At 42.3% G+C, this 111,652-nt stretch overlaps 1 protein-coding gene across 4 annotated transcripts; it reads left to right on the plus strand.

The window, feature by feature from the left end:
- The first annotated feature begins 1,903 nt into the window (after positions 1 to 1,903).
- On the plus strand, positions 1,904 to 107,564 carry LOC114548302 (zinc finger MIZ domain-containing protein 1). 4 transcript variants are annotated; one of them, XM_028568160.1, is made up of 24 exons: positions 1,904 to 2,180; positions 32,229 to 32,328; positions 35,518 to 35,556; positions 70,696 to 70,815; positions 77,550 to 77,663; positions 81,332 to 81,437; positions 100,010 to 100,145; positions 100,543 to 100,660; positions 100,833 to 101,050; positions 101,173 to 101,374; positions 101,659 to 101,934; positions 102,025 to 102,207; positions 102,370 to 102,447; positions 102,540 to 102,708; positions 102,809 to 102,950; positions 104,083 to 104,293; positions 104,531 to 104,636; positions 104,736 to 104,896; positions 105,015 to 105,082; positions 105,197 to 105,265; positions 105,356 to 105,600; positions 105,755 to 105,918; positions 106,239 to 106,493; positions 106,584 to 107,564. In XM_028568160.1, exons 4-24 carry the CDS (start codon positions 70,747 to 70,749, stop codon positions 106,689 to 106,691), a joined length of 3,198 nt encoding a protein of 1,065 aa, XP_028423961.1. In that variant the 5' UTR covers positions 1,904 to 2,180; positions 32,229 to 32,328; positions 35,518 to 35,556; positions 70,696 to 70,746; the 3' UTR covers positions 106,692 to 107,564. The 4 variants fall into 4 exon arrangements, with proteins under 4 accessions (XP_028423961.1, XP_028423960.1, XP_028423963.1 ...); XM_028568159.1 differs by lacking the exon at positions 35,518 to 35,556; XM_028568162.1 differs by lacking the exon at positions 35,518 to 35,556 and having other exon boundaries at positions 100,546 to 100,660.
- Positions 107,565 to 111,652: the final 4,088 nt, after the last annotated feature.

Raw genomic sequence — 111,652 nt, forward strand, 5'->3', positions numbered from 1 at the left:
AAAAGTTGCGGGGTTTTTTTGTATAGATGTAAGCTGTTTATGCCCTTTGCAACAATTACCTATTGAACATGAAATGCTTGATTTAATGAACAGCTCAATACATGTATGGGGCTTTGGTATCCTGAAATTAAAAGTTTGCTCCTGCATCCTGGTGCAACTGCTGTGAATCACAATTACCCAAAGTTTTCCAATCTCCGTTAGAGGGAAATGTTCACATTAGCCAATTCAGGGATGGCTTACGAGCCTGGAACAGGCTGAAATCAATGCTTCCTGTCACCTTTTAGCAGGACAAATGGCGCCTATTGTTCCAGCCTATCCCTCCCCCCTAACTTATAGACAGCTGGGGTGGGTGCACAGGCCAGAAAGCAGGGGCTCGGAGGACTCACCAGCAGAGGGGATCACTTTTATGGTGACTTCTGCTATAAGAGTAAAAAAAATAAAAGCTTCTGTGAGAGAAAACTTCACTCTGACCCTAATTATAACTGATTCAACACCACTAACTAGATCAGAATTTGCACTAACTGTTCTTGTTTTGTTTTGCTTGGCTCTACACTACATCTCAGCAGTGTTATAGACTGTCTATTCATGTATACTGTGTTATTACCATATCCCTTCCTTCGTCTTACTTACACCTCACTTTGCAGCAGCTTTGTAATGCCTACTTAATCTGCACTTTATGTAGCCTTTTGTATTCTGTATTGTACTGAATGTGAAACTGTATGTTGTCCTGCACGTTTATGCTTTTCTTGGCCAGGTCATCGTTGCAAATGAGAACCTGTTCTCAACGGCCTACCTGGTTAAATAAAATAAAAAAAATAATAATAATCACTTCCCAACTTTGAAGAGTCAGAACACGCAGGGTGGTGTGTTTCTAACTTCTGTCATGGGGTGCTTCCAAACAGGCCACAGTGGCACCCGCAGGTCAGTGTGTGTGTGCGTGTGTGTGTGTGTGTGTGTGTGTGTGTGTGTGGACTGGAGTCTGGATGCTGCTTGGCACAGTCATGGCTCCTTGACGTCAGCGCTCAGCCCAGACTGCTGCTGCTGCTGCTGCTGATGCCGCTGCTGCTCTCAAACATGTCTTTGTTATTCAGAGCTTTCCATCAGAGACCGGCGACCTGCAAAACACGGAGGGTGGCATCAGCTCCGAGGAGGATCATGGGATGGCAACGGGCGCGTGTGCATGCGTCAATGCGCTGGTGTGAGGGCGTGCGCGTGTTAGTTGTTGTTTAATACGCTATTATATGTATTATAGTGGATGTTTATTTTTATATTGATATATTCAGATAATAAATTGACTAAGGATTCATGATGATACTATTGTCAATACCATACACCCAATATCAGTATCCTACAATATTGTTATATTTCTATATTTTGGTTATTTTTAATTTCACATTTATTATAATAATAATTGTTGTTGTTATCATTATTTGTTATTATTTAACTTTCGCCTATATTCTATTTTTTTACATTTTTGTGGGTTTTTTTTTTAAATGATTTTTTTATCCATTAATAGTAGCCCTGTACTTAATTTAGCCTACTTAAATATACTTAATTTAGCCTACTTAAATATAACTATAGTAAAATGCCGTGTTTTCTTATAATATTACTTTGTTAGATGCCATTATGATAAATAATTCATTTTTAATCGCAATAAATAGGCCTAACCATTAGCCTATATGTCGTTAAGTTAATTGAATCACTAAAGATACAAAATAAAACACCCAGCATGCCCAATTTCCATTTTAATGTGTCGGACCACTTGTCAGCAAAGTGTAGCCTACTCGCTTTTTTTTGAAAAAAAAGCCCCTCGAATCAAAATAATGAGCACACAATGCGATAGAGAGCCGCTTGGTACGAGCGGCTCGCTCCAGCACATCCAGTGTAGGCACATGGCTGCTGGCTGAGCGACGCTCCGGCTCCACTCCCGGCTCTGTCTCTGCTGATGGCTTCTCCGCGTCAAAATCCGCGACACATTTTGTCAGCAGCCACCGAGCATGGGTCCCTTTGGTAATAGAATAGCCAATGTAATTTGACACTTCAACTTACTGCGCTCTCTCCGAGTCTATTCAGTTACTCACCCACTGACGTTGAGCCCGTTCTCAGTGGCCGTGAGGGGGGGAAGATATTTAAAAACAAGAGCCGAAAATTACCTTGGACTTTCTTCGCTTAATAACCCGGTGAGTAACTGCAAACTTAACGTTGCTTGTTCCCGGTGTCGCGCTGCGAGGCTCTTGTCTCGGGGAGGTTTTGTTTCCACTTTGGCTCAGATTGTTTCTCAACAATAGAGTGACCACTTGAACTGGCACCGAGGAGCACGTCGGAGCCTGTAATAATAAACCGCATCTTTTGATTTACTATCAGCGCTGCTCTGTGCCGTCGGGATGGAACCGGACTGTTAAGCAGGTTGTGCATTTCGTTTGTAACAGATGCCGCGTTGATCTCCAAAGCGTTGGGGCTTGGAGGCTACATTGTAGCAGCCTGTATGCATTTTGCTTGCAGAATGAATCATGCCGCGGTGAGTGTGTCTGTGTGCGTGCGTGCGTGTGTGTGTGTGTGTGTGTGTGTGTGTGTGTGTGTGTGTGTGGTAGAGGTAGCCCTTTCTTTTTACCTTTTTGGCTTCTGATGTGCACAAAGCACATGGTTTGTCTACTGTGGGTTTATCGGTGCTATACGTGCAGGCTGCAGAATGACTGTGGACATGGCAAGACAGCGGTCACTACACCACTGTTGCGGTGTTCCTATTCATTAAATGTCATGTCAAATGTTTATTTCTGAAGTTTCTTAACATCAGCACACGTGTGTAGGCTACTATTAAATATCAGTGTATTTATGTCACAGCCTGGAGTTATCTAGCTGCTGTAGCTTCATAAGGGTTTAACAAGTTGACTCCCCCAAATTCCTGCTGTCTGGACATGGAACCAGTTGAGATGGAGGGGGCCTCTCATATAGACCTGGGCTCATTTTCACTTGCTGTACATCTGTCCAGAAAGCAAAAAAGCATGGCCAAGTGGAAAAAGTAAGCTAGACCCTGCTCCCTGATCTGCCTCCTAGCCACTGTCAATGAAAGAGAGGGAGAGGGGTTTCTCTCATTTATACACACGCACTGTATTTCTGCTTCTGGAAATCCCAATGTGGGAGCATCAGGCGAGCAAGCAAACGCACACATGCAGATGTTTCTCGTCATTTTCTGGTGAGATGTCCAGGAGAGCCCTTCCTGTTTTTGTTATGTTGCTGAAAAGTTCATTCTCCTCGTGTCTGCTTTTAGCTGCTGCAGCATCCAAATTTGTCCCGGCGCAGCAGACAGTTTGGACCCAGCTGCTGAGGGTTGTGTAAAACTTGTGTGGTGACACCAGTTATTTCGCAGCCTCAGTTGCTTGTTTATATTTCATGTCATGTAATCTGAGGGTCTTGCTGGGTTTAATAGCTGCTGCCAGGCAGCCCTTCAACCTGACAGGCTTTTACACTTAGCTGGTTTGAAAACTCTCAGATACAGTGTCAAGATGATGATGATGATGATGATGTAAGACTTGGACTTGCACCTGGTCCTTTGATTGCTCTTTACTCAAACCCCTGCATGGGCCACCTTTCAGCTCATTTACAAGCACTCGATGGCACGTGTGATTAAGCACTGACTGAGCTCTGCTTATGCGGGGAAACTTCAAACTTTCCGTGGCTTCCTTCATAGATTATGGTGGTGTGTCAGACAGAGGAGGAGGTTTTCTGTCCTCTCTCCTCCCTCGCAGTCACCCCACCTCTGTGGGGCCCCCAGGTTGGGCTCCTGAATAACCATGGGGCAGACCCCACCAGGCTGACCTTCTTCTATTCAAGTTGAGGATGTTGAAACACCAGCCGTCAAACAAAAGCCACATTGAAACAGAGAACTGCAACTGAGCACGTGTGTCTGGGCGCTGAAGTAGACTATTTATTAACTCAGAGTTTCCTCCTGACCAGTGAGAGGCGTCAGCACACAGAGAGGCAGAATAAAACTGTAAAAGGACGTTGAGCTGCTTCGGACACAGATTAGGGAACCTAAAAACAGATTAAAAAAAACAAAGCTTCACTTTTTATTTTGAAATCAAATTGCATATATCTCTTAAAACGCTGGAGCAAATCTCTTTCTGTCTGGACCGCAGCCAGCCTGAGGTCTGTGTGTGGCACTGTGGATTGACAATGGCAACATGTTCTCGGTGCAGGGTTGGAGGTTTTGCTCTCGCCTTTCCACCCACCTGACAAGGTGAGAGTAGAAGTGGAAGTGGAGTAAAGGCGGAAGCTGGAAATGGCTGTGCCACATGGGAAATTATTCAACTCTCAGATCAGAGAGGACACACAAGAGGCCTCATTACCTCCAGCAGTATGCCGGCCAGCCTGTGAGGAGAGCGGTGTGTCTCAACTAGCCACACTCCCCTTCTGACATATTATCTGTACACCGCATCCAATGCTCCTTTTGTCTTGAAACACAAGGCAGTGTGCCGTGTCATTTGACACCCAAACAGTAATGAGATAAATTCTGCTTTGTCAAACATTTTATTCCAGTTTCTGCATCAAACCCTCTCCGAATGGTTAGCAGCCTTTTAACTAACAAAGTGTGCTTAAGTAGCTGGTAAACAGGGCTGTTGGATGTGTATAATGTCATAATGTTATTGATTCTTCTTGGGAATTCCTCTTGCGGCGAGCATCTCCTGCGTACGGACAGCCCTCTAAAGCTATAACAGGAAAAAGGCGAGCGAGTAAGCGGCCGACTGCTCTTCCTCTGCGTCAGAGCCTGTGGGAGGTTTGTGTTGGTTTTGCTCAAGGTCCTTTTTGTGTTGTCTTTGCTCAAGAGAATAAACTCCTGGGATGAATCACTGTGCTGGTATGGCTATTTTCAATGAGTGAGGAGAGTACAGGGCGAGCGTGGCGCTGGCTGTACAGAAAGTGTGTCAGTGGGCGGTTGTAGTAGCTTAATCATGAGGTTTAGTTTGGTGTCAAAAACAGCACTATAAATATGTTACCTGAGAGCGATCACAACACTGTAAAGGGTTATTATGACTATCTGGCAGTGAGATTGTTTTTTTGATAATCTATAGTTACTAGTTACTTTGTGGATAAAGACTTAACATGCAAAACTGGTGATCATTTGAAATATGTTGCATTTTTATAAATGAAAGCTGGTGTTTCAAAAATGTCAAAAATGTATCACTTGTGAAGATACTATGTTACGAAAACATTGTTAATAAAGCGGATACGAGTGATCGACAGTGTGCAGGATTTTGGGGGGATTTGGGTATTTTCACAGTCAGTCCAAAAGACGTTCATGGAGTGCAAGAACGCTGTTTTGAGTGTCTCTGGCTTGTGAATCCTTTCAAATGATGCAACATGTATTTGCAACCCATTGTCACAAGTTGCAGGAGTTTCAATCCAAGAGTGGCTTCCCCCTCTAACTTCAGACTGTTCTCATATGAGCATGTCACAAAACACAAGTTTTAATTTCTCTCCTTATTCATGTTGAGACCCCTCAGATTTACACCCCTTGGAGGGTTCCTGACCCCCACGTTTCGAACCACGGTTAAACTTCCCATCAGTAAACAATATAAAGTAGTTTAAATTATCTTCACTTTGAGCAATTAGAGCATTCAAATAGTGCGTACACGAGTAAGTACCTAAGTAGGATTTGCTGTTAACACGTCTGCAATTTTACCTGTAATGTAGTATTTGTACACTGTGGTATTGCCAGTTTTATTCCAGTAAGATATCTATTCCAGATATCTGAATACTTAGTCCACCACTCAGAATAACAAAATAAGCATTCCGTTCACATCATAACACCGTATTCTCCCCACAAGTGGTATTCTGCATTCCTCATGTGTGTGTTTGTGATGATTTGTGACGCTCCACCTCGGTGACACAGAGCTGCAGTAACGTGTACTGTGTAAGCTATCCACTGAGGGGTTTTATGATAGAGAGAATGGCCAGACTGTACCTGTCAGCTTGACTGTTGACTGTTAATATGAAGCTTCTATTTTCAAAACACAGCTCAGGGAAAGGGAATCTGTGTGTGTGTGTGTGTGTGTGTGTGTGTGTGTGTGTGTGTGTGTGTGTGTGTGTGTGTGTGTGTGTGTGTGTGTGTGTGTGTGTGTGTGTGTGTGTGTGTGTGTGTGTGTGTGTGTGTGTGTGTGTGTGCGTGTGTGCGTGTGCAGGAGGGAGACACAGAGCGAGGGGAGGGATGGGAGAGGTGCTGGGAGTGACGCCAGACCACACATCATTTAATCATGTTAGAGTGTGCAACCACTTTGTGCATATTTTCGGTTGCATTGGTGATATGAGTTGTTATTGTACAAACTGTACGCACAGAGAGCGGGGCTTGACAGAAGGGATGACAGTTTGATGGAGAGAAGAAATATAACCCTTATTTTAGGTTTTGAGATTTGTCAAATTGTAGATTAATTTCAGCTTTATGACCAAAATATGGTAATAAAAGTCAGATTTCTGCCGCTGCTGCAGCTTGTGAAACGTGTTAAGAAATTTGAAGCAACAACATTTGAGACCACTTAAAAGTTGAGCCTGTGGAAGGATGACCATTGTGCATATTAGCATTGGATTTGAACGTGTCCTTCTGGCTTAATCCCACTGTTGACTCGTCTGCTAAGTACCGAGTGTGTTATTTTTGCTCTTTTTAGGGAGCCCCTCTCTGCATAATCTCACTTAATCTAATCTATCCCCCTTTATAATAGACTGGGAACGATGTGACTTCATAGAAAAAGCTTATGTGTAGATCCATACCAAACAGACTTGTGTGTCGGCTACTTCCTCAACCCCTCTAGCAAAGCTCTTGTGAAAATGCAAGTGACCTCTGCGCCCCTTGTTAGTCTGAACAATAGGCCTGCCTCCTCTTACAGCTGCAGCCATGCTGGAGGGGAAATTAGCCAGAACAGAAAACTCACATCTCGTGATTAATAGGTCTAAATACTGTATTTTTGGCTTGATCCCACGCCTGCTTGGTACACCAGGAAAATCCCCTCTTTATTTGAAATATCAATTATGTGCAGGATTTAGGGCTGTAGCTAACGAACAAACGTTTTGTCTATAAAATGTCAAAAAATGCCCGTTATAATTTCCCACGTTCCAAAGTGTGACGTCTTGAAATGTCTTGTTTTGTCTCACCAACAGTACAAAACCCAAATATATTCAGCTTACTATCATGCATGACAAAGAAAAGCTTTAAATATTCACATTGCAGACGCTTGAACCAGCAAATGTTGACAATTTTTGCCTAAAAAAAGGCTTAAACAATTTCTCAATTATCACATGCCGATTCACTTTCTGTCAATCGGCTGATGAACTAATTGACCATTAGGTTGCAGCTCTAGCAGGATTTGTTGTTTATGCTCAAAGTGACTGACAGAGTTCTGGAAGATGTGGATGGATGAATGTGGATGAATTGTTCAATTAACAGTCTCTGGTTCCAGCTTCTAAAATATGAGGATTTGCAGCTTTTCTTTGTTATTTCACTGTGAATTGAATGTCATTGGCTTTTAGACTCTTGATAAATGTTGACAAAACAAGTAAATTGAAGACATTACTGTGTGCTCTGAGACATTGTGAATCTTTTAAAGATAATTTAATTTGGGCATTCTTAGGCCTTTATTGAGGAGTCGAACCCTGGCCCACTGCGTCAAGGAGTAAACCTCTATATATGGGCGCCCGCTCTACCAACTGTGCTATCCTGGTGCCCAACACTTTGAATGTTTTAGACTTAACAATTAATTGAGCAAAGTAACTGATAATGAAAATAAACAGTTTAAGTTTAAGCCCTAGTCTCAACTATATGCAGAATTCTTGTGGATTGAAGTTATTTGTGCTCACATTAGCTGTCAGGTTTCCTGAAAATCTGGATGGGATGGCATTTAAATAAGAAATTAAAATGCAATTCAAATACACAAATACTTTTTTCACGTCTGTTGCCGTGAGCAGGGTTTGGGAGTTAAACAGGCGAGTTAGACAGCGACATGATAGTTGTGAAGAAAAAACAACCTAGATTGAGTCTGGGAGTCTTAACCCGCGATGGATATAATTGGAGCTTTTGAGGCCCCCAGCAGGCGCAGACTCATGCATGTTGAATGTGACATGCTGTGAAAAACATAAGCAGATGATGTCACAGCACATCACAGCAGTGTTAAGTGTAAATGAAAGGCTCTGAATCATGAAAAACATCCGGCTTCTCCAAAGTCTCAGCTTCTATAAATTAAACAAGGTCCAACCCAGGGACCTTGAAGGATTGTCAAGTCTTGCAGCATGGGATAGTGTTGCATGGCAGACATGTTTACCCTCTTCAAATTTCAGCGTATAGACAGAGAAACTAGCAGCTGCTCTGGAAAATGTGAAAATGTCTCAAGAGGTGTAATCTCACTATAAAAAAATCGTCATCACAACGTCTAGTATGTGCTCCAGAGGTTATATATTTTTTTTAGGAGAGAGATCCACACCTCTGATGAGTAATGAAGGTGATTCTGAGCAAGTGTTGGAATTACATTCAACAGAGCCCGCGGGGTTCCATATCTCATTGTTCTCTGACAGGGAAAATTAACTAGGATTTACTAATACACAGGGAACGTCCCCCCCTCCCCTTTTCTCTCGCTCTCAAAGAAAAGGTCTTTGGATAATCTCTTTCCCCAGCAACATACCTCCCCTACCCCCTCCACTCCACCCCCAAACACAAATGTCAAATGCTTTCAAGTTTGTTATCAAGATGTAAAACACAAGTAGATAAAATCCCCAACATGTTGCACATGTTTCTCGTTTGTCTGTTGCCTTATGTCGACACACACAAGAGGATTCTGTTTAAATATTGTTTTTCATTTCACCTGTTTTTTTTTTTGCATAGTCACTGTGACTAAACCCTGAGATGACCCATAGCTTCAGAGCTTTTTATCTCACAGGCTTTGATTGTTAATGATTTTAACATGGTTTTGAAATTGATTTTGTTCACTAAGTTCTTTTTACAGCACTTCAAAACTTGGTATGTGTTATCACTAGTTATGATTTAACACTTGGACACCCAAAAAGTCATAAATTTGCTGCTTTTCTCTGTTTTATATCGCTGAACATTGAGTATCTTTTAGCTGAGTTAAAAAAATTGTTTTTGAAGACGTCATCTTGGGCTCTGGGATTCGCTGACGGGCATTTTATCACTATATTCTGCCTTGCATCAATTAATAGACTTCAATAGAAGAAGCTGCTATATTGTTAAATTCTCATTGGTCGTGGAAATACTTCAAATAACCAGTAACTTTTGTGTTGCTAGGAGAAAAAAACTGATTTATAAAATTGTGTGTACAACTGTGGCTAAGTAAACTACAACAGAGAAAAGTGTGACCTCATAACTCAACGTCAGGTTTGGTCCCCTCTCTGATAAATACAAACATAAGTGTGTGAAACAACAAACTCTCTTTCTAACAGCAGAAATTGTTCATTAGAAAAAGCTACGGGATCCTTTCATTTGTACAGTAGCTGTGTGAGAATTACAGCAAATAATGATTGTCATAATCTATCAACAATCTTTGGATTATTTGTTTAGTATTTTGCCCATAAAATATTGGAAAAATCGTCTTCACAAGTTCCCGGAGCCCAATGTGACAGCATCTGTTTACTGAAGTTCAGATTCATGACTTTTCTCTCCTGCTCAAACAAAACAGTCTAACTGATGATGAAGCGCAGACAGCAGTAACACCACACCCACAGCCTGTGTGTCAGCTTACACTGCACCTTCAATCTAACACAGTGTCTGTGTGCGGTCGGTTACCCAGGTGCAAGCCATGCATCACAGACCGGAGCTGATACACTAACGTGACAGCTGTGGGCAGTGAAAGAAGACCACGACAGGAGTCTCAGCACTGGATGGGATGGCATACATTAACCCTTTAGCATCCGATTGATGCATTGTGGGTCAAAACTCGCCCCCCTATCTGTTCTGCGTCTTACTCTTTCCAGTGACACCAGTATTTCTGTTCAACCCGTTCTCACTACCAACTCGTAAAATACCGACGCTTGGCATAGCAGCAGCTTGACCGCGGCGCTGTAAGATGATGTAGTATTAGAGCTGGGCGATAAATCGATTTTATCGGTTAACTCGAATGTGTAGTTAACGTCGATCTGTTTAAATGAAAATCGGTTTTCTCCTTAACACTCGCCGACGCTCCCCTCTGGGCTCCCGTAGTTCCGAACGGTCTCAGCCCTCCCCCCGCGAGTTTGCCATAGAGATACACAAACAACATGGCAGCGACAGGGACTAACATTGGTTCTTTTCTTACTAGTCGTTTCATTACTTACTTAACCGTAATCTCCGCCGAAATGACCGGTAGCTCGTGGTGCTCTGTACCCGGCTGACAGTCACCTATTCTTGGATAACTGAACCACCAACTAAAGCTGACCCGACGGAGCACCAGAGGCGTTGTTGACTACGAAGGAGCTTGCTGCAGGTATGCTACATTCATGAGACCATGGGATGTTAATGTACGTTACTCAGCAACAGGTGAAATAGGGGCATGGTTACGCGACTAAAGTCAAAATGATTTGAACGTTTAGGCGAGGAACGAGAAGTGAATTACCTGTATGTGTGAAAACAGCTTTATCTCACGCATCCGTTTTGTTGTTGTTGAATATATAGCTTAAATATATAACGTTGTCATTCCCCCCCAAAACAATGGTAGGGAAAACACTCAAAGCAATTTATTAGTGCTGTCAAACGATATATATATATATATATATATATATATATATATATATATATATATATATATATATATATATATATATATATTTTGCGCATAGTAAGCTCGCAATTGATCGCAATTAGGGTTAGGGTGACACTTTTTGTGTCAATACCAAACGCCAAAGGCACCTGACCATGAGTCGCTTTTCAACGCGATGGGAGTGAGAATGTGTTGTTCTGTTGTCTATCCTGGATAAATGTCCATAGATCTGCATTGAATTTCTTTTTTTTTTTTTTTTTTTTTTTTTACCTTTTGTTATGTTTTGTAATCAGCATTGGTTAATTGAGTTTGGAGCACTTTAGCCTCTATGTTTTTATGGATGAATAAATTGAACCTTGCACCTTGATCCTTAAATTTAGGCACCTTCAGTGTCAGAGTAACACATGTGAATGTTGTCTGTAGTGTGAACAGGAACTGCTAGTAGCCATGGACTGTATATAAAGTTGGACAACATGACAGATTTGCCACAATGTAAACAAACCGACATAAAAAACAGGGCTTAGTTGTATCCTCCAGTTTTTATTTAGCCATTTACACTATTAATGCTTTCAACAGCACTAAGGCAGAGCACATCTCATCAACCTAGTTCTTATATTCCAGGACACTCTCCTCTACCTTTCCTGTACAGACATGTGCTGTGTGTTAAATACTTGTGGGCATACAGGCAAAAAGAATTATTTCCTTCTCCATAAACAACGTGAAATCAAGGAGAGGGTGAACTTTTCCTGCTACAGATTTCCCACCTTGGTCAGAAAGCACAGGGGAGACACTTTGTTTCTCTCACTATGCCTCTAGAGTTGGTACTGAAGCTAATCGCCGTCACTCTCTCACTTCTCCCTCGCACGATCACCCACTGCCCACACACACACACGCCGTATCGACGCACACACCAGCGCACAAGTATAAACATCAGGCCACTTACGTAGGCTACAGCGAAAGCTCTGCGTGGAGCCTGTGCGGAACCATAAAACGGCCTTTAGTGATTGTGAGTGTTTTCAGGATATAAAACATGCATTTGTGTATCGGCACCGTGTGTAAAATGATGGCTAGTGGCCACGTGCGATGCCGTCCCAGTGGTGATTTTAAATAACTCCTCTGTAAACACGTCCTGTCTGTTTCAATATGTTCCCTCGTCCGGTGGCTGGCGGGCCGTCCCGTCTTTAGCGGTGGCGTCGGGGAAATGAACAGAGGCGAGACAATGTTTCACACACAAATAGTAATCACACATATCATAACGACTACTAGTGCTGCTGATTAATTCAAATTAATTGGGAAGTGTTGTCCGAATGTAAACACACAGCGAGACACACATGCAGACACACTTCACACTCCTATTTATACATGCAGATTGCATAAGCTCTTTTCTAACAACAGGGCATTCTCACTTTGTCAGTATCAAACAGAGAGAAGCTGCAACTGACCAGATTATTTTTACACACACATATATTGCACCCCTACTTCTTCTTGGCAAACGATGTGTGGTCCAACGGCTTACAAAAATGTTGACGGCGGACGCTATTTTTTACCATCTGCTCTAAAAGGAGGGCATGTTTGAGTCACACACGCTGTGGTGTGAGGCTGCGCCTGTGATGTGCCTGGCATGGGGAGAGACGGAGAGAGACTGCTCACACGAGGGCCCAGCATCCTTCGTGTCACCATGGACGAACACAGTGCGTGGCTGGTTTCACTAATGTGTGTTACATTAGCGTGATGGAGGTGAAGGGTGTGTGTGTGTGAGGGAAGGGAGGGGTTAATCCTCCTCATCTTGGACAAAGAACAAGAGAAGATATCCTTGTGCTTGACTTATGGTGTAAACATCGTCAGTGAGATGAAATAGTCCGAGGTCAGAAATGTCTCAACAAAAGTGTGTGTGTGTGTGTGTGTGTGTGTGTGTGTGTGTGTGTGTGTGTGAGAGAGAGAGAGAGAGAGAGAGAAAGGTAGGAATGTGAAACCTAATCTGGACTGGCCGGAGGAGGGGTTGAGCCCACTGGGTTTCTTTGGAGAATGTGTTACCGCTTCTCACAGAGTACGATTATTGTATTTCTTTTTTTGGGCAAAAAAATCTGCCTGCTTGGCGACTTTGTAAACTACTTTCATAGTGACACTTTCCTTTGCATAATTTTGACTTATGCTTCTTCAACTGCAGATAATCTTCTTATCAAGTCACTTTTGTCTGCCTTTAAAGTCCTTTGTGCAAAGATCTGCCAGTGCTGTAATATGATTTCAAATACACTTATAATAGTATTTTCATTCAAAATTCTAAAAGTTAGATTTTACTACATTCAAGTGCAGCAACCCGTTTTATTCGTTCTTTTGTCAAGATACAAACACTCACAATGATGTTTTGAAGAGAAAAAAGGTAGACAAAGACCTCACTGGCAGATTTGTTTTAAGTGTCATTCAGTTGCAGGACTGATGTTTTTGATCTAGGTTTTCTTGTTTTATAATATTCTAAAGTGAGGCCGCAACTAATAATTTTTTCTTTATTGATTAATCTAATAATATAATTATTATCTTGACTTGTCATGTCAGAAAATAGTGAAAAATATCCATCTCACAGTCGAAGGTGACATCTTTAAATGTCTTGTTCTGTCTGTCCATAATGACATTTAATTTGCTGTCATAGAGAACCAAAAAAACTAGCAAATGTTCACATTTGAGAAGCTGGAGCCAGTTCATTTTTGGAACTTTAGCACAGAAGAAATGTTAAATATAACAGTAGTCGATTTTTCTTTTTTGTGATGATAATTGTTTCAGCCCTATTTTAAAACATCCATCCTTAAAATGGACTCTCCAATAAGATGCAGATGTTTCTTTAAGAAACACCACATTGCTGACCTGCGATGTTCAAACTCGAATCGACACATCTTTGGTTTGGTGCCACAGTTATCCACCTTTATGCAGAAAACATACTTCACTTCAATTTTATTTAAAGTATCAAATCATAACAGGAGTTATCTCGAGACACTTTACAGATAGAGTAGGTCTAGACCATACTCTATAATTTACAAAGACCCAACAATTCCAGTAATTCCCTTGCTTACTTGATACTTGCTATCACTTGCTACTGATACATCCATGATACTTGACTGTGGCTTTGTTGTTGTTATTTTTATGGCATCAGCTAGTTTTCGGGAGCAAATTGAAAAAGCAAATCACTTGAGGCTGCGTATACTGCATCCTCTTTGTGTGGCGTCGGCAGACTCTTCCTTTGGAGGACGGAGTTGGAGAAGATCATGTGAGCTGTAATTATATTTATGCTGGGTCCCATTCTATCTGTCACAGTAAATGTTGCCTGACTTCCCATATTGTAAATCATTACAGCGGATTAAATGCTGGTTATAAACTCAAAAGGTTGGAGAAGGGCTCCTTCTTTGTCCCTGTGATCGCTGTATTTGTTTGTTTTTGACAAGCTAGTTGAGATATTAGCCTTACAGTGTTTCCTGGATGTTTTCAATACATTTTAATTGGGAGGAGACTGGGTAATGTCACCGGCGATTGCTTTGAAGAAGAAAAAAAAACCTTTCAAAAGAGCAGGCAGCCTTCCAAGAGTGGAAGAATGCCTCTGAAAAGCCTCAGTGTTTCACAAGCCATCCTCCAGTTTTTGTTTTCGTATTTGTCTGGGATCAAAGACAACGATGAGCAGCGACGGAAAGTTTGACTCAGTTTCTGGCAAGTGGCGTCTTTCAAACTGGTGCAGTAGAAAGAAAAATGGATTCATCTCCATCAGCTGCTCAATGCTGAAACAGGAGAGACGTTCTGGTGACTGATGAAAGAGTGATCGCTTCTGCATGCTTCTCATACACAGATAAGGACTGACTGTACACTTGCCTTTGGCAGCTGATATTATTCACATACATCCAAATGATTAGATCAGTCCCTCATTCATTAGTGAGTGGCACGAATCGTTACTCACAAATCACGAAAAAGATTAGTTAAGAATGAATGAACTTGACATGCCGCTCGCACTTCCACTGCTCTCACCCAACAACACTATTGTAAGGCTTAATTTTACTCTCTCCCTTGTGACTTTTTTCGGCAGTTAAATCAACTTACGGCGCATACATGTGTTCTGCCACCTTTGGCACAAAGACTCATGTCTCAGCAGTTGCTTCATTTGTCTATAAAATCGCTTGTTTGGAGAAGCCCTGAATGTTGCATCCCTCGATTTGTATGCGGATCACATCAACGCAAATAAAGCCTCAAACTATTTCCCTAATGTTCACTGCAGGAAAATCACATTTCAGCCTTATTTATGCTACTGTCTATACCTGAAGATATAATTTCATCCTTAATCTTTTATAGACGCTCTCCCTTGCTATATATTATGGATTTTAGCGTGCCAGGAGTTCTAAGAGGGAAAGTATGAATTATTTGTGTCATTACTTTTGCTGCTGATAGGAAATGTTTTGCATAATAAACAGCCAAGACAACAAGTGAAAAATTAATGAGCAATATATAGTTTATGATGCATGTTTGCTGATGACTAAAAGAGACCACATAATTCTCTTTGAGATGATTGTCAACCATCAATTTTCATCGTGTCATTGTTCAGCTACTATTTGTTTTCATTAATTTTCAATAAATTTGTATTGTCATGTTAATTCACTCCACAAGAGTTCCACAAGACCAATGGGTGCCCGGATAGCTCAGTTGGTAGAACGGGCGCCCATATATAGAGGTTTACTCCTCAACGCAGCGGGCCCGGGGATCGACTCCGACCTGCGGCCCTTTGCTGCGTGTCATTCCCCTCCTCTCTCTCCCCTTTCATGTCTTCAGCTGTCCTGTCAAAAATAAAGGCCGAAAATGCCCTAAAAAATAATCTTTAAAAAAATATAATTGAAGAACAATAAGGATGAAAGGCAAGAAGGCGAGGTTCATATCAACGGAGTAGGATATTGGAGAGGAGTAGTCTACACTTTGCTGAACTCCCAAAGCTTCTTTTTTTTATATTTAGCTCCTGTCAGTTAAAATCAAAAAAAGTTTCTCACTTTCTCTAAAGCTCAGAGAGAGGGGTGGGGGTTGGGGTGGGAACTGCTTCACGGGTGAAAGCCCTCGCACATGAATATTTAATGGTTGCATTTTAACCAGAGTCATAAAATCCAAGAGGATGTGGCTGAAAAGAAAAGAGCAGTGAGGAGTGTGCAAAGTAGGCTACATTGTTTCTTTATAGTCTGAGCTGAATGCCTGAAAGTCATGTAGCTCCTTTCTGGCTGCACAGTGAATCAAATATGTGCATTGTGTCAGGCTAATTTAAAGCCCGGGCCACGTTTAGCGATGTGTTGCAGCCTGTTTTTGCAGGGTAAGCAGCTTGTTCTACAGCAGGATGAGGAAATCTTGGACCTTAAGGGGCTACATTGAAAATGTTTCATTTTGACACTTACTCAATGCACTCAGGAAAATGGATTTGATACACTTAATCCATTTGGCCAGTTGACCAGATTCAGAGGCAACATCTATTCAATCCACATCAATTTTAGCTTAATGGAGCTTGAGCCAAAAGAAAGGAGGATATGTGTGGATATTTAATATGCAACCTCTCCTCCTTCTTCTTCTAGTCTTGTCATGCATTTTTTAAATTCTGTTCAGCCCTCAGCTCAGCCAGACTCGCAGCTGACAGACACTGAGCCGATTGTTAAGTTTGATAAAGCTCTCTATTTTTGCGTGGCGGGGTTATTTTTGTGTGTGTAAGCTTTACTTCACCGAGGTAATCATTTGTCATCCAATATTGAATGTAGTTAAATGGACTCATAAATTGCAATCACTTAACTCAGCCCTACTATTACGTTTAATATTGTTTTGCGCAAAAGGTCAGCTGGCAGTGGATCAGGTTCCAGCAACCCAGATAATTCCGCTGCCTTTTTATGAGTTTTTTTAAGCTCCGGAAAAATCAGCTGCCAGGCAAACTGACTGTACAGTACTTAACAGCAGTAGCACCGGATATGCAGCGGCTAATGTTTATGCTTTCTATCCTTAGATATCCTTAATGCAGTGTTTAAAGTGTGTGTGGTCGGCAGCTTGCAGATAAACCACAGTGGGTGCCCTTAAGGGAAACAAAATAGAAGGCTTTCCCCACTGAAAGGTCCAAAGTGCAGTTGTCCCCTCTGCACAGCAACAATGGAGCGGTTGTGCAAACGGAGTCATCAGCGGCGCTGGCAAGCTTGGCAAACCAGCTTATCAGGAGGCAGGGTGCACTGAGCGGGTGTGGGTGGGGGTGGTGGTAAGTGGAGGTTAGCGTGTGTGTGTGTGTGTGTGTGTGTGTGTGTGTGTGTGTGTGTGTAAGACTTTGTATGGTGTTGAGTGCTACACAACCTCTCAGTTCATTTGGAAGCTGTGTCCCTGCTAAGGCTGCGGAAAGAAACACAGCTGGGTAGTGCTCCGAGCATGACCCATTTGTGTTCACATTTTATTGACAGCTCATATTGTTTATATAAGAGTTTGCATATATGAGTTTGCATGTGTGTGTTTGGGTATGGGATCATGTATGTGCTGCTAACCAACCCCATTAAAGGAAGACTCCACCAAAAGCTTTTCTTTTGTGAGAATCAAATCAGGCTGAAATCAATATCACAATAATAAAAAAGCATATTGTTTGTAATTCAATTTGTGAGGATTTGCTGCTTTTCTTTTCTTTTTTATCTTTTACGTGATATGTATCTTAGAAGGCATCACCTTGGGCTAATGGAATTGTGATGGGTATGTTCATTCTTTTTCAGATCTTCTGTAGACCAAATTATTAATTAATTAATCAAGAAAATAATCGTCAGATAAAATGATAATGAAAATAATTGTTGCAGAACTAGTGAGAAGTTTTGAGTTATATTGTCAATTGGCATGTATGATGCACAACTTCAGCGCTCTACCTGAACTAACAGTATACTCTATATTAATATTGAATTATCATCCAATCTTTTAGCTTAAAAAGTGGCTCAGAAAGGCTTGTATAGCTTGCTCCTTTTCTAACGTCCCTTGAAGCAAGAAAGTACAGAATTTACAGAGCCATCTTTCTGTGAGTATGTGACACTTAAAAGATAGATTTTCAGCGGAGTTTACCTTTAACCCTTCCACCTGTTATAATAACTGAGCAGATGTTAAATGGCTCTACCTGGACAGGTCCAGTGGATAAGCCTAGGCGATAAATATCAAAGTGCCAATATTTGCATTACTTTTCTTGTCAGGTTAATACATTTACTACTGTCTGCCTTTTAGGTAAAAAAAAAAAAAAACAGCATAAGGAAAACCAAATGAATCCTCGCTCGTCTCTCAGACTCTGATTTTTAGCAGTGCTGTTTGTTGGTGGCAGATATATTTTCCTTCTCAGAGCTGTTTGAGGTGTTGGAGGAATGCGTTGTGTGCTCAGAGAGTTTACTCACTTGCAAGATAGTCTGTAGTGCTTTCACTGCATTTCCTTTGGGACACAACACTTGGAGAAAAAAAAAGGAAGTCTCAAGGTGCCTGTGTTAGGCTTTAGATGTGACTCTGGGTTGGTAAATATTTAGAGAGCAAGCATTTTGATACCAGCAGGGATTATCGTTGAGGGAAACATGTTTTTCTAAGAATGTAAATGTCAGCATATTGAAAGGCATGATGCCACATATTTTTATTTTAATGCCATTCTCCAAAAAACAGCAGTTTAGCAACTCAAATCCCATAGAGGAAATCTGATTGTTTTCCCGCGTCCGGCTTATTTTGATGTAGCTCGCCCACTGACTGAAGCTCATTTTCTTTGTTCAAAAACCATCCAATTCATTAGCGGGGATTGTTGCCGCCCACAAACAACCTACATATTTGTTCCCTTGCTTCACCTTGTTGGCTTTTTAGAGGGAAGGTGCTAAATGTCTATGTTAAACATGTCATGTGCTATCTGCCTTATTTACTTGGTCACTGAATATTCATGAGCCTTGATACTGGTGTCAGCCTTCAGCCAGCCGTGCACAGAGCGCACAGCAACCTCCACAGTCATCAAACAGGCTTGATCTGTCGACATGCAACTCCATCCATCCTTCCCAGAGATCCTCTTTCACGTCACATTTACCTTTTGTTTTCTAATGAGGTGGCGATTTCGCCTGAAGCTGACAATCATTTCCTGTTCCAATTTGCGTGGCATGCATGGGAAGCCGTGCTGATTCTTGCTCGGAAGCGCTTGGGGACAAGTCAGTGAAGGCACCCCTGCGAAGAAGAAAAGGCGGGGGGAGAAGAGTGGGTATAACCCCGTGTTCTGCAGTCATGCCCATTTACTCCCCCTGACACCTCCGCGGACACGCTCTGACCTCTGCAGGGATCTTGCTCCCTCTTCACTCTCACTCATGCGTTTCCTCTCTGCTACGAGGAAACCACACCAAATTCCTTGTACATTACATTACAAGAGCTTTCGGGAGGCCCTCGTCGCCGCTTGGCCTCGTCTAGACTGCCGTGACTGTTGTTTGGCAGCACGGCCGAGCTGCGGTGTGGGTTCAGACTCCCTTAGCATGGCTGCAGAGATTGCAGTGGTTGTCTCATTAAATATAGCCTATGTTTCCTGTGTTAACATGAAAAGCTCATGCTCTTTGTTGTTCCTTGACTCAGATGAAAGACAGCCTGTACAGCCGGTACTCTTTCAGATCATGACAATGTCAGCATGGTTAATACTGTGAATTAATAATTTGCAGGGTGTTGCAGTGAGATTTGGGCAGTGGTGGAAGAAGAGTTAAGGTCTTTTAATTAACTAAAAGATGCAATACCACTGTTTTAAAGGCCTTTAAGTCATGCATTCAAAACTGTCTAGTGGCTTATATTTTCATTGCCTGATCTGGTCACCCTAATACCCTATAGCTACTGATTACAAATTTATATTTTACAAAACATATCAAGAGCTTGTAAAATATGATGCTTTGTTATACGCTACATTGAACCATCCAACATTATATACTGTACAAGCAGTTAAGTCATTTTTCATGCAAAGATGCCAAACCTTTCATGATTCTAGCTTGTCAAATGTGATCTGTTGACATTTCCGAATGCCTTCCTACAGTTGCTTAATAAAAGCGGGCTTTCTACACAAACAAATGTACATGTGTCATTACTATGAGAAAAAAAAGAGACTTTAACTGTGTCGGGCTCGGGCTCATATCTTAATGCATGTCGGACGCGAGCCGGGCTCGGACAGAAAAACGCGGCCCGATCCGCACTCTAATTGAATCCACTTTATCGGTGATTATTTATCAAAACTGTCAAAACTATAAAAATTTTGTGGAAGCACCAATAGTCAACCATACAATATCGCCGCAATATCAACAATGATGTATTTGGTCAAAAACAACGTGATATTTGCTTTTTGTCCATATCGCCCAGCTCTACTGGAAAGTTAAAATTTCCCTCTGAAATGAAGGGGGTTAAAAGGATTAGTGTGGCTACAAGCAACTTTCAGTTTGTGTTGATTCTAGCAGCCCCTTTGGACAAATGTGGTCGTGTTTTTACCATACCTGCTATCAAAAAGATGTTTTAGAGTTAGCAATTCCGGAAGGTCATATAGTTGTGATGAATGTTTTGCTCAGACAGAAAACCATTAATTTACAATAATACGTTACAGATGCATCGTTGCATTTCAAGTGTTTCAAACAGTAACTTAGCCTACTTTGGATGTATCATGAGCTAAACCAGGTGTCACTGTGTCACGACCACAACCATTAGCAGAGTTTGTTGTAGCAACTAACGTAATAATAACTTAGATTTCTATAGCACCTTTCATGAAACCCAAGGACCCACAGGGGGACAAAAAGAAAATAGTAGGCAACCACAAAGATGGATTGAAAATAAATAAAAACAGGATGCTAAATGGAAGGGGGACGTCAGTTCACGCACCACCTACTGATGTACAACCACGTCTCGCATTGTAAAGTTATTTAGTTAATGAAATATACATATTACATACCTGTCTATGAGGAAGAGGGCCAATTCATGGTCGATTTTGAATCATTTACAATCCCGTTAACTGTTAGGGATTTCTAAAGACATCTCCTGCTACCGTTTACCTGGCTGGATACTCGAACACAGGCTTTTTGGCTGTTACATGGAATTCTGTGACCCATCAGAATGCGTTTACTGCCGTAAATCATGTTGTGCCTTTGCGGGAAAAATCGGACTGGGGCAAAGGCAATAATAAAAACTAGATTAAAATAGCGTTCTTTTCACTGTTAGTCTCGTTTGCTGTTCCAGGTCATATTTATGATCACAGATGGAAAACGAAACAGTTTCAGAAACATTTAAAAGTTCCTCGTAGCTATGTTAAGTAGTATATCTTGGAAATACTCAAGTAAAGTACCTTTAAAATTGTACTTTAGTACAGTACTTGACTAGGCTAAATGTACTTAGTTACTTTCCAGCACTGGATGTGTGAGAGGAGGCGCAGAGACAGCCTGGGTGCAGGCTCTAAGTCCTGATACATGAGTGTTTGGCCGCAGCAGAGGGAATTTCTTCTCCTGTCATCTCCCAGTTGATTAGTATTGATTGGTTGGGCTGAATTGGCCTCTTAAATGGAAGTTGGATCAAATAATCCCTCATTCTTGTTTCCCAAATCCACTGTGAGGGCTTGAGAACGATTGCATCAGTGGCTTTCCGAGCGTGCGGCAGCAAACTGAAACATTTCCTGCGGGGGTCCAAAAAAGACGGTTTTTCTAGCCTCAGTGTTTTACCTCTTAATGAGACTGGGAGAAAGTTGACCTACCGAGTAATTGTGACAAACATAGCCGAGGGGGAGCTGAGTGTTGCCCTGCCCCCTTTTCACTGTGGTGATTTAAAAAAAAAAACACTGCACCTGCAGTTTGTATAGACATGAATCTTTTCCCAGACAAAACGAGGAATTCACTGCAGCTTGCAAGGATCCCCCTGCGGTGCACGGATGACACGGTCTGCTGTGTTGCTGCCGCCGCTACTGGTTGGCTTTGGATGGGGGCAGCTTGAGTGTAATGATGAAATGGAAAAGTTCCAGGGCAGTGAACACCTGCACGCATAAGGTAATTGGAGATTGCCACCAAAGAACTGCTTTCAATTCTGCTCCACAGATAGACAGACCACAAAGTTTGATTATGTTTGCTGTTAACCAAACGCCTGCTGTAGTCGAGCGAAATGGGATCCTGTTCTGTTCAGACAGGGTGCAAGATGGGAAGGTGAGAAGGCAGCGACTTGGGCTGTTTTCATTATAAAAGTAGTATCAACAATATTATTTCAGTTTGATTCAATCTCAAGTTTTCATTGTTGAGGTGTTTTCAGAACACAAAGACATGCACAGGAGCCCGTACAAATGGGTTCTGACATCCTATTCTTCATTTATGAGACCTGAGTGTTTTTTTATAAATGATTGACAGGTTACGGAATGCAGGGGATCCCCGTGTTAGTGTAGCATTGTTGATCGCTTTGAGAGCAGGTGTTTGAGGCTCATGTTAGACTCGTTTAATTAAAGAAAGAAATTGGTGGTTCTTTAGCCACTTCAAGCCTGATTTGACACTGGAGGATCGTAGTGTGTTCAATGGAAAGCAGATGAATGATTGATAAGAGAAGCAAAGCTGCTTCAAGTCCTGCTCCGAGGACATTAATAATGAAGGACACTTTGAGCGCCTCAGATTTCATCACCTCCTGGATTTAGCACTACCATTTTTTTTGTATTTTATTTTTTTTCCAGTATTATTTTTATTATATATTTCTTTCGTTAATTTTTTATTTTAAGATTTAAATTCTGTTAAAAAATCTTTTTTTATAATTTCTATTTTTTATAAATAAATCCACTGAATGGTATTCAGCAAGCAATGACATTATTTACACAATATTGTACACAGTCTGCACCAGGGGTCTCACACTACTTGCTCTTTGGCCAGATATGTCCTGTGAGGCATGTCCCCCACAAGTTTGCAATTTTTTGTTAAATCTGGCCCTGCAAATTACGTTACGCAAATTTTTCCTATTTGGATTTTCTCCCCTATATGATAATTTTAGTTAGTTGTTCAAATGTATTGTTAAAATAACACTGGCTCCCAGGTAATTTGAGTTTGAGACCCATACACTACATCACTCCATCATTAAGTTTCATCCACCTGTTTTTATTTACTTCAATTTGTGCAGGTTTATCTCGATGCGCCCAACTATGCACCTTTATTCACCTTTTCTTTTGCCAATTTTCTGGAAAGTCAGTTATATTTTGCACTAGATTTGGATGGAAACTATTCATACCTTCCGGTTAAGATTTATTTAGCTCATGCACAATTGTTCAGCAGAGACTGGCTCATTTCGCTCCACTAGCTTGTGCCCATGGTGGTGCTCAAAGTTTGACTGTTCACTTTTGAGTTATGAGTGCCAGAGGTGCCAAAACACATAAAAGTTGTTGGAAGAGGAAAAAGGAAGATGAGGATATGTTTTTGGCAGTGTTGTTGCTCTGTGAAGCTGCCTCTCCTGTCTGCGGTGTAGATCCTGCTGCTCTGTGTGTGTCTGTCAGGCTCCGTGTCATCCTGCCATTGTTCAGGCCAGAAATCAGCACAGAGTCCCATTGTTCTACACACAAATCTGCAGCTACAGGCTGTTCTGCCCAGTATCTCTGCACTCTGTCATGTTTGTAAAATAGAGTGTCATTTCAGCTATGATAAGAGGTTGCCACGGGTTTTGCTACCTCTACTGTCTCGGTGGTTTGGAAGTTACGACAACATCCTTTAAACTTGCCATAATTAGTTAACACTTAATCTTATTTGGACTTCAAGTGCCGACGATTTGCCTGAGCATTGCAGAGGGAATGCACAAGCGTCTCCTCTCCCTTCATAAATCCTAACTGGCTTTTGACAGCAAAGGAAGACATGCCTCAAAGTGGATCAAAGTAGTTTCTCCCTCCCCCTGTCTAAACGCCGCAATATGTTGACATGGCCCCAGTCACAAGCTTGGTCGTTTGTGGAGGAGGAGAGTGACTGAAGATTGCTCCGGCTCGTGGGAAAGCATTCTGGCTGAAAAGACGTCCTGACATTTGTTTTCCAAACAGCGTTTGTGTGGCTTCATGTTACGGGGCAGTGAGGATCTTAAGAGTGTTCAGTGGGTTTTCTGTTGTACAATGGTGTTGATGCAGGCTGACTTCTCTTATGTGAGCTGATTGTATGTGCTTCTTTCATGTGGTTTTACTTTGTGAGGTACCTAACTTAGCACTTTAGCTTTGCCGCCCTGTCTCTTCAGCCTGGCTGTGTGTCGCATTCAATGGCAACGCAGCACGGCTCCTCCACCGGCTACAGCAAGAAACCTTTAGTTCAGAGGGAAAAATCGTTTTTCTCAGTAAGATATTCACTCTTATGCCACACGCACTTCTTGGCCCTGGCAATATTCGCTCTTACAGTCATGAAGCGCTCTCGCATTGAAGCAAAATAAATGATTGTGTTTGCATTAAATCCTGCAGAGCTGTTCTTGACTCTACTAACTCCACAAGAAGAAAAGTGCAATGTAATACATACTGTATCTGTTGGGTGCCCTCTTGACTCCCAGTAGTTAAAAAAGGAGGAGTTATTTTTCTCTTTGCTTTGGGAACTTGTTGGGCAGTAGTTTTTATGGCTAACGTGTTAGCAGACTTATTTACACAGTCAGCAGATATGTTACTGTGCTGTATATGGTATATTGGTAAGTATGGAATTTGGCTTATGTGTTTATTTTAGGTCTTTACATCCTCATAATTCAAGATAACTGCTATGAGCGGCTTTAACGTGATCACCGTTTGATTGAATTCTTAATTTGTTCTTGATTGATGCCGAGTTTGTAAGAACATATGGCTCTGGTGTCTGTAATGGCCTGCCGGGTTCTGATATTTTGCTCCAATAAGCCACCAGACATTTTTCAGCCAGCTTTGGTCTCGCTATATGACACACGAAGAGACCGCAGATGAGAATCACCTGTCTGCGGTGAGCCCTGGGAAGCAGAGCCCATCTCCTCTCAAGGCGGGTTGTCACCACGGCTATTAAGACTAATAGCGGCAGCCTGTGATAAGCACAGTTAGCTGAATTCATGACCCGAGCGGCTGCAGCAGCGAGATCATTTCCACTTGTGTGTTTTTCTGCTGATGCGTTTAATTTTTATCCTGTCCGGTGCTGTGACACAAGAGGGAAACCAGAGAGTGCCAGAAATTGAGAGAAAAATAGAAAGGGAGTGATGGAGCCTTGGGTGAAATATTGATTCGTACAATCCAGGGTGAAAGCACTGCAACAACAGAGGTACATTATATTATCTCATATGACACAGATAAAGTCCTCTCTGTGGTGTTGATTGCATGAGACCCAAAGCCATTTCTTTTTTGTCACTGATAGTTTCTTGTTGTAGGCCGATTATCTTGTTCAAGAGAAATTGAATGAACAATGTCCTGGTTACTTCTGATAATTCACACACCTTGCTCTGAACACTTTTCACCGGAACTACTTTCTACTGAAGAAATAGTTCCTAGTGGTCCTTTTTAACCAACTAGTTCAGGGAGCTGAAGAGCTGCAGGAACCTTCCTGTTATTATCTCAATAACCATAAAGATTATTTTTTTTAAATGGTCCACATTTCAAAATGATGACAGCATGTTTGCACATGACAACATACCATTATGCACAACTGTGATGTTTGATTTGATGTTGTGAAAGAGACCTGCAGAGGTGGAGGGACACTGAAAAAGCCAGACTGCCTGTCTCCAAATAGCAATGATATGCAGAGCGTATGGCTCTTTATTTCTGAAATATTTAGCTAATGAAGCTGTTTTGTGTTGTGCACTCATCTGCCCAAAATGCTTCCTGCAATAGAAAAAAGCAATCAGTTTTTTTGGGGGGGTAATTTGTGTGAACTGGCCCTTTAAGGCAACATGATTAGATAAGGTGTTTATAACACAAGGCACTTCTTAACCTTTCCTTCTCCTCCCACGTTTTCTACAACCCTACCTCCCAGTTAAAAACAGCCAGATATGCATCGAGCATCAGATGCTTGCTCTCCTTTGAACCCCCCTCTTTGCTACCACATGGCCGGTATTAGCCGATTTCCAAGAGATCACTGGAGGATGCCGTGCTCCTCTTTCTCTTTCTCGTTCGCTCGGCGTAGAGTGGCCCGCTTAATGCATTGTAATGGTTGACCATTATTTACGCAGGGGATAAACAAAGAGAAGCGAGGAATTGATGGAATAATCCACTCTCGTAGTCATTAGGCATTGAGATGGAGGAGCTGGTGGGAGCAGCCTCCTCCTTATGCCTCTCGAGTCGAGCAGCTAATGGAAATGGGACTCATTAAGACACCTTATACTCCGACGCACCCAAGATCATGAGCAATTGCTAATTGATTGTCGTTAGTGCTCTCGCAATGAGACGCTCTGCCTGTTTTCTCATTTGTTATGAACGGCTTTGTTTTCTTCCCCCGTCTCCTTCACTTCATTATTGATGTTGCTGTTTTTCTTTCTCTTTCTCTTCTCTTTTCTTCCTCGAGAGTCCTCTGCAACGGAGTTATCTTAGCACTGTTATACCTGGTTAGCTGCAACAATCACAATCATGAGGATTGCCACATGGGCAATTCTGTGTAAAATCTGAAGTATTTCCTATAATTAGATGCTAGCAATGTTTTAAAAATCAATGCACTAGACCTGCTAATGACACATGCCATAGGCTAGTGTAAAAGGGCGGATGTAGAAAATGTGGCGTCATGGTTGAATAGCTGGGAGAGGCAGGTCTCTTTGTGATGCTTTGCTTATTGGCTCTGGAAATTCCTTCCTCTTTCCTCTGGAACCAGCAGATTGTGTTCATCTCAGCCTTTAATCATTTTTTCCCTCCCAATAGTAACGTGATCTCTTTCCCCTCCCTGGATTCCTCTGTGTATATGTCCGCTCCCCACCTTTCTTCCCTCTCATTGCTTTTTCTTTTTCCTTATTACGAGAAGGAGAAGGAAAAGATAAGGAAGGGAGATGAAGAAAGGGGCTGAAAATGCAAATACAGGACCGTTGTTCGGATCAGGCCTCATTACACCCACCTTTTCTTTGCAATTGGCTCATTTCTCTCTCTCTCTCTCTCTCTCTCTCTCTCTCTCTCTCTCTCGCGCTTTTCTCCATTACATTATGAAGTCTTTTACCTCTCGTAAACCCTCCTCTGCTCCAGGGCCGGTGAAACGGTGAGAGCAGCCTAGGTGAGCAAAGAGGAATCTCTGGCTGCAGGGCACAGGATTTGCTTTGCAGATGAAGCAGGACAGTGTAGGGGAGGTATGGGGCATCATTTCTGTGTCTGGTCAGACGATGCCGCATTTCTTTGCTTTATCGCTCTGCCAGCAGCCTACACCTCTATCTCTATCTCCCTCGTGGGAGTTGCTACCACCTTCTCGCTCTGATAGGGAAAGACTGGAAACAAAGGAATAAAAACACAGGCGCCCTCTTGGGCTGCTCTCTCCTTTGAAACCAGATACACTGAAAAGAGAGGAGGAGGAGGAGAAATAATATTGAAGCCATCAATTCATGTACGACTCTCATAAGCATCAACTCACTCCTTTTGAAATAGAAAAAAACGCAGGTATTTTCACTTGGGTCTTATTCTCCCCACCCCCCACACACACACACACACACTATACTTACAGTAGCTGTGCACTCACTGGCTGTCCTGTGTAATGAATGCGCTCACTTTCAGTTTTAGGGGTTTAGATATTCTGCTTAAACTGTTAGCTCGTCTGATCGTCTGACTGCTCATTTCTTGTCCTGTTGGACTTTGTTGTAGAAATGTCGCTACATTCCAAGATCATAGCAATCATTTTGTGTTATCAAAACTTCAGGAAACTACGAAATGGAAACCCAAGCGGTAACAAACCTTTAAATTAAAAACAATTGGGATCATTTCATTTTCACTTGATTAGGCGATCCACAATACAAACAACTGAAGCTAGAGGGCACACACATTGGGAAGTTGTGCACAGCAGGAAGCAAATTACCTGCATTTGCATGAATAAGACACATAATTGGTAGTTGCTGTGATGCTGATCAGGTGGCACAAAACATGTATACGACCACAACTGTTTTGCACTGGAGTGTGTTTGCCTGTGTGTGCTGTATAGGTTATGCGTATGTGTGTGTGTGTGTGTGAGGCTCGGCATAATTACAGCGGCAGTGGTTAACAAGGCGCCAGCATTTGTGTTAATCAGTAGAGAGTGAAGACCGGGGAGCTAACTGAGCTGGTGTCTCATGCGCTCTAAATGTATCACGCTAAAAACCATTATCTCTAAACCTGTAATCATCACTACAGCACTTACAGTATTCACTGCAGAGTATACACTTGGTGTTCATGGCTTTGTCCCATAACTACATGTGACTTTGTCTAATGTAATCATTCCATGTGTCCTCAGAGACCAGCAGCATGTGTATTGGGAAATGTTCAATCCCTCTTCTGCTAACCTGGATTTGGGTGTCAGTACAGTATGGTACATACATTATATGCAGGCATTATAACCTTGCAGCTGTAAATTAGGATTAGGATAATGCTCGATAGAGGGCTTTATGTTGGTTTGCAATAACCCGACTTCCCCAGTAACCAAAGTTGACATGATTTATTTAAAAACGGGTTACTCATGGGACATGTTAGTATTAGTAGTGCCACAAAACAGAATGATTTATTTTGCTAATTTGTTTAATTATTAGTCAAATGAGAGTATTCTTTACCCCCAAAAATGCATGTTCTTCCTCCTCTGCTGGCAATGCTACTAATTCCCAGCACACATTTTGATGTCCAGGTAAAATTTTATTGAATAGTTTTTGAGTTTTTAGGTTATATATAACTGCTATTTCGAAAGTATTACAATTGCAATATTGTGTAGTTCCGACCTGCTTTACATTGAAATGTACAGTCAAATCGATTTATAGATTAACAGTAATCAAAACGTTCATATATAGTCAAATTGTTTCAAGTCAAGTTTCAGCCCGTCTATACAAAACATGGAATTTGCTCTATGAGTTATTAACCTTTAGCCTTAATTCCAGTAAAATAACCCAATTTAATTGTTGCATGACAGCTGCAGTAGTCACATTATTAGTTTATATGTACTGTAAACACACTGGCTGTGAGGGGAGACGATTGCCATTGTGTTTCTACACACTCCTGTTTTTATCTTCTTAAAATGAAAACCTGCTTCTCTGCAGAAAATAATTACAGACGTCACTCCTACATTTGGTGTTCCAGCGTTTCTCCTGTGACTTCAAGTGTCTTTGCCGGGTGTCTTTTTGAAAAGCAGAGATGCATATCTTGGTTGATCTTGCATGTCTTGAGCACATCAACAACCGGAAGGCAGCCGAAAGGAGGCGTTGTGATGTCTGTGCCAATGTAACGCCAAGTGGAAGTAGATCACTGTTGAGGGAGGTGAATGGGAGGTCAAATGTTTCAGAGATGGGGTTTACTGGGAACATAATGGTGTGATTAAAATTGTTCCTTTTCACACATTTCTTCACTGCTTTTTTTAAAACTGCTGATGATTGCTAATTAATATATTAATAATGTAATACAATAAAAGGTAATTTGATGTTTTTGAGGAAGTATCATCCTACTATTAATAATGTCAATCAGCAAACAGCATATTCAACACTACTAATGGAAAGTAGCTCTGCATGTTTATGTTTTTTAACTATTTCATCACTCTAGCTCATTGTTTCCCTTTTTTCATTGAGGCCGAAAAAAACCCCTCTTTAATTCTTTTCTAATCCTGTTCCATTTGTTCAGATGCTTGATGTCCATGTGCATTCAAAACCTACTGTATTTACCAGTTAAAATGCAAATGTGGCCCACTGGGAATAATAGCTCCAAAGAGCTGGCTGGGTGAACAGCAGCCTGTGGCTCTTAAGAGCCTTTCCCACAGCGTTGCGAGCAGAGCCAGGTGAGAGTTTCTCCCCAGGTGTCCCTCTCCTGCCATTGTCCAGTCTTAGCGGGTGGCGTCCAGCTCCCACCACCCGTCTGTCTCGCCATCAGGTTTCACCGCCACTTTATACAGAATGACTGTTCTTCATGCAGCCAGTAAAACCCGGTGATCACTGGGGAGGAATGAGTCTGTCCAGCTCCTCTGGCTGCAGCGACAGTGGGGATTTTGACAAAATTGCCCACCTTCTTCAATGTAAACATTTGCTGCTTCTTTTAAAATATATCCTTTTGTAAATTAAATATCTAAACAGTTTAAGGTGACCAAATTACTGATTTTGAGGATGTTAATTTGAGCTCTGGGAACTTGTGAGGGGAATTTCTTTCTAAACTGTTTTGACATTTCAATCCAAAAAAGTTTTAATGCAATTAATGAACATGTTGTACATACAAGTATTTATCAGATTATCTTATGATAGAGACATTTTTTTATTGAAAAATATATCCTTTCTCTCAGAGGATATGCATGTCACTGTAGTGAATTTCTCACTGTCAGGTGGTAATTCAGAGGAAAAACTCCTTTAATTAGATAACAAGCGTCTGTATTTCAGATTTGCACTTTGCCAGCAGTTTGTCAATTACTGCTTGTGGTTCCATACTGCCAGTCAGTCTTTGTCTGGGCGCTCGAGTCTCCTCCTCACCGCGCTGCAGAGCCGTGTTATTGTACTTAAACAAATCAATTCTGTTGCAGTTGAGCTTTTTTTCCTCCATCCCCCGTCATTATGAACTGTTTGCAGTGCAGAGCACATTGATTTTTCACAGCCCTGGAAAAGCTGTTGATGAATAGCACAGAGGTATCTGGGGAGAATCTGGCTTTAAAAAGGAGGCACCCAGAGTCAACCCCTCCTCCTCCTCTCTCTCTCGACCCATTGAGCCCCCAGCGCTTCTCCACTTTCTCCTTTCAGAGAGCTGCACTTCCAGGAGAGAAATGCTGCCTGAAAAATCTTCCAACGATTAAAAAAAGGAGTATAAATAAAAGAAAAGTGCAAGGCACAAGGGACCGCCTTCTCCTGCTGAATGTGAAAATACACCTTGTGGGTAGACGGTTTTTATATTTGGAGCATTAGCCTTGTCCTGTCAACCAAAGCATGAGCTCAGGAGAAGCTCTGGTTGGGGATAGAAATGGCTAGCATGCTGTGTGTCATTAAGCAGACACTTTGTGAAAATGATACACTAACAGGATACAGCTATAGACGCTAAGGTAACAGGGGTTAAAGGAGGGGAGCGGTGGGGAAAAAAATGGCATTTTCAATTCAATTCAATTTTATTTATAGTATCAAATCCTAACAAAAGTTATCTCGAGACACTTTACAGATAGAGTAGGTCTAGACCACACTCTATAAATTCCAAAACCCCAACATTTGTCCCATACAGTACTTGCACACTCCACACATATTCACAAAGCTAAAGCAAAAACACTTTTTTATTCTTTCTTTCCTTCCACCATCCTAATCAGCTCCTTGAAATGTCGTAGTTCAACATTTGAGGAGTGAACTTTTTCTTTGCCTCCATGAAAATGAGGGTTATGCTCTTCATACAAAAATGGATTGCAGGAAACGAACAAAGAAAAAGGCCAATGGTTTGTTTATACTTTCACCTGCTGGGAGCATGCTCTGTCATCTTAAAGATGACTCTACTTATCTACTACCTCAACATAGACCCTTCATTCAATGAGGGGTCGAGGACTTTAATTTAGCTGATATTGTACTGTTCTCTCTCATGAAGACCTGAATAATTTCTTTCAGCATCCATACTCCTTTTTTTACATTTAAGGTCTTGTGAAACTTCAGAATAAAGTTATGTTAACAGTCAGATGGTCTGAGGTAAGCCACAAATTCAAGTATTGGACTTATAGCAAATAAATATATTTAAATATTCCAAGTGTTCTTTGTTTGCTTACTCTCTGTCAGATGCCAGTAGTGGCACTTAAGATTTATGAAAAGTTAACATGCTAGAATCTAGCCTATGCTTATTATGCTCGTAAGTACAACTACTCACAACTGTTAATTCACTAAAGAAAATTAAGTTTTGGTAGATAGATAAGACATATGTTCTCTTTTTTTTTTCTTGGTTATTGTATTAAGACGTTAACTGGCTTAAATGTAATAGTCTCTCTCACACATTGGTTATCACCTTTTAAACTTCACCAATAACTAATGTGGTCATTTTCAAGGGTCTGAATGTCACTGGGCATATGCGTGAGCCCCGCCAGCCCAAGCTAAGTGCATAGCTATAGTGAAGGCCTCTCTTAATAGGCTTATCTGTCAATCGGGAGTGAATTGTAAATGTGCCATGGCAGTGAACTTCCTCTGTGTTGGATGTTTATGTGATACCATACTGATCATCGGTTGCTCTTTTGATTCGTCCTTCATGGGCACGAGAGCGTGAAGGAGCTTATCTGTGCAGGGAAGAAATGTATTGCGTTAAGCAAGGTGCAGATGGTAGCCACTCAGAGCCCAAAGGAATCTGTGAGAAGTGAAATCATCGAGTGGGCAAAAAAAATGCAAATGTTATAATTCAGTGTTTGGAGATTGGTGGATAATGCAGCGGTGATTTATGTATGTTCTTTTTTCTCTTCTGATTTCTCTCAGGGGCAGACGACGTGAGGCGTGGAAGTGTTTCTCCTCCTGGTGTGTGAATGGGTGGGGGGGGTCCTTCGTGGTGAAGAATCAAGGATTGAAATCAACGCAGGTGAGTCTTTTTTTTTTTTTTTTTTTTTTTTTTTTTGGGACATACAGAGCCCAGCAGGTGTCAGGGGTAAATTTAGTTTTAAGTCATGTATTTGAATTAAAAATGTATGCTCTCCAATTAGTGTTTCTGTAGCAGTAGAAACTGAAGGTGCAGGTTGGTGTGGCAACCAGAATGTTAGCGGCAGGCTAGCAGCTGTTTTTTGGTGTTGAGGTGCCTACAGTGAATTCATACCCTTTGTTTTAATATTATTAGGTTGTCACTTTTTTTATTTGTCCTCTACACTCTTTGTTTTATTACAGTTGTGCTGCTACATGTTGCTGCTAACAGTTACATGTAAATATGGCTTACCACTGTGTATCCTAGGCATGTTACATTAGCATTTCACACTTGAATTTGCGTCGTTGACCAGTAGCAAGCTTTGACAGTGTTGGGAAACACCTTAATTTTTACATTAGCGACCAAGCTAACAAGCTTGCTTACTGATTGTTAGCAAGCACCAGCGAGCCCTGCGAGTCATCACCTCTAGCACAGCCTGTTTCATGATAAATCTTTATGTTCTTTGAATTCAAATAAGGTTGTGTAATAAAATAAATGAATTTGAGAGCACAAATTAATTCTTTTTCAATCCTTGATACTCACCAGGCTCGTTTTAATTACGTGAGATGACGCTTTGCCGGGAATTAAACAAAGCTTGTCACTGGAAACAGATATGTGCCTCCCCTGTCACTACAGTTGATTTAAAGACTACAACTTTGTTTGCTCGGACATGCTCTGTCCTCCGCTGTGCTCAAGTGTCTTTGGTAAACATTTGATGGCAGCAGTTTGTGTGTGGCCAGTGTTGGCTCACCTTGCGAAGCATGTTGATTTCATTAAAAGCTCCTGGGGGGCTCTGAGTAACAAAGTGCTGCGATGTTGCGTGTGTTTATGTTTTTTTCCTACATCCGATTCCAAATGCAGTCTGAAGAATGTGTACACACACACACACACACACACACACACACACACACACACACACACACACAGAAGGTCATGGCAATCATCTTCACCAGCAAGCCACTAGTTCATCCTTATGCAATATGTGGCACAGTGTACGTTCCACTAAAAGGGAGAATTATGTGGTGGAAGGGGAATGTAATTGGTTCGTCCACTGTATTATACAATACAGCTATGGCTTTATGGATTAGGAATTGGGACATCCAGCACACACACGCACACACACACACACACACACACACACACTGAATAGATAAGAGTGGTTAATCTTGATTAGAGCAGTGTGAATGCTGAGAAATATGGTGCCCTGACAAACATCTGGCTGCCACACAGCTGAGTGGGATAAACCAAAGTGATTATTGTGGAAATGTCAGGCGAGGTAGACAGTGAGAGCAAGTGCCACGAGGGGGGATACGACACGAACAGGGACATGACATGTGTGTCTCACAGTCAGCTCTCACTCTCAATGACAGATTTTCCCCTCTCACTGTCGATGTAAGGTTGCCTTTGCGGGGGGAAAATCTAGCTGGGTTTGATAGAGTGGCTGCAGTGAAAAGAAATAGCAACAGTCTCAACTAGAGATGTATGATTTCTGGGGTTGATAGCCAAATACAATCTCCAGAAATGAGATGATGTGTAAGGCTGTAATGATTATCCTTCTTTATTGATTACTTTCTCTACTATTTGTCTATAAAATGCCAGAAAAACAAGGCGACATCTTCAAATTGCTTGTTGTTGTCCGACCGACCAAAAGATATTCAGTTTATGATGGCATTAAGAGGAAAGAAACGGCAAATGTTCACATTCGAGAAGCTAAAAACAGTCAAAACCTGGTCATATGTGCTAGATAAATAACTTAAACAATTATTAAAATTGTTGCAGATGATCAACTAATCAGTGAATAGACTAGTTCTTTCAGCACTAGGCAGTTATGGCACCCAGGTTCATTTTAGTTGGTTGATGTCTGAAGGTTGCCAGGTTGGTCTTTGTGTCTGTTGTGTCAGTGTAAGGTCTAATGAATAATTGCTTTCCTCTGTAAAATGTGAGGGGTGCAGACATTCTGTTAACCTCGCTAAAGGAAAAAAAAAAAAAAAAAAGGGAATCCCTTCCTGTCAGTGGTCTCTCTTTCTCTCTGTTCTTGTGAGATCTGGAACTGATAAGTGTGAGGCCTCTACTAACTGAACAGGAAGGATAGAGGGTCTGGCCTCGGAGCCCCTGCCTCTGCACACATGTCTGTCCGCCTCCCCTGCACGGGCAAACAGAGAGCAGAGCCTGCCACTTAACTTTAAGTTTCAAAACATCCAAGCCTATTAGAAGGATTATTATCACTTGTTAGAGTGAACTCTTGTTCTGAAGAGGTTTCTGTTGAATATAATAACAGAGAGGCATTTTGATGAAATATATCTTGCCTTAATGAATGTTTTGCAGCAGCTTCACACCCAGGCACAATCATAACTCCCTTGTTCCACTGACCAGTGTTAAGTCAAGTGGAAGTACTTTATTAAACAAGCACATGGCAGAGCAGTGAGAGTTTAACATTCAACCCGAACACCCAGAGGTCTGAATGACAAGCTGTTAAACTGATAACCGTGATGGAGCCGTTGTAGTGTCTATACATAGATGTTTCCTGAAGCAGGTGCCTCAGGGCAAAGAAACCACAAACAAAATGTTATATAGAGAGAAGTTTCACACTCCAAATGTGAGGTTTGGAGATTGGAGGTTGAACGATCAGTTTTGTTAACTCCAATGTATGTGATGAGTTAACTTAAAAAGTTGTAAGGAACTACTTTGAGCTTGTCGTGCAAACCGAACAGACAGGACAACATGTGTTAAGTATTTACAGCTTTAAAAAACAAATGACAGACACGCTATCTTTAACTTCAGGGTGATAAACAACAGATTCCTTTAAGTTAGTGGAAGATCAAAGTGTCTGGAAAGAAAAAAAAAGAAGATCTGTAATCTTTGGAATGATAATCTTCCGGACTACCATGATTTTTGCACATGTATAAATGTTATACTAGTTTAAAAAAATAGATTCACCAAAGTACAATTTAAATCATCCATCTATGTTTATTTTGCTATTAAAATCACATAAGCCAGAGGTTCTAAGTAAACTAGGTGCCTTCTTCTAGGAATGTTTAACAATAATTTGTGTAATTTATGCTTCATTCCTGCCATGTGCTGTTGTTTTGGCAGATGAATGGAAAGTGGATGGATTTTCCTGTACACTTCTTGGTGAGTAACCATGACAAGATAGCACTTGAGCCAGGTGGCCTTCTCGCAACCCCTTTGAGATCCATCTACTATCTTATCTGTGTGGGTTTTCCTCAGTACTTAACGCACATGTGGAATTTCCCTCTGATCCCACCTCTTCACAATACCTTAGTTGTAAAGCAACTTTGGGAATCTAAGGCTTATCTTTTTCAGAGCTCAGACTGTGGCAGAGATGTTCCGGGGTGGTATCCTTCCCATGAGAGAATGCGAGATAACGTGCCAGGGTGACAGCTGAATTATTAGCCCATTAGTCACCGGTGAGAGAAAGAGGCAGATGAACATGGCATCCTTCAAGAAAGTGCCTCTTTTTTGGAGATAGCCTTTCCTAACTGCTGCCCAGGAATCTTGTAAGTCCCTCCCACTGATGTAGGAGCTGGAGGGCCGGGGTCAGGGAGCAGAGCTGGAGCTATCCTGGTGCTCTGCTGCTTCTGCTGATGACCCGACTGCCTGTCCTAGGAACAGAGCAGCATAACACAGAGGCATAACTCTGTGTGCTGGACTAAAAATAGACGTGGCGTCAACCCCTCTTTCCCATACTCGCACACAACCATAGATGCACACACTCATGCTTGTACGCATGGCCAAAAGCAGCTTGGACGCACATCTTCAGAGAGGATCGCAACTGCTGGTGATAGTCTGTGACATGCCAGAACATGTTTGATTGACAGGGTGACTGCGGCGGTACAAAGTGTCTGTGTACTCGGGACAGATGTTCTCCGCAGCTGGCTCTGATGGTCTGAGTTGAGGAGTAGCAGGAGGAAGCCATTAAGCAACACTTGGCTCCGAGATGAACTTCCCCACTCTTTTGTGACCCTGTTGAATTTCCGAGCCTCCTTTACGACCCACGCGTCTCTGTATCAGCTATCTGCCTGGCTTTACTCAAATGAAGACACTGCAAAGAAAATGAAGGGAACCGAACAAATGGAGTAGCGCTTGCTTCTTTGATGCAAAATTAAAGCTGATATCCCTTTGACATGCCTTCCACGGATAACTTGTCAATTTCCTGCTCATGATGAATAGCCTGAATGTGCTACGCTTCATAAGCCAACATATTAATTAATGGCACGGTGTAAATTGTTTTAAGAACACTTGGCATTGAGATGCTTTTGGCTTGTGAATGGTCTACCTCGATGCTGCTTCTTGACATACGACCACATTAACAAGCTTTTATCCTGCCATATAATTGCATTTCTCTGTGTCAGTGGGTCTAGTACATTCTTGTTGTAGAATATGACCAAGACCCAACGAGCTTGCCTTGACCCCCACACAGCTTCTGCTAAATGTTCTATTTGTAATAAGTCTGCGTAAAGCTAATGAAAGGATGATAGTGGCAGCGCTGCTGGGCCCTAAATTAGCCCAACAGCTGATCTGACTGACATTCAAGTGGCCCAGTTTGAACATTTATTTACAGTAGGAGGACAAATATGAGCCCAGGTCCTAGTTGCTGTAGTTGGAAGTTCATCAAGTTTTTGTACTACCACTTTATGTTACTTTATGATTCCTCTCTAATACATTTCAGAGGTTTCTCCGCTATATTCATTTGAAAATTATAGTTACAGCATGTCTAGAGACCTATTGAACACTATTGAATTACAATTAATTAAAGCAGCTATAATCAATATTGTTTATAATAACAATGTATCAAATGACTGTGAAAACAATGTGATCATGTTAGAGTGGTATTGATCTTCTCATCTAACTTGGGGAAAAAAAGCAAATAAGTGCATTTCCCAAAATGTCAGACTATTCCTTTAAAGGGACAGTTCAAAAATGAGTTCTTGAAAATGAGATGATACATCTCAAGGGGTTTATCCTAATAAACAAATTTGAACAAAACACCCCAAAATACTCAAAAATACATACATTTCCCTTTTACCTGTATTGCTATTTATCAATCTAGATTGTTTTGGTGCAAGTTGCCTAGTGTTGGAGATATTAGCCAAAGAGATGTCTGCCTTCTCTCAAATATAAATGAACTAGATGGCACTCGGCTTGTGGGGCTTAAAGGGCCAAAAAATACATTTGAAAACCTCAACAGCAATGTGTATATATATATATATATATATATATATATATATATATATATATATATATATATATATATATATATATATATATATATGAGATGCTAATCCCACTGAAGGGGATGATTGAGTCATCATGGCGAAACAGCTGTCTTATGTGCAGCGTCCCCCCCACTAATGGCTGATGATGACGGTAGCAGAGTGTAAGTGAGTGCAATTGACAGAGGAGTTCAAGCTTCCTCTGGGAGGAGGGAGACAGGCTGAATCTGAGCGGAGAGAAGCAGGCAGCAGGGTGGCCATGAAACATTCATGCACCTGGGGACTCTTTGCGTAAGGAGAGCACGCTGAGCCAGTAATGAAGTAAAGAGCAGAGGACTTTTAATGGCTCTGTTTGTCCTTTTTATGAGATTAGCTTTGGTCTGGCTTTTTATATAAATTGCATTAAAAGACTAATTGCATACAATGATTTAGTGATTGCAAAAAAAGGTACTGCCTACTGCAGTGCCTTGTAGAAAATATTACTTACATTTGGAATAATCTAATTGTGGTTAGCAATAAGATAATTGGTTGCACGGGTGTGCGGCTGGTTATAGCTCAGAGCTAGACAGCAGAAAGTGAGTTATTCGCGGCTCTCTGCCTCTCTGCCCTGACTGTTGACTTGACAACGAAGCACCAAATGTGGACTTTCCCAGTTGTGTCGGTGGAACAGTTGTCCCTCCGAAACTCATCCCGCTCGGCGGCTGCGAGCTCGCGTCAGAACAGACAAGGCGAGAGAGGAGCAAAGGAATGGCACGATGAAGAGCAGAAGAAGGGAGAAGCAATATTTAGACAGCTGCACGTGTATCGCTGTCAGAGGAAAAGGGGGGTTAGAAGTGGAGGGATAGTTTGGTGTCCTCAGCGAGGCCTCAGACAAACTCCCGCTGCAGTATTGATGTCACTGCACCCTCCTGACAGCAGCCTGTAAATCACGAGTCGTCGTCATCTATAGATTTACAAACACCTGCTACTTCTTTTCCTATATTATGGCAGTATGTGTATCTGTCTAAACTGAGTCAAATGAGAAAACCTGTTCACACTTGTTTTAAAGTTAATCCATTAGAGAAACCTATCTTGAGAGCTCACTGTCATCGTCTCGGTTCTCAGCTCTGACTGGAGAGACGTAGTACAGTAACGGTGGTTGTGCGATGCCGCTGGTCACATGTCTGCGGCCCTTGTGCTCGACTGGCCCTGTGCCTTGAGGTGGTGGATGGCAGCTGACTGCTCTGATTCACTGGGAACTCGACTCGTGCGTTGTGTGCCTCACAATGGACTGACTCATGGAGAGTCGATGCCGAGCTTGTTCAGTGTCCATCTCTCAGACATTTTACTGGAACTTTCTGTTTGACTCCTTTGTTGCCTCTGGGTCTTGATGGAGACAGTGGTCTTTTCTTATGTGTATTTTTCTGCATTGTTCCCTTTTTTTTCATACCAATGGGAACGGTCAGTGAATTGCTTGTTGTTTCTGCGAACTCTCACACATGTTGTCCTGGCGAGAATGTGGACTGCTAATCGGTTGCTAGGCTTTGGTTTGAAACTTCAATATTTGTCAGAAATAAGGATAATGATAGAACTCTATGCTCCTTTCAGTGGTTTATCCTCTTTTGTGCTTCCTTTTGAAACTGTTTTCTGTTGAGCTGTCTTTTTCAATGAACCATTTTTGCTCGGCGACAGCACTCACTAACACCACATTAAATCTCGACCTGCCTTCACTCTCGTCCCCCTATCATGTAATAACATGTGCAACATTCGCACAGCGACCACTAATTGCTGCTGGATATTAGAGTGAGGTCTCCTAAGGTACTGACCTTGCTTTAGCCAGTCATAACAGAGCGTGTTACCGGGTTGAGCTGTGATCAGAAGAGTCCACACAGCACGAACAGGAGGAATTAATTATTCAGACCGACTGCTCGCACGTTTTGCTGGACACCATGTTTAATGACATCTATAATGGCATCTTTGTGAGAGATTAATGGTGATGTGAGACTATCAAAGCAGAAAATGCACAAAAGAAGAGCCAGACAGCTCTCTGCGTGCCAGGTACAAACACAAAGGGAACGATGGGTGCGAGCATTTTATGGCAGCATCCCGATTTCTTTTTTGTTCTCAAATTCATCACCATTCATCTTACACATCTTACCTTGCCTCTCATTCTGTGCAATCTGGAACATTTTGTCTCGAACTGACATGCATGAACCTGTTGTAATTAGATTTGCCTAAATATTTATTATACAAGGAAATGAAGAGGTAAAAGATTAGAGCCTTTCCTCACAATATTTACATCTCTGCCACCACTGTTTGGCTTTTACAGCTCGAGGGAAAGGCTGAGTTTTATAATGATCAGAAGTCCCATTCCCACTGACCTTTTACAAGACAAGTGTCAGCTATGCAAAAGGGAAAACCTTTTTTCGACTTTGTGTCCTCTTGATCCTGGAGGACAACTTCAACATGATAGCTGACAAAACATTTTTGTTGTATCCCTTAAATTAGCTATTTGTCCAATGATCAACTACAGCAAAGAAACTCTTATTAAAGTTCAGGCACACTACTTTTTTTTTTTATCTGTGAAGAAAATGTGTTGAAATGTGTTGAAGTACAAGGCCAAAGAGTTGATAGTATTACTGAATTTATGACTTCAAGATAAGAAAAAGCTGGTTTCAAATATGCAGATACAATTTCAGTTCAACGTCTATAAATCTTGCAAAGTCAAACTCAAGTTTCACTTGCATTTGTGTTACACTAAATCTTAAGTTCTTTAAGGGTAAATATTTTGCCCTTATACTTTGTTGAATAATAATACAAACACAGCCAGTATAAAAATAGATACATTGATGTATAGATATTTATCTAAGGTATGTAGCAAGAAAGTAGGTTAGTAAAGAAAAAACTGTCAAGCACTGCAGCTCTCACAGCTTCCGTGTGTATTTGCTGTAAATAGTGCTTAGCAACAGCAAGGTTACTGACTCTGGTAGCATCTGCATTATGCTAATGTAATGAGAGCAGGAAGCCAATGGAGGCTAGTTGCACTACGGGGACACAAACACAAGAGTCATCATGCAAATTAGCAGGATGGCTGATCGCTCAAAAAGTTTAATGAGAGCATAAGCAGCCGAACCGGACCACACCTCCAGTGGCAGGTCAGATTCAGATGTTCTGCTTTGATATTTCTCTTTAACCAAATCCTCTTATCGGACCCGGAGCCAACAGGCAAACAATCTGGCCTGTGTGTTTCCAATCACATGGGGCTGAAGTGCGGGAGACTCAGCATGTCTGTCTTGGCATTTCCTGAGGCTTTGTAAACACAGATACACACACTCTCGCTTTCCTCACACACACACACACACACACACACACACACACACACACACACACACACACACACACACAGGAGGTTGCATTTGAAAATACAGTCCTTCCACAGTCCATTATGATAATCTAATGGTCAGCAGAAGCAAAGTAAAACCTGCTTCTATGAAAACATACAACAATATGAAAAATGAAGGCATAATATTACAGCTTGTGTTAGTCTGTGACTCTTTGTTATTGTTGCATGCATGTCTTGACCAAAGAATCTTGAAAAAGAGATCTTAAATCTCATGTAGGCTTTCCTGATTAAGTAAAAAAAAACACTTTGTAAAATGTCGGAAGTAATACATTTAAGTTTTAAGTTTATAAGGTCAAACTTGCAATGATCCTTGTCATAAACAAACATTCATGCACCATTAGTTACATTTTTGAGCTTGCCTTTTTTGTTTTCAAAATAAGGCTCATTCAGTTATTTATTAAACATGTCGCTGTTATAAGTAGAATACATGTGTGAATCTGCCTCCAACATGTGGTTACTCTTGACTTTGTATAGAAAAGAAAAACAGAAGGAAGTGTGACTTTTTTTTGGCACTTCTCCTTTTTTTTTTCTCATACTCATCCAAAACATATTTACCAAATTGCACATCCAATAGAGAAAGCTTCAACTACAACCATATAATCCACTTCTAATGAATTTAGCTCTCTAAAAAGCTTCTTTTTTTTAGCAATTACACCACCGTCAATAAAGCCATTAATGCATGTTGTTGATGTGCGAGTATGATTATTGTGCTGGACTTTGCCAGAAGATGGCCATCCATTAAATCATTATTCAATTGAACCAGTTAATGTTGATGGTGGTCTGTGTGTGTGTGTGTGTGTCTGTGTGTGTGTGTGTGTACAATGAACACTCTAATTAAAACCTTTGAAGCTGCTGCTAAATGGTAAAGAATGATTTAATGTGTCTCAGGCTTTTTTTAAACTCACAGGTTTAAGTGGATTCTTCGGCGGGTTTTACCTTTGTGCTGTAGTCTACAGAGAAAGTTAATATACAAACTGTAAACCCAAATGTTCGGATCTAAAGTTGGAATACAATTAAATAAACTAAAATCATAAGCCGTAAAACCCACATTTCAACATCCAGATGCATTAAGAGCTGTCAGTATCTCTTGCCAGTAATCTACTTTTTTACCCATTTAGTTGCCATCCAACACAATTTCATGGTGCCGATACTGAATCTAAAAATTCAATAGCTGAGCATGTATGCTGGGATTATAATTTGGAGTCTCTGTGGGGGATGTAGGTCAACTGAAAGGCTCTATTTCCTCAAATATTGTAATCCCCATTTGTTCTGCTTTTCACCAGAAACACAGCTTTGAGGTCTTTGTCAGACTTCAATGCCGTGGGCAGGACAGTGGCTCTGAATACTGTTTGTCTTGTTTCAGATGATTTATCTACTTTTTGGTATTTTGAAAATAATTTTTAAATGTTTGCCTTTACTTTAACTCCCCACATTTCTTACAATTTGAACCAAAATACTGTAACACAGCCTCTTGTTTCCGCTACCTTCAGTATGAACCTTTGCTCCTTGAGATGTCCACTCAGCCCCGCTGCAGTGCAAGAACCAAAGCAGGTCATGTTTATGGTTGAACTGGGGAATAGGGTCAGCAGGATATACCCATTTAACCTTGCTGGAGACCTGCACAGCTCAGAGAAAGGAAGTCATTCATTTAGTCTTGAGTGATAAAGCGTGGTTGAATACTCTGTCTGCCTTTTCATTGATAAAAAAACATCATCACTTTCCCCAAACGGTTCCACTAATTTGCACTCAGCCCAACAAATGTTGTGCCTGTTTCTCTGTGCTGGAGGAATAGTTTTTTGAAAGCACACATGAACATGAAAAAATTATTTGTTTATATATATATATATATATATATATATATATATATATAGGGAAGTTTGGGGTCCCCTGCTGGAGCTGCTCCCCCCGCGACCCGACACCGGATAAGCGGGCGAAGATGGATGGATGGATATTTATATATATATATATATATATATATATATATATAAATTTCAATATAATGGTTTTTTAGTCTGAATCAGTGACAAAACCTGATTTGTCCCCTCGTAGGAGAAAAAGGGGGAAGGATTACTCTACTCGCTGGCATGTTCATATTGTGTTCCTGTGTTGTCTAAACCTGATAACAAGTATGGCACAAGACAAGGCTGTCCATTGTTGAAAGGGCTTTTCCACAAAAGTCATTATGCTGAATCAATGCTCCCCAGAAAAACGGCAGGCTCAAACGCCACACACAGAGATGGAGGAGTGCGTCAAAATATGTAACTGCCTTAGGCTTCTTTTTGATGGCTCAGCAGGCCAAGGTACATACCATATACCTGCAATTAAGTGGATGTTTTCAGTTCGCAGAATTCATCTAATCTGTCATACATACATACCTTTCTGAAAAGTGGCAAAAAAACAACATTAAAATGACATGAAATTGTAAGTGAAAGTGTTACATCTTGTAGACATGCACGTAGTTTCGGTTTTATTTACTCGGGTTTTGAAATAGCTACCTCCTACTCAATACAATGCAGGGGAATATCATTTCTGGTTTTCATAGCACAGAAAAAATGAAATTAAAAAAGATATCTTTCTAGAGACTCTGCATGGGTTAAACCTCATCTCTATCCGAGGCTACGTTAGCTACTACTGGCATAACACACCCTTGTCTCTGACCTAACTGTGACTCGTCAAGTTGCATTGTAGGTAGTCTCGCTTTGCTAGACCATCCTCCACACGCTGCGAAGGAGGGTCTGGCTAGTCCACACAGCATTCCGGTATGGGATTGGGTATGGGTATTGGCATTTCTTTAAAGCAATCACAATCGTCATGGGCGTCGCTGAGCTCCGCACAGAGCTGCTGCAAAATAGCCTCGGGAAGGAACTTGTTTTGGTGGAGCGTGTACGTTTGAGTCGTGCGAGAGAAAACTCAGATTGGACAGATAGTCTAGCTAGCTGTCTGGATTTACCCTGCAGAGATCTGAAGCGCAGTTAACCATAGTTTAAAATTCCAACACAAAGAAAGCGGAAGGAAACGTGCATCCGCGGTATTTCTTGCGGCACCTGAGCAAACCCGGAAGTAGAACGTCGTGGATATAGACTACATTGTGGGTAACGTAGGCACCAGGTTTTAACAAGGAATAATGATGCAAGGAAAAAAAGCAACAATATTTCTGGTTCTGCTGCATGGATTTTTACCCTTTTTTATTTTAAACTGTCTATCAAGAGTCTGACAATGGTATGATAGTGCAATGCTAAATTGATAAAATACTCTTTTAATTTCAGCTGAAGTTGATATGTAGCTTCAGCAGTTAGACAAGCCAAGTGGATATCTTCCAAAGCCACTCTCTTTTTAGTGCAAAATTCCCTTTGTTTTACTGTCCCTCTGCAGCAGCTCAGCAAGGAAACTGTGCTGTCTGGGGAAACACAAAGGGGTAATATTGAACTAAAAAGACTAACTTTGAATAATACCCACTCGATTTGTCTAACAAACTCAAACTTCATACAAGCTTCAGCTGAACTTTTGAGTGCATTTTTGAAGGAAAAGAGAACTGTGGATTTTGTTCTGTGTGAGTAAAGGACGGTATGAACAGGACGAATGATTAAAGCAACTAATAACTCTTTCCGTATACATACGAACATATGGGTAATGTTTGGAGATTGAGTTGAAAAAGTATGAAATTCTTTTTAAGTAAGAAAATATGTTTTGTTGTAATTTAGTGGAACCAACCCTTTTGAAATAGCGAATCCTCACATCAAGAAATAAATGCCCATGTACTCTAGTGTCCTGTATTCATTAACTCATGTCTGCCGGTCTGTCTTTGTCATCAGCCCGCGGCCTCTCTCAGACAGTTCCACATGACAAAAGCATGTGTACTGTGTGTATGGACAGCACATTTAGCCTCTCTGTCTTCTCCGTCTCATCTTGGATGTTAACACCCACGGATCAAATAACATCTTATTTAAAAAAAAAAATGAAGTCAGAAGGTTGCGTCGGGGGAAGTAAGTATTTCCCGGTAATAGAGTATGGAGCTGGATGCTCTGAAAATTCTCCCTCCATCTGTCTGCATGACTGCATGGTACATGGAGCTGTGTGGTGGTCGATCCGCTCGAGGGGGTTATAGAGGCAAGTTAGGGGGGGGTGTTTCTGTAAATAGCCCACCCTGCATCAAGAACCGGCATGCTAGGGCTGCGCTCTGTGCAGTCCTGACCTCACCAACCAAGCCGCCGCTCACATTTCCTCACTGCTTGCGAGGCTGTGGAAGTCAGCGCTGACTGTTTCTCCACTTTATCCAGGTCAGATCTGATCTACTCGCACTAGTAAAGCACTGACGCTCGTGACCCCGGTGGCCCCCCCTCGCTGCCAGCCAGTGTCAAAATAACACAAGCAGCTCTGCGGAGGGCCTCCGCTACTCTGCCTGCTGTTATAAAATCATGCTGCCCTCATTTGGGTTTCTACACATCTACACTCTGATAAATTGTCAGATCAAAACAAAGTGTCGGCGCAATTTGATGTCCGTATTTCTCCACATTAAGCTGTTAAAAGAAGAGTTTGCCCCGCAGCGTATTTCCAGTGGATGTGTGTATGTGCTTGGAAGTAGGTCATTGATTCAGAACTTGGACACTGATTATGTGCTGGCCTAGAAATGGGCTATAATCGGTGTCTCTCATACCAAAACAGCTTTTCATAAGTGGCAGTTATTTCAAGGTCAGGACAACAGTTGTGTCTCATCATTGCTACACATGCATACAGACTTTATTTCTCTCTCTCGGTTTAAACAGATTGCTGTGCCTAAAATCTGTTCAATCTTGTGAGATTGCTCATTTGAGGATACATTACCACTGGGGGAAAAAAGACTCTGAATATCATGTTCATCTCTGTTTATAGAGACCAGAATGTGCCAAATCTGCAGGCATGCCCTGTTCTGTCCTTGATGGGGGTTTGATGCACTCATCCAGATGCCATTTGAGCCAATAATGTAAATATTCTTGGTCTTTGAACAAGCCAAGACGTGATCTAATCTGTCTCTGACATCCAGCAAGCTCTCCTGCAACACGTGTAAAAAGGGAGTTTTCATCATGACCATGTTGAAGTAAATCTTGCACTCAAAGCTGGGAATTAACTGTCAGCTAGCATCATCACAACTCCCTCTCTCTGTCTGTCTCTCTTTATAGCTTGAAGAGAGCGCTGTATTAGATTCTGCAGTGGATTTTCCTGAGACGCCCTCAGGATTATGCCTTGATATTGTTTTGTAAATGTAGCTCAGTATAAAGTCAGTTCTGCTTACAGTATGTGCTGATATTTAGCTTGGAGAACTAGTTGTATAATCTGAATGGTGGTTGTAGGAGGTCAAAAGGGCATGTTTGTGTACTTCCTGTTCTCTTCATTCTTGGCAAGTGTGGGTCAAGAATAAACATTGGGAGCGTGCTAGCATGAATGAAGACTTTATTTTTTTTAAGTGGCTGCATTCCCTCGTGTGCTCTTGTGTTGTTGTATAGTTATGGAAGCGTATTTTCATGATACTAGGAAGAACACATTTGAGTTTGCATATCATCATGGGTTTGCGTGAGAGCAGCGTTGCAATCCCTCCTCCTCACCTCTGTGTGTCCCACACAAAAGACACTCAGCGTGCGCCCGTTGAAATGAGCCCTCGCCATGTTTGCGTTTGTTTAGGCGGAGAGGCAGAAACCAACAAGCAGGCATAGACAAAATCCTATCAAAAAATGACATCAGGCGCAACAGCTGCAGGCTGTGGCACTGGGAGGAGAGGAGCGAGAGAAAGAGAGAGGGAGGAGAACAATTGACCAGAAGCGACACGGGAAGGAGAGGTGACCTGATTGCTCAGCTGGCCAAGAGCACGGGAAGGAAGCAGCAGGAAAGGCTGGTCCCCTCAGTCTGGCTCTCTGCTGCTTCTGGTGGGTCACTCTGTGGCCTTCCTCTCCTCCCTTTCCCCCTCCTTCCTCCTCCTCCTTCCCGCACTGCTGCCTGTCACGGCTCACTACATCGGAACAAAATTATCAGCTCTCACCTCCTCATGAACACGGGTCATCATGGTAGCCATGCAAAGGCTGGGCCCTTTGTATTAGATAGGGATCACTGATATCTAGGAGGAGGAGGAGGAGGAGGAGGAGGAGGAGGAGGAGGAAGTGCTGCAGACAGCTGGATAAGTCAATATTGTTTTGCTTTTTACAACACATATATGTAAGGGTGTTTAATTTTTATTATTTTATTTATTAACGATGGCCTTGAGGTTACCAATTTTGTGGCACTATTAATTTCATAGTTTCGCTGTCGAGGAATTATTGGACGTGTGAGAGCGTTTATGATTCGCCTCTCCACAAGGAAGCACATCAAGTACTTCTTTCTCAGTTCCTGTAGCTCATAATGTAATTAATTCTAATCGCAATCATCATAATAGCTTTTCAGATCAAATACCCAAGAGCGGTCCCAACAAAATAATCCATTCCTCTGAAAAACAAACACCCAAACTCTCTTTCACAGACCCTCTCTCTCCCTCTCTCTCTCTCTCTCTCTCTCTCTCTCTCTCTCTCTCTCTCTCTCTCTCTCTCTCTCTCTCCCTTTCTCCCTCCCTCTCTGTTTGACTTTGGCTTGGAGAGAAGAGCAGTCAGTTGGATGAGGGGGGAAAAACATCAGAAAACAGAAGGACCTGCACATTTGCATACCTTTTTAGCATGTGGCTGAGGGAGCCTTTATTAAATTCAACCCCCCCTTTGGGGTGGGCCCAACCATGAGGGAGAGAGGAGGGGGGGGGGTGCACAAGGGAGAGGGGGGAAGGAGGGGTGGTCTCATCTTGGAGACAGGAGGCACCATCTGAGCCAGCAGACAAACAATGTTTCCTGACACAAAAACACAAGAACAAGATGGCAGCAACGGCAAAGTGTTTTTCAGCAGCCCAGTGCTGCTGTCCCTGTCTGGTAATGGAGGAGGGGGGCTGTCGGGGGAACATATCCAGAAGCAAACATTAGCCTGAGTAGATGGTCACTTTGGGCAAAAATTAGTGGTACTGAAATGATTAGCTGATAAATCAATTAGATAGATTCTGATAATCAGTTAATCCTCATTAAGCAAAGATTCCCAAAATATTTTGGGAAATAGCTTCTAAAAAGCGAGGATTTGCTACTTTTTATCTTTTTTAATCGCTGTAAATTGACCTCTGGCTCTGGAAAATTGTGTTGGGCATTTCCCACTAAGGAAGACTTAACAATGTAGCAGTCTGTTGATGTGAAAAATCCAACCTGGCTGGAAAAATCAGCCCTGCTGTGAACAACTGTACATAATAGAGGTCTACAGCTGATGTCACTTTTACTTTTATTTCAGTGGAGAAAGTGGCTACATGTTTCATTTCAGTGCTTAAAAGGTCACCAAAATCTTGAGTGCACATTGATGAAAATTGCAGGCATCCTGCTAGCTGCCTATTAGCAAAGCCTGCACTTCCTGTTCACTGTAATGTAATGTAATTTGATAAGAGCACAGATATGCTTTGTGTTTGTGTCTTCCTGTGTATGTGTGTAATGTATCTGAGGTGAAGTTGGGCAAGCGCAACAAGCTGGATGTATCTGTTTAAGCAAGCTGAGGCAGCTTGTGGTTGTGCCGTACCTGGGAAGAGGCTGAGATAATAAACCATTGCAATGAAGTGACGGTTTCCCCCGCCAGAGAGGGATGAGCTGTTAGCACGCTATGCTAGTTAGCATGTTGGCTCCCCTAATGAGCCAAAATTACAGGTTATCCATGAGCAATTATCACCAATACCCCTCCGCCTCTTTGCCTTTTAATAGCAGTTGTGTTCTTAGTGATTTAAAAATCAGCATGTTTTTTTTCTGGTTTCTCTTGAAACAACCAGGCAAATGCACAGAAAATTGACATATTTACTTCTAGTAACATCTTTTTTTTTCTAATTAACATATGAATAATAAATGTTAAAGAAATTGAGTTACAACCTAGGTATGACAAGACAGAATACTTTTCTTAAAGTGATGGTTCAGAGTAATTCCACCCTAAGGTCTTTTGCACCATGACCTCGAGCCAAACAATCCCCCAGAAGCTTTTTTCAGCTGGGTCTAACAGCTGGACGAGTTAGCATGACCAGCTGAATAGCTTAGTGCAGGCGCTAATGGAACCACGTTTGTATCTTGTAAATGACCCCACTAATAATGCCCGAAATGATACCAAACTTCTACACTAGTACAAATAGGTTATGCACTCATAAAATGATTGATTGGAAAGTTTGTAAGTACACCAGAAGTTTATGTAAATAACACTTGCCTGTTGGCTTCTGCTCTCTGCTGCTTGACAGACTTTGATAACAGAAACCAACGTTGTTTGATTTATATTCCAAGAAAAGTTACATCTTCAAAACGTTGAGGGACCACATGGCCATGCACAACACTTGTGCTAACCAAGAAATGCCCTTGCTCTTTGCTGTTTTTGTAAGCCCCACCTTAGCATTTGGCACACCCAAGGCAAGGGGGATGGGAGAAGGAGTATGAAGTGAAGAAATATCACAGATGTTAGTCTGCATGAACCCCTTCCCCTTTACAGCCTTCCTGCTCAATGTGGCCTCTTTAGCCTCCGTGTTTTTTTTCTCCGCGCTCTCCCTCCACAAAAGACAAATGACTTCTCTTAACCTAATTTCTGTTTCCAGCATGTGAGGGTCTGCCTCGACGGCTGCCAGTCAATATAGTTTGAGTAGACGCTGTGCAGATTGGAGCCACTCTGGAGCCCATGTGACTAGTTTTCTGCCCACAGTGTCCTGACTTCTGACTTTGAGAGGATTTTCCATGGAGAGTTTAGTAAACACATTTTCTCACATTAACTTGTTTTTGTGTCTATGTGCGCGCTTGCTTATTCATGCATGTGAGAGCTTTTTGCACCACATGCTGCAGGGCCAGTTGTCTATTTGAAGAGTGCAATGGAAACAGCAGGGTTAGGGTTTCAACCTATGGTGTGTGTGTGTGTTTGTGTGTGTGTGTGTGTGTGTGTGTGTGTGTGTGTGTGTGTGTGTGTGTGTGTTTGTGTGTGTGTGTGTGTGTGTGTGTGTGTGTCTGGTTTGTGACTGAGACAGGGGTCACAGTTGTGCGGCATGCCAAACCCAGTCTGGTGGCGGCGGCCGTGGTGCTGGGTCAACTTTTACTGTCATCCGCGGCGTAATCTCGCCCCTGTTTAATTCGGTTAAAGCGAGGAAAGCCGTCTTAACCTCATCACAGCCCAGAACTGTGCCTGTCGAGATGCTCTGGGCCGATTAAGGGCAGGAAGTGGCGGAGTGTCTTTGATTATTTGGCCTTTCTCTATTTCCCTGGGGAAATGTTGGTGCGTCAAGCCTGGCAGAGTCTTTGCCATGACCAGGAGGGAACTTTGATTGGTTCCTGATGTGTGGACACAGCAGTCGTGTCTCAGGGGTCCACAGCAATTTATCATGAGGATATTAAATGACCTAATGGCTAAATTATTTGCTCAGAACTAACCTGAAGGAATCTCTGTGTTTGTAAGGGGTTGAGATGTCGAGCCACTGTTCTGTCTCTGAGATGCAATTTACTGTGCTATGAAAGTGTACATATTCTGCAATCAAGCCGATGAGTAACTCTGTGTAACAGAGGCCTGACAAGCGTTGTAGTAAAGACTGTGCTGCATTGACGCTGGCCTCTCTCAGCTCGCCCTCTCTCCCACCAACAGGAACTGGCTAATTTCCTGAACTTGATATACCATTTGGTCGACACAGAGGGAAACATCTGAGAGAGGGGATCTCAGAGAATTCTCTGCTTTAAAAAGCTTAATGAGTGTTCAAATCTCTGGGTCAACGCTTTTTAATGTTTTACAGGTGACACAGGAGTTTTTCTCGCTGACTTTGGAGGAACCTTAAAAGGAAAAGTGAGCAGTCAGGAAATGAGTTTTGCAGGGTAAAGAGGAGGAACTCCTTCTTTTGGGGGGTTCCTCAGATTCCCCTCATGCTCAGTCGTTGCCTCATTAGCAGAGTCATTCACAGATTCCCTCCGTCTGCTCTCACAATATCAGAAGGCATCGGATCACCTGCACAGCCTTCAGTGTGTAGTTTTCAATCACTACTTCAAAGAATCGGATACTTATCTTGACTCAGTTTATGGAGAATGATTGTGTCTATTTCTCTAACCTTGGTAGCGTTCTGTGTCAAAGTTCACAACCTAAGCTGCAGGTCATCTCTCTGCTCGGTTTGCAATATGACCCTCTCTCCTGACGGACCGACCTCCTTCCCCCCTCTCTCTCTTTCTCTCGCTTTCCTTTCCTGATGACCCTACAAAGTGGCTAACATGTGTAACTTCCCCCATTGATTTAGATGAAATCTTGACCGCACGCAGCATGATCTGCTGGCCCTGCACCGATCCCTCCACCAACCGTAGAGCTTTCTGTTTTTTTAAATAGAACTATACTTTTGATTTGCTTTCAAATGGTGGTGCTGGTGCAATAAAAAAGGAATAATTTCCAGACAAAGCACTTGTCTGCCTCTGTACAGCTCAAGCATTAAACTTGTGCAGAGTATTACTTGAGCATATTGATCGGAGTCCTCTGCAGTAGAGAGGGAAGTGTGCAAAATCAATGCTTTATTTTCCCCTAGGCTAGCCTTGTTCATGCTTGTTTTTTTTTGTCAGTGAAAATGAGAGGAAAACAAGGGAGAAACCATTTACTTCCACTGTATTCCATCCTTTGTAGTGATTGTAGTGACTCATTTCAGCAAATTCAGCCTTGTACTTTGTCATCTCTTTGGCCCACATACTTTTTCACTTCTTATCGCCATTGCATTCGCAAGCATGAATCTACCTCTTTATTGTGGTGGGTGGGTGATGTCATGCTTGGTTTTTTCAGTAATTGTATTGTGAGGTTACGTGTGTCACTTTGCCACTCTGGTAAACGTATAGTGGAGTCTGTGTTCTTGTTGACACCATTGGATGTCTTATTTTGTCCAACCAACAGTCCAAAAACTGAGGATATTCAGTTTAAAATTATATAAAACAGAGAATACCAACAAATTATCACATTGGAGAAGCTGCAACCAGATCATTTTTTTAATTTGTGCTCAGAAAATGGCTTAAATGATTAACCGATTATCAAAATAATTCCAGATTAATATTTTGTTGATCGGCTGATGGATTAATCAACTAGTCTTTGAAGCACTATATACAAGTACGGCCTGTTTACAAGACACAACAAATTGATATAAACCAGATCTAGAGTGCAGCACGTACATATTTAAATGATACCACTCCAAAAATTAAGAACACTCAATCACACATCAGTTTGAACAGTACAGATGAAAATGGGATCCACAATCCACTTGTCCCAGGTCTATTCTCCTCCTGAATATTTTTGAATCTGCCAACCTCAATAGCCAGAATGCCAGCTCTCAAATCTGCCACTAGTCAATATGTTAAGCATCTTAATATGAAATATAGATAAAAGCTTTTGTTGTTAAACACCAAAAACTATTTCTGTAGACATACTGCACAGCGTATTAACCTCCTCCATTATGTGGATGGGAGGTGCATCCTTGGCTGGATATGAAGTCCGAGAGAGGACGGTGTAACCGAAAAGGGGTCATCGAACGGGAACATGGCTGGTGACAGGCTGCCTGCATGTGAGGTGGTTTCGCTAACGAGAAGCCATTGTGCCCTCGGTGAAGGTTAACTCTCTGATTCAGGGAGGCAGGAAGTGTTAGCCGCCTCCCCTGCACTTTTCCCATCCGTGGCCTCTGCCAAGCCTCAGCAGAACAATCCAGCCCCTGTGACTAAGAGGGAGAGAGAGAGAGAGAGAGAGAGAGAGAGAGAGAGAGAGAGAGAAAGACAGAAAGTGGGAGAACCAGAGAGGGGGGGGGTTTGAAAAAAAAGAGTAGAGAGGTCCAATTCTGCAGGGTAACATCAGGCTTCTACGTTATGCAAGTGTTCCCTTTTTGCTTGCCTCACCCGGGGTTTTGATACAGATTGCATGAAGCATGATGTTAATGCAGAACATTCAGTCTGTCCCCTCTTCACCAAAACAGTCTCTATTTAAGGCAACTCAGACATATTTTCCTCTACAATTGGAGTTGCAAAGTGTCCAGCTGTAGCCAGGTTCTAACAGGTTTAAGCTCTGCACCCACACATACACACATCACAAAATGAATATCACGCAATGCACTCAGAGACAAATACCCACACAGAAAATAGATATCTCAAAAGATGTACACACACACACACACACACACACACACACACACACACACACACACACACACACACAAGTCACAACACCTCATACTGAATCAACAATCGCATCTTTGTTAAATTATCCAGGAAATTGTTTGCGGTGCTTTGATAACACAGGTGTTTATATGGTAATACCTTCAGGAGGCTGGATAAGAATGAAACAATAAAGTCATTAGGGTGTTACAAGAAGAAATGAAACCAGGCTCCTTCACACACTGCAACTCATCACAACACACACACACACACACACACACACACACACACACACACACACACACATCAGAAGAGGCTGAACTCTTATACACACACATACACAACCAGAAGAGGCTGAACTCTTATACACAAATTCATTAAATAAAAGCTTTTGTCAGCTGCCTTAATGACCCTTGATGTGTGTGAACCTATGCCAAGTTGTCCATGGAAGAGCAATTTATCTCCACTAGTGTTGTGGTTATATGGCAGATAAAAGAAAATAGAGTAGAATGGAGTTTACACAAGATAGAATAGACCATTCTTAGGAAGGTGGCCTAAGCCATTAAAATAGCTCAATTTAAGGGCTTTTATCTCAAGTGTTGTGGTACAGAGTTTACGTAAGTAATCACTGATATGAGGTGACTGCACCCCACACCCTTTGTGCGATTAAAAAAAAATTGACATAAAGCTTATTTCCATCTGTCAACATTCCTATCCTTCATTTCTCTCCATCCTCACAGGCAGCAACCTTTGCTGAGCTCAATCGGCTCTTACAGTTTTTTTCGATTGCTAAACGACAGTGGGCACAACTGGAGTCACATGTGCAAAACTCTAACTACAGTCTGCACAGCAGCAGTGCATGTGGACCAAACTCTACATCGTTTTTCATTGCTTGAACACAGTTTTCAGAACTCTACACACTTATCCCATGACTTTAACCACAACGTGCACAACGCTGTAGATTTACAGCACTTTGTTCAAATGCTAACGCACTGCTGTCAAAACTGTAAACCACACATTCAAAACAGAATAGCCTAGATTTCAGTCTGGTGCCTATCAAACACTGCTGATTGCAATTTTAGCTGAAAGCCTAAGTAGGTGTCTTATTTTAGACTAGTTAGTGAACATATACGGTATTTATACAGAGAAAGCTCAGAAAGCCTTTTTTTGTATACAAACACGAAATAAGAATGAAACAATTATACACTATACCGTTTGAGAGAAACAGGTAAAAGAGCAAAGATACCAATATGTGCAAGTAAGATGTCTGAGATTATGTACACAGCTATAAAAAAAAAAGTGAAAAACACTATATCTTTACAATAGTAAAACTGCGTTCTTACTGTTTTTCAGAAAGTAATGGCGGTGAAAGCAATAGAAACACCACATTCATTTTTATTTAGAGATGATGCAAACATCCAATGTGATGAAGAAAACTTGCCACATGATGCTGGAGCGAGGCAGGATTAGTCACACTATTCTTTGGTACTGTTACGTATGTACCTTTAGTTTTTTTTCCCCAGTAATTCCATAAATTACTAGAGACAAAATACTATATTGAAGAAAACTTTAAATTTATTCCTTCTTTTTTACCTTATGTAAAAATTGGTATGCTATACAATCTATATTTTGTCCTTCAATAAACTACTGAGTAGTGTAAAAGTCACTCAAATTGTTCAAACTGTAAGGATGAAAAAGTTTGTAATTTCTGTATTGGTGTTTGACGCTAGTGTTTTTACCCTCAGTGTGTTCTGAGTGACAGTGTGTGTTATCTCAGTGAGGCTTGTGCATAGTGTTTGGCTGCACTGAGCCTGTTTTGCAGGTGATGTAAACTGTTTAGCTCATGTGACTGTTGGTAGTGCAGACTGTAGTTTGAGTTTTGCACATGTGACTCCAGTTGTGCCCACTGTTGTTTAGCAATCGGAAAAAAACTGTAAGTTGTGCGAGATGTCATCCGTTCATCTGTAGGCGTTTTAAGCTCAGTTACTGTAGTTACTGTATACATGTTCATGCAATTGCTAGCCAGCAAGTTAAAAATAGAAATACCATGTAAATTACACAACTTTGTAGTCACCAGAAGTTATATTTCCCCTCTAGTATTTCTTTCTAGTTTGACAACTTCTATGATGTTTCTTGTTGTCGTGTTTATTGACATTGCAAGTCCCAGAAGTCCTTGTCCGGCCCTTCCTGCTCAAATACCTTAGCACTTTATGAAGGTTGTAAACAAGCTAATATTGGTTGGGGTTTAACGCAGTCCGACACGTCTTTTGGTGAAATCAGGGCAGTTCAAATCTCCTAATCTGACATAGACAGATTAGACATAAATGCAGTTCAAATCTCCTAATCTGACATAGACAGATTAGACATAAATGTTGTGTGGTCTCATCCAAGCTTCCTGTGAATAGTAATTACTAAATCTTAACTGCCCTTCCTGAAAAAAGTAATCGCAATTCTGCTACATGCTACTGTCCAACACTGCTCTCGTGGAATCATCTATTCCAGACTTAAAAAAACATAGATGCATTTTGTCTGTTTGTCCGGCGGAGGAGCAGTGAAGGATGACAGACAGGCAGGGTGTGAACAAAGATGTATATCCACAAAGGTGCCCTGTCTCATCTGATCCCAACACATCTCTCCTACAAAGGCAGGGCTGTGCACAGCGTGCAGATGCTGCTAGCCTGCCTCTAGGTAAATAATGAATAGGTCACACCTGGTGGTCTCTTACAGGCTCGCTGCAGCCTCTGTCCCTCTCTGGTGGTTTGGGAATGTGTGTGTGTGTGTGTGTGTGTGTGTGTGTGTGGTGGTCTAACATTGATCAAAATTCTCCTGCAGTTTTCGTTTTTGTTGTGTTTTCTTTAACCTTTAGCTACATAGTGTCCTCTTGTATCACACACATAACGTGCTTTAACAGTGTTTGTGCTTTCACTGTGTGTATGGGTGTTCAAAGCAGTGACATTGAGACCCTATAAGAAGCATTAGCGGAGCCTGTGTGTTTGATATGACCACATAAAGATGCGGTCAGTGCCACTTTAAGGTAACAAATGACTGACTTACATCTCTACAGACAGCTAAATTAGAGACTGTGCTTAAATGTGTCCAACAATCCAGTGTACATCATGAGGACGGATGATTTCATAAGAGAAGTCTTTAATGCCTTGGGACCACAAATGGCTGCAAGCTAATTCAATATCATTACTTTTGATCACTTCAAAAAATAGAAGGAGCCACATAAAAGATTTCTCAAATACCCAGTTGAGATGTAATGCATCATCAGTCATGCCAGTAGTCTCCCTCTCTATCAAGAAGGCTTGTCTCATTAAAAATACATGTGGTGCTTTGAGCTGAAGTGTGCCAATCATGCAAGCTTTCCATAATAACTCCTCGTGGTGCTTTACAATCAGCAGGTAATGAGTGGCTACATGCTAAAGTGGATTTTCTACATTTGGCAGCATTCGAGTTAAGGACTAGGGTTGCTACTAAGAATTATTCTATCAAGTTCGATCAAACTATTTGGATCAATTGATGATTATTTAGTCTATAAAATCTTAACAGAGGAGAAAAAACGTGAAAAATGCCCATCACAAGTTTCAAGAGCCCAGGGAGACGTCTTTTTTCTTTTCTTTTTTTTGTCTGATCAACAGTCCAAAACCCAAATAATTTTAATTCACAGTGATATAAAACAGAAGTGCAGCAAACTCTGTCAAGTTTTCTGTCAACAATCAATGAATTCACCTATCATTTCAGGACTAAAAATCACACTACAACTTGGATTTTGCCAAAATCTATATTGCTGTAAGTCTCCACTTAGGGTCCACAAAGCCCCTCAGCCCTGTAAATGTAGATTTTTTTTAGGAGTAGTTTATTTATTTAAGAAGAAACTCTTCCACAAGAGGTAGATATGACTGCTCCAGCCCTGCTTATCAGCAGCGTGGGCTGTGTGTGGCAGAGATAGCGTGCGGTGAGTGCGTCACAGAGAGCTTGTGATTCAGGAGTCAAACAGTGTTTTATCTCGTGTATATCAATCACGGTGCACTGTGCACACGAGCGCCGGAGCTCACCGCATTGTTTGTTGTAGCAACAAACCTACTCTGAAGTGGTATTGTGGTGCCCTTGTTTTTTGCACATTTTTTCTAAAGGTTACTGCTCTGTTGTCAAGAAAGCGGGAGAACAGAGTCCTCAGACTCAAGGTTCACAAAGCTCAGCAACAGCAAGAATAGGAATCATAGGAATTCTATTGACAGCAGCTCCTCCAGTCAATAGTCTTAAAGGGTTTTGTGTTAACACTGACACCACACGAGGCAACAAGCTGCACTCTATAAAATGCACTCCACTCCGCAAGATCAACCGTTGTCATCAAGGAATTAGAGTAACTATCTGCTTTGTGTGTTTTCCTTCTGAGCGAACAGCACAGCGAATCAAAAGAACTGTTTACTGGGCTGAGGTGGAAGTGTAGAACAGCACCATGTTTCCTGTCTGGTGATTTGTAAAATTCTTGAATTAATTTAGGCTCGGAAAGCTGGCTGTGCTTCCAGGGAGTCTTCCCTGTAAACAGTGGAAAGGAGACTCCTGCCCCTCGAGTTCTTTCCATTATGTGTATGTATGTGTGTGTTGCTCACAAACATGCACTTTATTCCCTGCTAGTATTTGAAGTTTTTCACCTAAAAGGTATTATTGATACAAGTGAACAGTCAAAGAATACTTTTGTTTTATTACAACTCTGGTCCTTTTTTCACCATTTTGCCATCTTTTGGTTATGCTAACATCTGGGAAAACGGCAACATCGCTACAATAAAGGCTGACAGGGGGGGTGGGAGGGAACAAACGGGTTCAGATGATGAAACAGGTTGCAACGCAAATTATTGGTTATGAACACAAATGTAAACACAACCGAAGTGTCAGTATTACTGCAAAAGTATGCATGACTACGCTACAGTAGGTACTGCAGATATCGTCAATTAACTTACTGATAGGAATGATACGAGTCATGTAAAAAGGTCCACAACAGCTTGAAGTCAAATATAATCAACAGGCTGTTGAATGCCCACACTTCTTTTTTGTTGTGCTTTGTGTGATCAAGATACTAAATTCTTTCCCAGAGACACTTCTCCATTTCTTGATGTTTCTCCCTACAAGTCCACAGAGGCCAGGAAGAAAAACAACTTCTCCAAGTTTAGTTGTTGAACATAATATTGAATCTTGCATACTGGTATTGACTTGTGTCCCACCAGACCAATTTAATCTGTGATTCAGTTCGTACAGTGCATCCAGCAAAATGAATCATCTTATTAAGCCCCCTTAATGAAACAGTCAGGGTGGACTCTCCATATCTTCTTGCACTAAAAAAAAGCTCATCTAAATGGAAAACACATTGTCTTCATTATTTGCAAGTGTTGAATGAAGGCAGTTGCCATGGTTACAGCCATCGGAGGCTGAAGCCTGGTTTGAGGCCAGAGGGGCTTCAGGAACAAAGTGGCTCCTAATGGTGAGATTGTACAAATGGCTCTCTGAGAGGGTTATATATCGCTGGCATTTCCATGTTGGCCAACACAGTCGCAGCGCAGCAAACGATCAGTTTCACATCATAACCTTGTGTCAAGCCTGGCTCTGGTTAATGAAACAAGATGAATATCACCAAGTTGTTTGCTATTCCACAGCACAGTCTACTAAATATTCTTAGAAATCCATTTCTAAATGGCCATTCTGTATTGCTTTCCAATGCATCCGCTTTCAAAGAGCGGTGCGGAAACTTCAGTGTACACCAATCAAAATGCAGATTGTCTACACAGCATGGTGTCCACCCAGGAGAATTACAGCTGAATACTAAGCAGGAGAAAGCTCTCCGTTTTGACTGCTGTTTATGCTTTTGAGACAGGAAGAGGGAGGCAAAATGAGATAGAGAGAAATGCCAGCGCTTAATTCATTTTCTTGTCTGAATGTAGGTTAAATTACCTTTATATCCCACACTGAATTGCACATTGCAGGTAAATGAGTCACTTGGCAGGTGATAAGCAGCAGTGAAGACACACTGGGAATCAGGGACAAGGTGCCTTTTCGTGGATAGAAAGAGACACATCGCTAATAATAGTGGAAGTGGTCATGCGGGACCTCCCTGCCCTCCGATTCATGTTGGATTATAATTGGTTTACCTGATACGACGCCTTGTGTTTGGATTGTGATGAGGCAGCGGTAAAACAAATTACTAGGGGGTTGACCTTTGGCAGCGTGGTGCTGACCCCAGCTGCCTGACAGGAACACCAACACACCTCAGTGCCATACAAGCCAATCTGGATGTTACTGGGTTAAATAGGATCTGACATAGACACTTGCAGACAAGGGTGTGTGGGTTTGGTTAACACTGAATATTGTTTCCTGCATTTATATACATTTATATCAACCGAGCAAATTACACATAATGATGACATTGTTTATCATGCTTTCCATAACAATGGTAGTCTGTCAAAAGAATTTAAAATGATATGCAAATTTCTGTTATATGAATGCGTCACTCTAATGCAGTCGTCTTACTTACTCTTACTACTTACTGTATTCAGTTTGTATTTAGTTTTGTTAATAGAGCACTCAACGATAGATAATGTTGACTAAAATAGTTAGTCATTTACTGCGCTGTGTGCAGCCCCAACAAGCTCTACCAATCAGAGGACAGCCAGACAGTCGAAACCCAAGCAGATTTCTGATCTCCAACATGAATACAAGAAAGCAATTGAGTTCTGGTGTTTTTTGGTGATTTAAAGCTTCTCTTAAGACTTACTATTGTAAATGCATCAAGGTTCTGCACACTGCTGCGTCTTGTTTGTGCAAGGCTTATTTTTTCCCCTTGAAAACAGGTTGTTCACACGTTTGAAAAGAGCTCTGTTTATGCTGTAGCTGGCCTTAAAGCCCGTTTCATGTCTTTGTTTATCTGACAAGAGAATAGTTCTCAACTCTCAAGAATTGTTTGTCCTTCCTGGGCTCAGACACTCTGCAGTGGAGGATCGAGCGGGACTCTTTTCTCTTGGTGTTTTCTGCGAAACGTTCATTCATGTGATGAAAGAGATCTAGGGCTTTCAAAAGGTCCCTGCATGACGTCTACAATATCCATTTTTTGTGTAGATCAAGACTAGATATACTCCCAATTTGAATTTAAATCCCAGGGAAATTGTCTGCGGCCTGAAAGGCACGTAGCACTGTCTCAAACAGGCGCCGCTCGATATTATAACACAATTTGTATGTTAAAAAGGTCGCCCCTGTTGTTTGGATGTGTTTCTAAGTGTTTGTGTGTTTGTGTGTGTGTGTGTGTGTGTGTGTGTGTGTGTGTGTGTGTGTGTGTGTGTGTGTGTGTGTGTGTGTGTGTGTGTGTGTGTGTGTGTGTGTGTGTGTGTGTGTGTGTGTGTGTGTGTGTGTGTGTGTATCGACCAGTGGAGGATGTGTCGCTGACAGGGCAGCCTCTCTGGCCATTGTGTCGGGGAGGGGAAGCTGCTTGCTTTCAATCCATTATTGACTAATCTCATTAGTCGAGGATCCTAACGCTGAATGAGCAGCAGAAACTGACTTCTCTCCCTCCTTCTCATCGAGATGCACCAATCACGCGCGTGCACACAAACACATTCACATGCAAACGTACACACGTATTGAAGCCCTCTGCCACAGAAGACGGAGTCACTTGTAATTATAGACAGCAGTTTTGAAAGAAGGACGTTTTTTTATTGCCCTTAATTAATCATTTTAATTAAGTGACTGCCTATCTGTGCTTTCTACTGGATTAGCTAATTATATGCTCAGCACTTTCTACTTGTGTCCTGACGTATGTGCATGCGCTCCCCTCGCCTTTGTCCCATGGCTGCTTGTACTGTATCACTGTGACAGCCCGTTCGGTCCGCTGCTCATGGATCACGCTCACCTGTAAAAACAACATATGCTTTGCATATCTGCTCGCTCCTGACAGCGTAAACTTCGCAGTCATGGAAAAGAAGATGCAAAGTCTCTGTGCAAATTTGATTTGCACAGAGTATTAACAATAGTCAGCGATCATGCAGCCAGGTAACTAAAAGGCCGCACACCTCTGCAGTATCACCCAGCAGAGAGAGAGCAGACCACTGCAGAGAGAGATTCATGACCCAGCCAGCCTGTAATTGCTGATGGTTCAGCAATTTTCGGGGGGCTAAAACAGGAGGATACGGAATTTCTCATCTTTTCCCGTTTCCTGCAGCATTCATTTCCTCCTCTCTGATCCAGTGTGTCGTTGTTTCTCTCCCTCGGTGTCTCTCTGCCTCTCACACTTTCCCTCTTTGTCGGTCTGTCTGTTTATGTGTGCGTCTTTAGCTGTGTGTGTGTATGTGTGTGTGTGTGTGTGTGTGTGTGTGTGTGTGTGTGTGTGTGTGTGTGTGTGAAATGCTACTGCAGGCAGCATTGTTTATGTTCACCTGTCAAGCTACCTCAACTTCCCTGATGGATGATGTGGAGCTCTGTTGTTTGCCAGCAGCTAGCGATGGGTTGTAGCTAAATAACATCCATGAACATACAAGATAGCAATATTATACAAGGCATCGATCCACAGGTAGAAAGGTCCTCTCTTCAATAGTAAGGTTAACGTGTGCTTAAACATCAAAGGGATTAGTCGGTCATTAATTGCTCATTAATCATCATTTGCCAAATATTTGCTGGTTTCAGCTTCTCAAATTTAAGAATTTGCTGCTTTTCACTATACAGTACAGTTACATATTAGATATACAGTATATACTAGAGTAATGATGACATGGCGAAACAAACCTCTCTAGCTCACCATTGCTTAATTTATTGAATGACGTGTCAGTTTGGGTGTTCAAATAAGCTTAAAGAACCCTTTGGTGACACATAATGGTATATGAACAGCTCTTCACATTATAAAGCATTTGTGCAAACCATTTCTTTAGCGTGTGTGAAAGAGATTATGTGATGTTTTTTGTGTATATATGAGTTTGAGAGGACGGGGCTGTTATCGCTCCATTTAACAGCATAAGTCTTGAATCCCACAACGCCTCCTCTTTCCTAGCATTCAATATTCATGGATGCTATTTTTAGCTCGCTGTAAGGTTATATAAAATGAGACATACTGTTCTACAAACATGTGATCTGCATCACTGAGACTACTTGCATGCTCTTTGGCTTGCCTTCAGTTTTATTTTTTTATGCTTAAGCAACTAGCATCACACAGTAGGATGGGTGAAATAACATACATTGAATGAAATAATTCAGGTGGCCTCCACGAAGATGTGCACAACATAACATATAGAATAAATGTCTTCACTGTTTAATTGAGGAGTCTGCTAAGTCTACTCCCCTGGAGAATCTCCTTTTTCTCCCCAGACACATTGACATTCTTCACAGCCATATGTGAGATGAGAGGCTTCCCGATTCATTTACACAATGGCAATCAAAACGTGGCTGCCCGTGATCTCTGGCAAATTAGAGTGGTGCAAGCGATGAGGTGTGGACCCGATCAGAGGCCGAGGACGGGAGGTAGATGTCTATCTGTTGCATGGAATTCATCACGTGTGTGTGTGTGTGTGTCCCATGGCTCCACAAGGAAGATTTGTGACACAGATATATGGCAGCCTGTGCTACCTAACCTCTAAATCGCACCACCCCTCCTTTACATACACACACACACTTGATTACAGACACACTCTGCCTGGTCACGGACGGGGCCTGTAGAACGGTGGGTGTATTAAGGGGAAGGGAAGGGAAGGGAAGGAAAGAGAGGCCAAAGCGCTGCAGTCAAAAGCCTCCTCTCTGCGGATCAAGCATCCGCTTGTCTGGTAATGTGTTGTCATTGACCAATTAGGAAATCCAGATCAAACAGGCGCAGAGAATGGCCCCTCGCTGCCCCTCTCCAAGCACTCTGCTCTTTTTAATTGAGCACATTTGTGGAATGAGAGGGTTCTCCCTGGAGGGACCGGTGGCTGCAGATACGAGCAAGCTGTTAACACAGGATCCGTCCGCTCAGCAAGGTTATCAAACAATCTGCTGATATTTTAACTTCATGAGCCATGCCAGTTAGAGGATCCTAATGCAGGTCTGTGGAGTGTAGGAGAGGATTCAAAGTTTAGACCCAAGTTAATGAAAAGAGTGGACATTATGGGTATTTGCTCCTGTGGTATGAGCAAAGTTAATGGAATATGAATCTCCTGAAAGCTGATTGATAAACAGAAACATTGACAACTAATTTTTATAATGAAACGTTCATTTAAAATGAGACTATGTAACTTTGGCTGAACATTGGTCCCAGTAGCAGACTCTATAACGTCCGTTACAGAGCTACAGTACATCGAGCTAAAGTTTGCTAACATTAGCCACCATAAGCTACTGGTCATACCAGACCAAGTAAGGCTGTAGCAGCTAAAAAACCTGAGTGTATCGAATTTAGCAGTGGTGTATTTGATTGCTTATGAAGTCAACTTTTCATTGTAAGAGGAAAACTGTTAATTCTTTCTTCAAAAGTTATATAATCTTGTTTTAATATATTTGTTTTAGACATGATAGAGATTAAACAATTACTCGACAGATCAAAACAATAATTTATAGATGATGACAAGCCAAGATACAGAAACTCTACTTGTGAAATTTTAAAATAGAGATGTTAGTGGTCATTATGATTGCTGGCAGACAGTTTGATGGTATGTCTTCGCAGGCGTCCTTGGTGAAACAGAGAAAGCTCATGTTGCTGCTGTCCATCAGTGTCTGACAGGTTGAGCTCATGCACTATTTAAAAACTCCCTCTCACTCTCTGCGTCTCTCTCCTCCCATTCACTCAGTCACAAAAGGCCAAAGGTCACTGGCACAATAAAGAGACAAGGAGGTCCATCCCCCTGCCCACCAATAACCCCATCGAACACACACACAAGCCAGCAAACACACACACACACACACAATAACTACTGCCTGCACACCGTACACACTTGCAAGACAGTGAACACACAAACATGCACACCCTCGTGTTCTGCTCTCAGCCTTCTTTGAATTCCTTCCCATGTATCTTGCAGCCCGCCTGTCACTCCTCCCCCCAGCGCTATCAGTCTCTCTCTCCCAGACCTCATAATGGCTCCTCCTGGGTAGCGGCTGCGTCTGCGGCTCCCGCTATTTCAAAGTTTTAGCTGGCCGGATTAAGCGTGGTATGTGGAAAATGAACAGCCACTCACAGGAGGGACACATGAGCTGAATGCATAATAAACCAAGAGACTGGCAAGAAAAAAAAGAAAAAAAAGAAAGCAGAGAAAGGAAGGGGGGAACACTCGCTCACAAGTTGTCTAAAGCAGCGTCCGCACCTACACAGCAACAATATCACTCACCGAAATGGAAATAAAATGCCTCTTTGACTTTTCCTCTGTGCTCACAATCAAAGGCAATTTTTAAGTGTTTCTAGGGGTTGAGGGTCGTCGTGACGGCTTTCTTTGTGAGATATTGTGTGCAAATTCACCTCATATTGCAACAGTCAGTGCAGGTTTACACTTTGGCTCGCTGGTTTCATCATTATCATCATCATCATCATCACATGCCTCGAAAATTCCTGGAGGATTGCAGAGCAGAGAGGGGAGCTTGGCAGCGAGCAGCGAGGCTGATAGAGCACCAGAGAGCGCGGGGCTAGCTGTTAGCTCCACACTGTTCTGCTTTTTTTGGTGGGGCGACACACAGTCATGTGGCTCAACTGTGCTGCCTCCAGCACCCTGTGGGATTTGACCCCCACCACACACACACACACACACACACACACTCACACACACACACACACACACACACACACCCCTCCCCTGTTATTAGCGTATGGGTGGAAGGAAATTAAAAGAGTAGCTTTTTGGAGGAGGCGGTAGAGGGCAAACAGGAGAGGGAGAAACCACAACGATGCTCCTCATGTTTGCATGTGAGTTGTAGGACCATCTTTTCTCCCTTTGCTTGCTCTGGTAGCCTGGCGAGTTGGAGGGTGGGGGCTTGGTGGTGAAGAGAGAGTGGCCCCCATCTGCCTTTGTCCTTTCTTTTTTTTCATCGCGGGCGGCGATCGGCCTCTGAGACTTGGTGAAACGTTACACTTGGTTAGAGAGGAGATATTGCTTAGGCCTCTCTATGATCCCCTAACGCTCTGTTTTCTTCTTCTGCTGCTGCTTGGTTTGGGGTTGGGGGTTCAACCACCCCGCCCTCCTGCCCCCACCACCATGCTCCCTTTGCTTTTCTAATCACGCTGCAGATGTGCCTGATGGCTGAACAATCTCTGTGTACTGAACGTGGGGCTCCCGGAGGAATCCAGGAGGCTTGCTTATGTGAGCTGTCATGAAAAAAAAAAAAGTGAGAGGGCAGGGTGGGAGGGAGGGAGTAAATGTGGGTCTGCGTGAGACAGAGAGAGGGAGTGGAGTGAGTTGGAGGGAGAATGGGAGATGGAGAAAGACAGAGGGGAAGAGGGAGAGATCAGTGAACAGCGACAAACGCAGCAGGGGTCCGTGTGTGTGTGTGTGTGTGTGTGTGTGTGTGTGTGTGTGTGTGTGTGTGTGTGTGTGTGTGTGTGTGTGTGTGTGTGTGTGTGTGTGTGTGTGTGTGTGTGTGTGTGTGTGTGAGTGTGTGAGTGTGTGAGTGAGTGAGTGAGTGAGTGAGTGAGTGAGTGAGTGGCACAACTGCTAGCCCACCCTTGCTCATGGTTGCCGCTGGAGCTACAGACCAAACCACATTAAATAAAATAAATCCATTCCCAAGCCTGTTAAGAAGCCATGTGGGGAGGTGTGAGCGTGTGTGTGTGTGTGTGTGTGTGTGTGTGTGTGTGTGTCCATATGTGTGTGCAGCAGAGAAATGGGGGAAGGGAGGAAGAGGTGATGGAGAAGGGCTGAGGGGAGGTAGAGCAGGGAGGTGGGACAGGCAGGAGGCAGCTCATATTATCCTCCATGCCAGCTCTGGATGGAGCCTGCCAAGGATTATGGCACATTCTGTAAAGCAACAATGGAAGCGGCGCCGATTCGTACACATTTCCACCCTCTCTGCTTTTTCCTCCTTCAAACAAAAACACAGCTTTGTCCTTGCTGCCTGCCTAGCCACTTACCAGGCAGAGAACCAGGCAGACACCTGGAGTCCTAGAGCTGCCCTCTCCAAACTAAACACCCCTCCCTCAGAGCAAGAAAATGGCGTCTCTACAATGTTTAGATAATTAAAGGGGAGCTTTCACCTCGGCCTCGGCCGACAGTCGGGAGAAAACAAGACATATCTCAGAATCAAAGCTCATTAAAATCATGGGGGTGAAGAGATGCTTCCTCCTCCTCCTCCTCCTCCTCCTCCTCCCTCATCTTTATCACCCTTAAGCAAGTGCCACAAACAGCCGAGCCCTAGTCAGTGATCGCGCTGATTAGCCCTTTATTGCCTAATTTACCTACAATAGTCAACACACGGGGACCAGATCACCTTGAGCAACGTGTCCCCATGAGGTGCAAGAGTGATGCTGATTTCTCCGCTTAGGCCACCTTGTTCAGTTTTAATAGTGTCAGCAGTACTTTGAGCTTTCGATTAGTGCAGTGTGTGTGCGTGTGCGTGTGCGTGTGTGTGTGTGTGTGTGTGTGTGTGTATTGGTTGAGGGGGGTGTTTCACACAGCTCTGCAGAGGTGTAACACCCTGCCTGTAGTGTTGTTGTTAAGCACATTAGGAGTGACTGAGGGTGTTGTTATGGTATCATGATGCCGGTCCAGCACTCAAGGGGAAGCTGAGAAGATCTGTGCGTGTGGTCGGCATGGTGGCCAGCGCAACCTGCTGTCTTTTTACTCCTGCGGCCACCCTCTTACTATCTTGCCCTGTTGGACTTTGTTGTGGCAACACGTTCCCAGATCTTAACAATTACTTTGGTGAGCACAATATTATCATAAATGATAGCCCAAACTATGTAAAATGTAAGACCCAAGTTGTATGAACTAGAAAAATCCTTTTAGCAGCACTGTGCCAGGCCCCAGAGTAGCCTGACTGTTTTGGTTCACAAGCCATTTATATGAATAAATTAAATCTGTTTACTACTTCCCTGTGCCATGACAGCTCAGCTGAGAGACTGTGTAAAGCGGCGAGGGTTCGTGATCCATTTGTTCTGCTGTGATGGTGGGATAAAGCTAATAATTGTCTACTCTTCTCTCCCTCAGACTGTTTTCATCCTGCAGAGCAGAGGCGCACAACTAGTCTACGTTACTACAGGCTACACACTCTCTTTGAAGATGCAGGGTTGGGTTTTGGGTGTCTGAAATAATGTTTAGCTTCTGACAGTTCAAAAAGCAATCTCTCTTACTTACTGGAGATAACGTTCCGCTTTAGTGTCTTCATTCAACGTTATTTAGCGTTACCATCTTCAAGGTACACTTATGTAACATGATCACGTAATGAGACAAACATGGACGCAGCCTGACAGGAGACAATACTGTCCTCCGCAGGGTGCCGTGTGGAAACAAAGCTTCTAAAGTGGTGGTGCAGGGGGAAAGAAAAACATTGTTTTACCCTAGAGGTGGGCTGATAGCAATGTGAAAAGCCCATTTGAAAAGGTAGGCCTCATCTGTCACTGGGCAATGGAGGAGGCAGCCATGCAGAAGCCCCCTGATTATAAAGAGATAATTTCATCCAATCCTCCGGTGGTGCTCCATCACCTTGCCGCCATCCTCCACTGCTTTTCATATTTGTTCCCAGCCTGCATCTCCTCACCCGTTTCGTTTTATTACACCTCCCACTCAATACATATATTTTAGCTCCCTCTTGAATAGGGAAGGAAAGCGGGTCTCCCTCCTCTCCCCTCCCACTCCATCCCACCTCCAATCCCCCCATGTGTCTTTTGTTGTGCAGGAATCCACAGCTCTCAACTTGTTGTGTAACGCCGTAACGCCTGCCGTGCAATTTAGTAAATTAAGCTCAAGTAACGCATGTCTCGGCACCGATTTCCTCTCACACACTTCTGGGGTAACTAGCTGAATCATGGTAAAAAGGTTCACATTAGATAATGGCGCAGAGAAAATAAATGATAACATCTGTAAGATAGAAAAGAGCCTGTAAATAGGGTAAAGGCTCATAATTGCATCTGTTGTCATATCTCCACAGCATCGCGGGTTTAATCTTTAATTTGGCTCTTGTTAGTCATTAAAGATATAACAAAGGAATAGTGTTTAATTAGAACAAGTGAATATCTGAAAATTAAATTAGCCCCCAATGCTGCCATCTCATACTGTTAAAAATGATCATGGGAAGAAAATAAATGTAAATATGTGGACCCAGACTTTACAATGCAGGGAGGTCAGAAGTATCAATACAATGTGTGTTTAACAGAATAAAGCATGGGTGGTGAATGGCAGCCCTGCCTCTTTCTTTCCCCTCATTTTAACTCACTGTTGGAGGTAAGAGGAATGACATCAAGAGAAAAAGAGTGGAGAGAGAGAGCCAAGGGAAGAGAGACAGAGAGAGCAGGTCGACTCGCTCATCAATAACCACAAGGTCAGACAGGCAGTGCCGGGCTGAGTGGGCCCTGTTAGGAAGCAGCAGCTGAGGATTTGTAGAGCTTGTAAAGGCTTAAAGCAATACCGCTCCGCCTTCTTTGTGCCACTAGCCAGGCCTTTGAAGGGCCAGGGAGACACCTGCTGGTGGCTGAGGGGCACGATGGTCCAGGGCCATCCCTCGCCAAGGATCAGCTCACTATCAGCTGGCACAGAGAGGGGACTGAGGGGAGTGTTATAGAAGCAAACACCAGATGGATGTAGCTAAAGAAAGTCAGTGGATGAACATATATCATCGCTTATGGGTAATGCTTTTTTCTCTTGTGTGACATTCAGGATGTCTTAAAAAAAAAAAAAGAGTTTCTTTTTATATGCTAGTACTGGTGGTGTGAATGCATTTTGAATTCATGTATTCAGTGTATTTTAATCTTTTTACACAGAAAGTCGCTTGAAATCAGGATATTAGAGAAGATTAGAGAATGAATATTTTGAGTCAGGATTGTTAAGTCCTGCTCGCAAATGCCTTCGAATTACCACATTTACACCCCAAACTCCTGCCAAGTCATAAAGGTGTTCAAATAGTGAGCCCAGACCTCCCTCAAGTTTCAAATGTCTGTCTATGTGATTTGAAAATGTCAACAAACAAATACTTTCCATCTGCAAAGAGAGTTGGAATGGAAGAACTCTTTTTTTTTTTATGAGCTTTCTAATTTATGGAGAGGAATGCACTAGTTTGCCCTTCTCTCCTCTCAAGTACAGGCATGAGCAGCTCCAATAGGTAGCATAAAAGCTCTTTAGCTGACTAGTGGAGTAGATTACTGGCCCTACTGTTAAATCCAGCTAGAGACCCCTAAGTGAGCATTATCAGTATGGTGCAGCATGCTGCCTCCTCTTTCTCTCCCTTTTTCTCTCTCTCCCTCATCTCACCGGTACTTTGTGCAGTGAAATTTCTCAGTGTGTGATGGTAATGGAGAAAGATGGCGTGGGGGTGGGAGGGGTCTGAGTGATGGGGGCAAGTGTTTGAGTGAGAGATGATGCGCCGCAGGAAGAGATGTCCCTGCAGTAGCAAGAAGGCAAGACTGAGACAGGATGAGATAAAGGAGGAGTTAAGGGGGAGAAGATGGAGGGATACGCTCCCCACCACCACCCATATATGTGCTTGTTGATTCACTCCCCCCTCCACTTGAAGCTGCAGGTCACTATGAGTTATAGCCGACACCCTGAGTGTCATATTTATTTGATGTTGAATGCAACATTAAATCAGACCCCCACGGGCAAAATTGATAACCTTTAATGTAGCTTGTAATACTTTTTAACTTGTGATAATGTTATGTAGCATGTCGGATCCCAGCGCCATTGTTTGCCTTCCGTGAAAAATCATTTCTCTGGAACAAAAAGATAAAGAGAGGAAGAGGTTTTCCATAAGCTGCTACTCCAAAATCAATAGTGCGCTGTAAGTCGTTTTGTTAGAGGAACTCTTGTGTAGCTGGAGAGCGGTGGGAGGAGGAGGGAGAAATGAAATGTAGAGCATGTCTGGGCCCAGAGTACAGATAATTGTTAACCAAAGATTACATAATGGCTAAGTAATGTAAACAGAGAACCACATGCCAAGTTAATGTTCTCACAGGACAGGATGGAAGGGTTTCATGCAGTTTTCTGAGGCGGGCTCTGTCTCTCCACCTCTGTTCATTTTCGCCCCGCGGTGCTTTAAACATGGTCAGACATCCTCTCTAAGCCATCCAGTGTGTCCTCTCCGAAGGTGTATGGCAGTGTTCAGGGGCAACTGCGAGGGCTTGTTAAGGGTGTCACAGGAGCTGAGAGGAATGTCATCCTTTGGGCTCTCTTAGGTGCTTGTCACCTGCCAAATCAATATCTCCCTGCTCAGCTCACACAGCACCACACACTCACAAACACAGATGTACACACTAAACTGCAATATCCTTGTGGTGATGGGATTGGCAGCTTCCCTGGGAAGAGGCGAGCTTTAACGCGTGTCTGTGTTTCTGTTGCAGAACGCTCCAGTTTAATGGCTGGCAGGTAGAGGCCGAAGAGGGACAATCAACATGAACTCGATTCCGTCGATGGACAGACACATACAGCAGACAAATGACCGTCTGCAGTGTATCAAACAGGTGAGTGTTGTGTCAGCTGTCCGAGACAATATACCATATTGGTGTAAGTAGAAGTATAATACAGTTGTCAGACTCAGCTCTACATGTAACATGCACAATATCAAAAATACTGCTTACAAACTAATATAATTACTTTTAATTGAATAATTTGCTTAATTTCAGTCAGCCGCAGGTTGAATTGTTGTGTAAAACAAAGATTACGTACAGCGTTGATATTTTGCATTAGGGCTGTGACCTCGTCATTCCCCACATGGAAGCTCAGCACAGCAGGGAGCGATGGGAATAACTTCCCCTCAAGGAGAACCTAGAATCCGAGGCTACAGGGGGATGCTTGGTGGAGATGGGGCTTTTGTCAGTGTAGTGTCAGGTGAGGGGAGTGGCAGCAGGCATGGCAGCAAAAGACTGAAGGCCTAAGTACAGTGCCATGATGGTGCATTGGATATTATTTCTTCCACAATTTGGTACAGATGTGATGTACCAAATTGTAAGAAGTAATATCCAATGCACAGATTAGAATTGCCAGTGGTTGTTAACATGCATCACATATTCATGTTAACAACCACCGGCAATTCTAATCCGTATGAATCCGGTTTGGGTGATTTCATCTTTTAAATTGAGTTTATTGAGTTTTTATAACCCTTCAAACTGAGGACCTTTCCAACTCATATCTCATATCTCACTGAAAACAAGAAGCATGACCAGGAAGCTGAAACCGGTTTTCTTAGTTACTGACACAAGTTGACATTTTAGGGATATGGAGTTTGCATCAGTGCAATTTATATGGACAGATGTTTAATTTTCATATTTGTGGGACTTCTGGGGATGTTTGGCTAGTAGGAAAGTAGGAAGCTTACACCCCCTTTTCTAAGTTTTTGCCTGTACACACACACACACACACACACACACACACACAGAGACACACACACACGCAACATGGCCAGAATGCGCCCTAGTTTTCCTGTTTGGCCACAGTCAAGTGACTAATCTGTTCACTCTTACTATCAGGACTGTGGTGTGACTCAGGTTACTGACCGGGGTCAAAGAGCGGAGGCTCCCCTCCCTCCCCCATCATCACCCTTCTTTCTTCCTCCACCAGTGCTGACTCCCAGCGAGTCCTTTTGTTCTCATCTCCACACCGTTTACTGCGGGAAGAATCTCTGGCAGAATTAAACAGACATACTTGCGTAACCCCGGGCTACAGGGCTCCTTCCCTTTGATCTCTTTTCTTAACTGACGGCCCATTTTGTTTCTGGGCTGTGTGCTGAGGCCCACCTCCTGAAAAGTACATCAGAGGGCCTTTGGGACAATGTATGGGCCTTGCACTTCAACACAATTGCGGACAAGGCAAATTGTTTTACCCTCGGCAGGGACTTCCCAGCCATTACTGAGAAAGAGACAAGGTGAGGCAGATAGCAAGACAGGGCGAGTGTTTAGGAAGCAAACAGAGGGAAGCCCCTACCGTATGTGTTGAGACAAGCTTTGATGTCCTTGAGTAATAAAGTAGAGAGAGGTAAACACTCAAGCAGTCTGCAGTCTGGTTACCTCCTTCACAGCAGGATATTAAATATTCAATGTCCCCTCCTTCTTTAGTTGTATGGGAGGTGAAATTGGATTCTATTAATGCACTGCATTCCTAATAGCTAATGAATTATTCTGTAAAGGAACAGAACAGGAAAAGGGATTTGAAATCCGTCTAACACAAAAGTGTAAACAATTCAAATGCTGTGGGGTTAAATGTATTAATCCCCGCAAGGCAAAAATTTAAACAAACACATCCCAATGTTAGCGGCCGGGGAAGCAGCACATGGGTAAACATGCCAATTAGAGAGATCCATGGCATACAAGGAGGCCTCCAGTCCATCTAATAAATGGTTAAGCGCCGGGTCATTTCAAACCAACCAGTAAGAGCCAGCACCCTGCTAATAGAGGCAGCTTTGTGCCGCAGACAATCAGGGTTTGGAAGACCCGCATAATAAATACCATTTATGTCCTGCCAATTAGACTAGCAGTGAGCCCATTCAGCCGGCCGTCTATTCTCCTCCCGCACACAAAGATGATCATCAGGGGAGATCAGAACAATTAACTCACTATCTTCTCCCCCTGCTCCCCATTGTCCAATATCCAAGCCATTAAAATAATTAAGGAAATATTGTAAACCAATCCAGCTGTTTGCTTTAATTGAAAGTGTGCACATGCTGAAATTTGGCATCTCGAAGGCAGTACAGACGTGGAGCAGGAATATAAATGAAGCCTCCTCCATTGTGTTGTTGTTTTCTGGAAGATGTGACATGTCTGTCTGAATACTCCCAGCCAGAGCAGCGGACAGGGGAACAAATTGATTTTGTTGCTCAAATGATAAATTACTGCTGAGCATGATGATAAAGTAGAGGAAATTGGAATCTGTCAGTCCGATTGAATCACGGGTTGAAAGTTAAATCAGAAATCATTACGGTGGTAATTTTTAAATTACTGTCCTGTTGTGAAATCGCAATAATGTGATTTATAAACAAAAACTTTACCAAACACTTCATAAACTATTAAAACATGGTTATTTTTTCACCTCAATACACTAATTTTGATATCTAAAATCTGTAAATGTGTTGTCTGCATTGTTTGACATTAGTGTTAAGAAAGTAAGAAAAGTAAGAGTAAAGTAAGAGTAAGAAAGTAGGTGAATAATTACTACTAAATAAACAGTAGTGGTTAATGACGGAGGAATTGCAATAGCCAATTTTCACTAATTTTGGACATTTCAAAGCTTAATTGATCAATCAAAAAAGAATCAGCAGATTAATCAATACTGAAATATTTGTTGCCCCGACTTTTTATTTAGTACGGAAAAGGTAAACAACACAGATAGTGTTTGTTTTCTTATGTGTGCAGGTGGTGCTAAATACCTCAAGGGAACAACTTTTAACAGCAAAATAAATACATTCACTTGTTTAACCTCCAAACAGACGAGGATGTTTTAAAAAAGATACATAAAAACAGTTATCTGATTTCACCGCCAAACACAGGTTCTCACTGGCAGTTTGTTTTCCTCTCGCGTCCTCAAATTGCACACTTTGGGGAACATGGGCTCCGTGATACTGCTGCTATCTATTTCAGAGAGCGTATTTTTTTCCTTCACTGTGGGGAAGCCAGTTTGCTGTCAGCCTCTCCACTCAGTGATTCGTACAGGGGTTTGGTGGAAACTATGAACTCTCCTCTCGTGGCAGGAGCACTTCCTCAAACTGTATGCGTCAATAAATCAAAATAATCTGGAAGACAACCCTCTCTGTACTGCTGCTGCACTGGCTATGCAGCTGTTTCTGTCTGTCACTGTGTTCTTTCCAGGGTTAATTGTCTCTATTAATATGTTTTCAGTGCTCTGGGGCGTCGCTTAATAACAACAGCAGCATAACCAAAAGCTGTGATTTTGAAATGGAAGCGAGTCTTTGCCAGTTCGCATGCGCTGTCACATTCAGTTTAGCTGCAGATGTGCAGATCATGTTGTTTCCAGACGTGACTACAGAGGATGATTGTATCTGAAGAAAGCTGTATTCTCAGGACACTGCGAGTCCTGTACGTCTTTGTTTTCCTCAAACTGAGCCGAGCTTTTACTGGAGTGTAAATGTTGGAGGATCATTCTCACCCAGGGGACGAGGATAGGGGGGAGTGAGGGGTCTCTTGGCCACTAGTTTAGGTTTGATTGGTGGGTTTTGGCCGGAGTAAGGGGAACATCTGTGGTGTGGCAGTGCCAAGCTCTCTATGTGACAGCCACACTGGTGGGACCAATTGTTCTGAGTGCAAAGAACAGTAATCACTTCAAGCCCGAGTGTTGGTGGTGTGTTTTTTTCCCCCTCCCCTCTACATATTCTCTCTCCTCCCCCTTTCCATCCTTGGTGCGCTGATTGCGTGTGTTGTCTAGCTTCCAGACTCATCTAAATTTAGCATCTGTGGATGCGTGTTTCTCCAGGAGACTCTATCCACGAGTAGAATTTACATACTCAGCAACCCCAACACGTCTCGTCCTAGTCTCCCAAAACAAAGACACGTAGGAAGAGTGGGGAACAGTCTCGGACAGAGCATAAAACAAACAAGACTGGTTTCATCCGGCCCCTTGTCAAACACCAGCTTTGTAAATTGATATGAAAGCTGCCTTATCAAATCCTGACCTCTGCTGCCCCCTAAAGAACAAACAAGCAAAAAGCACTGCGATGTAGTGACTTTACTGCTGTCACTTCCTCTTCTCCTTTTCTCCCTGACAGTGAAATCAAAGCACGCAGACTTGTTAAGAAGGCAGCCATTCACTTTAAGCTGACAAACCTCTCTATTTACCTTTGATGCCATGGAGTGGGAGTCCATTTGTTCGGGGTTTGTACAAGTGCACTGCAAAGGCTTGTGCGCATTATCTCTCCAAATGTAAAAGATTAGTGCCGAGTGGAGGTGGTGTGTCTGCTCTTCTATGTATAAAGTGAGTCATATTAAGGTTTGAAAGCTTTCAGAGAAGAATGACTGATAGGGAGTCCAGTTGGGCGACCCAGAATGGCACATTTTTGCAGTTTATTTTGCTGCTACACAGCACGACAGACAACAGGGGTAGTGAGCGGGCTGCTGGCTCCAGTTGGGGAATGAATGCCATAAAGGGAGTACCTGTAGGTCAAGGAGTCTGTTGTCAGATAAAGTCACAGTACAGCTCAGGGCCGGCTGGTGAAATAAGGGCTTCCTCTGCTATGCATGCAGCCATACAGGGAGATTTATTGCACACAGTGGCAAGGCAGTGCTACAGAAACCTGGGGAGAGTGAAGCAGCAGCATGACTCTAATGGGGATATACCCCTTTAGCCTGTGCATTAATACTTTAAACCTACAACACAAGTAATCTAAAGTGTAAAAAGATACATTTTGGGAAATGTGGTCGTAAAAATGCTGCCAATGTGAGTGCTTTTAATTATTCATTATGTTTATGGCGTGGCCCCTGTTGTAGTGACAAGGGAATTTCTCTCTCACAATCCATCTGTCAGTTTTCCACCTTTTATCCAAGGTTCGGGAAGGCAGCAAACTAAGTCCAATCCTATCCTCCACATGTGTTTCTACATCCTTCAGATGTAGATATAGAAGTCATTTAGTTTATTTTTAAAAGTAGGTGTAAGAACCTTTCATTAAAGGAAACTGAATGTTTGGAGATGAACAAATGTATTTTGTATTTAAATTGTAGTTTGTCGATAAGTATTCGTGTTTAATACCTAATGACTAAATTGCCAATTCACAACTTTTAATAAAGCAGACCAGGACTAATATGTATTCAGTATGTATCCACTGCCTTAACATCTTCCATCCATCTTCGTCCGCTTATCCGGTGTCGGGTCGCGGGGGGAGCAGCTCCAGCAGGGGACCCCAAACTTCCCATTCCCGAGCAACATTAACCAGCTCCGACTGGGGGATCCCGAGGCGTTCCCAGGCCAGGGTGGAGATATAATCCCTCCACCTAGTCCTGGGTCTTCCCCGAGGCCTCCTCCCAGCTGGACGTGCCTGGAATACCTCCCTAGGGAGGCGCCCAGGGGGCATCCTTACCAGATGCCCGAACCACCTCAACTGGCTCCTTTCGACGCAAAGGAGCAGCGGCTCTACTCCGAGCTCCTCACGGATGACTGAGCTTCTCACCCTATCTCTAAGGGAGACGCCAGCCACCCTCCTGAGGAAACCCATTTCGGCCGCTTGTACCCTGGATCTCGTTCTTTCGGTCATGACCCAGCCTTCATGACCATAGGTGAGGGTAGGAATGAAAACTAACCGGTAGATCGAGAGCTTTGCCTTCTGGCTCAGCTCTCTTTTCGTCACAACGGTGCGATAGATTGAATGTAATACCGCACCCGCTGCGCCGATTCTCCGACCAATCTCCCGCTCCATTTTCCCCCTCACTCGCGAACAAAACCCCAAGGTACTTGAACTCCTTCACTTGGGGTAAGGACTCATTCCCTACCTGGAGAAGGCATTCCATCGGTTTCCTGCTGAGAACCATGGCCTCCGATTTAAAGGTGCTGATCCTCATCCCAACCGCTTCACTCTCGGCTGCGAACCGATCCAGTGAGTGCTGAAGGTCGCAGACCGATGATGCCATCAGGACCACATCATCTGCAAAGAGCAGCGATAAGATCCCCAGCCCACCGAACTGTAACCCCTCCCCGCCCCGACTACGCCTCGATATCCTGTCCATAAATGTTACAAACAGGATTTGTTGCAAAGTGCAGCCCTGGCGGAGGCCAACCCTCACCTGAAACGAGTCCGACTTACTGCCAAGAACCCGGACACAGCTCTCACTTTGGTCGTACAGAGATTGGATGGCCCTGAGTAGAGACCCCCTCACCCCATACTCCCGCAGCACCTCCCACAGTATCTCCCGGGGGACCCGGTCATACGCCTTCTCCAGATCCACAAAACACATGTAGACCGGTTGGGCATACTCCCAGGCTCCCTCCAGGATCTTTGCGAGAGTGAAGAGCTGGTCCGTTGTTCCACGACCAGGACGGAATCCGCATTGTTCCTCCTCAACCCGAGGTTCGACTATCGGCCGAACCCTCCTTTCCAGCACCTTAACATCTTGATATAGTATATTGATCCATTTTACTTACCAATAAATCAATAAATGAGTAACTTGATATAAAAAAAATCTCTATTCTGCTTTGTAGTGATCCTTGAATGTTCTTGGACTCTAACATATTCCTCTATCTTTCCCTATATTTTCCCTTACAGCACTTACAAAATCCAGCAAATTTCCAAACAGCAGCAACCGAGTTGCTGGACTGGTGTGGTGACCCCCGAGCCTTCCAGCGCCCCTTCGAGCAAAGCCTGATGGGATGCCTAACGGTAAGTCGCCACTCATGACCTGGTTTTGCGTTCTCATACTTGGAGGTTCAAGGACAATGAAAAGGCAGCTAAAACAAATGCTGCATTGGCTCTTTCCGTATCTCCCTCAGGGTTACGAGGGAACTAATGTTTAGCTGCCTGATCTTCACTGAGGTCACTGAAAAATAAAAAGTATTTCATCTTGTAGAAACTACTGAGATTCAGTCACCTTTCAGTGACTTCAGTTACAGTTTGTACTGTGGCTCATGAGATCGGCACACTGGAACACAAAAGGAAAGCAATAACGTCCTCAAACCACAAAGCAATCAGTGCTTATCAGAAAATACAGTTACAAAGCCCTTAATTCCCTTACTTCAATGTCTAGGGGCTTTTGATTAATTCAGTTATTAGTATCCCATGGCATTTGGGAAAAACTCTTGACTGTTTTGAGACGTATACTGTAAACAAAGAATGATTTGGCCAAAATGAATCCGAGTAATCACAATCTTACACTAAACTGTTCGAAAGATGTAAATACTCACTTGTTGCCTAAAGAATCCTTTACACTTTATCATGTTCAATGTACATTTAAAGGGAATACTCCACCAAAAATCTATGATGATGTATGATTATTGATTTAAGAGAAAAAGTCAAATATCTTTGACTGTATTATTGCATGTCTCAGAGAGCATTCTCACTTACAGTTGGGTCCACATAAAACCTTCCTTAGCAATTGTAGAATTTAGCAAATCAAGCAAAACAATAATAAAATTTTTCACAACAACCTGTTTCACAGCCTGAATATGTAAACTCTCACTCTCTCTCTCTCTCTCTCTCTCTTTCTCTCTCTCTCTCTCTCTCTCTCTCTCTCTCTCTCTCTCTCTCTCTCTCTCTGTTTTCTGATGCTTTTTAAGACATTTTCCTGATGCCTTTTTTGAAACTTTTGACTCTAAGTGTCACAGTCGACAAATCTGCCGCGTAATTACAGTTTAAACAGTTTCCTGTCTTTCTGGTTTGGCCCACAACTATTTATTGTAAACCTTAATTTTTATGCGGGCTGGTTCAAAGTTTGCAACCCTAAAAGGTGGTACTGAAACGTTTGCTGCTTTCTCTATGAAGGTCAGAATCTTGGAATTACAGCAGTTACAATGGATTCCAAAATGTCCATAAAAACTTTTCAAACCATTCCTAATTAAGTACTTCAAACCTACAGGGGGTGAATATTTGATATTTTTTTCATGGATTTTTAGAAATATTTCTTCAATTAAAAAAAACTCTTCCGGTGTCCCGGATAGCTCAGTTGGTAGAGCAGGCGCACATATGTAGAGGTTTATACATCGACGCAGAAGGTCCAGGGTTCGAGTCCGACCTGTGAGTCCTCTGTGTCGAACCCCCTTTCTCTCCCCCATTTCATAGCTGTCCTATCCATTAAAGGTGAAAATGCCCCAAAAAAAAATAATAAAAAAAGTATACTGTGTCAATGCAGACAGGAGAGTTACCAAATTAAGAGATGGCTGTCTGTCTTCTGGAAATGTTGGGCCAAGAGCCAGAACAGATAGTTAGGTAGAACAATGGATGGACAGCGGATGTGTCACTCACCTGTCACCTTGGGCCATTCTGTGCTTTAACTTGCTCATTTCCATACCGCCTCCAGCAGTAGATAAGAGATACATATAGCTCCTGTTGGGTGCAATTTGTAACCCCGCCGAGCCAGCATGGCTATAGCGAGCAAAAGAACCCGAGAGATTTGTACTTGAGCACCACAGTGAAACCGCTCTGACACATCCCTCCATTTAAGTGATTGTGTTACTGCTTTAATGTGCTGCAGCAGGTGCCTTTTCCTCCATTTTGCCAATTCAATTTGTTTCCTGCCGTGAAAATCTCAAAGCTTTTCCTTTTAGTTTATGGGTTGTATAGACCTTAGCCTGAACCACACTGTGAGGGAGCACAGACAGTCTGATGTGATTGTGAAATTACTCAGACTGTAATGGTAAACACTTCACCCTGTTGCCTGCATTTTTTGTATCTCACTGCTGCCTCAGTGTTGGCATGTGGTGATATCAGACAGGTGGCTACACCGCAAAAAAAAAAAAAAAAAAAAAAAAAAACGGTTTGTACATTGCAAACAAATTTGCTATGTACCGTATAGTCTGCCAACGGGGTAAGCAAAAAATTACTTTCTTAGAAAATACCCGAAAGATCAGGCCACTATTAAACACATCCAAACTTAAAAACATTTCAAGGAAAAGGGTGCATAAAAAACAAGATTATTTATCTTTGTAATCATCCTAATGTGGAAGACAATCCACCACCAACACTCCACTGACTTTACAATTTAAGTGCTGAAATTAGAACTACTTGTTGTAACTTCTTACACTAAAATTACCATTTAGCAAATTGTCCCTCTCTTAGACTCTAATTAGACAGCCTATACTCGTATATCTTCTTCTTAATGGAGGATTCCTATAAATAAAGGCCAGATATACATACTCTGTTTTGGTGTCACGTCAAGACTATACTTACAGGAGATAATGATATGGTGCAGGGAGCAGTGTTCAGCTGTGCTACCTCAGGGCTTGTCTTGAACTTCTATGAAAACCAGGCAGGGAGAAGAATCTGTCTCTAGTGAGGCATGTTGGTCCACACAGGCCTTAGTATGTCCTAAAGGTCTTAACATCTTGAGCGGGTCTCTTTGAGCTGATAATGGCAATGGTAAATCAAAGCAACATGTGCCACATAAGGGTGATTTACATCACCTCCTGTGGCATGTGGATGTTTCTCTTAATGTTTCCTCTCAGTGGGCATCGCAGCACCGGAGGCCACATTTTGTCCACCGACTCATATGGAACTGATAAACTTGTAATGACTTTATCCTTTAAGTTGAACTGGAGGATGCTGCCAAACTTCATTCTTCTGTGACAGCCAGAATCTGGGAAAATGTTGGGACAAAATATTCCTTTTGATGAATGAATAGTCCTTTGATGAGTTTATACTGCTCCCATTTCAGAGCAGTATAATCACTTCGGTCATGAGATTATGTTTCCATTCCTGTTTATTTGTCTTTTTTAATTAATTCTTGTTAGTTAGCAGGATATCTCCAAAACGTATTAAATTAAATTTGATGGCATTTTGTTACTATTTTTTCATCAACTTCTGCATTTGAATGAACTTATATATATATATTTATATATATATATATACTATATATATATATATATATATATATATATATATATATATATATATATATATATATATATATATATATATATATATATATATATAGGTTCATTCAATCTATATATATATAGCACTTTCTACTTGTCTCTTTTGTTAAGATGAGAATAGAATAGAATAGGAGGATAAAAAATATCAATTGAGTTACTAAACGCTCCAAAAACCTAAATGTTTTTTCTGTCTATTCATTTATCCACAAATCAAAAATGCATTCATTGACGTCTTGTCTTTATTTTTTTATCTATATGTGGCCTTACAGTATGATACAGTAGTATTTACGTGACGTCAGAGTTTTTCCCAAGAAATACAGTATCTATCTTTTAAGAAAATGCTTTATCTTAAGTCCCTGTATCATTTAGTTATTTCCTCAGTAGGAATGAACCTCACACAATAATGGAATAGAATATGTGACATTATCCTGACTGAGTGCTGCATGCTGTCCTTGTGTTCAGGTGGTCAGCCGCGTAGCAGCACAGCAGGGCTACGACTTGGACCTGGGCTACCGGCTCCTGGCCGTGTGCGCTGCCAACAGGGACAAGTTCACTCCAAAATCAGCAGGTAAGACCAGAGTTTTCTCAACCGCCGTCTCAGGCCATCTGGCCATGCTGGCCTGTTTGAGCTCAAAGTTCCTGCCTGCATTCTTGGCAGCGTTTCATGATACCCACCCATTTCTACTAGACTGTTTAAGATCCTGATACTCCAGAAAAGCACTCTTAACCGAATTGTGTTGGAGAGCAAGTATCGGAATCTTGCAAAGACTCAAAGGGGAAAAAATGATGATCTTAGATTATTTTATGGCTCTCTGCTTAATACAGTAAATAGTCCAACCATCTTTTTCTTTTGTTTTCCACAAAAATAGTAACGCAAAATACCTTTCCCTTTGCCCTCTAATATCTGCATAAACTTTGTCTTCTTCATTTTGGATCTCATTTCCAAACTTTATCACAGCATGGAGAACTACAGCTACAGTTTCTTCTCTGGAGATTTAAGACAAAGTGCGTACAGCAGAAAACGCCATTTCTCATACGCGACAAAAAAACGACTTTATCAGTGACAATGAGTTCCTGTTTTCACAACGCACTGTCATCTTGATACAGTGATGGATTATTGGGACAGATGTATACTGCTAAATGTTGTTATCAAGCTGGCGAAAAAAATCATGCTGAAGCACGACGGGAATGAAGATGTATCGGCTGTCAGCAGCTCGGAAGATAACAGGAATATTTTGTGCTCCTTTACACTTTTTGATTTGTGGGTTCCACCTGTCTTGGGTTATGAGGAAAGTGGGGTTGTGCAGTTGCTTCTGTGTGCTCGGCCTCTCTGCTGAGCCATCTTAAGTCTACTAGGACATGAAAGTCAGAGCCACATATTGTTTGAATTTTCACTTGTGTTTGGCTTTTCTGATTTACGGCGTCCATGGTTTTATATGTGGTAATATGAGGCTTCAAATCACACAATGTCAATCTTATGTTAGCCACGAGAGGGGAATCATTTTCTGCCTGCAATTAACTTATACTGCCAAATGTTGTAATTCTACTTAATGCTAAATCAAATCTCAGGCCCTACTTGATGGGCTTAGATAAGATTGCCAATTGATTCTCTGTCTGAATAATTCCCTGCAACAGTAGTCATTTGGAAACCAGCAAGTACTCCAGTCTAGGCAGCATCCCAAAGTGCATTTCATGGACAATTATATACCTGTATGCATGGATATTTTGAGAGGCCTGTAGAAAGAGAGAGAGAGAGAGAGAGAGAGAGAGAGAGAGAGAGAGAGTCAATGGAAACCACTAAGGAGCCATTCTCCTGCAAAGCTCCCACAAGCTCTTTGGAGTGGAGGCCTCAGTCGAGGAGGTTGTTAAAGCGGAGAGAAAGCCCTCTCTGGCAGCCAAGGGAGAAGGCTCTTAAACGACACTCCCACAGGGCCCCAGGGGCTGGACCCACTCCCCAATGTCCTGCGGGGGCCGTTGCCGAGTGACGGGGGAAGGGAGTGAGTCACATGAAGGGGCCAGGATGGCGGCAGCAGGTCAGCCATCCAACAGGAGATACAGAGGAGTTAGTGTCTGCCGTTCACTGAGGAACAAATCTGAGAAGCTAGATCAAGTCTGTGTAGAGAGGACATAACATGAGGTGAATTTGATGTTTAATTGAATACAGCATCCTGTGCGTAATGTTCTTGTAGCAATTATTTGTTTAGCTAAATCTGTCACAATTTTCCTGGATGTGATACAATTTATTTTAGATTTTTTTTTTTTTTTCATTAACACGACAGTCTGCCATTTGTTGCATAACAAGCTTTTTTTATTGTTCTGGATACAGACAGCTTGAAACTGTTCCACCTTATGTTTGTTGCTTATCTCTGTTCACAAAGGGGCTTGTGTAGCCCAAAGCCTGGGAGTTTCCTCAAAATGAATAAGCAGAAAACAGTGTGCAGGGAGCATTTGAAGCCAAATCTTTACTCTCATAACCTCTGGCCTGCACAGTCACATCTTGTAATCTGCTCTGAAAATCTATGTTCAAAGTGGACAGGAGGGGGCAAGATCTCTGGTAGTTACGAGCGGGGCTATCTGCCACAGAGGACGTTAGGTCAGTAACTGTGCTAACAAGCTAATAAGTAAATCAGATTTGGTGTCCCGTTTTAACCAGGCCTACCTTGTCTTGGCTCTGACACGCGGCGTGGTCGAGCTATTACATTGCTGTTGTGTCATCTAAAGTCCTCTCCAGAACATGGGAGAACATTGAGGGGGAAATTGCGCTGAGGGGAGGGCAGAGCTGATTTCAACAGTAGGAAATCAATGTTCACAGTAAACTTAAAGCTGAAGCAGGTTGTAGCTTTGACAAATGTATTCATCATGTAATGCCTCCAACAGTTTAAGACATTCGTTTGTTAATTTACTTTGTAAGAAAAAGCTTAAAAGGGCAAAAAGTAGACCTTGATCCTAATAACACCTACAAAATGTATCTTCTCGCCTGAGGAAAACTTCATTATAACCTCCTATTGATTTTATAAGTCAGCATATCTACCTGAATTATAGCAAAGTCAGCAGTTTAGAGGTTTAGATGTTGACTCTACACACGGTGTGATTTAGTGAAATGTGCTCTTTAATAGATGTACTCAGGGGGATTGGCCAGTTGTAGTCCTTTTGCCTTTTTGCAAGCGGCCCACAATGCTGGGGGAGGGGCGTCTGTCTGCTCATAGTGACCTCTTTGTGAATGAGATTAGCCTGCTCTATTAATCTGTGATTACTTGGACTGTCTTACCGCAGGGCGAAGCATTGCACGTGGAGCGAGTGGCAACATCAAAGCAGGGAGATCACTCGCTCGGTGTGGATAAACTCATCAGAGCCTCCCCTCTCTCTCTCTCTCTCTCTCTCTCTCCATCTCTCCATCACAGGGTACATTACAAGCCCTCTTAGGCCTCTTTCATTAGCGTCACACCCCTCCTGCAGGATGGTTCAGTCTGGTTCGAGAGCGTTTACAAAACGCTTAATCACGAATTTTCCTCCAAGAGGGTCAGAGTGGCACATTCCCAATCGTTTGCGCCTCAGTAAGCTCTTGGAATTCCTCAGCTTTAAAGGAGTGAAAGGAGGCACCAACTAAAAAGAGAGGGGGAGCAGTTAATTCTCTCGTGTAACAAACGCCTGGTAAATCAGCTATTCAGCAGATAATTATTTTGGCTCTGTCAGGCTGGTTTGTCTCTACACTCATTTCACACCTTGCAGGGCTGTTTTAAAGTTTGATCAAAAGACATTGTGGGTTTTAGTTAATAGTGTCAGCATGACAAACTAAAACATCTCAGCAAAAGAGTTTTCATAGTTCATTTCATCTTGTTTAGCTGGTTTGATTGTTGGAGTTTCTACGGTGGGACTTGTACTGGTAGTGTATGAGGGGATGCTGTGCATGTTTGTATATCAACCTTAGGCAGTGTGAGCAACTGCTTAATACTCATAGAAACCTCGACATCTATAATATTCATCATAACAGCCAAGTAAAGTCCACTTTATCTATATGTGTAAAATCACAAGTTTGTCTTAAAATATGTACAAGCAGACGTGCCACAGGTGCTGTATGTATGTGCAGAGTAGACAAAGGTAGTAGGAACAGAAATACAATGTGGAGAAAACAGAATTACAATATTAAGTGGCTTAATATAAAGTATAAACGTGTTTGAAGTGAAGACTAAATGGAAAGAGGAACATTATCGTCATGCTAGTAATCTTATTTCAAGATATAAACATTTTTTTTAAATGGAAATTCCCAAAACAGGAAAGATGCAGCAATTCTCACTGATTTCAAAGAAACACGATCAGGATTAAGATGCAAATTTTTCAAGTCTTTTTTTTTTTTTTTACTTTATTCTCGTGGTTGAATTCTTTAGTTTGCTTGAGTCCAAATTTAAAGTAAATTTGAAAATTTGATTTGTTTGAAGTGCTGACTGTACGGCTTTCCAGTGCTGAAGATGCGGAGGTCAGACGTGTTGTCATTGAGCTGTGGAAAAGTCTCTGATTGTACACACAATACAGAGGTCAGATACACACAGGCCAGAAGGGCTGTAATTTCTCTTCCCAGAGCTTTCCACACCAATTTTCTTTTTTTTTTTTTTTTACTTTCTGTCCTTCTATCCACCCGGTGTACTTCAACATATAGTTTAGCTGTGGCTTTTCCTAAATAGAGAATTACACATTGTTGGTGGCCCATTTTGACTGTCAGCGGCAGTTGAGAAATAAACAACCTTTAGTAAATCAGATTTAAATGCACATTTAAGACTTTATTTTCCATGTATGGAAGCTTTATTTCAGATGGCGGTGAGGCAGCCATGGTTCCTCAAGTGGTGTCTGCTGTTATTTTAGTCCAAGAACTGAAACCCAGTCTAAGGATAAGTGTTCACTCACCCCATCTACTGTACAAACACCTCGTACATTATAATCATTAGAGGTCCGTACTGTTATTTACAAGATAAAGTCCACCACAAAAACAGATTTTCTAAATCCGATGAGTTGATTCATTAATGCTTGATCTTATCTATCAAACATGGATTTATTTTCTAGATATGAGTTACTTTCTTAAACCTCTCGAACTCTTCTTAAATTCCCCCTAAATGTTCTTTCAATTTAGATAATATTTTGTTTACTACACGTTACTTTATTCAAACCCAAGAGGCCTGAAGAATACAGTTACATGGATTTGAAAAAATCTTGGCTGCACCAGTTTGTAAAGACATTCCCGTGTCAGAGTTTACGAGGTTAAAGGCTTATTATATATGATATGAGTGTCACAGAAGCTACAAATCTACACTGTGTCTACTTTGGACCATCAGTGTGTTTTACACTGTATGATCACTGTATGTGAAGTCTTCCAGCCAGCTATGATGGATGTGTTAACTTGAGGCAGGGGTTCAGGGATGTAAGTCACCTGCTGTGCACTTAGCTGATAGTAAATACCACTAGATACAAATACAGACGGGAGAGACCAGAGATAAGAGCTGTAGAGCTTGTCTGTCCTTCTCTGTAGTTGTCGCAGTTATTATGTCTGTGGCAGCAGGAGGTGATTGGTAGCATCTTCTGCCACTCCATATGGCTCTGTTATTTGCACTGTTGCAAAATCAGATGTTTGCATATTACAATGAATTTACATTGTACCTCGTGTATCTAATTAAATGCATATTATTGTATTTAAGCCACAGATCAGTTGACACCTGACATCGACTTGCTGCTGATGAGTGTACTTTTTATTTGCAGATGACAATAGATGCTCCAGACTGCCTCAGGTGGTCTGTCTAACCACAGTTTACATGTTTTATATGTGTGTAATTATTTATCCAAAAGCTTACTATGGTTCATGTGTGCTGAAAGACAAATGTGGTCTAATTGGCCCCTCCCTCTCTGATTCCAACGCTCTGTGAATCAGGAAGCCACAATACCCAGCCTGCTCCTCCTCCTGCTCCTCCATGCCCCTTAATTACAATGACTAGTTTGATGGATTAAGTTGACTGTATGCAAAGACAACGTTTGGGGGCTGAAATCACTGCTTAATGTACCCACCTGAACCGTGTCTATCGCCACTTTTTTTGCGGTGCATGTCCCTCGTAACAAATGTTGCTTTAAATGAATTGATTGAGGCTTCTTTTTACTCGTTGCTCTGGACGTGGGCCAAGATACAGGCTGTCTAGCACATTAGGCACCACCCCCCTTTGCAGGTTTGAAATGTGAGCTGCCTGCATTTTTTCCCTCTCCTCTCCTCCCTCCCTCCTCCTCTCCCCTCCCTCCCTCTCTCCCTTCTGGCGAAGTGGCTGTGGCTGCTTCTGTGTGATGTGTGTATTGGGAGAGCAAGCAATGGATCACTAGACAGAAAAAGAAGATACATCAATAACTGCTGCATACATCCGAGGTGAGGAGATAAGCATTTGGTTTTCTCTCTCCCTCTCTCCCACTTTGCCTGTCCTCTCTTCCCCCCCCACCTCCTCTCTCCCCCCCCCCCCCCCCTCTGTATTTAACCCTTTACTGCTGCAGAAGCCGGCTCCTAATTTTGCTAAATTATATGTGACGATACGCACCTTTCTTCTTCTCTGACCATGTGTCCTCCTTTTTCTCCTCATGGCTGTTAGTGCTGTATGAAGTTTCCTTTTTTTTTCTTTTTCTTTTTTACAGCTTATCCCTGTTTTCCCTCTCATTGTCTCTGGGGTATTTGTTGCTTGAGTGCAAAGAAGCCGGTGGCAAGTACAGCAGGAGCCCATTAGCAATGACTCCATCTGTGATTGGTTTTGCCTGCGAAACGGAGAGAGCAGCCATGAATAATTGATGTGTATTGTGCAGTCAGTCACTGGACACGCAGGAGAGAGGAGAGGAAAACAGAGAGAAGCTGCTGCCCTGAGACACCGAGGGAAACGTGGGGGAAGAGGGAGGGGAGGGGAGGGGAGGTGAGAGAGGAAGAATGTTAGAGAGAAGAGAGGAAGGTGGGAGGGACAGGGAGACACAGAGAAAGAGCTTTAAAATAGCTGCTGGCTTCAGTAGTGCAGAGATTAAGGCTGCCCTGTATCGCCTTTGTTCTGCTGTTGCAGATTTGTGCTCAGAAGTGTTTCTCGACACATGAGTTCCCCCTTTTTCCGTGCAGTGAAGAGTGAGAAATATGGGACATTGCTGGAGTAAGACTGGTTGAAATGCGGGTGGCATTTTAGACATGGGGGGGGGGAAGGTTTCGCTGCTGTGAATAGGACAGAGCTGCAAAGCTGTAAGCTGTCAAAAGGAGGAGACAACAGTTAAAGAGGGTTGTGTTTGCAGGGGGTGTATTCAGTGACAAGTGAGAAGGTGGATCTGCTGCTGCTGAGAGTAACTTCACATTACTTCACCCCTGGGGGGGCAGATAGAGGGTTGGTTGCTGCATTGGTGGGTGCAGGCGGGCACCCCGCCACGTCTTAAACTAACGGAATGGGGTTTGACAGTATGACAAGTGCCTCTCAGCGGCCCGCGTGATAGAGTTGCAACAGTTGACTGCCGCATTTGACCCACTTACAGCTCACACAGAAGGGGTCGAAATGGCCTTGATTATCTCTCTGAGTCGAGCTGACCTACTTGAGGTGGCGTTTTTTGCGAGACTCTTGGCAGTTTATCACACCCACTCCCCTCTGTGCCACACAGCACAACCAGCCAGGCTCACTGCAGAGACACGCACACATTTCCTCCCTATGTAGTAATTCACTAGTTTCAGATCTGGGATTCAGTGTTGCTCATGGTCCAATCATGTGTTTTTTTTTTTTTTAAATAGGAGCAACAAGTTTAAATTTTAGACATTCGACTGCATTGAGATGCTAATCCACCTGTTTTGTTCAACTTAAAGGAATACTTCACCAAAAATCTATCATTTGAGTATCATTAGAACATACAGATGAATGACGGAAGTGGAAAAAGAGTTTTTTTGGAAGTTCATTCGGACATTTTGGATTTTTTGCTGTGACTGTGAGTCACCATCAAATCCATGCAAGCTACAAACTCTGTTAACTAACAAAAGATAGATTTTTTGTGGAATATCCCTTTAATGAATGAGTTCCTGTTAAGAGAGACATTTCTTTCTCCTATTGACTTAACTTGAGAATTATTGGTTGGTTGGTTGGTTGGTTGGTTGGTTTCTTTATTGTTCATTTGGCTTTCTCTCTAGTTTTTTTTTTTTTTAGCTGTACAGTAAAGTCCTGGTTTTGTTTTTGACCACATTGGATATTGAATCCTCCAAAGATCAGATAAAGAGGGTGGCAGGGCCAGCGATACTTCCAGCCAATCGGTGTAGTGGATCATGAATAATGATATTTTTAGGTCAATGAACTCCAAATAGTTGGTTTCACTGGAGGTTAGTGTGGAAACCCAGTGACGTTTGGTGAGAGCACAGCAAGTTTTGGTTAAAAAAGAAAAAAACTGTGCTTCATAGACAAATATTTGTCCTAACCAAAATTTGTCACAAAAATGGTACAAAGTGGAATGCGATCTCTGAAAGTACTAATCGGAGTATTAAAAATGCATTGAAATGCCAGGTGTAACCGTAGGTATAGTTTCCTCCTCACATCAAAGGGGGAACACAAGCGCATCCGCCTACTTGTTATTCTTGCTGTAAGTCCTTTAAACAACAAACAACAGCAACCAAAAGCAGGCTTCAGTGGGTGCACTTTCATTTGATCTTAATTTATGATCAATCCCATACAGTCGGTGGAAAGTAGTCATACGTTTGGCGTGGATCAGGTATCAGAGTGCAGAGCAGTGGAAACACTTAACTTGGTCTGTATCTACAGCAGAGTGAGTTACCCCTCTGGAAAAAGCAGTCAAGGCCTTTACACAGTCTTTTATATGTGGAAAGCAGTGCAAACATGCTTTCAGATAGCTGCGTCCTCAACTGGTAAGAACCAGAAAATGAGGCTGAGACAGTTATGAGAGATTACGAATGACGGTATTGTAAGATGCTAAAGCAGCACATTAAGTAATCTATAACCTTTATAACCTGTATAATAGGTGAACAGCAGAGATTTAAACCACATCAATCATTTCTCTTCCACACGTCTATGGCATAACCTCCCACACACACACACACACACACACACACACACACACACACACACACACACACACACACACACACACACACACACACACACACACACACACACACACACACACTTACCACCTGCACACACAAACAATACTTACACTTAATTGCCTAGCATAGAATTATAATCAAGCCTTGTTAATTGCTCGGATAAAGAGCTACATATTCAATCAATAGTAATAGAGAAGTGTAGGCTCATTGATTAGCAGATACCCTATAGTAATTAGGTTCATCACTACGGATGACTATAACTAATAATAATAATCGTTTTTTTTTAGTCATTTCTTTAGTATTTGTAACAGGAGTGTCATGATGTGATCAACAATCCTTAAACTGTCTGCGCTCAATATTTTCGTCATTTTGTACCATAACACAGTAAAAGTATGATCTATTCAAAATGTTTTGCAATTCTGTTAAGCGATATTTTTGCTCATTTGAAGTATAGTATGTTCAATCATTCTCTCCTCTTCTTAGTAGGTTTTTAGTCAGTTTGTGAATAAAATAACCTGATCAATCACCCTGTAATCTCATAGGGTTTGTGTTTGAATAAGAGCGAAACCCCTAATCAAATGTCTGTCATTTACTGAATATCTTTAGACATGTTTGAAAAGTACAGTAAAATGTAAAATTTGAACCCTACAGAAACCAACTGCTGCAGGAGGTGTCAGTCTGACTCAGGTACTTGCTGTGTGTCGCACAGGAAACTCATGCACATTGGCTGAATTCCAACCAACCATCCTCATCACAGTCCTTGCATTATGTCCTCACACTGGACTGTGTCGACATACTGTACATGGAATGACATCAGATGTGCTTCTTTTGGTTGGTCATTTAGAAAAAGCTACATGGCTGCTGTTGTGATGTCTGTCGGAGTTTTACAGTATGAAGCATGTCACACATGTTGTTTCATCATCTTGCCTGCATCACAGTTCACACTTGTGTTCCCAGATGTTCATTGAAGCCATTAACAATCTAAGTTTATGCCTTGTTCTTCTCGGTGATTTGTATGTTAATTATACCCCCCCACCTACACACACAAAACAGTAAGAGTTGTGAACAGAGCTTACATCAGAGTCAGAATAATGTGATGAAACTTTAATGATTGCTGTAAGGAAACTGGGACAACAAGCATCAATGAGAATATAGCATATGCAACATAGTTTCAGTAGGGGCCACATATAGAAGGGCAAATCAAAATGATACATTATATGATTTTATTTTTATTTGTATGTAGACAAAGTACCAGCAACCTAACTTAGACAATAAGAATGTATAAAGTAAAATAGAATAAAACATTTTTTAAAGACATCTACAGTGTGAAATTCATTATGCCCTGTATAAAATAGATTTTAAAATTATTCAATTTGAAGGAATAAGAATATGTGAAAATGAAAAAAATGCACATTATTTGCTAAATGTATATTGTTTTTTGAAGCCATACATACCATTTGGCCTGAGTGTTTATCATTAGAAAGCTTTTTTATTCAAATACTGCACTGTTGCACATATGGATGACTCTAATGAGCCTAGAGGGGTGCCGGGACTCGACCCAGGCTTCTCCAGTGTCTGTTCCGTACTGTACGTCTAAAGGGAGGTTTTGTCACCAGGCCCACTGTGAAAAGGTCGCAGGTGAATCAGCCACCAGCGTATGCTGCCAGGACACTACCGGTCCTGCCCAGCACCCTGAGGTGGGCACTAGTCTGGGCACATCTGCTCCGTGCCTAATTAGTATCATTGTAGACGGGGGCTTAAGGCTGGGCCTTCGTTAATAGCAGCCTGTTGCTCGGGAAACAGTCTGGCTCCTGTAAGCAGCTTCTTTGCAGGTCTGCTCATCTTATAATCTGGTTGCAGAAGTGCATGGTTAATAGCACACTCTGTGCTGTTGCAGTCGGCCTCACTGTGCAGTTGGCTGGATGCTTTTCCCTTTTAAAGGGCCATGGCAGTGTTTTTTTTGTAAGTTTTTTTAGCTCCTTAATTACAAATCATGTATGTATTATATTTTTACTGACTGTTTTCAAATACATGCTGTACTTTTTAATGTATATTTTCCTTTCTTTCCACTCATTTTTGCAGTATGAAAATCAGTTAGCCAAACTTCAGTTGAATCATATTAATCACATAAAGTTTATTTATATAGCGCTTTTAGAATCTATAGAAAAGCAACATAAAAAATAATTAGTTAACATTTAAAATTAAAGGTAACAATAAAAACTGGGAAAATAGACAAAAGAATGAGCATCACGTCTGTTTAGGTTAACTCAAAGTTACATGATCACTACGTGGTAATGCAGTCCTAACTTGCAAGCTGCAATGTTACTTTAACCAAAAAGCACACCCGTTGCCCTATTTTAACGATCTAAGCGCATGGCGTGAAGTGCCTGGCACAGGTGCGTTTAGGGCGTGTACGAATCCACTTTTGCTAGTTTAACAGTGGAAAAAAGGGTCCGTGCACCAGGCACATGGTTAAAAAGGGATGTAGTTAGTGTCTTAATTAATCATAGGGGTGTTTAGTGCGTAACATGCAATAAACCAATCGGAGTGTCAGCTCCCATTCCCTTTAAAAGCCAGGCGCATTTGTACCTTGGCGCATTGCGATTATGATGGCGAATTTGCTAAGCAGGAAGGAGAGATTTTCAGGAGAAGAAATTGCAAAATTGTTAGCTGTTAAGTAAATATGATTGTTAGTAGATGTGCTAAAACATGCAAAACCACTGCTATGGCTTTTTGAGGAAACTTGACCTCAGACACTTAACACTTAACACGCTGTTGCCAGATTTTAGCTCCTGAATTAAGACATAAAGATGTAGGTTTGGAAGGAGTTTTGCTCCCAATGAGCTTACTGTAGCAGGGAGCGACATACAGTAACAGATTGAAGATTCAATGTTGGTCGGGGAAGATGTTTGGCTTAAATGTACAAGGAATTAATTCTCACCAGGGGGTGAAATGCTATAGATTTCCACCTCCGTGCTTTACAGGGATCCTGAATGGCATGCCCTGTTTTTAATGAAGAGATTTGTTGCATGTGCCAAGAGAGATTATCATTTAAATCACTGGCCTGCTTAGACAAGGGTTTGGTTCCTATATATCCATGACCAAGAAATGTCAGTCAGAGTGATGAGATCTGCATAAATCATCTAGAGATTGTGGCGTATATTGTATGTTCCAGTTGGTATTCAGTTAGTGCCAAGTGGACTACTTAAAGACATACAGTACAATCTTTATCTCAAATCTGTATACACAGATCTTTATTTTAAATGTCTTATCTTTGACATTTCAATTTTTATTAAGAAATCCTGCATTTTTATATCTATATAAATCAAAATTTGCATCACAAAGTGGTTAGCTGGATATTTTGATACTAAAGTTATTATGACAGCAGGAGTGGGACGTTAAGAGGAGTAAGGGACAGCTTTTCTATCCGTCAGTCTTAAGAGGTTAGAATGTTGCAACAAAGACTGTAGGATGTCAAAACAGCAACCCAGAAACACCAAATCTGCAGCATTTTCTTTTTTTTCCTTGTGCCGCTTGCCTCCACATGGCCACATATGCTTGTGGCTTCAGTAAAACCTTTCTGGCACGAGTCCAAGCGTCCCCCCTTCTCGACGGATGGACATGGCACGACATTGTGGCCATGTGGCCAGCAGGAGGCTGTATTTAAGCCGGGGCAGCTCTGAAATGGGCCAGAAAACCTAGCCAGCAAGTCTGGCTCCCCATGAGGCAACGGGCCTAAGTACTCATTGACAAGACTCCAACATCACTGACTTCTGAGCAGCAGAGGAAATAATGCAAGAAAAAAAAAAAAAAAAAAGCAGCAGACAAAGATGAGGTGCAGACAGGAGGTGGTTGTTTTATAACGGTTAGCGCTAATGCTTTAAATCCAAAACATATATTTGCTTTCTCATACTTTTCCACTGCTACACACTCACTGTCATTGTGGTTATTTCAATTTTTTCTCTCTCAGCTCATTTTCACTTAATGAAATAGCTCCTTGACTGCATACGTTTAAAGGACCTCGGGGGAAATATGTCACATTTTGATGCCACATGGCAGCCATGACATTCACATGTTTCCACTTCACACATCCTTCCCACTTCATCAGCTTTCTGAAAACATCAATCACCCTGAAATATGTCACAAAATGACTCATCCAACTTTAAAATCTTAATAACTGAGCTAATGAAGTCAGTTTACAGACTCAGTTTTACGACACCCAGTTCGCACTCCCTTCCGTGCCAAAGTGTTGTAGAGTTGACAGGGTGACCAGAGAGGGAAAATGTGTTCCACCTGTGAGATTCCATCTAATTTTCCCCCATGGATAAACAAGTACTGTAGCACAGTTCTGGTCTGTCATGGGTTGACAGGTCTGTAACCTGTTATACCCGCTCCTCAAAAGACTGCATGATGGATGAGTTGCTTCCATTTCATTATCAAATTGGCGCTGATGAATAATTGGTGGCATCTGTGAAGAGACAAAAGAGAGATTTGATGGCTGTGAGGCGGGCACCCTTGGCTCTGTGATGACTGTGCTGAGTGCCGCGAGGCAAGAGGGAGATGATTTACAATCCAGCCGGTAGTTTATGCAGGATAGCTGTAAGTGAATGTCATAGCAACCAGTTATTCATGTAGTTTTTCATATATTATGAGGTAAATCCCAAACATTTACAGTTCCGGGAAGCCTACACAAGTGAGGAATTCTTTGGCTAAGCTAAACATGGCTGTTTTGCATGGCCTCTTAGGTGCTTTCAGTAACCAGGGATGCTAGGGCTCCCTAGACTCTGTCTTATTTTAATTGACTTTGGCCTGCAGGAGGCTTGTGTCCATTCAATCCTTTCTGGGCAGAGAGAGAGAGAGAGAGTGGAGGGAGGGAGGAACAGAATGTGATTAGAGCTCCCTCAGAAACTAAAGAGTGCAGCCCACTGGAGCCGTTCTTGTTAGTTTGCTCATGGTCTTTGTTCTCCTTTCAGCCCTTCTGGCTAAATGTCTTCAAACAAGCCGTTTGGAGGTTGTGATTCTCCCTGACAGGTTTAAAGCAAAAACTGGACTTCGTTGTTACAGTTTGTATGGGAATTGTGAGGAAGTGCTGCTGATAATGTGAGTGTGATGTGATGACTGGATGTATACTGTATGTTTGTGTGGGCGTTAGTGACCAAGCCATGTGGGACGATGCCAGGTGGGAGCCGGGGTTGACAAGGGAGCAGGTGTCTATTAGATACAGAGCAGAGAGGGAGGGAGGGGAGGGACGAGGATCATAAGAGCTCTTGGCATCTGCCTTACCTGCTGCCTCCCATACAGTCCTCCTGCCAGTAAACAGAGAGAAAGAGTGAGGGAGAAAAGGAAGAAGACGAAGAGTAGAGAGAAATGTGCTGGAGGTGGCAGCAAGTAAAGGAGTGACCTTTGGTAGCCATTCATTCCGTGTTTGTGGCCTAATCCTCTCCCACAGGTTGTTCATGCAGCACTTAGCCACTATTGGTCGTGGTGGTGTTTTATTTGCTGTACATCTGTTTTAAAGGGTTAACTCACCCAAGTTACAAAAACACATTTATTTTATTCCTGCCTACACCCTAAAACAATAGAGGTGAATGGAATTCCATTTGTCGTGCTCAAAGTATGGAAAAATGAACACAGAACATGTCAACATTTTTTATAGGTACTATTGCTTTGGTGAGATGGATTTATAGTTGACGCAAGGGGGTAACACATAACAGGAGTCTCACCGTAGATACCTGGAGCATATGTTTTGATTTATACTGTTGCTCCACTGCATCATTAGACAGATTTATCGTTAATTAGCCTATTGTCGCCACAGTAACTGTGTTTACATTCCAGTCACTTTGTAATATGAGTGACATTGGGGAAGTCTGTCTTTTTTTACTTCATGCTTCATGTTATATTCACTTTCAACAATCTCTACAAGCAGCCCAAACTGACAAGTCACAGTTCCGGCTGTACGTGATATATCCGTAGCTGCCAAACCCCCGACTTGTAGTTACGTTTTTGGGAACATGCACATCAGCTAGGATACCACGTAGCTACGGAGCCAACGCACGCAGCTACGTAGCTCCATTGAAGACTGTTGAACAAAACTGTTTAAATTTGAGTACAAATTACTTTGTTTCTGAAAAGACACTTTTTTTCTTTAACAAATATTATTTTGAGCAGCGCAAATGGAATTCTGTTCACTTCCATTGTATTGGGGTAGAGACAGAAATGAGATCTCAAAACATTGGCAAACTACAATGGCTAGACACGATGTAATTTGGGTGAACTGACCCTTAAATCTAGAGGCACTTTTCTTTTGGTGGAGTCAAAAGAGGCAGAATAAAAGGTATTTAATCAGCACAGTTTATCTCTGTTTCTCCTGTCTGAATGTGTGGCAAAAGTTGGGGTGGGGGAGCATTATCATTGGAAAGAACATTGAACAACTGTCAGGGATGCAGTCCATGTCGTTTGTCATGTTTCCCCGGGGCTTTATGACAGAGAGTGAAGCTGGAAGCTGCAGGCCCACCCGCTGAACCACCCATCTAGTCCCAGCAGATGCGTTTACCGCCCTTCGCCTTGGCTGACCATCAGGCTGCACAGCTGAGCACCAGAATATCAATACGGCTCAGACTCAGCCGGGCCCCTGGGACTATCTACAAGGCAAACAAGATAGGCTCCTCTCCTTATGGAAGACAGAGACCCATAGCCGCCAGGGAGACCAATGTAAACAGAGCAAAAAGATGCTCTGTAGCACCAAACGGCAGTTTGATTCACTCCAGAATAGTCATTTGGAAGAGCTACACCTGAGACGATTATCTCCAGTTTTGGCTCTTCTCAAGGAGGAAAACAGATGAGTCTATTGAAGGACCGTCTGTGGGAGGAGAGGAGAAGAAAAACAGTAATCCTTTTGTGTTCATCATCCGCACTGTCCAAAGAGATGCATGGGTGAAGGAGGAGGAGGAGGAGGAGGAGGAGGAGGAGGAGGAGGAGGGAGAGACTGTGAGGTGTTTATCCTCTGAGTCAATGACAGAGCTCTTCTCCTTTAAACAGGTTGGTGCTCAGCAGAGGTGATCATTTTGTGTGGTGATAAGCCCTTTATGTAATGGTGGGGTAGAATAATTCCTCTTTAAGTGGCAGCGCTGGTGCTTCCCTCTCCTTTTTTTCCTCTCATTCCTTTAAATATGTATTATCATTTCACTGCTCGGCTCAACGCTGTTGTTGTTTTTGTCCTGCGGCTGTTGATGTCGGCCTCGGTGTGAAACGTAGATACCGTCCCCTCAGCCAGACGGCCTCACAGTGGCACAGTTATGGGATAAATTGCGGAGACATGTTTATCAACATAGAAGAAGTGCAAGTTACCCCTTGTTGGAAGAGAATAATGAGACCTAATTGAGCTGTAACATGCTGGCTGGTCGCCAGGCCCTTGAATTTAAAACTCTCAATCAGAAGGGGGTCTGCAAAGAGGGAGGGTGCTGTTGAAACACTGCAGGACATTCTAACATAGATGTGAAACTTATAAAGCTAGCACTTGGACCCGGTTATATTTCATCAAAACTAACCTACAAATCGGTACATCTACCTGTGGGTGTGATGTTTTCAGTAGAATAGCACCTCAGAGGTCTTTTCTGTCAACCAAAGCACAGCCGCGGTAAAGTCAGATCAATCCTCTGGAGGAACAGCACAGCCTGTCTCCTGGCACCTGCCTTGCCAAGAGCAGGAGGCAGGAAGGATGGGGGGGGGGGGAGAAAAAGAGAGGGAGCATAAGCGGGTGGGAAGGAGGAAAAACCCAGCTGCCTCTGCGCCTGAGCCCTGTGCTGCTTTTTAAAGGAGTGGAAGGGAGGGGAGGGAGAGGAGAGGGAGAGGCAGAGAGACTGCTGGCACCATCTGTACATGTCTTTTGTATTCCAGCCCTCATCTTTACACAGAGCGAGGCTGGTGTGCTCAGTGTTCAAATGAAAGGAGAGGATGTGCCTTTTGGGGTGCAATGCTCTGAAAAGAGAAGGTGTGTGTTTGTTTGCCGATGCTGAAATTCAGTTTTGTCCTCGGAAATTCGGCGCACTCAGAGGACATCTCGTGTCCTATTTATTTTACCTCTACAATATAAGCCAGTGTGGTGTCTTTCCTTATGTGTGTGTCAGTAGGCTTGCACTGTTTGCAAGCACTCATGTGTGGGCAAATCTCTGGGTTGCCATGTTTGTGATGGGCTTTTGTTTGTTCCTCCCTCCCATCAGCCCCATTAGCCTGATGCCCCCTCTCTCACTGACTCACTCAACGTTTTTTTTTTTTTTTTTTTTTTTTTTTTTTTTTTATCTCCCTCTCTGTCCCTCCCCTGTCCCTCTCTATGTAATATGTGCTGTGGCAGCCTATCCTTGCATGTGGCAGCAGGGAGGATCTGCCTGCGAGGACAGCCTGCACTGTCTGCTGTCATATTGACGTGGCTTTTTGCGCGAACCGCAGCTGAAATCACCAAGAGCTCTGTTTAACCCCCCCTCCTTCCCTTGCTCCTTAGTCAGCCTAGAAGTGCTGTGAATCATAAGAGGAGGTGGCTGCCCTGCTCTTTGATTGAATCCACATTCCCTTTCTCTTCTGCCGCCGCAGAGAGAGGCTAGAAGGAGACGGGAAGCGAGAGGGAGAGAATAAGGAAACTGGAGTCTTTTGTAGTTGGCACAGTACAAAAACATGCACTGCAGATGAAAAGCATATGATTTGATCAAACACACTCTTAGGTGATGGCTACCTAACCAAGCGGTTCCTTAGTAAGTCCATCTGCAGGCCCAGAGTGAACCCTAGTGGCCAAGAGCTGCAGTGACATAATTAATTTAAAGCTGGTATTTTATATTGCAGCATAAAGGTGCCTCCTTATGTCTCTTACTATAAGAGGAGTTTTCTAGTATACAAAATACTAAGTTGGTCTCAAGGAATCCCTCATCTTACATAGAACGTAAGCTGCTTCTCACCTGGCAATATATGCATTTAAATGAACTAATAATGCAACACATTTTGGCTGCTTTTGGTTGGAAAAACATTTTTTCAGGGTAAAGCCATGCTTGCTGTAGGATATAATTTGGGGTTTACTTTTCTTTGTCAGTTTATTTCACAGAGAGAATCCTAAAGGGAAAAAGACCCTAACAGGACAGACATACATTTACATAGACTACTACTGATGAAGACTAGCCTGAAGAGAGTGGCAGACAGTGCACATGAGTGGATACAACAATGACGTTTAAAAGACAGCAAGACATTATAGAATAAGAATTAATAATAGAGCAAATAACTATTAGAAGATGATAAATCCGATAATCGGATAAAGTGATACAAACAAATGTTATTTTATTCTGTTTGATTCATCGGGAGAAGTTCTATGCTGTCACTTTTTCAAAAGTTAAATCTTTCACTGTTTGCATTCATTCCCCCACAGAAAGTTTTATTGTACGTTTTTTTCCTGGAAATCATTGAAAGCACAAACAAAAATGTGAATAAAGAGTAAACAGGCAGCTAATGTGTACCTTGCTGCTAGCATGGATATAAATAATACATTTAACCTTTAATTTAATGTGGGGAAAAATGACCCTTCAGCTGTTCATATAAACAAATAAAAATTTATATTAAAAATACACAACTACACAACCACATTTTTAATACAGTTTTACTTTACTTAGCAGATAATTTCAGAAAAGGTTCTCACAATTTTTTTTTTTAAAAAAAAAAAAAAACGTCTTTAGTAACATTTGTTATTCTTTCTCACCTTATAGGATGCTTAAATGTTAAATGTTGTTGCATAGTTATGTGGGCTGACTGGCAGTGATTGTAGACCTATTCTGTTTTAAAGGTACAGACAGGACTCCTGGTTTTGTCATAGTGTATTTTGCACAAAGACCTTACACATCATTTTGTCAGTCAGGCCATTGCTTTTTTTGCAGAGCTTCTGTTCTTAAGTTGTTGTTCCGTCTGCCCTGCTCGTCTCACATAATTAGTTTTTTCAGCACTTGCAATAGAGGGTTGTTACATCTGCAGATATTTAGATATATTTAGGATTCCACTGATACACTCTTCCTCTGCTCTCTTTCCAGCTCTTCTGTCCTCGTGGTGTGAGGAGCTGGGACGTCTCCTCCTCCTCCGTCATCAGAAGAACAGGCAGAACGAGCCTCCGGGAAAAGTGCCCATGCAGCCCCCTATGAGCTCCATGAAGCCCAGCCTCTCACACGGGTCAGTGTGTGTGTGTGTGTGTGTGTGTGTGTGTGTGTGTGTGTGTGTGTGTGTGTGTGAACAGACAGAACAGGCCCTTGGGGTAAGCCCTTCCTCTCCACATGGAGCCTGGTGTTCCTTATGGATCAGTGGCCAGACAAACTGCCAGACTAACTGCTTGTAGCACAGTCAATAGGGACAAATTGAGAAATTGAAAAGAACACATTGTGTGTGCATTTCAAGAGGAAGAACATCCTTTTGTTTTATAATCCCAACAATAAAACCGTTGTCTTTCCCTATCGGTCAGAGAATGCCAGTATACTTACTACCACTGTACTAATGTACACAACAAATATGTGTGCAGTGACGCAGGCCACATTTTGATTTGTCTGCATGATGTGTTTCTATCCATCCTCAGCAGAGATGGGTCTTTTCCCTACGACTCAGTTCCCTGGCAACAGAACACCAATCAGCCTCCAGGTTCGTTGTCGGTGGTCACTACAGTCTGGGGCGTGACCAACACGTCGCAGAGCCAGGTGAGATCCCATACCTGTCCAACAGAGTCTGTCTGAGTGGACTGCATCTGATAGGAACACATTTCTGTTCTTTTAAAGTGCTACTGCAGGAGGGTTTTCCTATTCCTATATTCAGATTTTTAATATAAATGCATCCAACATTTACATGTCTCTGTATGTGTATGTCCAACAGGTGTTGGGAAATCCCATGGTCAACAACAACAATCCCATGAACCCTGGGGGCAACCCTATGGGCTCAGGTATGTCTGGTAACAATCCTGGGATGAACTCTTCTCAGTTCCCCGGTCCTCAGCAGCAGTTCCCAAACAAAGGCAACTCCAACCAGGGCTACATGCAGCAGGGCATGTACGGACGACCCAACTACCCCGGAGGAGGAGGCTTTGGTGGCAAGTAAGTGGACAGTGGAATTAGTACCTGTCAACGATTAAAATAGCTGAGAAGTCATTCTGATTGCAATCCTCCAGCTTGATGGTCTGAGCTCATTACCTATATTGTGTTGCTCTTTGGCATAGTTACCCTGGAGGGCCTAACGCTGGACCCGGAGGAATGGGCATCCCTCAACACTCCCGTGCTCCGTCAGACTTCACCCAGCCTGCCGCTGCTGCTGCCGCCGCGGCAGTTGCTGCTGCTGCCGCCACGGCAACCGCCACTGCCACAGCAACCGTAGCTGCCCTGCAGGAAACCCAGAACAAGGACATGAACCAATATGGACCGGTAGGACATGACAAACAACTGATAGCGCTTCACTGACTTTGCCTTTCAATACTAGCAGTAGTACTACAACAGGAAGTTAAGAGAAGTTGTTGAGGGTGTTTAGTTACTGAAGTAGTAATGGAGCCAAATGGCACATTTAGCCATAACAAAAGCTAACAAGCGCATCTTTTTTCAGAGCATGGAACATTTTTGTCTTTTGTGACTTTTGACGCTTTTCACAAGTAAAATTCGCCACATTGACATTCAACTGAGAGATGGTTGATTGAACCCATTTTGTCTTGCAGATGAGTTCCTCTTTCCAGATGGGACCAAACCAGGCGTACAACAGCCAGTTCATGAACCAGCCAGGACCCCGCGGCCCTCCGTCCATCCCCGGGAACATGGGCAGTGGCATGAATGCATCCAGCATGAGCGGGCCCCCCATGGGAATGAACCAGCCAAGGGGCCAAGGCATGGGGCCTTTCGGGGCTCATGGCCAAAGGATGCCCCAGCAAGGCTATGCAGGTCCCCGGCCTCAGGGCATGGCTATGCAGGGCATGAAAAGGCCGTACCCAGGGGAGGTGAGTGGATGTGAATTTAACACTTTCATCTTCAAGGTTCAGCTTGTTTGCTGTATGTTGAATATATGTTTGTCATCTCTGCATCCACAGCCAAGTTATGGTGGGCAGCAGTATGGACCAAACAGCCAGTTCCCTAACCAGCAGGGGCCGTACCCCTCACCTAACCCCTCGAGGCCGCTGCCGTCCCCTAACTACCCGGGCCAGAGGATGCCAGGACAGCAGCTGCAGGGCCAATACCCTCCACCCAGTGGTGCCATGGGCCAGTACTATAAGGTGCAGTAATATTGCTATTCACCCAAACGTTTGATGATTATTTTGAGTATCATACCAAAAACCTTTTGGCAAGGTGTCAGCAGTTTTTTGGTACAAATAATAGAGGTTAATTTGGAGAGAAAAATAATTTTTAATCCTTTTTTTTTTTTTTTTTCATTACAGCAAGAGCCACCTTTTAATGGCCAAACAAATAACTTCTCTGGGAGTGGATATCAGTACAGCCAGGGTAATATGAATGGGGTAAGCTAGTTTCTTCATATTATCATTCTCTTGTGTTGTGCTGATTATAGTCCCATGAACATTTGATTTCTAATCGATTGTCTGCAATATAGCCGCCCAGACCGGTGGGTAACTACCCTCACTCCCCAGTGCCAGGCAACCCCACCCCTCCAATGACCCCAGGAAGTAACATCCCTCCATACTTGTCGCCAAACCAGGACGTGAAACCACCCTTCCCTCCTGACATCAAACCAAATATCAACGCTCTCCCTCCTCCTCCAGGTCAGTAACTTGAACATTATCAATGAAGATATCTTAACAGTGAATTATTCCTTTAAAAGTTCATGATAGTCTGACCTTGGCTCTTTTTCAACCAATGCAGCCAACCACAACGAGGAGCTGCGCCTGACGTTCCCTGTACGGGACGGTGTAGTCCTAGAGCCCTTCAGGCTAGAGCATAACCTGGCTGTTAGCAACCACGTCTTCCACTTACGGCCTTCTGTACACCAGACGCTCATGTGGAGGTAAGACATCATGCACTTAATTAATGGACAGTATATTTTTTTATATTCTTCCCAGATATTTTTTGTCTCCCGAGAGAGCTTTGTGATACAGTCATTTTACCTAGTCCTGTGGCCTCCTGTTAACAGTTGCAGTTTTAAGTCTTTTAGGTCTCTGGAAACAGTTAGCATTTCATATATATAGTAAAGAAATCCGTCTCTTACCTCTCCAACAAAACATTCTCTGGCTCAGGCTTAGTAATAGGGCTTTTCAAAAGATTAAGAGAGAAGAGGGGCTTAATGGAAGAGAGATATAGAGCAAGAGAACTTAAACTGTGTTTAAAGTGGTTACGGCTCTTGAGATTAGGTGGAAATACAAATATGAATGTGCAAAAAGAATTTTAATCCCTGATTTAGTTCCTGGCTGTTGGGGCTCACAGTGTATGTTTTGGAACTATTTGGTCAAAAAGACCTAGAAGTACTGTATCCCATGGCATCCCACAGTCACCTCTAGGGTCCGTACTATTTTCCTTTGACATGACCAGCCTTGTACACATAATCTTTATACATTTAAGCCTCATCAAATACCACTGTCATAGATGGTTGGGAAGCCAGTGAGGGATCATCTTCATGTTGCTGCACCAACAATGTGCACTGCAGTGAGCAGTGGGGTTAGCATTGACAAGGAAGTGCAAGGAGAAAAACACATATTGTGCCCACCAATAGTTAGTTTGGCATAAGTCCTATAGTATAGAAACAATGGGTATTCTCCAATTACTCTTAACCTTTGACAAGCAGATTGAAAAGGATTATGTAGTTATTATGTCTGAGCATTATTCTTTCTTTAAATCAAGCATTATCATTTAACTTGGAGGTCATAAATGCATTGATTTAGATTATTGTAATTCTTTACTTCCCCTTCAAGCAAAAGTCACTCTCCCATCCAAACCTCATCAAGCGTCTTGCCATTAGGATTCTTTCTGGTGACATATTGTGAGATGACATCATCTTATATTTAGCCTCCCATCACTGGTGGTCTGTTTGTTTTAGAATTGATCAGGAGGTTGGAAAGGACGAAACATCAGACTTCTCCCACAGTAACATTTATTAATGAATATCTTTTCTTTTTTTTTCTTTTCTTCTTCTATTTGCGCAGATCGGACCTCGAGCTGCAGTTTAAGTGCTACCACCATGAAGACCGTCAGATGAACACCAATTGGCCAGCTTCGGTCCAAGTCAGCGTAAATGCCACACCGCTCACCATCGAGCGGGGCGACAATAAGACCTCCCACAAACCCCTGCACTTGAAACATGTATGCCAGCCAGGAAGGAACACGATCCAGATCACAGTCACTGCCTGTTGCTGTGTGAGTACAAATCTCCAGTACTAATAAAAACAGGTTTATACAAATCCAGATGCATAAAGTAGTTGCCAGATAATACAATTCAGACATAAAAAGATCTACCTGCAAATGATATTAAATGCTAAAGCTTTGAACAAAAAAAAAAAAACTGGATTCTCTCTGGATACACATGTTGAAACTGTAAACTAACACAACTTAAGATGATGTTTGTAATAGTGACAGTGATGTTTCCTCTTGCAGTCGCACTTGTTTGTGCTGCAGCTGGTCCACAGGCCCTCAGTTCGCTCTGTCCTCCAGGGCTTACTGAAGAAGAGGCTTCTGCCTGCAGAGCACTGCATCACCAAAGGTATACGCAAAAGAACGTGGTCACATTTTGCACCCTAATGTCCTGATCGTTCTCAGAGCCCTTCCTTACGCACTATATTTGTCTCATCCTGCTTCCCAGTTAAGAGGAACTTCAGCAGCGTAGCAGCGTCATCGGGGAACGCAGCGCTCAACGGAGAGGACGGCGTTGAGCAGACGGCCATTAAGGTTTCCCTCAAATGTCCAATCACCTTTCGGCGAATACAGCTTCCAGCAAGAGGCCATGACTGCAAACATGTTCAGGTGAGCCCTGAAGGGATAAATAAACACACTGAGAGTCAGGAAATCTTATGCCCTAAGGGAAGAAGGGTTTTAAAATATTGTACTTGTTAACAAATGTGACTTTCTTTTCTTCTTGCAGTGTTTTGATTTGGAATCGTATTTACAACTGAACTGTGAGCGGGGGACATGGCGATGTCCTGTATGCAAGTAAGTTTATCAAGCTTAAATACATAACAGTATTTACCCCGTCTATAGTTTTGACTGTAATCCACATAGGTGTCTCTCTCAGCATTTTAAGCCCTGTCTCTCCTCTTTGCTCAGTAAAACCGCGTTGTTAGAGGGACTCGAAGTGGACCAGTACATGTGGGGAATCTTGAACGCCATTCAAAAGTAAGTTGGGAACAAAATTGTACTGTAATGCAAATAATATATTTCTCTTCATTTCCTTGTATCTTAAACATTTCATTTGTAATTCACCAGCTCTGAGTTTGAGGAAGTGACTATTGACCCAACATGTAGCTGGCGGCCGGTAGCTATTAAATCTGATATCCACATCAAGGAGGATCCAGATGGACCGCTGGCCAAAAGGTTTAAGACTATGAGCCCCAGCCAAATGATCATGCCCAATGTGATGGAGATGATAGCTCAGCTCGGCCCCGGGCCGTCACCGTACCCATTATTATCTTCTCAGCAAGGGGGCAACAACAGCGAATATGGCAGCCAAGGTAGGATACAATACATACCTTAAATATATATAGTATACAAAGTCATGGTACCTCAGTAAACATCTTCTAAATGTTAATGGTAGTAACACTACAAACGTAATGTAAAATAACTGTAAGAAATGTACTTACTTTACTGTTTGTTTTTGTGTGCTAGGCAACAGTTACCAGGGGCACGGGAACTTTGACTTTCCTCACGGCACCCCTGGTGGTACATCAATGAATGATTTCATGCACGGTCCCCAGCTGTCTCACCCACCTGACATGCCCAACAGTCTGATGGCCCAGGACAAGCCACTCTCACACAACATGCCTGACTCAGTGAGTTCTCCCAGCATTTAGTTTATCGACTCTGCATTTCTGCCTGTCTTTGTCTTTTCATCACATTTTTCCCTACACGTTTTGCTTTCTTGTTCATCTGTTAAACTATTTGTAAGTGTGCTATAGAAATCAGGTTTGAGTGTTTACTTCTTCAGTTAGCTTCATTCGGCAGGTGAGAGCAAAGGATATACACCAAAGAAACACACTTGAATTTATATAAATTGAACTACCATGCAGAATGAACATAGGAAACCCTAACAATGAATTTTTGGGGTATAAGGAGACATTTGATAGCAAAGATGTTCCCCATCTCTCTACAGATACCTCACTCTGCCGGCAATGACCAGTCGCATGGTCCTCTGCAGAGCTTACATGCATCCCCACACCCTGGGAGCCAATCAGGGCAGCAGCTACACCACAGCGGGCCTCCTCAGCCGTCACGACAAGCTCCGCCTCCTCAGCAGCAACAGCAGCCGCCCGGCCCCAACAACCATCCCCACGGCGACCTGGCCTTCAACCCCTCCAGCAGTTTGGACAGCCAAGCAGGGTCGGACATGCCTGAGCCATCTATAGACGTGAGTTCCTGACATACGGCAAAAAAGCAACGTCTAAAATAGTCTGTGTTCACTTCAATGCCTAACCAAATTATTCCTCCTTTCTTCCAGCTTCTTCCAGAGCTCGCTAACCCAGATGAGCTGTTGTCGTACTTAGATCCACCCGACCTCCCGAGCAATAGCAACGACGACCTTCTATCGCTCTTCGAAAACAACTGAGGCAATTCAGACACACAAAAACTTTTCTGACTGCCTGCAGTTTCCCTAAGAAACCAGGGCAGTCACTCAGTACTTGATAAACACAAAGATGCACTCCCTTTCTCTTCTTCCTCTTGTACAGTTTTCATTGGCCAGCACAGATTGACTGAAAGAGGTTAAAACTCCCAAGACACGGCGTGATGCGGGGGGGCTGGGGGGTCTCTCCGTCCTCCTACCCCAGTGGCGATACTTTTGAACTGTGCAGCTATACTCAGTTGTTTTTGTTTTTTTTTACGCCACACACAGGTGTATGTGTGCACATTAGGAACGTCTTGTAGCATTTTTTATTCATGGTTTGTTTCCTTTTGAGAAGAAAAAAGGATTTCACTGTATAAAACAGAAAAAAGAACTGAAAAAAAACCTGCGCTATCTGGCCAGTGTGTGCTATGTCCATATTGTTATTCCAATCTGAGAGGCCACAGCTTCCTGGTGTCACAGCTCCATTCCCTGACTGGTCTGGTTAGCCACACTGTTATGTCCACCACACATCATTTAAAAGCACAAGAGATTTTGGCAATGCAAAAAGAATAATCTGTTTTAACGGAAGTATAAAAGATCAATTAGATCAGCGTATGTCTGTCCTTGACAAAAAGGTTTTTTTTTTTAAAAATTTTAAAAGTGTTTTTGGGAATGATCGGCTTCCATTTTGTCTACAATTGTGATACGTACATATTTTTGTCAAAAAGAGATATCCCTGTTTTTCAGTCCTTTGAGGGTTGAAAGCTGCAACGCAGTAGATTGTGGCCCCACTAAAAGTTTATATTGCATACTAAGAATAGCAGACCTGTACTTCTACATATGGTATAGTTATCGTTCTTCTTTGCAAGGAAGTGATTTTAATAGAAACGAAAGGTACAGTATAAGAGATTGGGGTTTCTGTAAAGATCCTGCTTTGTTTATTGCTTCCTGCTACGACTCCTTCCGTGTCGTCTGCTCTGCATGAGCCCCCGCTGTCGCTCGTGTCAGCATTTTTGCAACGTTGCATCTCTCTCCCTGTTAAATGATGTGCTGTTAAAATAGTCTACAAAGTGCATGTGTGCCAAGCCCTTGTCTAGTGCTGTTCCAAGTGGTAAAAAAAAGATAGTGTGGTTTTTCATCAGTTGCTGTTTCCACAGCTCTTTTTTTGTTTGTACGTTTGTTTCTGTCAGATTTAGTATGATATATTTAACACTAACATTGAAGGGATAATGCTGATATCAGCAATACATTTATCATGTATTTGCTGTATATACTGTATTATGTTTGTTTGTTTTCTTGTTTTTGTTGCTGCGTAATTAAACTATCCATACATCTTTTGGGAAACTGCTCACCCTCACCAAAGTTAGAGGGATAAGAATGGAGAGGTTTGTGTTTGCTTGGTCCTGTGTAAGACTGCGATTGTGTGCATGTGTGAATGTGTGACTGTGTGTTTCTATTAGTGTGATGGGAGAAAATATTGATTTCAAAGATATAGGGGAGGACAAATACAGTTTATCCATCACTGCTGTTCAAGAAGTGGTTTTTAAAGCAGTATTGGTGCAGACCTTTTGCCACATTTGTTTTCAATTTCACTTTTTGAGAAGAGTGTTGTCCAGTATGCAAATGTATTATTTTTTAAGAAATGCTATTGTACTGTAAATATCATTGTGAATATTTTTGTATCATCTTGATAATGTCCTTTGATCATTAGTCGTCCGACCTAACAACGTATGCTCCCAGACTCCCATCTAACCACTGACTTTGTTTGTAACCAGCATATGACAGCTGTCTCGCCTCCTCGTTGTGGGGAAGCCAGTCCAAATGTCTCATAAGCTATTTTCTGCAGGTCGCCGTGCTTTCTAGTCACTTTCCTCCCAGTGCATTCTGTCTCACACCTGTTGTTTGTTGACAGATGTCCCATTTTTTATGTGCTCCCCCTTTCCTGCATCAGCTCAAGGTGATTGTGTAGCATCATTTCAGTTTTCAGATGTCAAAATCAGTTGGACGCAATATTTTCTTTCACGCTCAGATGTATTTGATTGAAAACGTTGTCTATTCATGAATTTACGTTGACATTTTATCAGTGATACTGAACAGTAATGGTTTTAAAAAAGATATGGTATCGGCTGGCTTTCAGTGTAATTAGTGAGCTATGTGAATATCATAATTGTTGCTAATTGTCAATACACAGTGGTATTTTAAAGATATATCACAACCATATTTTAAAGAAATCCATGATATTGTTTATATTTTTGTTATAGAAAATGTGGCTTTTTTAAAAGCGCGAGACCATATACATTTTTATCCCCTTTATGTTTTTGGTAAATTATTTTGTACTGGTTTTCTTATTAATCTGTAAGGCTAGAAATCCAATTTCCTTCAACTGTAGCATTGTGCTGATTTAACCACCCTGGTTTTATGTAAACATTATTTTAAACGTCATTTAAGAAATATTTGTTCCAGTTCAGCACGCTGACATGTTGTTTCATATTTATGTCACAAAGAGACATCTAATCAAATAATCCCTCTTTTAATGATACACTGCCACATTTTCATTTTTTTACAATCTGAATTGAAACTTTTGATCAATCCCATGGAAGTCTTTGTCATTTCATATTTTTTTCCTCACTTTCAAGTGAGCCAATTTGGTGTATAAGGCAGCACCCCAAATCTGTAGTTGCACAATCACAATAAATGGCCATTTCTCTGGAGGAAGTTATTTAAAAAAAAAAAAAAAAAAATAAATAAAAAATACAGAGAGAAAGGGCACGTTTATCATTCTGGCCTGGAAAGGATGTTGAGGGCAAGGCTAGATCAAACGTCCCAAGGATGCCTGTATATATGTAAATGAATATAGAGACGTGAACAGAAATGTATTCATTTTCCCTGGGAATGTGCATTGTTTCTTCAGAATAATAAAAAGCTTGCAACCCCTCTACTGGAAGTGGCTGAATATGGAAAATTAAACTTGTTAGTTAGTGTCTGTGGGTATCTCTCAGCATTTTGTTCCCCCTCTGTAATATATTTCACCTCTTTTGTTAGGGGAACTGGGACAACTATGTTTTACATGTAATATTTAGCCTAAGTGTTCTAGTCTGTCATCTGCATTCTCTGAGTTGCGAAAGCTAAAAAAAAATAATAATAAAAAGGTTACAAAGAAAATCGTTCGGAGGGGTGGGAGGAAGGCGGTGGGAGGGACAGGTCCAGAAGATTGTAACCAAATCCATAGTTTGTACAATTTTTTGATATCATGAGCAGTTGGAAAAATGATACAATCTAAGGTGATTCATGCAATGTGGCCATTGTCTCTATTGTGTACATTGTATGTACAATCATTTCATATTCTAAACTGGTCAGAAAATAAAGGAACTAATTGTGATTTTTAGTCTTGCAGAACTGTATGTAGTTAGATGATGTGACAACCTAATATTTATCTAATAAATATGTATTCAGATGATCCCTGTATGTGACTGTGGTCTTGTCTTTTGTGCACTTGCATCATAGTCTGACGATTACACCTGCCTTACTCCTACATGCTGCTTATCCCAGCAGAAGGTGTGGTATGGATATCACATTTTGAAAATGATACAGCTTAAGGCCATCTTGCCCTTATGTGGAAATGAAATGATCCCACATAAATGAACACAACAGAATAAGGAAGATGTGGTTTTTAAGCCTGCTCACATCAAGACTTCGAAGAGTTGAGCAGCTAAGAGATCAAAAGAGAACTAACATTTAGGACGAACAGTCTCCTTGACCCACTACAGTTTGCATACAGACTCAACAGAGGAGTCCAGGATGCAACTGTGACAGTACTCAACCTCATCCTTAAACATCTTGAGGGAAATAAAAACCACGCTAGACTACTGTTTGTGGATTTTTCTTCAGCCTTTAACACCATTCAGCCGCACCTGTTGGTTGAGAAGCTCTTGCATCAGTTCCAACTGGAGGCCAACCTTTTGGGCTGGATATTGGACTTCCTTACAAATAGATCTTAGCGAGTGAGGGTAAATGGTGACTTCTCTGACTGGGCCCTCTCATCAACTGGCTCACCGCAGGGGTGTGTTCTTTCCCCCCTCCTCTATATTCTGTACACCAACGACTGCTGCTCTGTCACTGAAAACCGACACTTTGTCAAGTTTGCTGATGATACGGTTATTGTCAGCTTACTGAACAATGAGGAAACTTCACACGGTCCGGTCATGGACCACTTTGTAACATGGTGCCAGGATGCCTTTCTTGAGCTGAATTCCTTAAAGAGAAAAGACATGTGTATTGACTTTAGGCATAATGTCACTAACAATGTAAAAACTAGTATAAATGGTCAGGAAATAGAGGTTGTTAAAGAGTACAAGTATGTAGGATCCATTATTGATGACAAGCTGTGCTTTGAGCCAAATACTAGTTTGCTTTGCAAGAAAGACCAGCAGTGCCTGTATTGCCTTAGAAAGCTGGCCAAGTTTAATGTGGACAAGACCCTGTTGACCCTTTTCTATAGGTCCTTTGTTGAGTCAGTTGTCACCTTCTCCTTAATCTGCTGGTATGGGTCCATTACTGTAAAACAAAAAAACGCCCTCTCCAGGCTAATTAAGGTGAGCAGTAGTATTACAGGTTCTAGGCAAAAAGGCCTGGAGGAACTCTATCAGAAGCAGATGCTTAAAAGGGTTGAATCTATCCTGTCAGATAGTTCTCATCCCTTACGGGGTGAATTTCAGATGTTGCCATCCGGATCATGCTTTATACTTCCAAAACTCAGAACAAATAGATATAAACACTCCTTTGTACCTGCAGCCATTCTACTTTTTAATTCTATAAAGAACCATAGATAACTTGATTTATTGTTTATGTTTTTAAATTTGCCTGCAAGGTAGGCAATCTCTGTATTGTGTGTAATATTGTGTGTGATTTTATTATACTACCTGCTGCACAACAAATTGCCCCACTGGGGGACAAATAAAGTAACT

The sequence above is a fragment of the Perca flavescens genome, chromosome 21, assembly GCF_004354835.1.
Source record: "Perca flavescens isolate YP-PL-M2 chromosome 21, PFLA_1.0, whole genome shotgun sequence".
NCBI lineage: Eukaryota > Metazoa > Chordata > Actinopteri > Perciformes > Percidae > Perca > Perca flavescens.

Bases quoted from the DNA above. Each gene is read 5' to 3' on its own strand.
- LOC114548302 (XM_028568160.1), top strand. From the start codon at position 70,747: ATGAACTCGATTCCGTCGATGGACAGACACATACAGCAGACAAATGAC. The intron at 102,208-102,369 runs GTGCAGTAATAT...TTTTCATTACAG, and splicing joins CCATGGGCCAGTACTATAAG to CAAGAGCCACCTTTTAATGG. The intron at 102,448-102,539 runs GTAAGCTAGTTT...TCTGCAATATAG, and splicing joins GCCAGGGTAATATGAATGGG to CCGCCCAGACCGGTGGGTAA.